Source organism: Sorex fumeus, unplaced genomic scaffold (genome assembly GCF_029834395.1).
Source record: "Sorex fumeus unplaced genomic scaffold, SorFum_2.1 ptg000052l, whole genome shotgun sequence".
In the NCBI taxonomy this organism is placed as follows: Eukaryota; Metazoa; Chordata; class Mammalia; order Eulipotyphla; family Soricidae; genus Sorex; species Sorex fumeus.
The window spans coordinates 1074149-1214195 of record NW_026606109.1 but is presented as its reverse complement, the minus strand read 5'-3'; the positions used below and the strand labels follow the sequence as shown (position 1 = coordinate 1214195).

General features: G+C 57.4%; 1 protein-coding gene across 1 annotated transcript; it reads left to right on the top strand.

Moving 5' to 3' along the window:
* Window positions 1-33984: 33984 nt before the first annotated feature.
* Window positions 33985-132307, top strand: AFDN (afadin, adherens junction formation factor). Its single transcript, XM_056124888.1, is given in 34 exon segments — window positions 33985-34161; window positions 61050-61245; window positions 63655-63770; window positions 64879-65042; window positions 67584-67744; window positions 69616-69773; window positions 75749-75860; window positions 76562-76729; window positions 78143-78187; window positions 80906-81000; window positions 81868-82082; window positions 84901-84970; window positions 86355-86473; window positions 90712-90773; window positions 90871-91076; window positions 93424-93569; window positions 93837-93931; window positions 94136-94401; window positions 95349-95492; window positions 96527-96725; window positions 102633-102736; window positions 103810-103896; window positions 114431-114496; window positions 114690-114763; window positions 115059-115177; window positions 116770-116964; window positions 117387-117478; window positions 117924-118109; window positions 119278-119787; window positions 119789-120229; window positions 124627-124755; window positions 127255-127540; window positions 130108-130192; window positions 130793-132307. Coding segments are annotated over 34 exon segments (5370 nt in total). The 5' UTR covers window positions 33985-34056; the 3' UTR covers window positions 130947-132307.
* Window positions 132308-140047: the final 7740 nt, after the last annotated feature.

The following is a 140047-nucleotide window of genomic DNA, read 5'->3' as shown; positions in this document are numbered from 1 at the left end:
GGAGGAACAGGGCTGATGGCTAGGGCCCAGGAGCATGGACAGCGTCACTCTCTGGCTTCAGCTCCAGCTGCAGCCGGAGGGAAGGATGTGGGGGCACAGCTGTGGGAGTCCCGAGGTGAGGCGGGCTGGGGGCAGCTCACACGGGCTAGGGGCCCTGCCCCCCGGACAGACGGACGCAGCGTGGAGCTCAAGGTGGGCTAATACCCGAGGGCGCCCCCTGTCCTCTGCGGAGCCCGAGCCTGGCCCTCTGAGCTCGCTCCACTCACACGGGCCACATCAGCGGCGTATTGGAGGCGCCTCGCTCCCTGAGTGGACACTTCAGTGGCCCCAGGTGGCAGCCTCCTCCCTTTGCACACGTGTCCCTGCACTCCTGCCTGGTACCTTCCTGGCCTGGGCCGCCAGCAGGACGCCGGGCTGCTCCTCCTGGCCCTGGACATCCTCCCCCTGCGCTGCTCGGGGCCATGCCCTGGGGGGACCCCAAGTGGGCCTGATGCACAGAGTGGCCTGGCCCAGCTCCACACAGTACCCGGTCTGTGCACGCGTGTGTGTAAGAACATGAACAACTGCACAGCTGGCTGGCGAGGGGCTGGGGCACCCAGCCCGGCCTGCTGAGCCACAGTGGCAGAGGGCAGGGGGGCGACGGGGCCAGGGCCTGGCTGCCTACTTGGCTCCTGCAGGAGGGAGGACGCGGCACAGGCTGCCTCCCCGGACAGTGCAGGGAGGAATCCTGCCCAGCACCCCTGTGCCCTAAGGAAGCAGCCAGCGCCCCCCTGTGGACAGTCACCTGCGGCCACAGCTTCTGCCCAGGCCAGCTTCCCAGCGGCAAGAAGTGCGTGGACCAGAGCCGGGCCTGGCGCACACACGCACACACAGAGACATGCACGGGCACCAAGCTGCATGCAACCAGGTGGTGAAGAATGTGTTATGTTTGTTGTATGTCAGATACATGGGAGCAGGCGTGTGGGGACTCGTCACGTGTGACGTGGGTGGTGTTCCGGCCACATGTGACTCCCTGAGTACTGCCTGGGAGGCCCCACAGAATAAAATAACCAAAATGGAAGTGGTGAACAGCTTGCTTCCGTTCCCCTTTCGGGAATAAATTTTTTTTATTTGTGTTTGAATAAGGAATCGCCGTTTCTTAGAAATTCAGGAATCAGTAATATATCTCCAAGAAATACACTGAGTAAACTCACACAGCAGGGAGGGGTGCAGAGGGTTAGTGGTTCTCCCTCTACTGCAGAAAGCGAATGGTGTTTCCCCGTGGGGCCGGGTTAAGGCGTGGCTCACCGACACCACAGACTGTCCAGCGAGTGGACACCACACCAATATCCTTAGGACAGTCCATTCTCTTAGAACAGCTCAAACTCTGTCCCCAATCAGCCATAACCCCCTCCTCGCCCATTTACCAACTCCCATGGGACCCCCAGTCATCCATGAAGCCCCCCCAGCTCCCACGGGACCGCAGCCGTGAACATCCCCATGTCTCGGGCCCCAGCTCCAGCCCTCGGGCCTTGGCTGCTTCTTGACCAGCACAAGATGCCTCAGAGCAGTCTGGGTCTGTATCACAGAGCACATGTCCACCACGTGGGGCTGTGTGTCCACCAGACATGTACAATGCGTGTGTATACCACATGTGGGCCGTGTGTGTGGCCACCACACGTGGGTCATATGTGTGATTTGACACATGACTTTTCGGAACGCATTGAGTTTCCTAACAGGCCGGAACAAGCAAGGAGTCCCTGCAGGCCCGCGTTGGGTGCAGCTCTGGCCTGGCCCGGGGGTCGCCACAGAAGCAGAAGGGGCCAACAGCTGCGAGGAGCTTCCGTGGAAATGAGCTGTCAGAGGCCACTCTGAGGTTGGACGCAAACATCCCCCGTCCACTCTCCACTTTCCCCTCCAGAACGAAGTGGACCGAAGACAGGAACGAGAGTGGGGCCTGGGCGAGGCCGGGACAGCCAGATGGAGGGAGGCAAGAACAGCACGAGAGAAGCCAGGAGGGCAGACTCCCGGCATGCTAGTGACGGAGAATGAGGCTCCCAGCACACAGCAACTCGGAGCCCGGGGGACCAGTCAGGGGGAGGCCTCAGAGCTGACTAGAGGCCAGGAGGAGGCTGGACAATGCGGGGGAGAGGCTGGGACTCCCCTCACCACTGCTTGGGAGAGTTTGTTGTACTCTGGGTGATCCCGTCACCCACCTCTGGGCGATCCCGTCACCCACCTCTGGGCGATCCCGTCACCCACCGCCTGGCTGCTGCCACACACCTGCAGCCCTGCCCCAAACGAGAGGAGCCCCAGGCTCTCTGTGCCCTGAGCTCCTCCCCACAGCTGCCATGCAAGATCCTGTCACTGGCTGCCGAACAGCTGGCCCCCACGGGAGTCCTGGCCTGCTGCTGCACCCAGCAGATCCACCGCGCAGAGACGCCCCTCAGTGAGGCTAACGGCCTCCTGGTGTGCTGATCGTCTCATTCCTGCTCTGATGCTTCCAACCGGAACATTAGTTTAGGAAACTCCCCTCTAGGATTCACTTAGAATTTGGTCCAAGGAGGCACCAGAGCAAAAGCAAAGGGTTGGTGCTACCCTTGCCTGCGAGTTTGACCCAGGCACTTCCTAGGGCCCATGAATCCATCTGGAAATAATTCCTGAGTGCAGAATCGGGAGAGCAAACGAGTCACCAGCATGAGTCCTCCAAAAGAGTTCACTGCAAGGAGATGAAGGTTGGGGGGAGACAGAGACAGAGACGGGAAAGGGAGCGAGGAGACAGAGAGAGAAAGGGGAGGAGGAGCCCACGAGCTCACTGCCCAGTGGGATCTTAGGCAGTGTATTCCCTAGGGGAGGAATGATGGAACACGAGCGCCGCCCTGGTGTAAAGCCCAGGGAAGTGCAGCTTATGCTCCTTATTTATTGTTCAGGCCGCTCTGTTGATACCCCGACGAGAATGTTCGCCTGTACTGGGATGAATGTCGGTGGGTTCTTCCCCTCGACGCCTTCCTCTGGTATTGGCGTGTGGGAGACGGGGGCCTGGCCCAGGGGGCTGGGAAGCGCCCGCCGCCCAGCTGTGTGCAAGCGTGTGGGGCGCTTCCCCCGACGTACTTGAGAGAGTTCAGCGGCCAACTGACTTGGGCCTGATATCTCTCTGGGAGATTATTTTAGTTACTAATTTAATTTTCGTTCACGCGTTACTGATCTTTTTCAAGTTTCTCCTTTTCCCAAATAAGGGTTTGTAGCTGGTATTTTTCTGGGAATTTGTCCATTTTATCCAAGTTGCTGAGCTTGTTGGCATAAACTTGCTCCTTGACCTATCTGTGCCCCCCAACCCCGCAGATGCCCATCCCTCCTTCCCCCGGCTGCGGCTGGCTCCTTCCTCCAGTGCTCGGCTTGGGATGCGTCTTCCTTTCTCTAACTTTGCCGGCTTTGTCAAGCTTTACAAATGGCATTTTATTCAAATGACTTTCTCTGTAATTTTTCTGTGTTCTATTTTATTGCCTTTCATGCTGGTGTTAATTTTTTCCTTCTTTCTACATTCCTTGGATCCTGTTTGACTTTATTTTTAAAGACTCCTAATTGAAAACATTCTTAAAGTTCCTCCTTTTGTAATATAGATACTTCAAGTTAAAAATCTCTCTCTGACCTCTGCTCTACCTGCCTGGCATGAATTTTGACAAGTTGTGCTTTTATTTTTAAATGCTCCAAGTTATCCTTTGCATGGAAATCTCCTTGGGGGGACAGGGAAGGAGTAGACTTTGGTGGGGGCGGTCCGACGGCAGACGGGGGTGACGGGAAATGGGGGGTAGGTAGGCAGCTTGGAGTCCTGACTGGGAAGGAGCACTGGGGGAGGAGTCTTGTTCGGGTGGGCGGGTAGGCGGCAGCGGACAGGGTACAACCTGGGCCCCATGGCCCCCAGCTCTCTGCTTCCGTGCCCACGACGGGTCTGCTCTGGCCACTGCTCTGAGGTGCAGATGCCCACACGCGGCCAGTCCTCATGGTGCTGGGAATCTCGTGTGCGCCGTGGGTGGAGCTGGGCTCGGCCTCCCTGCGCTGTCCCTGTGCTCGGCCACCTGGCCACGTGCCACTGTGGACAACAGTCACCCTGAAGCCTCGAGAGCCAAGGGCGCAACGACCCAGTGAGACCTGAGGGCATCAGCAGCCCACGGGGACAGGACATGGCTGGGCGACGGGGTTCCCCAGGGGAGCCTCTGCCCTCCACAGGGCACTCTGGGCCCCCACGCCCCTACCCACCCCCGGGACCACGAGTCCCTCCAGACAGAAACAGCTTGGCCTCTCCCAGGGGACTGCTGTTGCCCCTTCTCTGGCCGGGCACAGCGGGGAGGGCACTTGCCCTGTTCAGCCCACTGTGGTCCCCCCACAGGAGAAGGCGGGATGGGGTGGGGCCACAGGCCCTGGAGGGCGTCCTGGTGGAAGGGGCCTGTAGTCCCTGGAAGAGCCAATGGACCCGCACGGGGCAGCTCCGGCCAGGTCCCGCATCTGAGACCAACACAAGGGGCCGGGGAGACAGGACTGGCCTCACACAGGGCCACACGGGACCCCCAGGAGGGACCCCTCAGCACAAGTCAGGAGTAAGCCCTGAGCACACAACAACAACAATAAAAACAATAAAGATCAGCGTGGGCCAGACCACTGAGTATATCCCCTACAAACAGAGAGGGGCGGGAGCGACAGCACAGCGGGGAGGGCGTTGGCCTGGCACATGGCTGACCCGGGTTCGATCCCCAGCATCCCACAGGGTCTCCCGAGCACCACCAGGAGTGATGCCTGAGTGCAGGGCCAGGAGTCAGCCCTGAGCATTGCCGGGCGCCGGGTGTGACCCAAAACCAACAGCAAAAGAAACCCCTGGAGAGCTAGCGGCAGAGTACCACGGCGGCGGCCACGGCAGCAGGCTGCTGACGCACAGCCAGAGTGGGAAGGGCCCTCCCTGGTTTCCAGGTTCCTTCCGGTAGTGCAGAAATCCCCGAAAGTTTTCCACCCTCACATCTGGGCGGGGCGGGGGGCAGGAATAACAATCGTGTTTGTTTTCTTTTTCTGCAAAAATGTGAAAAGAAACTTTGGGTGAAATTTCCCTTCAAAGAGCAAAGTGGCAAAGGCCCCTCTGAGCAGGGGACCCTCGGGCCTGCCCCCCCCCGTGTCCCTCCCCCCCACCCGTCCCGTGTCCAGCCCTGAGACATTCCATTCCCCTGAGAATTCTCCCGGGAATTACACACACCAACACACCCGCACACTCACACACACACACACCACTCTCCCTCACACGCGTGCGCCTATACCACTGTCTCACACCCACAGTCACACACATCACACACACACTCACACTCTCACACACACTCACACACATCACACACACACTCACACTCTCACATCGCACACACTCACACTCACACATACTCACACATACCCACAGTCACACACATCACACACACACTCACACTCTCACACTCACATCACACACACTCACTCACACACACACTCACTCACACACACACACACACTCTTGTGCGGCAGAGCCTGCTCGAGCCCGCCCATCCCCCACCTTCCACACCAGGTTTCAAGCCGCCAGCAGCTGCCCCAGACCTTGACTTCCCTCAGTCCTCCTGGGGTGCGGCTCCCTCGGAGCGCCTGCAGGGGAACTGCAGTGCCAGGCCCTTAGTCGGGAGGGAGGTGCCACAAGCCGCTGGGCACGGGGACACGGACACAAGGCCACTTACTGAGGGGAGCCTGGCCATACACGGGAGCCTGCCGGAGGCCCCACAGACACGTACAGAGACACACAGACGCACACAGACACACAGTCACACAGACGCACAGACACACAGACGCACACAGACACAGACACACAGACAAACAGACACACAGACACACAGACGCACAGACGCACAGACACACACCGACACAGACCACAGACGCACACAGACACGCAGACACACACAGACACAGACGCATAGACACACAGATACAGAGAGACACACAGATGCACACAGACACACACAGACGCACATAGACACACAGACACACAGAGACATAGACAGGCACAGACACACACAGACACACACGGGTGAGCCTGGGCCGTCTTCTCAGCAGCTGCTTCCTCAGTGGTCACTGACTGGAGGAAACAAGCACATGTGCGCATGCCACACACTTCACATGTGTGCAGCACCTGGCAGACACGCTACACACTACAGTGTGCATGGGCCCTGACACAAATAAACATGCTACATGTGTGTGCGTCACCTGATGCACGCGGCACATTCATATCACCTCCCACACACCACACACATGAACATCACCTGACACACGCACACATGTGGGAACTCACTGTGTACCACGAACACGTGCCCGTCGTCTGACACCTGCACTCCACACGCGCACATCAACTGACGTGGGTGCTCACACACGACAACGCCTGACAAGACACGTGATGTCGTACACACTATACACATGTGTGTGGCCGTATGCTGTTGTACGCACCGTCCAGTGTGCAGGCCCAGGCCACAAACCACGATACCACGTGCACCCATCACCACTGTGCGGCTTCACCTCGTCTCTGTGGAAGACCCCACAGTCTTGGGGGGAGGCTGGCCGACTCGGGGGAGGCTGGCACGAGTGGCCTGAAGCTGGTCTCGGTGCTGGCGCTGCTTGTGCCGTGCCACACTGCAGTGCCGAGGGGTTGTTCCGGCTCTGATCAGGGTCACTCCAGCGGGCCTGGGCACCCGACGAGATGAGGCTCGACCCCAGGCTGGCCGCGTGCAGGGGACGGCCTCCCCGCTGCACACAGGGCCAGGCTCCCGGGGACGAGCCCCACCTCTCCCGGCTGCTCTCCTCCTGGGGAGACCCTGGCCCTGGGAGAGCCGCGCCCGGCCCACCCGGCCCCAGACACACTGTGCCGCGCTGCCACGTGCGTTCTTTGTATGCTGCCTCATGAATATGCATGTGCTTCCTGGAAAGCTGCTTGAATATGCATGAGCTGTGGCTCCCTCACTCGTCCGCCACCACCGAGCCCCCTCCCCGTGGAGCTGGAGCCAGGCCCAGCCCGAGCCTCGAGCCTCGGGCCCCTCTTCCCTCCTGCCTGCCTTCAGGGGCCACTCCCTGGCTCTGAGCTCAGGGGCCACTCCTGGGCTCCAGGTACTAAAGCAGGTCAGCCGCATGCAAGGCAGCACCTCCCCGGGAACCATCTCTCCACGAACAAATCAGCACACACACACACAGGCAGCGTCAGACCAAACCTACCACGCGACTCACCATAGCCAGACACACACACACATACATGCACTCACACCACTCACACACCACACAGCAGACACATACACACACAAAACACACACCACACAGCCAGACACATACACACACAAAACACGCAACACAGCCACACACACACACAAAACACACACCACACAGTCAGGCACACACGCACACTCACACACCACACAGCCAGACACATACACACGCAAAATACACACCACACAGCCAGACACACGCACACCCCCCCACTCACACACCACACAGCCAGACACATATACATACAAAACACACACCACACAGCCAGACACACACACACACACACACACACACCACTCACATGTGCCTCACTCACTCTCAGAAGCTGCTCACAGAGCACACATCACATATAGAAACTCACCCATCACATACACACTCTCACAAACATCACAAGCACACACATTACCTACACATGCTCACTCATACAAGTCACATACACGTGGATCACACGTATCACACACATGCACACCCTCACACATCACAAACACACACTCACTCACGGCACTTAGACTGCCTCAAACATCACAACCACACACACCACTCAAACTCACACAGACATTGTGGTGGGCTGGGAGGACGCGGTGGGGCTCAAAGGAGCCCAAGGCCCAGAAAGTCCAGCGGCCAGGTGGGTGGGGCCAGCCCTGCCCCCCTCTGCCCCCAAGTCCCAGCCCTCCCCCTTCTCTGCCCCCAGGGCCCAGCCCTCCCCCTTCTCTGCCCCCAGGGCCCAGCCCTCCCCCTTCTCTGCCCCCAGGGCCCAGCCCTCCCCCTTCTCTGCCCCCAGGGCCCAGCCCTCCCCCTTCTCTGCCCCCAGGGCCCAGCCCGCCCTCCACTGCCCCCAGGGCTTCCTCCAGCGCATTCCAAGATAAGGCCAGGCGGCCCGGATGCAGCTCACAGGTTCCTGGCTCACTGGCCACAGCAGGGCCCATGGGCCACACGTTCCCCCCACCCCCAGGGCAGCCTCTGCACGAGTGGCCTGAGCCCAGCCAGCCTCAGTCCCTGCCTGCCATCACCTGACACCAGCGTGTCCTGTGCAGGAACCAGCTCACTGGTGGGTGGGCGTGTCTGGGTGCTGTGTGTGAGCGTGTGTACGCATGTGAGTGGGGCGTGTCTGTGGGCGTGCTCCCGTGTGAGTGCACGCGTGTGTCTGTGTGTGTGTGAGTGACGGGTGAGTGTGCTCAGTGCTTCTCCCCTTTGGGAGGAAACTCCAGTTTCAGAGTGAAACTCGGCCACCCGCCGGGCGGGGCAGAAACTCAGGGACCGGCTGGACGCCTGCAGGGCTATCCCGGCCTGAGTCAGAGCAGAGAGAGAGAGAGAGAGAGAGAGAGAGAGAGAGCTGCAGGAGAGGTGGGGCGGGACCCTCCTCCAGGGACGGGGCCTGGGGGAAAGCGGCTTCAGGGGCTGAACTCCAGCCCCCCCCCCCTTCACTCAGAACAAAGTGTCTGCCAGGAGGCAGCTGGAGGGCCTGGGGGAGGGGGCCCAGGTCGGGGTGAGGGCAGGGGTTTGCAGTCTGATGCCAGCCTCGGTCTGTGTGGACACGCCTGCCACCGCCCCAGGCCAGCAGGACAGCCAGACACGGGGTGTCCCCTCCTCACATGGCCCCTACCCACAGGGCCCCTCCCACACTGAGTGTCCCCTCCCTACACTGAGTGTCCCCTCCCCTCGGGCCACTGGCTGGGGCAGGGCCAGGGCTCCCTGCGTCCGCACCCCCATGAGGAGCAGGCGCTGGGGACAAGCTCAGGCCTGGTGGGGTCTCTGGGCTCCAGCTCTGCCCACTCGGGGTGAGGGGACACGCCCGCTCCCGCCCGCCTGGGCTCACCCCGCCCTGGCCGGGCCTTGACTCAGGGTCCTGTGCCGGCCAGCACCCCCTTCTCTCCTGCTGGGCAGCCCCAGGCCCACTTCAGGATGCCCCGCTTGGCCCCTCAGAGCTCTTCCTCAGGGGTGGGAGTCAGTGCCCAGCGGGGAGGCCCGTGGCCACAGCATCTCCAGACCCCCGAGCACTGCTGGGTGTGGCCCCCAAACCAACAGACGCTGCTGGGATGAGCACACATGGGCCAAGGGACAGGGCGACCCCAGGACTGGCCAGGCTGCGGCCACAGAGCAGGCCCAGGCTCAGAGCCCGTCCCCAGCCGCTCAGGCCCCTGTGCTCTGTGCAATGACCCTATTGGGTCCAGGTCCACCCAGCCCTGCCCAACCTCGGCCTCCCCCAGCGCCTCTCATTGTGCCCCTGGCTGCGGACGGGCCTTCTCCGGACATGCTCCCAGAGCGCTCACAGCCCTGGTGCTGGGCTGGCCGTGGGCTCAGGGCAAGGCCTGGCCCATGAGGGGAGCGGGAAGAGGCGGCCTGGGCCAGCCTGGGCCTTGGGCACTGTGGACCATCGGAGCACCCACCTGTCCTCCCTTCAGGCTGGTGAGTGACACCTGACGGGGGGGGGGGGGCAGGAAGGGTCAAGCGGGATCCCGCCCGCCACTCCTCCCAGAGACCCCGCAGGCCACGGCACCGCTGGGCATTTCTGTCCCGCCACGTGACACGATTGTCCCGTCCAGGGCATAGGCCAGGCCACGGGCCACGCGGGCTCGACCTTTTGAAGTCCAGCTGTTTGGTCAGAAGACGCAGTGGGGAGCGGCAGGGTGGGGCGGGGCCGTGGCAGGCGCAGAGGCCTCGGTGGGACCCCCGGGTTAGGCCACGAGCCTGAGCTCAGCCGCGACCGAGACTCACAGACAGGACCGATTTCAAGGGCTGCTCACACCCAAACACACTCGGACCAGGACCTCCGTGCCGAGGGCTGGCCAGTCCGGGACTCGGAACCCCGGCGCCTCCGGGAGGTCTCTAAGCCCTGAGCCCCCTGCCTGTGCCAGGTGCCCCCCGCCAGGGTGTCCTCACAGCCCGCAGCAGCCAGCAGAGGCCCAGAGGCCACACAGAGTGGCCAGCGCGTCTTCTTGCATCCTGGTCACCTGCGGTCTGTCTGGGCTCGTGTCCGGGCCGGGCCTGGCCCGTTCCTCACCCGGCTGCAGTTCACAGGGGAGTCTGGCTCTCCCAGTCGGGGTCGCGCTGGCCTTCCAGGGCAGGGGCCACTCGGGGCCGGCTTCCTCCGTCCAGACCGGCGGGTGAGAGTCCACGAGCTGGCGGAAGCGACGCCGTCCCCACCGGGCTGAGGCTGGGCCGTCCCGTCCCGCGAGCAGGGGCTTCCTCTGAGAGACAGGCCAGCGCCCTGCTCTGCTCCCGGGTTCTCTCAGCCCCGCCCCCTGGGCCCAGTGCTCAGCCCTGGGGGGCTCTCCTCAGGGCTGCCCAGGGCCGCCACGCTGTCCCTTTGCCCCTTCTCTGAGGAGGGGGGACTGGCCCCAGGGCCGAGGGAGCCGGTGACCTCGCTGTGCCCTCCCTGTCCCCTGCCGGGTGTTTGGACAAGCGTGGGCTCCCTGAGCAAACAGCCCGGGCCACAAAGGGCCGGATTCATCCAGAGCGACGCTGGTCAGCACGCGGCCTTTGACCCGCAGCGCCGGGATCTGAGGGACATTGTGCAACTTCCCGCAGGGGGTGCCTAGTGCCCACCCGAGCCACAACACAGAGCCCCCAGCCGCAGCAGCCGACCACAGCCAAGCACCCGCCCCCCAGGTCAGCACCCAATACCCAGCCCAGCACCGACCCCCCCCCAGCCCAGCATCCGACTTCCCGACTGTCCCAGGCCCAGCGCTGCGCCCAGAGTGGCTGTGTCCCCACTCTCGTCCACTCCCTCCCCGAAGCAGCACCTGCCCCGGGCACTGCACTGAGCCCCACTGGGCCTCTGGGCCTGGCCCTGAGCCGGGGTCCCTCCTGGGGGGGGGGTCAGGGGAGCTGGTGTCCAGGGCTCATGGCCACAGCACCATTCAGACGGGGTCTTTGTCCTGGGACAGTGGACAGGGGGCTACTCCTGTCCAGCCTCTCACCCCCCAGAGTCCCTAAGGATGGCGATGTTCCCCCCCCCCCCCCCCCCCGGCCCTGCAGCGTGGCCAATGCCTGCCCTGGAAGCAGGACCCTGAGGGTCCCTCACAGAAGTCTGCAGATGGATCGGCTGCCGTGTGTTCCTGGCTGCGGTCACCGTGCTCTCTCCCTAGCACGGGGAGCCCCCAAGGAAGCCCCGTCTCCGCACCCGAGCCCCTTCACCCCACCCAGGAGAACCCTGGCACCCAGAGCCCCTGCCCGGAGCCCCGTGAGCTGTGAGGGTCTCTGCAGCCCTACCCGGGGATGACACCGGTCAGCCAGGAGCAGGAGGAGGTCCACATGGGGCCTCTGCCCTCCCACCCCCGCCTGCGGCCTGCACAGCCCACCCGACCTGGCTATGCCCTTTGGCCTCTGGCGCCCAGAGTGTCCAGGAGCAGGCAGAGTGGGAAGGTGCGTCCTGAGGCCCTTCTCCCCTTATCGGGGAGGGCTCCAGCCAGCCGCTCCTTCCCTGCAGGGAATTCCCCGCCCAACCAGCCCCCAGAGGGGCCTGCTCTGATCTGCAGCCCCTCCCAGCCGCCCCATTCCCGCAGGCCACTCCCTGCAGTGACCTCCAGGTCACCCAGCTGGGTGCAGATCAGGATTCTACCCCAGGGTCCAGCACTGCAGGAGTATGAAACTCCATCTGAAAACGGACGTTTCCGAGTCCTCTTTAAGCGGCTCACAAACACAGCAGGTGCTGGCGCACACCCCACCCTCCGGACAGGGTCAGCCTCGACCCCGAGAACTGGTGGGCGCCCAGAGGCTGCAGGCAGGCCGCACCAGACCGGTCTCCCCTGCAGACTCCGCACAGCTGGATGCAACGACTTTGGGGGGACACGTGAGACCCCACAAAAAGGAGCGCATGTGCACACACACGTTCTCACACACGCTCACACATGCTACACACGTTCACACACTACACTCACACATGCGTTCCCACGGACCCGCAGGCTGTGCCAGAGAGCAAGGCCTTCCCACACCTCGCGGGGGCAGCAGGTGCCCCTCAGACCTATGGGGGAGGAGGGGGAGGAGGGCTGCCAGGCACTTTGGCTTTGTCCGTGTTTGGGGACCACCCAGCGGTGCTCAGGCTTCCCTAGGACTGAGCTGGAGCCGGCTGGTGCGACTGAGGCTTTCCGGTCCTCCCTGGCCGAGGGCCATTTTCAGGGCAGCCCTCCGGGCCCTGCTTCCTCAAGGAGGCAGCATTACCTGCGCCCGCTGGACTCACCCTCCCAGGCTCTCGGGTGGCCCCAGGGGTCCGGCTGCTCTGGAGTAGGCGAGGGCACGGAGAGCCCCAGGGATTGCGCTGATCTCTTCGCTGTCCTGGAGTGTCCGGGTTGGAGAGACGGGTCAGTGGGGCTGGGGGTCTGGCAGAGCATGGCCAGCGCCCCCTGTGGAGCTGCATGACTGCAAGTGGCTGAGTTTAACAAAACCAGCAACGCACCAGAACTGGGTCTGGCCATGAACAACACGGAACCGATCTGCCTATGAAGGAGGGCCGCTGGGGGCACAGTCGACTGAGACGATTGCCCCAAACACGGCGCCACGCCAATCGCCTCCCGCCCCAGAATTCACCCCTCTGCCCGGGGGTCCTTGCTTTTGACTTCCCGGGAGGGCCGGAAGTTCTGGGTGGGTCAGCACCCTGGTAGAGGGGGCCTGGCAGGCGCAATGGTGGGGTCGTTCTCAGGAAGTTGTCTGAGCTTTTCAGACTTCCAGAGAGTTTTGCCTCCAGGTCAAGAAGCACCTGGGGAGCTTAGCTGCATGCCGTCTGCGGAGGGAGCTTGGGAAGGCAGAGGAGACTCGACCCCTGAGCGCTGGACCCCTCGGAGGATGCAGAGGGCCACAGCTGGGAACGAGTGGGCTGAGATCCAGCGTCTGCAGCCGCTCCTCCCTCCTGGCCTCCCTAGCTGGGCACTGAGGAACCTTCTAGAACCCAGCTCATTAGCTGCAAGTATGCTAGTCCACAACCTAGACAGTTCACAAAGACATCTGGAAAACAGCATGGCCTCCGGGGAGGGACAGGCCCTGCCCAGAAGGGAAGGCTCCGCCCCAGAAGGACAGGCTCCGCCCTAAAAGGACAGGCTCCGCCCTAGAAGGGAAGGCTCCACCTCAGAGGGACAGGCTCCGCCCCAGAAGGACAGGCCCCGCCCTAGAAGGGAAGGCTCCACCTCAGAAGGATAGGCTCTGCCCCAGAAGGACAGGCTCCTCCCTAGAAGGTAAAGCTCCGCCCCAGAAGGACAGGCTCCACCCCAGAGGTACAGGCTCCGCCCTAAAAGGACAGGCTCCGCCCTAGAGAGGATGACAGGGCCCCAGAAGTACAGGCTCCACCCTAGAAGGGAAGGCTCCGCCCCAGAGGGACAGGCTCCGCCCCAGAGGGACAGGCCCCGCCCTAGAAGGGAAGGCTCCACCTCAGAAGGACAGGCTCTGCCCCAGAAGGGAAGGCTCCGCCCCGGGGCAGGTTGCTCCCTGGGAGAGAAGGCTCCGCCCCAGAGAGACAGGCTCTGCCCTAAAAGGACAGGCTCCACCCTAGAAGGAAAGGCCCCGCCCTGGAAGGGAAGGCTCCGCCCCAGAGGGACAGGCTCCGCCCCAGAAGGACCCCGCCCTGGAAGGACCTGGTCCACAGCCCCAAGAGGGAGGCGCCGTGCCCAGCAGGGCAGGCCCCATCCGGGGAGATGCTTTGCTCCTGGGAGGATGAGGCCAGGCTCAGGTCACCAGCCCAGGCACAGCGGAGGCCTGGGCTCGGGCCGGGGGGCCAGGCTTGCTTCCCGCAGTCGAGTGTCCTCTGCCCGAGGCTGCCCCGGAGCTGCCCCCGAACCGGGCCCATCCTCTCCGCGTCCCCCCACCAGCTGCTGCACCAGCCCACGGTGGGGTCCTGTGTGGCCAGTCGGAAGGAGGGCGTCTGCCCTGGCTCAGGTCCACGGCACCCGGAGCGGACTGACCGGCTTTTCTGGATGTGCTGCGGGTCCCCTTCTGGCTGAGTCCCCAGAGGTGGTTCGACCTGTGTGTTGGCTCTGGGTGGAGCCCGGCCGGGCCAGTCCGTGCAACTTCCTGCACTCCCCTCTGCACCTGTGCCCACACTCCTGGGCCGAGGGGTGGCCCTGCTCCTGCCCTGGACTCTGGGACCCTCACAGGGCCTGGAGGCCTGGGGGGGGCCCTTGTTGGATAAGATGGGTTTGCCCTTCCTCCTCCTGCTAGGGTTTATTGAGTCGCTCCCAACACCATGCTCCAAGAGCACCCAATTCCACCAGGCACTCCTAATCCTGTATTGCTTTTCTCTTTTCCTTTCTGTCCTTTGCATGGTTTAGCAATGTCTTTTTCATACAGACACAGGGAGACAGTTGATGCTCTGCTTTCATAACCTGGGAGTTAATTGACTCCTAATAACATTTACTCCTGGGTTTCTGCCATATTTACCCTCATAGTTAAGCCTCAATTGCCCTGACTTCCTAACACCCCCAAAAGGTGGGGTCCCAGCGAGGAATAAGGATGGACCCAGGGTAAGATGTAAGCTACCCTGGCATCGGAAAGGGACAGGCTAAGTGCCATAAGAAGTACAATAAGGGGGCTGGAGCGATAGCATGGAGGGTAGGGCATTTGCCTTGCACACAGCTGACTGGGGTTCGATTCCCAGCATCCCATATGGTCCCCTGAGCACCGCCAGAAGTGATTCCTGAGTGCAGAGCTAGGAGTAATCCCTGAGCATTGCCGGGTATGACCCAAAAAGCCAAAAAAAAAAAGTATAATAAGTTAAGAGCACAGACATGGACAAACTCTGTCATGACCCCAAAAGAATTAACTGAATAAGGACTCTGCTGGGGTTAGGAAAGACTAAAGTGGCCTGAGGACTGTCGTCTGGGGTATATAGCGAGATGTCCCCAGGAGAGCCAACCTTTAAGCTTAATCTCTCTCTTCCTGTGTCCATACAAAATGACTAGGAATATTAGAAGTATTTTTTTTTCTTTTTGGTAATACACAGGGGTTACTCCTGGCTCATGCACTCAGGAATCACTCCTGGTGGTGCTTGAGGGACCTTTTGGAATGCTGGGAATCGAACCCAGGCCAGCCGTGTGCAAGGCAAACGCCCTACCTGCTGTGCTATCCCTCCAGTCCCTAGAAGTAAATTTAACGTGATTGTTCGACAGATTGCTAGCTGAGGAAAGGAGAAAACAGTACACCCTTACGTGGAATCCCATCATGGAACGGATCTTCTAGCCACCAGGAGTGCTGAACCCTCAGGTAAGATTTTGACCTCGAGTTAATCTCCTAGAAGAACTTCCCCTGAAGGAGGGGCCTTTCATCTGTTTGCTGTTATGATAAGGTTCAACCCCACCCATGTCCCCCCACCCTTCACGATTTCTACCTAACTACCCTGTAAGAGAGAAGTAGGGATGAAATAAGCGGTCACTGATTACCAGCCTCTGGCCTGCCCTCCGTCCCTCGTTCCTTCATCCGTCTATCTGTCGTTTGTCAGTGGGCCCGGAGAGGTGGTTCTTGGCCACCAAACACCCCTGGGCTTTGAACTCATAGACCCTCACAGTGCACGTGGACACAGGGGACCCTCAGTGTACATGGACACTGGAAAATGCTCCCCACCCCCGCCTTCTGTGTCCCGGAGACTGGCACGTGCCCCTCGGTGCTTTACGTCAGAGAGAGTCCCAGTCTCCTCCTAGCTTGCACAGTCGAGAGTTCCTGGGGAAGGCCGACGAGCCCCTCCAGCCACTGTCTGGCCCTTCTGCGCCAGCCCCACCCAGAGCAAAGCAGACTCACCCCCCAGGAAGATGTCATCTAGGGGAGACAGGCCATTACTCAGAGACCCGAGGGCTCGTAAACGCAGGGCCGGGGTGCCGGCAGAGGAGGGGGAGGGCGCGATAAGCTGGCACCTTAGCTGGGCTGGGCGTGGGCCGAGGACACAGAGCCCCAGACTGTGAGCGCAGCTGGTCCTGATCTGGGTGCTGGCCAGGGTGCTGGGGGCCCCCTAGGCAGGGTGTGTGCCGGGCCGGTACCCCTTCTGCAGCATCCCCCCACCACCACGGGTTCTCCTGGTGGCAGCTGACAGCTGACAGCTAGCAGCATTCTCGTCCTGCCCCTTCTGCATGACCCCGGGCTTGGTTCTGTGCTGTGTCATGAAGAACATTCTGGAACTCTTCCACTTGCCATGCACAGGCCCTCCCCAGCCTGTTCATACCCTGGACACACGGGCTGGACAGAGCCATCGTGCCCAGGTGCTGGGGTGGGTTCTGCATACAGAGACTGGAGCCCGGAGGTGGAGTGTCCACTGCACGGCTTTGCCGACCTGGACTGTCCCTGTCCAGGTGGACCAGCTCCCCGTTCTCTTCCAAGGTGCTCTCCTCTGAGCAATGAGGACTGTGTGCATGGAGCTGGTCCTGTTCCGGGTCATGCGCTGGACGCTAGGAGGCCAGTGGGCAGAGGCACGCCCCCAGCAGAGGCCCTCAGAGCTAGCAGGACCGAGGGCAGGGCCAGGCTGCGGAGACAGGCACAAAGGAGGGCAGGCCGGCGGCTGAGGGAGGGTCGGTCCCCACGATGTCCTGTCCGGGGTCCCCGATGAGGCCCATGAGTCTGAGGGCTCCTGCACCCGCCAGCGCCCGCCCTGCCTGCTCTCTGCCCCCTCTCTGCCCTCTGATCCCTCAGTTCTCTGGCCCGCCTCCCTCTGACTGTCCCCACTGTGACCCTCTGGCCCTGGGCTGAAACCCAGCGCTGCGGGGGAGGGGGTGGGTTCCTGCTGCCCCTGGCCAGTGGCCGGCAGTACCGCGGAGGGACAGCCTGAGAGCTCACGGCCACCAGCGGGTCTGTGTTTGTCTGAGGCCAGGCGCGGCCTCTCGGGACACTGCAGCAGGACCAGCACCCCGCGCGTGGCCCTTCCCCAGGTCCACCTGCTCCTGGATGCGTCTCACCCCCTTCCTCTCACTAGTCCCCTCACCCCACGGGAGTGTCAGCTGGACACCCCCCCGGCCCCCTAGCAGGGAGAGTTAAACGGACCCCCAGCCCCCATCACATGGGAGTGTTAGTGGACGCCCCACCAGCACCCCCAATGCCGTGGGGGTGTCAGCCGGCCCCAGCCCCCCCCCCCCTACACAGCGCCTGGGCCAGCTCAGCTGCTCCCTCGGGGGGCCTGACCTGCCGCCCCGAGGCCAAGGACCAGGGTGGGCGGTGGGGACTGCCCAGGGCTGGCCCTGCCTCGCAGACAGGGGCCGCCACCCCACAGCCACCCGCCTCCTCCTGCCCTCTCTCTGCCCCGGTCCAGACGCCACCCGGCCGGTCCCGGGTCCCGCCCAGGACTGCTCCCAGGCTAGTCATTACTGCCACCGGCCGCCGCCCGCCCGGCCGGTTCTGGGGACCCAACCCAGCACCCCAGCCCTCCGGCCTCTCCCTCTGCCCCGCTCAGCGAACCCCGGGGGACCCGGCATGGAACTGCTTCTGAAATGGAATCTACCTAGAAGAGCCGCAGGTGGAAAATAAAAGCGCAACCCCAAGCGATGCCTGGGGCTTCCCATAACGTCTGCCCACGGGCAGCTGGAGCGATGGCACCGCGGGGAGGGCGCTGGCCTTGCACAGGTCAGCCCGGGTTCGGGCCCACCAGGACGAGCCCTGAGCACGGCCAGGCAGGGTCCAAGGCAGGACAGCAACCGAGAGGGGTGGTGAAAGCGGCCAGTCCTTGACTGGTCCTTCTGTGGGGCTGACTGGAAATTCCCGCACGTCATTCTCACGCTTTCCCTCTGAGCTTATGGGTGTCTCAAACGAGGGGGCTCCTTCCCCGATTCTCCTTGCCCCCGTGGGATGCAGACCCCCAGGGTGGCCAGGGCTGGTCCCTGGATACCGGGTTAAAAGTGCGGATCAGACAAGAACTGTGTTGAAAGCAGGTAAAAGGATATAGCTGACGACCTTTCTGCATTTTAATCGCAATCCATAGTGCCTATAATGAGAGAGAGAGAGAGAGAGAGAGAGAGAGAGAGGCGGGGGGAGAGAGAAGAGAGAAGAGAGAGAGGGGAGAGAGAGGAGAGAGGAGAGAGAGGAGAAAGAGAGAGAAGAGAGAGGAGAGAGGTGTCTGCTACAGAGGCAGGGTGGGGGTGGCTTGAAGGGTGGGACGAACCTGGGGGCCCTGGTGCTGGGAAATCACCCTGGTGGAGGGAGTGGACAGTGTGCGACTGCAACACAATCATGAACAATTTTGTAATGCTCGATCTCACAGTAATTCAATAAAAAAAATTCACTGTCACTGTCCTCCCGTTGTTCATCGAGTTTTGCTCGAGCAGCTCCAGTAACATCCCCATTTTTTTCAGACTTGTTGTTACTGTGTTTGGCATATCGAATACGTCACGGGGAGCTTGCCAGGCTCTGCCGTGCGGGCGAGATCCTCTCCGTAGCTTGCCGGGCTCTCCGAGAGGGGCGGAGGAATCGACCCCGGGTCCGCCGTGCTGGCTGCGTGCAAGGCAGATGCTCTACTGCTGTGCTGTCGCTCCAGCCTAATCAGCTGTGTGTTGAGCCTATACGAAAATTTTATGATATACGTTTTGTGTTGACATGTATAGAATTCCTTGATATTTTCCTCATAAAAATAAAAATTTTCTCTTCTTTAAAAAAAAGTGCCAATCAGGGCTCTGAATGCTGCCGTGTGCCACGTATCCCAGCTGCCCGGGTGCTTGATGAGTGGCTGCGTCACACTGACCAGTGCCCACAGGGTCCCCCGGTGTTCCCGCTGCGAGTCTCTCCCACCGCCTGCCGGTGCCTGGGCCCAGTGTTGCCTGCGGCCAGACCTGGCCCTCTGGGACACCCCCGTCAGTGACCAGTGTCCTGGTCTTCTCTTGAAAGTCCCTGATGAGCCACCCCGTCCCCACCCCCCTTCTGGGCCCTGAGCCCCTTCCCACCCTCAGTGTGGAGTCGCCCAGAAGCAGCCGTGTCTGCCGGGTGCCCACCCGCACCTGGACCCCGCACGCCCCTCCTGCCAGCCCCGAGGTGGCCCCAGAGCCAGCCCCACCCCGCGCCCTGCCCAGCACAGGGGCCTGAGCTCTGTCCCAGGGAACACGGGCTTCTCCAGGGCTGGTGGCGCTGCAGACGGGCTCCCTCCCCGTCTCATCCACGTAATGACCATATTTATCTGATGACTGTGTCACCTAATGATGCACCTGCGATCCAGTCACCAGATAATGACAAGGTCGTGTCTAATAACACACAGCGTATTAACGCACGGCCACGGATGGGGTCAGGCCTATAAAGACGTCGTGACTGTTTCACGATCCTTGGGAGGAAAAGCAGCCGTTTCCTTAATACGTGAAAGCGGAGGAAAGATCCCATAAAGGAAACAGTGTATTTCGTGCTTAAAATTATAAAATCTCAAAAAAAATTGAAAGTAAAAAAAGAGAAAAGAGACTATAGGATAAGACCACAGTAAATAGATAAATAAATCACGACCATCCTGTTATTTGTCGATTGCCTCGAGCAGGCCCCAGTAACGTCTCCTTCATCCTAGCCCTGAGATTTTTTAAAAGGTGCCATATTCAAGGCTCTTTCAGGGTTAGGAGAATGAGACCCATCATTGTTACTGGTATTTGGCATATTGGGTATGCCACGGGAGTTTGCCAGACTCTGCCGTGTGGCAGGTTGCATTCGGTAGCCTGCCAGGTAGTCCAAAGTAGGAATGAGATAATAAGATGTCGCTTCCGGGAGCTGGGTTTTATAGTCTCTGAGTCTTGGCCTTTGATGGGATTACACGGCACCAGGGGGCCAGTTGGTGGGTGTGGCCCCTGCCTACTGGAATTTGGAGGATCTGGGTGGAGGATGCCCAGCCCCTATCCGAGCAGGCTTGGAGATCTCAGCCCTGGGACCCGCATGCCTTTGTTTCTCTGCCGGGGAGCGGGTTGAGTTTCCCTCCCTGCCCTGACCAGGGCTCCAGCAGCCAAAGACCTCCAGAACCAGCCACCACCATGCTGAAATAAATAAATAAAATTATAAAATCTCTAGATGTCAAATCTCAGCTAAAGTTAAGTGAATGAAAAAACTTAAAGAAAAATACTGGGACCGGAGCGATAGCACAGCAGGTAGGGCATTTGCCTTGCACGCGGCCGACCCGGGTTCGATCCCCAGCATCCCATATGGTCCCCTGAGCACCGCCAGAAGTAATGCCTGAGTGCAGAGCCAGGAGTAGCCACTGAGTGTTTCTGGGTGTGATCCAGAAAATAAAATAAATAAATAAATAATATAAATTGGCTACTTAAAAAAAATACTGAATGTTAGGGCTACACCTGGCAGTGCTCAGGGCTCACTCCTGGCTCTGTGCTCAGGGTCACTCCTGGCTCTGTGCTCAGGGCTCATTCCCGGCTCTGCTCAGGGCTCACTCCTGGCTCCGTGCTTGGGGATCACTCCTCATGGTGCTTGGGGTCCCCACATCGAGCCAAGGATCCAAACCAAGTTGGCTGCATGCAACACAAGCACTTGGCAGGCTCTACTACCTCTCCATCCCCGTACTTAATTTTAGCTTTTCCCTGTTTGTTCAGGGTATTGTTGGGTTTTTGTTTGGTTGTTTGGTTGGTTTGGTTTTTGAGCCACACCTGGAAATGCTCAGGGGTTACTCTTGGCAGTGCTCAGGGGACCACATTGTGTGCCGGGGGATTGGACGCAGGTCGGCTGCATGCAAGGCAAGCACCAACCCTCTGCACTAAGGCTCTGGCCCAGTATTGTTGGTTCTGATCAGGCATGGGCAGAAGAAAGAGCAACACAAACCACCGTTCAAGGAGTGCTGGCATTGGGGCTGGAGCCGTAGCACTGTGGTTAGGGCGTTTGCCTTGCATGCGGCCGACCTGGCAGGGGTAATTCCTGAGTGCAGAGCTAGGAGTAACCCCTGAGCATTGCTGGGTATGACCCAAAAAGAAAAAGTGTTGGCACTAGGGAACTTGAGCCCCTTCATGCGAGAATCCACTATTCTAGTTCCTGCAACTAAAGAAAAACCAGAAATGTGAAAAGTTTGGGATACGATGGTATTTGTCGTAGCGTTTGTAAACACAACGTGTTGGGTTCGACTTTTCCATGAATGGGAGGAGAAATTAAGCATATTCCGCCCCCCCCCATTTGATAGACAACTATACAGCCATTTGAATGTTATTTTGAAAAATCTTTATTTGCCTTAGAAAATGTTTATGGGCAGAGTAGGAGTAAAGGGAAAAGGGTCACTAAGACAACACAGCGCCGAAATAACACACATCTCCCCAGGACGGGGGGACCGTCCCTGTTCCAAGCAGGGGCACTGTTGCAGGAATCAGGGGCTCCTACGACTAGCTGCACATTGCCAGAGTGGGGGAAGAAGCAGTCTAGTCTCCCCGAGTCCTCCCTGATATGTGGTCATCAAACTTATAAACCGAAAGGAGTGTCGATTTTCAAAAACGGTGGAGGGAACATTTACTCCAGGATGCCGTGGGTGTGACCGTTACTGCTCGGTTTAGCTTTGACTTCATTTCTAAATGGGTTCCATTTCTAAAATCAAGTTGTTGCACCCACCTACAGAGTGTGGGGGAGAGTACCTGGGACCCCCGGAAAATATAATTGCTTTTATTTTTTAGTGATGACTGTCAGCACTTCTCACCTGCTAGAAATTTTCCCAGTGACATTCAAAGTTGATTTCAATTTCTAATGTCTTCTGTGCTGGTTTGACCTATTAAATGCCACAGTGGTTTTATACATTCAAGGGTTATGTTTTTTGGGCTACAGCGACAGTCCATTGGGCAGGGTGTTTGCCTTGCACCCAACCCGCCCGGCTCGTTCCTGGGTCCCAGGTGGTCCCCTGAGCACCGCGATTAAGCTCCTGAGGGCAGAGCAGGAATGCTGTGCACTGCGGGTGTGGCCCCAACACGAAACCAAACCAGCCAACCAACAGAAGAGCCTTTAAAGAAAAGAATCACGTTTTTGAGGGAAACTGTTGAGAATGCGCAGGATGTGCGTCCCTTCTTCTGCTCCAGTGTCCCTGTCAGGGAGCCCAGGCTGGAGAGACAGTCAGGGCAGGGCTGGCCTCCGTCTTGCGTGTGGGTTGAACCCCGGGCCCCATGGGGTCCCCAGAGCAGAGTCAGGCACAACTGGGATGGTCCCAAAGCCAGAGCCAAACAAGGAAGAGGCCAGGTCCTGGGTGCCTGGGTGTCCCTTAGGCCCCTCCCCCGCCCTCCCTGCAGGATGGGAGGAGGACCCATGCAGCCGCCCCTCCCCCCGCCCACCTGCAGTCTCTGCCATTCACATTCCTCTCAGTCCTTCCTCCCCATCGCACCTAACGGTCCCTTGAGGCAGGCTCTGCCTCACCGGTGGGCCCTGCACAGGACAGTGGGGACCTTTCAGCAGCCGGCGGCCTCCCCTCTGGTCCAGGATTTGCCCAACACGCGGTATGGGCCCATAGAACACCAGCTGGACCCACTCCTGGGGACCCACCAGTCTCTGCTGCTCCCCACAGGACCCTGAGCCTTCCCCCGCCCGGGACTCCCCCACCGACCCTCGGAGTATCCCTGCAGCTGCTGCACGCCTGCCCTTGTGGCCCCAGGGGACAGGCAGCTCTGGACAGTGGCCTGTGGCAGGCTGGGCTGTGGGCGGGGCTGCGGCAGCCCTGTGCCGGCAGGGCCTCCAGGTCCCTGCTGTGGGAATTCTGAGGAGGAACAGACTTTGGAGACTGTTCCTTCCGAGCAGGAACAGTCTTCTCTGATCTGGCCACAGCTCTTCCGGCCCCTGGGGGTTTGCGCTGATCCGCCCTGAGGTCCCGCCCCAGGGTCTCCTCAGGGAAGTGTCGCTTGCAGGCGGCTGCACCCCGGGGGGCCCCACTCTGGGCCTGTAGGTTCTCTCCAAGATGAGGGGACTTGTGGGCTCCCACAGCTGTGGGCCCCGAGCTCACAGAGCCTGTACCCCAGCTCTGTGCCACGAGCTGTGGGTGTCTTCTCGATTTGTGTTTTCTTTCTGCTGTTGTTTCATTGGGGGCCACGCCCAGCCATCCTCAGGGGCTACCCCTGGCTCTGCTCTCGGGGATCACTGCTGGCAGTGCTCGGGGACCCTATGGGATGCCGGGATCACACCCAGGGGAGCTGCGTGCAAGGCAGACGCCCTCCCCTCGTGCTCTGCTCTCCGGGGACCCAGGCCTCGGGGCGGCAGTGGGGAAGTGACGAGTGACCCCTCCCAGCTTCTCCCCACAGGCCTTCCCCACACAGGGAACTTGGCGCAGGAGGATGCGGGCACACTCCTGACCTGCCCTCACCTCGCCCCATGGGCTGTGACTCCAGGGGGCAGTGCTGTCCCTGCGGTGATCAATGCCGAGTGCTGGTCCACAGTCCGGGGGGCTTCCTCCCACAGGAAGTCCTCAGGTTGGGGGTGGGGTCCCAGCAGCCAGAGGGTGCTGCTGACAGGGGAGAAGGGCCCCTCGTGTCTTCCTGGGGGATGCGTGTTTCCCGGGCTCCATGGAGCTGCAGAGCTGTGGACACTCCTGGCATCTCGCGCTCTGGAAACACACCCAGCCATGCCACCCACGGCCTCCCTGTGAGCGCAACAGTGTGCACGTGGAGGTGTGCAGGTGAGTGCAGGTGTAGAAAGATGTCCTGATAAGTGCAGGTGTCTGCAGGTGAGTGCAAATCTGTGCAGGTGAGTAGAGGTGAGTGAGGTGTAGGCAGGTGTCTGTAGGTGTACAGGTAAGTGCAGGTGTATGCAGGTGCATGCAGGCGCGTGTATCTATATGCAGGTGCGTCCAGGTGTGAAGAGCTGTGTACAAGTGAGTGAAGGTGTGTGCAGGCGAGTGTAGGTGTGAGGTGAATATAAGTGCAGGTCTGTTCAAGTGTGTGTGGATATGTGCAGGCGTGTGCCGGTGAGCGGGTGTGTGGGTGCATACGGGTGCAGGTTTGTGCATACGTAAGCAGGTGTGTGCAGGCGTGTGCAGGTGTGTGTGTGGGCAAGTGGGTGTGTGGGTGAGGATGGGCGCAGGTGTGTGCAGGCGTGTGCGGGCGAGTGGGTGTGTGGGTGCGTACAGTGCAGGTGTGTGCAGAGCGGCTGCTGGGCTGAGAGACAGCGTGAGACCTGGCTGCCTTTGTCCGCGGCTGTTGGGTGCTCCTGCAGCCACAGGCATTTATTTAGCTCCAAGTGCCAACTGAGCCCTGAAAACCAGAATGCCGTGCCCACAAGAGCCGCACTCACCAGCTCTGGTCAGAGAGGACCCGAGCGTGTCCTGACGACCTGCACCTTCCCGCGCTCAGGGCCAGGCTGGGCAGCCCGGAGCGGCCTGGACCTGGCAGAGGCGGGCGGGGAGTGCCTTCCCGCTGTGACTTCTGTGGCGGCCTGGGTCCCGAGGTGGGAGAGGGGTGGGCGACCCCGAGACCCCCAGGCCTGCCCCTCAACACGCATGCCCACCTGGGGCCCCTCATAAACATGCAGGAGCTTCCTGAAAAGCTGCTAAACTCCGTGGAACCCGTGACGTCACCTGGCCCGCTTCCTCTCTTCCGAACGCCATTTCCCCCCTGTGCTCCCCAGAGGAGTGTCCCTCTGCATTCCGTCCCCTGGGCAGATAAGAGGCATTCCCGGGCAGCCCCCTGCGCAGGGCAGCTGCAGGCTGGGGGCAGGCGGCAGGAAGGAAGCCAGCAGGAGAGGCCGGATGGAGCCCGCCTGCCCTTCTGCTCCAGGCTCCTAGCTGGGCTCTGGCTGCCGGGCGGGGCGTCGCGAGGGGCTCATGTGGCTTTGTGTGTGTGTGGAAAGCCAGTGACGGGCCTTCTGTTATCTGCCGAGCCAAGCTTTAAAAACCAGCCCCGCTCCCGGGGAGAATGTCTGAATCACTGCTGCGTGTCCGTTCCACTGGGGTTCTCACCAGGAACCACCGAGTCACTGCATTTAAATTAAGGATGATAGCTTACTTCTAGACGTGGAGAGAGCCTGCATAATTGAATCGTGGTCTCATCCCTAATGTTGATTACTGATTTGCTCTGAAATTATTTGGGCCCACATGTTCCCATTCAAAAATAAGCAGCTAATCTTAACGCGCCCAGCACCAACTTAAAGAAGCTTAAAGATAAAGAATCAAGAAGCTTCAAAAAAACCCCAAAAAAGCCCAAAGGCAAAATTGCCAAAACGAAATGGCTAAAAAAAGATCAGAAAGCAGATGCCCTAGCCAGGGCCCCCCCAAACAGGAAGCGAAACCCGCACAGGAAACCGCTCTAACCACAGGCTGGCCATTTGCTTGATGTGTAAGGGAGATTGGGGGTGCAGACGGGTGGGACCCTTTTATCATCTTCTCCAGATTCCCTGAGGTACAATTAACGTGCAATAAATGGCACATAGCAGAGGCACAGACTGCGGGGCGGGGCTGCGGACAGGCCATCGGACGACCTCACACCCGGAGGGCCCCTGCATTCCAGCCCTTCCTGCCGCGCCCCCAGGATGCCCCACAAATATTTTCTCGCAGACCTGTGGAGAATCCTGACATGGTAGAAGCTCAGACAGAAATACCCCCAGATCTCCAGCACTGCTGCCAGGCCACTGACTATTTTCACAGGATAGCTTCTTGGATTGGCTGTAAATTTTTACATGCAGAATTTATATAGAAAAGCAAAAAAAAAAATACCGTCCTCTGTTTTTAGCTAAAGCTTTTCATTTTGTAATTATATCACCCCAAAACAGTCTGTCTATTTTTTAAAGAGTTGTCTCTAAAGTCTTAGGGACAGGTCAGGAGGTGGCTCAGGGGTTGGATGGAACCCCAGCACTGCTGGGAGTGAATCCCCGTCCCAGTTGGTGTGGTCGCAAGGCCCCCAAAAGGAAAAGAAGCAGGGACAATTTTCTATCGACAAAGAAGGCATCTTGGAAGTATTGATCGAGCACTGATACGTTCTGCCCCCTGACGGGTTATCCTCTCAGGGACAGAGCCTGACACGGTCGATTCACTCCACAGGAGTCTTGATTAATGCTGGCGCTGTTCTGAGCCTGGAGCCTGGCTGGGTGGGCAGAGGCAGTATTTCCGGTAGTTCTGTATTTCCAGGTGGTCACAAAATGCGCTTCTTTTTTTTTCCCCATTTAAAAACAAAGTTGCTGTCCATAGGGAAGAGAAGCAGGTGGAGATGCTCCTGTGGGAGGAGACAGGCCTGAAGTGGCTGCAGACGACCACAGCCATGTTTGAGGGCAAGAGAACATTCTGGAAACAATGGTTATGAAGGCGCAAGTCTGTGAATATGCTGACACCCCTGAGTTGTGTGTCTATGATGGGGAGTTTCAGGGTCTGTACATTGTTTGGGTGCTACTCCAGGCTCTGCACTCAGGAATTACTCCTGGAGGTGCTGGGGGACCACATGGGACCCCAGGGCCCCACCTGAGTTGGCATGTGCACAGCCAACACCCCATTTGCTGTAGTATCTCTCTGGCCCAGCAATACCATTTCTATGCTAGCACCATGCTGGTGGGAATTGAAATATTAAAATAGATGTGACTTACATTAGCAGAAAGAGGTAAAATTCTCAGGAATAATCTGTTTTGACTTGGGGGCCATATCTGGTGGTGCTCAGGGTTTACTTACTTCTGGCTTTGTGCTCAGGGATCACTCTGGGGGGCCCTATGTGGTGCCTGGGATTGAACCTGGCTTGGCTGTGTACAAGGCAAGCACCTTAGCACCTTAACCTCCCTACTAGCTCTCAGCCCCAGGATTGATTTTTTTTCCAAACACATAGGACTACACAGAGAAGACTAGACGTGACTGAGACAAGGTGAATATGCCTTATTCAATGGAGTCTGTGCCATGTTCATGCATTAGAAATGCTTTACTATAAATACATTACACTGGATTCCTTCCTTATTCAAGGCCTCCCCTACAAAGATCACAGGTGGTTTTCTGTGGCAATTGGCAAGCTGATTTGCAATTTGCCTGGAAGCGTGAGGAGTGGAGGGAGAGGAGGCAGCAGAGAGGGTTCACCCATGTCCAAGCCTGGGAAGACTGTCAGCTCAAACTGCAGGTGTCCAGTCTGTCCAGGCAACAGACAAGCAGAACAAAGAGGACTGCTCCATCCGCAGCGGTCACGCCCATCTCAGTCAGGGGTCTCCCAGAGGCTGACGCCCAATGTGAAAAAAACCAGAAAATTCAGCTCCTGCCCTGAAAAGCACATGGATGCTGATTCCAAGACTGGAATTAAAAACGATTTATCTAAAGGTCATGGGCAAGACAACGAGGCTCTAAGAAGATCGTACAAGAGCAACCTTTATGAACTTGGCTAGAGACATGCCTCCAGAGCACAGGAAAGAGTCCAGGCCATGAAGGGGACGCTTGTGAGGAGACGGGAATCTATTTTCAACGATGCAGGGCGGAGCAGGGCTGAGGCACTGGGGAGGGCCTGCTAGGGAGAGAGAGCGGTCCTGCAGAGTATTACCCAAGTCCCTGCAAGACAGTGAACAGCCCCAAGCAGGTGGGCAGACAGGCGCTAGTCCTATCCAGTGGCCCCCACGGGACCTCTGGCACCACAGACATTTCCCGGAGTACCATCAGGAATGACCCCTGATCACCACAGGGTATGGCCCCCCAATCCCCCCAATTAAAAAAACGAAATGAGGCTGTATACAATTAATAATTTAACATGGGTCCTTGAAAAAAGTCTATTATTGAACTAAAGGTTTCCATTTTTGGAGGGACAATCCAAGTGTGTGTGTGTGTGTGTGTGTGTGTGTGTGTGTGTGTGTGTGTAACCACAACAAATTCTCCCATACTTACTCCCATACATAATTCCCTCAAGGGAATTCCAGCCACAGAGAGCTCGGCTGCGGGCACCCAGTGCCCTTCCTAACTGGTGTGTCCCAAAGGGCATGGTGGCTGGCACGGCCGGGGCACACTATGGTCCCAGGGTATCGGTGGACGACTGGCTTGAAGAGCTTTGTATTCATTTATGTACTTGTTGATTTCGGAGCGGGGGCGCTTACTCCTACCTCTGCACTCAGGGATTACTCCTGGGGGACTAAGGGAACCATCTGGGGGGCTGGGATGGATCCCAGTTTGACTGCATGCAAGGCAAGCGCCTAAGTCCTGCACTGCCTCTCCGGCCCCTAGAGCTTAGTATTTAAATATTGGATCGTTTTCATGTAGCCCATAAACAAGTCAACAGGGCAAAAGTGATCTCTCACCGGGCTGAGCATACACCTTGCCTGCAGGAGCCTGGTTCAAGCTGCACACAAAATAGGCACACAAAATGCGCACCCCGCCCCACAACTGCTCAAAACAAACGAAAAACACAAAGAATGACCAAGAGAACAAAATACCCTTGAAACCTAAATGCTTAATGCATTTAAGAATAGTTAAAATAGTTTAGTCAGGTCAGGGCCAGAGAGATGGCTCAGGGATACTGCCTTGTACCCAGATGACCCCGGTTGATCACCAGCACCACCAGGAGTGATCCCTGAGCGTGGTCCAAAATAAAAAAAAATTCAAACAAAAAAATTCAGGATACTCAGAGGTTAAAGACAAATAAGAGACGGTTGAAAAACCTAATTTTTTTCTCATTGCACAAATTCTACCTTTTCTGATGGCTGGCAGTTTTGAAATAGATTAAAATTTTTAATGCTATTATTACAGCTTAGGCAACATGTTTACAATAGTATTGTGTTCCCCTACCCTGAAGTGACCCAGCGTCCACCACCCCTGCCTTCCCCACAAACCCCCTCCTTGTTTGGAAATCTGAGGTCTCTGCTACAGGTTTGTCGTCTCTGGCTCCAGACTGTCCCTGTGGCTTGCGTCTGCCCCCACTTCTGCCTTTCATTCACCCACGTACACAACACCAGATGCTCCTGTTGGCTGCGGTGTCCCCTGGGCATGTGCCTTGATGTCTCTACGTGTTCGGCAGTTCCTGCACACTCAGCTCATTTCCTGGCTATTGTAGTAAGCACCACCATGAACACAGGTGTACAAATTTCCTTTTTTAAATTTTTTTTTTTGACCAGGGTGAGGGGAGCACACCTGTTGGTGCTCAGGGCTTACTCATAGCTTCACACTCAAGGATCACTGCTGGCAGGCTTGGGGAACCATCTGGGGTGGGCCCTACTCACTGTACAGTTGATTCAGTCCCTGCAAATATCTTTCCAAATGAATGCTTTTGTGTCAACACTGGATGTTTCTAGTGTTTCCGACAGATGCCGTTCTCTCTGTAAGTTGAAATCTTACTGTCATTTGATTTGCATCTGCCTGATAATCAGTGACAGTGAACGCTTTTTCATCTGCCTATTGACACATGTGTCCTCCTCAAGGTAAGACTGTTCTCCCTCTGCCTGTTCTTTGGTAGGGTTATTGGGTGTCTGTTCTTGAGCTCGGGAAGTGCTTTATTTATCTTGGCTATCAGCCCTTCATCTGATGGATTCAGTGCTAATGTTTTCTCCCAATCAGTGGGGTGTCTATTTTTGCCTGAGTTCCTTTTGCCAAACAAACCTTTTAAATCTGATGTAAACACAATTATGTGTTTGTTTATTTTCATCCTTGTCACTGGAGTGACTGGAGTCAAATCACCAAAGACACCTCTGAAGTCCTTATCCTGAAGGGTCCTGCTGTGCTCAAGGCACTTCATGGATGCTGTCCAGTCTCAGGATATTTCAGACGCCTTCACTTACTTCTCTGTGGCTGCTGTGAGATGTAGGTCCGGTTTCATTAGTGCATAAGGGTATCTAGTTCTCCCAGTACCGTTTCCTAGTACTCCCCAGCTCTTTTGTCGTACATTGGCCATCCAGAAATCTGATGGTCTCTCTTTGGGCTCTAACTCTGTGGCATTAGCCTGAGACCTTTATTTTAGTACCATACCACTTTTTATTAAAATAGTTTTGTTTTTAATTTTTTTTTATTGATTACAACAGTAACGTCTCCATTGGAGACTTTGTTGTTACTGTGTCTGGCATATCCAGTACTCTCGGTAGCTTGCCGGGCTCTCCGAGAGGGGCGGAGGAATTGAACTCGGGTCGGCCATGTTGGCCGCTTGTAAGGCGAACGCCCTACCCGCTGTGCTATCGCTCCAGCCTTATAGTACAGTGAAAACCCAGGAAATGGCAGCAACTTCTCTTCTTCTTCCTCCTCCTCCTTCTTCTTTTATTTGGTGCATTTTGTTTCCACACAAATTTTAGTAGATGTTGAATCTTCCCAAGGGCTTTCTCTGAATCAACTGATATAATCACATGACTTTCATCTTTTCTTTTGTTGACATGGTATATTACAATAATTGATCTGTGTATGTCGAACCATCCTTGCATCCCTAGATGAGTCTCATTCTGGTGTAGTATATTATTCTTTTGATATGATGCTGGGTTTGATTCTCTAAGAGTTTCTTGAGGACCCTTGAGTTGATGTTCATCAGAGAGACTGGTCTAAAATGTCCCTTTTTAACAATAGCTCTGTTTTTTGTATTCAGGTAACGCTGGTTTTGTAGACACTGTGAAGGGTTCTAATTGTTCTGATATTTTGCAAGTAATGATCCTTTGAAGGTTTGGCAGAACTCCCTTGTAAGCCTGCCTGGACCTAACCTTCTCTTTTCTGGGAAAATTTTAATCATTGTTTCAATTTTTTTTATAGTGATTGATCTTTTCAGGTCTTCCGCCTGATTGGGAGCTGTATGACTTTTGAAAGCTCCACGAGCTTCCAGAAGAGGGATACCTCCAGGCCTGAACCGCGCTGCCCCTGAGCCTAGCTGCACTGCTGTTGGCCTCTTGGCGGGTCTCATTATTTTCAGGAGCCAGTGTTGGAATTGAGAGAGAGCAGTGGGGCTCTGAAGACAAGTTGTACAATGACAGAACTGAAATCAGTTCGGAATTCGATTAACTTGCTGGTGTACTAGATTTACAGGTGAATTGGTCCGGGGGCCAGGGTGGCTGGCCTTGTAGGGTCGGGTAGAGCTGGTCCTCTGGCACCAGCTGCCATGTGCCCTTCTTGCTCTGGTGAAGCCCTGGGCTCTTCCTGGCGATTTCCTGAACCCTGGCAAACCAAGGAAGGACCACATGTACTGAAGATGGTTGGTCAGAGAACTGGTTTTCCTAATATTCGAATTCCTTTCGAAGTGTTTGTAGCTTTTAAATAGTTATTTGTTCTTACACATATTTATCTCCATTGCTTCATCCTTAGGTAGAGTTATGCTTTATTTACTTTTTATTTTTATTTGTTTATTTTTGCTTTTGGGTCACACCCAGCGATGCACAGGGGCTACTCCTGGCTCTGCACTCAGGAATCACTCCTGGCGGTGCTCAGGGAGGCTGGGAATCGAACCCAGGTTGGCCGTGTGCAAGGCAAACACCCTACCCACTGTGCTATCGCTCCAACCCCTAGAGTTACGTTTTAGACAAAGCTATCTAATTGGCAGTTGCATGTTGATTTACGTAGGCACTCCCACATGTAGTAACGTGATTACTTTTGGTTGTGTATTGAAAATAATGTTTTTAAAAGTGAAGCCCTAGGCTGGAGAGATAGTACAGGTGTAGGGTGTTTGCTTTACCTGCGGCTGACCCTCATTTGATCCCTGGCATCCTGTATGGTCCCCCAGAGCACCGCCAGAAATGATTCCTGAGTGCAGGGCCAGGAATAACCCTGAGCATTACCAGGTGTGGTTCTCCCCCTACCAAACAAACGACAACAACAACAACAACAACAACACCCCCTCCCCAAAACCCAAAAAGCGAAGCCCCGGGCAGGGGGCAGACTCAGAGAGCCAAGTGCAGGTTTGGATGCCAGAGGTCTGGGGTTCATCCTGGCATGGATGCGCCACCAGAGGCGACTCCAAGCACCGAGCTGGGAATAGCTCTTGAGCACCTGTGGGTGGGCCCCCAAAAGAAAAGAGAACAAGTGAAAAATACAAGAATGGCCATGTGGCTCTCATCACTGTCCACCTCCGCATCTGGGCTCTCAGTTCTTACCTCCACTCTTTGGACGGTACGTGGGGTTTATCCCGAACCCCATCTTACTTTGTTGGTACAGTATTTCTTGAGCAGTATTTGGAGGATTTCCTTCTTCTTTCTTCTCTTTTTATTCAAACCAGCGGTGGGGACCAACCCCAAGCCGCACGTCCTTTGCCAGCTGAGCTGCCTGTCCACTCTTAAGTGACTCCTTCAGTTTGTTGGAACTGGGCCATCCCCCGAGAGCAGAAGAGGAAGAGCATGCAGCCGTGACTGTTCGGAAGTGGTTTACGGGGGACTTGGTGCTGTGCTGGGGGCTGGTCAACCACAATCACAGGAGAATGTTTCATGCCCCAAATTGCTCCTGGGGTGTCAAGACATCTGTGTTACGAATCACTGCATGCCGGGGTTCCTCTGAACTGTAGTTTGGGCAGCACTATGCCACTCGGTCCTAACTCCAAAAGGAATTTTGTTCGTTTGTCTTTGTTTTGGGGCCACACCTGGAGCTGCGCAAGGCTTACTCTGGGCTCTGTGCTCAGGATCACTCCTGGTGGGCTCAGGGGATCAAACCCAGGGTTAGTCACGTGCAAGACGAGTGCCTTACCCGCTGTACTGTTGCTCCGCCCATGAAGGGGAATTTTTAACGAAGTCCGAACAATTGCCATACCAGCATGGATGCAGAGCAGCCTGGGCGCTTGGCGCTGTGGGTATTCCAACAGGCTGAATATTTTTACCACAAAGGGGGGCAGGAGCCTCTAGCTACTCTCGAGCAATACCAGATTTCCTCTTTAGCAGCCCAACATTTGCTCGGTGCAACCCACTGGCTAGCTCTGCACACGGCTGGCCCGAGCAGGAATAAAGCTCCTACTGTGAGAATTCCGCCCCGCTCTGCACACATGGAGACCCTCTGGACAGCTCTGAGTCACATGGCGCGGGACACCCAGAGCGTGCACGTGCGTGTGTGTGGCACATACACACAATCGCCTTCTGATCTGCACAGGGCGGGCAATCTCCGGGGCACAATGGTGCAGAAGGGTAGCAGGCGGACACACGTGGCCACATGCGCTTCTCGGTGCAGCCGCCGCTTCCGGCCAGCTAGGACGCGGTAAGGTTCTCTCCCCGTGGCAAGGGTCCAGCACCTGCGCTCCCGGGCTGGACAGCCCCTCAAGCTGGAGCTGCAGCTTTCCCGAGAACCACCCAGCTGGCAGGAGCAGGCCAGGTGGGGCGGAAGTAAAGGGGCTGTGCGGGTGCAGCCAGGCCCCCGTGGGCGCCTCACGGGGCGGAGAGGGGCTGGTGGGGGTGGCCCTGGCCGGCCTCGGCTCAGAAGGGGAGGCCGGGCTGGGGCCGCGCCTGCCCCGCGACACCCCGGGTCGCCCACTGCGTCCGCAGCCCCCGGGCCGGGCGGTGGGCCCGGGAGATGGGCCGCGGCAGAGCCCGTGGGCGGGCCCAGCGCACCTGGGGCGGGCGGGCTCGCTCCGAACCCGGCGCCGTCGGAACCGGCCCGGCCCGGCCCGAGCTCGGCGCCTCGCACCTGCGCCCTCGAGACCGGCGCGGTCCGAGCCCGTCCCGAGCCGACCCCGAGCGGTTCGGCCCGGCCCGGCCCCGCGGGCGCGGCGGCGCGGCACCTGCCGGCGGCGGCGGCACCTCGGCGGGCGCGCGCGGCGGCGCGGGGGCGCGCGCGGCGGCGCGGCGGCGCGCACGGCGCGGGGCGCGCACGGCGCGGGGCGGGGCTGCGCCCGGACTCACCGGCCGGCGGGCGCGGGCCGCGGAGCCGAGGCGGCCGGCGGCGGGCGGCGGCGGCGGGCGCGGGCGGCGGCGGCGGCGGGCGAGCGGGCGGGCGAGCGGCGGGGCGCGGGGGGCGCGGGGGCGCCGAGCGGCGGCGAGGGCGGCGGGGGCCGGGCCCGCCGAGCGCGAGCGCGCGGGGCCGCCGGCCCGGCCCGCCCGAGCCCCCGCGGCGCCCGGCCCGGAGGCGCGGCCGGGAGGATGTCGGCGGGCGGCCGCGACGAGGAGCGGCGGAAGCTGGCGGACATCATCCAGCACTGGAACGCCAACCGGCTCGACCTGTTCGAGATCAGCCAGCCCACCGAGGTGGGCGCGGGCGCGGGCGCGGGCGGGGGAGGGGGCTGCTCCCCGCTCCCCGCGGGCGCCGCTCGGGGGGTCTCCTCGCAGGGTCTCTCCTTGACTGGGGCCCTGGCTGGGCCTCTCCTCGCAGGGGTCTCTCCTCAGCCGGGTTTCCCCTCACCGGGTCTCTCCTGGCTGGGGTCTCTCCTCACGGGAATTTCTCCTCAGCCGGGTTTCCCCTCAGCCGGGTCTCCCCTCAGCCGGGTCTCTCCCCACAGAGATCTCACCTCACCGGGGTCTCTCCTCGCGGGGCTCGCCCCCCACCCGCGTCTCGCCTCACGCGGGGGCTCCCCTCAGGGGCGCGCGGCGGCGGGAGCCCGAGCCGGCCGCGCGAGGTGCGCGCAGCTCGGGGCCGTGGGCAGCGCGGACCTTTGTCGCCGCGAGCATGTGACCCCAGGCCGGCGCGGGGGAGCCGGGAGGCGGCGGCCGGCCGGGCGGTATCTGCGAGCCGGCGGCGGCGGCGACGGCGCGACCTGCTGATAAGGGGCGCCCCTCCCCCCGCCTCCCCTGCCCCGCGCCGCGCCGCGCCGGGACCGGGGGCGCCGCCCCTCCCCCCCCCCCCCCCCGCCGCCGCGCCCGGAGGAAACGGCCCTCGCGGCCGGCCGGCGAGGACAATGGGCGGGGGCGCGGGGACCCGCCTCGGCCGGACGCGCGGGGGGCGCCGGGGGTCCCCGGAGACGCCCCCCACCCCTCCCCGGGCGTCCCCAGCCGGGCGCGGGGCGCACTGGCCGCGTGGGGTGGCGCGCCCGCGGTCCCGGGGGTGTCGCCGCGAGGGTGGTGGGCGTGCGCCCCCCGCCCCCCCTCCCCCCCACGCCCCCTCCCCGCCGACGGCCGCGCGCGGAGCCCCCCGGGCGAGCCCGCCCTGCCGAGCGAGCGAGCGAGCGCCTTTGCCTCGTCGCCGCTTCGAGGGGGACTCGGAGGTGGACTGTCCCCCCGGAGCGTGGCCCGTCGGCCTCGCGTCCCCAGCGCGGCTCTTGTTGACGGCCGGCCGATCAATCGATCGGGCGATCGATTATGCGGGATTTCACGCTGATCAGGACGGATCCGAGCGCGCCCGGTCGAGGGTCTTAGACCGGCGTCGCGGGGTTTCCCTGAGGGGAGCAGCCGCCCCTTGGCAGGTGCTGAGGGAAGCGGGGGAGGGAGGGCGGGCGGCGGCCCTGCCGGGGGCTTCTCAGGAGGCGCTGCGGGGGCTGCCGGGTCCCTCTGGCCTCGGGCGCTCTGCCTCCCTGAGAGGAGAGGCGGGCTCCGGCCCTGTGGGGACACGCCTGTGGCCTGGCCATGCCCCCGCCCCCCTCAGGCCTCGACCGTCGGCCCTTCTGGCGGTCAGCTGCAGAATTTGGTTGAGGGTAGCCAGGCCCGGGCCAGACAGTCTTCCACCTCGGGGGCCTTCCCGGGCGGTGTGACGCCTCCCTCCAGAGCCACATCAGCAGTGCCAGGGCTGGAGCCCAGGGTCCACGCGGGCCAGGTGTGGTGCCCGCCCCGGAGCCCTTTCCCGGTGTGGAGCATTTGGGGGTCCTGTGTGAGAATCTCCTCGGCCTTGGCGCGTTGGTCAGCACCGGCATGTCTCACGCAGTGTATTTTCCACCTGGTGCATCCTGTTGGGGTTTCCGTGTCTGTGTCTCTTGGGACTACCTGGACATTTTTGGGGGGGCCCACCCCTGCCAGTGCTCAGGGCTTTACTCCTGGTTCTGCACTCAGGGATCACCCCTTGCTGGACTCAGAGACCATGGGGGTCCTGGGGAGCGAACCTAGGTCAGTGGCAGGTGTCTGGCCTCCTGTGCCATGATTATGGCTCCGTCTCCCGTCCGAGCTCTTAAGAAAACTAGATTTTCAGTCGGTCGGTCCAGTGCCTTTCCCCTTTCCCTCTTGGTATTTGTGAGTCAAGGAGGGTTCCCAGGGAGCTGCCAATTATGCTTTATCGTTGCCTGTTTCTCACCCTGTCCTTGGATCCCCACTGCCTGTGGAACTTTCAGATGGGCTGATGGGCACATGGAAGGTGGGTGCGTTGTCCCCAGGGGACGACACATCAAGCTGCGTATCTTGACTGCTGTGGAAAACTGTAGCTCCTAATGAGGGCTTCGGAGCGCTCTTTAGCCCTGTCCTGTTTTTATTTTTAATTACAAGGCTTACCGCTCCTGGGATTTCTGATTTTTTATTAAGGTAGAGGGCTTGTGGCTAATCTTTTCCGTCCATGGCCTCCCAGGGAGAGGGCCCCGAAGTTCCCCCTAGGCTCTCTGGTTTGGGTGGGTCCTTCCTTCTGTCTGTCTCCCTGGTGACACCAAGCCAGAGCAGTTGTCACCGGTCCAGTCTCTGCTGCAGGCAGAGGGTGGAAGGAGGCAGACGCCAATCGTGGTGTGGCCCAAGCTGGGTGCGTTCGTTCTGCAGCTTTATTCCGGACTGGCTGGCTCTTTCTTGTGGCATTTCTGCCACTTTATTCTTGACTGGCCGGGCCTGTCTCTTCCCAAGCTCAGTGACGCTGTCTGCTAAACTGGTTAGAGGTAGGCCTTTCTGTTTTAAGATTATGCGTAAAGCTCACATCCAAATGCAGAAACCCTGCTCAGAGGTTGACTAGTTAGTTCACTTCCTGAGATAGTTCTTTTTTGTTTTTGGGTCACACCGGGCATGCTCAGGGCTTGCTTCTGGCTCTGCCCTCAGGGATCACTCCTGGTGGGCTGGGGGGATCCTATGGGGTGCCGTCAGTTCTGTGCAAGGCAAACGCCTTCCCTGCTGTGCTATCGCTCTAGTCCCCTGAGATGGTTCTTAAAGCCACTTGTTTCTTACTCTGTTTATTGCTTTGGCATTTTAACTGATGGGAAAAAGGAACTGGGAGCTTGTGTGGACGCCCACACCTGCTTTATTAAAGGTGACAGTGCTATATTTGAGTACTCCGTACCTGGAGAAGTCGGTGGTGATTCATGCCGCCCAGAGGCGTGTGTAAAAATGGCTTCTGGCCTGCCAGCGGGCGGAGTAGGAAGTTTGCAGGTGAGTGTGTGTGTCAGGATTGCGCAAGCAGGGTGCCCTCCGCATTCCACACACAGGCTGTGGCTGAGACAGCTTTAGCATGCAGCTTGATTACATTTGTTCCTGGCCTTTCCTTTTTAACATTTTCATTACATATTTCATGTCCTCTAGCAATTAGGTAAATTAATGTTTGGGTGGGTGTGTGCCTGTGAGTCTAACCTTGTTTGACTGTCTCCTGTGGAAACTCCATAGACTAGATTCCACCTGTTCTCCCGTTACGGGAAATAGGCTGTTCTCTGGCACGAGATGGAATGGAACGTAAGGGCCACCACCGTGTGCCTCGCTGTTGCTCGGGGCTCAGGGCTTGTGGTGGAAGAGGAGAGGAGGACACACTCTTGGGTTTCTTGCAAGGTACAAGTGACAGAGTCAAGATCTGGTGGCCAGTAGGTGGGTGCTAAGGACAAGCACAGGCTCACCTCCTGAATGAAGGCTCATGGCACTGTGGGGGGCATGCTGTTCCCAGTGGTGCTTAGAGCTCTGGGACACAGGAATTCGCTTGTGGACAGAGTGGTAAGTCTTCCCGTTGGGCATATTGTCAGGAACTACTAAGAGAGAAATTGTTTTCATATAAGCCTGCTTGATTTTAAGGAAAATGGCCATCGAATAATATTTATTGAACGTTGATCACTTTATCGATAGTTGATTTTTCCTGTTAGGTAGAGTCTGTTGACTTGTTCTGAAGTTTGCTGCTTCCGAAGGTTCTTCTTGGGTGTGTAAACCCCCTTCCAGGAGGTTGGAGAGAGAACTCCAGGGGCTGAGTGTTGCTTTGCTTGCAGGGGGCTTGGGTTCAGTTCCTGGTACTACAAGGCCCCTAGAGCACCGCTGAGAGTGACCCCTGAATACAGAGTACGGAGCATCCCCTGATCCCTGCCAGGAGTGGCCAAAATCTCAGACAAAATTAACCAACACAGTAACAGACCAGCATAAATCTGTCCCCGTCACCCAGTGAGCCACTGTGTTCCCCAGGAAGACTGGTGACTTCCTGGTTCTCTCACTGGAGGGACTGACCCCAGTGCTCAGGCCCCAGGAAATGCTGTGTCCTTATTCCGGTATTGGGGTGTCTGGGGCATAAAAGGGCTGATGGGCTGTTGTGTTCACTTGCGGGCTTTGTTAATAGGAAATTAGACTTGTGCCTACACCGCAAGCCTCAGGTTGTTTTCTCTTCGCTCTTGCTGCTGGTGGTGGTTCTTTCCCCGCTGATCCTCTCCCTCTCGCCTGAGTTCTGCAGGACGACTAACAATGTGCCCCTCTTTTAACACTCTGTGTTATCTTTCTTGCTTTGGTGTCGAGACTCGTCAGCTCCCTCTTGCTTGCCTCTGGTCTTGTGTGTTGACCAGAGAAGAGGAGGGATGGTCCCTCAGACCTGTCTTTGCGCCTTTCTGCTGGTCTGTGCACTGGGAAAGGTCTTCCCAGTAGATGATCTTAGGCACAGGCTGATTTTACTACAGTGAATGTCTGGTTGCTTCTAACTTCGCGAGCACTGCTGCTCATTTTCTGTCAGTCCATGACTGTCCCCTGCAATTTCATGCATGTCACAGCGAATTCAGTGCGGGCATTCTATTCTGGATGTGGTTTTATTTATTTTTTTAACCACTTAATTGAGTTACCAGGATCGGTAGAACTGTTGATCATACTTCTCATCATGCATCGTTTCTGTGTGCTTTGGGCATTGCTTGAGTTTGGAGCCAGGTGTGGTTGCACTGGCATTGAAGAGGCATTTGCCAGTAAGGACAGTAGGAAGCGGTGGCTGAGGGTTTGGCCTTGTGCCTCACACTGTGTTTCCCGGTTTGGGGTGCCAGCTGGGCAGAGACTGTCCACCTCTAGCTCCTCCAGGATTAAAATATGCTTATTAATCCTTGCGCTACCCTAGGGTGTGCCGTCACCTTAATGTGCGGTTTCCAGATTTCTAAAACCATTGGACTCTCATGTTGGTATCATTGGATAAGAAAAAGCTCAAGCATTACAGAATTTTCAGTCTTGCTGTGGTAGACACAAAGCCGTGACAGATCTCGTTTCCTGGCAAGCTAGATTTACTCTGGTCCGCCTTGAGTGCCTGGCTTGCTTGGCTCACCTGGAGAACATGCTTGCCACCTCTTCAGGCCCGCATACATGGAGCATGTGGGGGTTCCTTGTGAGCGTCGCCCCCTTGCCTCCACATGGGGCTTCCCTTGGGCACAGAGGCTTGAATAGACACTCTAGGAAGGCAGGTGTTAGGAAAGAACTTGTCTCTTTGGGCTCTCATTAAAAGCCCGTGCAAGTGAAACTGGCCCTTTCCCTTCAGTCTAGCAGTGAAAACTGCCTCTTAGTTCAGTGGCTGCTGCAGTTCGGTCCACCTCTGCCTCTCCCAGCTGACCCACCCCCTGCAGCCCCCCGGCCCCCCGGGTCTGCCCTCTAAGTCCCCTGACGGTCTCCTGGGTCGAAGGTACTCCACTTCCTGAGTGGGCTGGTTGGTGTGTGGTGACGGGCTGGTGTTTGGAAATTGTGAGGTTCATGTTCCAGTTCGTGTTCGTGGTCTTTTCCAGTCCGGGCTGCAGTGCGAGTGGAGCTGTTGGGCCTAGCCATGATGGGAAGGCAGGTCTCTCTCTGTTCATTGCTGTCTTCTGTGTTCCTGGTCGGCCGTTCCGGTATTTCCAGAGATGTCCAAAGTCTCAGTTATGGGGCTCTGGGCCAGACCTGTGCTGTTGGTTCCTGGAGCAATCCGACCTGGCAGAGTCGAGGTGATGGGCTCCATCTGTGGGCCCCAGTCCACGCAGTCCACTGAGTCCACTCGGGGAGGGTGCAGAGGGCTGCTGTTTGGGGACTCTGGCTTCTCACTCGTGTCTGGCCTCTCTGGCTCCCTCTCCCCACAGATGGAGCTCTGAGGCTGCCACCTCAGCGATGGGCGTATTCTGATGGGCCCGTCCTCTCCCTTTTGTCAGTGGACTGAGAGAAGGGCAGAGGGAGAAGCACAGAGAGCACGTGGGGAATTTGAGTCTCTACACTAGCATCTGGCTGTTTGATGTCCCCCAGTGCTTGTAAAGTAAAGTAAAGGCCCTCCCGTTGATCATCGATTTGCTCGAGCGGGCCCAGTAACGTCTCCATTGGAGACTTTGTTGTTACTGTGTTTGGCATATCGAATACGTCACGGGGAGCTTGCCAGGCTCTGCCGTGCGGGCGAGATACTCTCGGTAGCTTGCCGGGCTCTCCGAGAGGGGCGGAGGAATCAAACTCAGGTCGGCCATGTTGGCTGCGTGCAAGGCAAACACCCTACCGCTGTGCTGTCGCTCCAGCCCAGTGCTTGTGGTAGAAGGAAATGCTGGGGCGCCAAGTTCATGGGTACGATTAGCAGCAGTAAGTCCACCAGGGACAGCTTGGTCCTGCTGACGGCACTGTGTCCGCTCACTGCGAGGTGTGGGTGCATTTGGGGTGTTTGCCGGCGTTTTCCCAGTTTGATCGATGGTGATGCTATGCTGTTTTGGTGGCCCACTGTTCCCAGGCACTTAGTGAAAATATGCTTATTAATCAGGCATTTTAATTGACTGGCATATTAAAGGCAGTACAGAAGAGAAATCGCGCTTGCTCCAGAAGAGAGCTTGTCCACCGGTTCCTACGGGCTGTCTGTAAGTTGCTCCTGCCCAGCTCAGCAGGAGAAGCTGCTGTGGCACCTTGGACAGGGCCTCACCAGCCAGAGTGTCAGAAATGTGTTCTTAATTCAAGTCTGGAGAACGTGGCCTGCTTGTGTTCAGGGCACAGCTAATGTGTTTTTATGCTAGATTTGCTATTTCAATTTTTGAGTTGATTTTTATTACTTTCATGAAATTGTTACTTTTGGAATATCAGGAACCAGTTAGTGAAGGTCAGTAAATCTGAAAAAGCGTTATGGTTAGATAAATATAAATATGGTTATTTATGGTTTAATTAAGAAAATTATTTTAGTCACTCTGAGTTTTTTTGCCTTTTTTATTTTATTTTTTTTTGGTGTGTGTGGGGGGTCACACCCAGTGATGCTTAGGGGTTACTCCCGGCTCTGCACTCAGGAATTACTCCTGGCATGCTCAGGAAACCATATGGGGTGCCGGGGACGGTTGGCCGTGTTCAAGGCAAATGCCCTACCTGTTGTACTATCGCCCCGGCCCCTCAGTCACTGATTTACAGTACTGTCAGTGACAGGTTTCATGAATATAGATTTCTACACTGCATCCCCTACCAGGGTCCACTTCCCTCCATCATTGTCCCAGGGGCCCTTCCTCAAACCATATTAACATCCCCGCCTCTGGGGTCCCTCCCCGCCCCCCTAATCTTCTCATTGTGATAAGTTCAGTTCTGTAGACTAGGTCCAGTTCACAGATTCTGTTTGTTTGGGTCATCTGTTACTCCCTTACTATGTTTATTTATACCCACCCATGAAAAATCATTCTGTGACTGTCCCTCTCCTGCTGAGACATCATTCACATGACACCCACAATTCATGGTTTAATTTTAAAGTATATTCTTTTTTTTTTCCTTTTTTGGGTCACACCCAGCGATGCACAGGGTTTACTCCTGGCTCATGCACTCAGAAATTATTCCTGGTGGTGCTTGAGGGACCATATGGGATGCTGGGAATCAAACCCAGGTTGGCTTCGTGCAGGGCAAACGCCCTACCCACTGTATTATCGCTCCAGCCCCTAAAGTATATTCTTGAAAGTATATTTGGACATGATGGAATTAGTGTATTCATGCCAGTCGGATTGCACATTTGAAAATGGCTGTCTTTAATCAAGAGAAAGGTTTTCAGTAGAATAGTTGGAGAATAGTGGCGAGCCGAAATAGGGGAGGCAGGACCCAGCGTGAGCTCATGCACCAACCGGGGAGCTCAGAACCTGACTGAGCTCAGTGTATCTCTCCGAGTCGCTCGCACTTTGAGCCTCTGCCAGGTGCTGTGTGTCCTGGACTGAGCTGCTCCCTATTCCCGGGGCCCTTGTGATGCACAGCCTGCATTTGACTGCTGTGAACTCACAGCACTTCTTGCTGCTTCTTAGGGGACGCCCGAGCATATGGGTGCGGAAGAGCACGGCCCAGGCGCTGTGGGCCCCAGTAGTCTGACTTGGTGGTCTCTCCAGCCACTGTTGGTGGAACTTAAGAGTAACACCTTTCTGTGAACAGCATGTGGAAGTTTCAGAGGGAAAGAGAGGGATCTAAACCTACTTTTCAGTAAGAAGACCCTAGATGAGACCTTTTCTGCCTTGTTTACAGCCTGTACTCTCTGCTTATGCCACACAGATAGAGAGGAACTGATTTTCATCTTGACTATTACTTTTTTTCCCAAATGTGCATTTTGAAACTTGTGGCAAAAGATAATATAGACACAGCAGGGTCTTTTCTTTTTTTTAAAAATCGAATCATGTGAACTACAGTTTTTTATGATTGGGTTTCAGACTGTAGTGTTCCAGCACCACGCCCTTCACCAGTGTGCGTTTCCTCCCACCAGAGTCCCCCGATTCCCTTCTGCCCCCCAGCCTGCCACTATACTACTCTTGATTTTTGTTTCTATCGATTGCCTTTGGGCATTTTTTATTCCCCTACTGTTTCTTTTTATTCCACATTCCCTGTGGGATATTCTCTGTGAGAGGGAGATCATTCTCTGACTAATTTCACTCAGCAGGATACTTTCAGCATGGTATTTTCAGATCCATCCACTAGTAGCAAATGGCGTGACTTCATCTTTTCTTACTGTTGAGTACTATTCCATTGTGTTTATATATCCTATCTTCTATTTTGAGGAGTGGGTGTGGTCACACTTTTTGGTACCCAGGAGTTACTCCTGACTCTGCACACAGGAATCACTCACTCCTGGTGGTACATGGGGGACTATATGGGATGCCAGGGATTGAACCTTGTTCTCCCACATGCAAGAGAAATGCCCTACCTGCTTACTATCACTCAGGCCCCCTACCATAGTTTCTTTTTCAGTCATCTACTCTTGAGCGCTCAGGTTGTATCCAGATTCTGGCTACTGTGAATAGCACTGCAATGAACATAGAAGTGCAAATAAATGCTTTGTGTTGTATTTTAGGGCCTGTGTGCTATATTCCCAAGAGTGGGATTGCTGGGTCATGAAAGCTCAATTCCTAGTTTTTTGAGGAATGTGTGTATTGATTTACAAAAAGGTTGGACCAGGGGATATTTCCACCAGCAGTGAATGAGGGTCCCCTCCCCCAAACCGACATCAACACTGGTTGCTGTTCTTTTTGGTGTGTTCCAGTCTCTCTGATGTGAGGTGGTATCTCATTGCTTTAATTTGAATTTTCCCTGATGATTAGTGGTGCAGAGTTTTTTTTAATTGCCCTTTGACATGTATTTCTTCCATGAGATGTTTCTGTTCATCTCTTCTCCCTACTTTTTGTTGGGGTTAGATTTTTTCCGTTAAAAAGTTCTTTTTTTTTCCTTTTTGGGTCATTTACAGTGATGTTCAGGGGTTACTCCTGCCTCTGCATTCAGGAATTACTCCCGTCAGTGCTCAGGGTATCATATGGGATGCTGGGGATCGAACCTGGGTTGGCCACGTGCAAGGCAACTGCCCTCCCCACTGTACTATCGCTCCAGCCCCTTCTACCAGCCAGCACCTTGGGTATTAACCCTTTATCAAATCCCAGTTTGCGGGGTGTCTTTGTTTTCTGGTCATCACTTTCTTTGAGGTACAGAAGCCTCTTAATTTAATGGATGAACTTTCAGTTTTTAGTCATTATAACATTTTAGTCACTGTTTTAATTACTTTGGTCACTTTTGGTGACAGTTGGGGTAACTAGGGCTACTCCCTGGCAGTGGTGGGTGTCTTGCAGTGCTTTAGTCAAATGAGCTTTGCACAGACTGGGCCTGAGTTCTCCCACTTGAGTCAGGACGCCCTGACTCCTCTCGCTTTACTTTCCGAGGCTCTGTAAGAGTTTTCTCTCAGTGCAGAGGCGGTGGACACCATGCTTGGTAGTCAGCACTGTGCCTCTTTGGCTGTCTGCTGGCTGTGGTGAGACCTTCTGTCTTGAATAACAATGGAAAGTATGTGAAGGAGGGAGGAGGTGGGGTTTTGCTGAGAGCTTTCCTGTGCCCCAAGGGAAAGGAGGGAGGCCCACCCACTGGCCTGGCCCTTCTGAGTTCAGAGCCTCTTCAGTGGTTTGGAGTTTTGTGAGGGAATCTTGTTTTATTTTTAGGGTCTTAAGAGTGCGGGGCTGGAAGCTGGGGCCCTGTGCGCTGTCCCTGCACACAGCTCACAGCCCCTGTCCTCTGTGGCTCATCCTGCTTTCACTCCTGGCCAAGGTGCAGGACTCTGCCCTGGGTGTGGCCCCGTCCCTTCCTGATGTCTGTTTGCACAGTAGGTAGGAACTGACTTTAGGTAACTGGAATGTCATCAGTCTCCCGAGATCATTCCTGACGTTACAGCAATCCCATAGCATATCCCATTCCCGAAGAAGCAGGGCCGGTGGGGCGTGGGGGGAGCCACCTGTGCCCGTGGTTGGGACAGACTCACTTCCCTGGCTCTGTTCCCGTTTTCTCCTGTCATGTATGAGGGCGCGGCTGGGTGGGAATGGGTGTGTGCTTCCGGGTGGTGAGCCTTGGAAGCACAGTGAGTGCAGTGGCGCCGCCCGCTCCCACCCTGCTGAGCCAGCGTCCACTTTGACCCGCAGTCTGGCTCAGCTGATGGAGCCCCAGTTCCACTGTAGCGTACAATGGATTTGACTTGACACAGCGGCCTTCATTGGCGCGCCTGTGCCCGCACTCCTGGGCTTGGTGGGCGTGACAGTCTCAGGCTGCTCCCCTGTGCTCTGCAGTCACACGTGCTGCGACCATCACGGTTTGCATCCTGCTCTGCCTGTGAGTGAATCAGGGTCTGAGTCGGGGGAGTGGCTTCTGTGCCTCTTGCCCTGTGACAGTGGCCACTGCAACGTTTCCGGCTCTGTGAGGGAGAGCTGTGGCCTGCCACCCCCCAGCTGTCACCATCTGCTGTTCCTGGCATGGCCCATCACACGGAGCTCCCTGCCCCTCCCTGTGCTCCTGGCTGGGATTGGCTTCCAGTCTTTCTTGCACACGCCCTGGGCCCTCTCTCGGGGTGGTAGGGTCTGCCTGGGGGAGACTGTCCTCACTCTCCCTGTGAGGCACGGGTCCTTAGCCTGTGATCACAGTGGCAGGGAGGGCGGTAGCTGGCCTGTGCTGCTTCCTCGGCGCTTACGGGCTGTCACTTGTGCACACCTGTTTGATGCTGGCAGTTTGGTCCCCAGGGGGAGTTCGCAGGGCTCAGTACTGCTCTCCAGCACAGGGTGTGTGTGGCGTTGCCTCCCTGTGTGGATGGAGTGCTGTTGGACCCCAGAATAGGGACAGACTCTTTCTTTGGACATGGGCTTGCTGGAGCTGAGTATCCGTGTGGCTTTCCTTTCTGGCTGACAGCAGTAGAGAGACCTCAGGAACTGCTGGGTCACGCCAGCCCCCTCCAGCCTGTTTGTACATGTGTGTGTATCTGGCCGCCCCCGGGCTCTCTTCAGGCTGATGCCACCAAATAAGAGCTGTTTGTGGTGGTCAGTCTGTCAGGAAAGGCATTTTGGAAGTGGGGCAGTGAGCATATCAGAAGGAGGAGGAGGAAGCACTTCCTCCAGCCACCTGTGGGTGGTGTGAGCTGTGAACATCCCACCGTCTCCTCTCAGGCAGCCCGGCAAATGGGCGGGGTCTCCTGGTCAGAGACACTGCTGACCCCTGCTCCAGTCCCTCTGTACTCACGCCCCCCTGTGTCCTTGCCCAGGCTTCTGTTTTCGTGTTCACCAGAAAACCAGAAGGTTTTCCTGGGGGTAATGTGCTTGAGGTCCAGGGAAGGGCCCCTCATTTAAGAATTAGGAGCTGAGTCAGGGAGCGCTTCTTCCTGGGCTGGAGCAGACGCATGTCCAGGCTCATGGGGCACTGAACTTGAGCCCCAGGAGGGCGAGACAGGTTGTGTGCTCCTCAGGAGGGAAGGAGCATGAGCCACAGGGCAGATACATGGTGGGGGCTTCTAGAAAGAAGAAACTCGGGGGCTGCCAGTAGCCCCGACTACCAGTTTGCCCCCAGCCCCAGCCCTTCTGGGCTTGTGTCTTGATAAAGAAACTGACCAACTTAGCTCAAAATTAGCTATGTTGAGGGGTGCCTGATTGGAAACTGTCCAGGTCTGGGGAGCTGCTGCAGCTTCTCCTCTGTTAAGAAAAGCAGGGAGTGTCTGTCTGACTTGTTTCTGTCCTTGCTGTGGGACTTCACCTGGCAGTGTTTGGGGCTTACTTGCGGTTCTGAGCTTGAGGCTGCTCGTGCGGTATTAGTGATTCGTGGCATCCTGCATGTAAGTCGTGCACTCAGCCTTTTGAGCCCCCTCTCCTTCCTGAACCTATTTTGCATATGCAGGAGTAAATGTGTGTGTGTGTGTGTGTGTGTGTGTGTGTGTGTGATTTGATAGTTTTACAATAAAAGGGGTTGCCTGAGGTCAGGGTGATGGCTCAGTGCTCAGCACCCCATCCTTGGAGAGAGAGGAGCCAGATTCCATCCTGGGCATGTGCAGCCCCTGAGCACTGACTGGTGTGGCCTTGGTGACCCAGCACTGCTTGGCCTGAGCACTCATCGATAGGCTGGTTGCCCAAAAATGCTGCCAATGGTACCTGGGTACCCTGAGCACTGGGCAGAAGAATCCTATGGCACAGACTTTGGCATTGAGTACCAGTCAAGGAACTGCGCGTGCTTTTGTTTGTGTGTCTGTATGTGACTGGGCCATTGTTCCTGGCTCGCTCTGCACTTCCGTAGCTGCATTTTGGGGATGCTAATTGTGTATAGGGCTCTGCCTTATCAGTGTGCTATGACCTCTGTGGGTGCGTGCATGCCTGTTACACTTGGGTGTTTTTGTGACGGAGGCTGCTGGAAATGAAACCTGAGTCAAAAGACTCGAGGTGTCAGGCAGTCTTTCAGATCACTGAGCCCTCCACGGGGCTGTGCCCGTGCTCTCCCTCAGCTAATAGTGGATGGCTGAGGGAACTTTCCAGCCCAGTAGGAATCATCACAGGCTCAGGGTCCATGTTCTGCATGAAGTGACCATTTCTTTGTAGGCTACTGGTTATCCTGTCAGGAGATGTGTTTTTTTTTTGTGTGTGTGTGTGTGTGTGTGTTTCCATCTTCTTTTTTTTTTTTTTAATTTTTTTTTTTTTATTAGTGAAACACCATGAGGTACAGTTGTAGATTTACAATTTTTTGTGCTTGGGTTTGATTATACAATGATCAGATACCCATCCCTCCACCAGTGCCCATTTTCCACCACCATGGATAATATCCCCCCCACCCCCGTCCCCCATCCCCCCCTGCCTCTGTGGCAGGGCAATCCCCTGTGTTCTCTCAGGAGATGTGTTTTAAGAGTCACGTTGTGAGAATATTTTTCAAAAGGTTGATCCATTATTCTGTGTTTTTAATTATTTTTTTCTAGTCGTTTGGGAGAGCCCGGCAAGCTACCTCGAGTATTCAGTATGCCAAACACAGTAACAACAAAATCTCCAATGGAGACGTTACTGGGCCCGCTCGAGCAAATCGACGATCAACGGGAGGGCCTTTACCTTTTACCTTTTAGTCGTTTGGGTCTTTTACTTTGATCATGGTACTTTCTGCCATTAAGTAGATGCTCTATGCTGAGGGCACTGGCCGTGGTTGGGGTGACCCCACCGGGTGCAGCCCCAGCACGTAGAACCTCTCACTCTTAGCTGTCTCTCAGACCCAGCAGTCTTTATGGGAGACATATTTCCTCACCAGGGCCCCAGCTGGGTGATTTGGCTCCCCTTGGCTAGCCACCAGGAATTAAACTCAGGACAGCCCCCCAGCATCTGGCCCTTCTCCCTGAGGGCTGGCAGCACTGCCTCAGTTTCTGCACGTGGTGGCCCTGGGGCTAGAACTTAGCTGTGGGCTTGCTGGCGGCAGCAACCTGGAGCCACTGAGATGAGGCTTAGCCTGCACACCTTGCCTCCTAGTAACCACTTACTCTTGCCATGGGGAGCCTGGGTGTGTGTGTGTGTGTGTGTGTGTGTGTGTGTGTGTGTGTGTGTGTGTAGGGCAGGGAGAGAGAGAGCGAGAGAGAGAGCGTTTTTGTGAGGTCTTCTGTTCTGGACAGGAAAAAGAGAAAGCGTGAGAGACTATTCTGAGGTCTTCTGTTATAGGCAGTTATCTTAGGACTTCTGAAGGAATTTGTTACTTATACAAATAGCACAGTGAAAAAGAAAATAAATAGGTTAGGAGTGGAAGAAGAGGGGCTGAAGAGCAACTCAGTGGGCTGAGTGCATGCTCTGCCTGTGGGAGGCTGGGTTTGATCCCAGCACCAAGTGACTCCCTGAACACTGCGCACAGCGAGCCCCAGGTGCCATCAGATAGAACCCAAACCCACCTCCCCCCAGAATACTCACCAGGGAGATTGACTGGCAGCTCTGCCCTCTGGGGCATTCTAGACTGGGTAGAGCTGGGCGCCAGGAAGTGCTGTTTCGGGGCCCTGAGTTGCAGCGAGGGTGCCCAGAGGTGTGACCCTATGCTGTATGGTGCTCCCTGTCAGGGGCAGAGGTCCCCTGTTCTCCTGCCAGTGTGGCCGTTGGCTGCCTGCTGCTGTCAAAGGAAATGGCCAATGGCTTTTCCCTCTGCCCTGCTGATTCCGTTTTTTTAAAGAGGGTGGTGAAATTGAGAGTCCCCTATGGGCATGGGGTTTTCCATAGGGTGGTCAGGGCAGCCTTTTCCAGCCCTGAGGCTTCCCTGGCAGTGTCTGTGTAGGATTCTGCCAGCCCGGCTGCACAGCACACAGCACCTCTTACACTCCATAAGTGTCTGTCAGCTGCGTCATGGCCAAGGTGTTGGGGCATCATCTTCTCCTTGCTCTGCACATGTATGTTCAGCACAGCTCTGTCTCAGCACATGTCTGGGGATCGTTTCACCTTCTGCTCAACCTCTGCCCTTCACTGTTCGCGACTTCCTTCTTTCTGCCTGACCTCTTGCATTATCAGTAGATTCTGGCAGCATCACCTCCAAGATCCTTGTGATCTGGCTGCAGGGATGCTCCACCTAGCTGTGGCCTGGTCCCGTCACCCTTGTGTGTGTACTCCCTGACCCTGATCCCCCACAGACACAGACGCCCTGAGACCCCATAGACACAGACATCCTGTCACCTCAAAGACACAGACATCCTGTGACCCTACAGACACAGATGCCCTGTGACCTCACAGACACAGACATCCTGTGACTCCACAGATACAGATTCCCTGTCACCCCACACAGACACAGACGCCCTGTCACCCCACAGACACAGATGCCCTGTGATCCCACAGACACAGGCATCCTGTCACCCCAAAGACACAGACACACTGTGACCCCATGCAGACACAGAATCCATATGACTTCACAGATACAGATGCCCTGTCACCCCATGGACACAGACGCCCTGTCACCCCACAGATACAGATGCCTTGTGACCCCACAGACACAGACACCCTATCACCCCACAGACACAGATGCCCTGTTACCCCACACAGACACAGACGCCCTGTCACCCCACAGACACAGATGCCCTGTGACCCCCCCTCCCACAGACCAGATACCCTGTGATCCGCCACAGGCACAGAATCCCTCGACCCCACAGACACAGACCTCCTGTGATCCCCCCAGACACAAAAACCCTGTGATTCTCTATAGACAAAGACACCCTGTGACCCCACAGACACAGATTCCCCACAGACACAGATTCCCCACAGACACAGATTCCACACAGACGCAGACGCCTTGTGACGCGTCCCAGTGTGAGCTCTCTGCTAACCCCTCTGCCTCGTGTAGACCAGTGCCCTGTGACGCAGGCACTGAGTACTGTGGATGTCCTGGGCAGGCCCACGACTTTCATACTCACTGCAGAAGAAGGTTTATTTTTGAGTGTATGGAAGAAGTTATGAAGTGAGCTTACAGTTGAGTAGGGGTTCTGGGTTCCTCTCAGTGTCCAGGTCTCTTTCTCAGAGAACAGCATCTCTTGGCCTGTCCCTCAGTGCCTAGTTCAGATGACACTGTCCTGTCCTGAGGTCCAAATGCCTCTGGTGCAGGATGGCCCTGTCTTGTCCCTACGCTGTTCTTAGTGCATATCTACGCATTCCTGGTCTGACGTTTGCAGAGGGGACCCTGTCCTCGCTGTCCCCTGCTGGAGCTTGCTTTTCTGTGACTTTTTGCTGGGGCTGTGTGACCACCTCTTGAGACCTGTGGCCCCGTGGGTTTCCTTCGTCCCTGGCCATATGTGGGGTGGGACCCTGCTGCCCATCGGGCCTTGGGAATGCCAGAGACAAACTGTCTCCTTCCGGACCTGTGTGGACTCCATCGCTTTGCGCGGGCTCCCTTCCCTGACTGATTTCTTCTGACCAGAAATCATTTCATTGAGACCTGAAATGACCAATAACATCAACTAGATTACCTGTTACCCCTCCCCTTCTCTTACATCCCCACAGAACTGTTACAAGTAGCTTGGGCTTACAGATCTCCACATCACACTGTTTTTGAAGTTTGGGCCACAGCCCGTTCTGGGGGTGAAGTCTGGACAACACCCTGTCCTGGGAGTGAAAAGTCTGGATCGCATCCCATCCTGGGGTAAAGTCTGGAATGGGGGTGAAGTCTGGGCCACACCCCAGCCTGGGGGTGGTTCTGGAGATCCTGGGAGGGTAAAGTCTGGCTCCTTCATCCCAAGCGTGAGTCTCACTCTCCTAGCACTGCTTCTTCCAGCCAACCAGACTCCATGTTGGGATTCTGCCCCCTGCTGCAAACTCCCATTCCACTGCACCCTGGGTGGGTCCTGCCAGTGCTGTGTCTCCTCTGTCCCAGACTGCTTCCTCCTTTGCTCTTTGCCGTGGCCTCGAGTGGGGGGTGGGGAGAACATCCGTTTCCCGAGATAGCAGGGCTCTAGTGAAACTTAATGGCTACTCTGAGTCCTCTTTGACCACTAAATTACAGCTTCCATTTCGTTTGAAAACACTGTGGATCCTTGTTCCCATATTACCGAACGCTGCCATTTTGTTGTTGTTATTTTTTTTTTTTGGTTTGTTTTTTTGGGGGCACACCTGGCAGTGTTTAGGGCTTACTCCTGGCTCCACACTCAGGCATCACTTCTGGTAGTGCTCAGGGGACCCCGTGGGGTGCTGGGGATCAAACCTGTGACGGCTCCAGCCCCACATTGCCATTTTAAAAGCTCTTCAAAAGCCTCCCTTGGGAGCGATCTTGAACTTTGAACTGCATTGCACCCAGGACTTGGCAGATTCACTTGAGCTTTGTGTTTCCTTTATGCCTGACGTGTGGTCTCTCCTCTCCTTGCTTCGGACTCTCCCTGGGAGCTCTGGGCTCCTGGTTCTGAAGTGCTTGCTGCTGGGTGGGTGCCTGGCATACATCCCTCTTGCTCTGTAGCCCGGCAGTGCCCTGGGGATGTACTGTCCCTATGCTCCCTTCAGCCCCTAAGTACAGGCGTAGTCTGGGGCTGTGTGGTTTCTTTGAACGCCAGGTCAGCAGAGCTAGATGTTGTCTCCACTCACTTCAGTGGAGTGAGGCCCCGAAGGGTCGTGCATATGCCTCCATACACCTGAGGTGGTGACTGATATCGCCTGGGTTTGTGGAGGCTGCAGGGCTTAGCTGCTTTCTGGGTGGCCTGGTGGCTGCTCTTGTCCCTCTGACTGGGATGTGGGTCTAGTGAGCCCCAACTAATGACAGTGGCAGCAGGTTGCCATCCCCACTGTTGCTCTTGCCTCTACCCTGCATTGGGCCAGGACTGCCCACGCATACGTGCACAGGTCCCCGAGTGCAGAGGGCCCACAGGCTGAGGTCGATGAGATGTCTCTTGTTTGGGATCGTAGTTGGTCTGTGAGTGCACGGTTCCCTCCCGTCCTTTCATTTTCTCTTTGTCTTTGCCTCTTCCAGTGTTTTGTCTGTTTTCCAGTGAGCCGCTGACATGTGAGGATTTCTTCCTTGTTCTAAATACATCTTTTGTTTATCAGGTGTTTTGCAAATATATTTTTGCTTATGATTTTTCACTTTGTCATATAGATTTTCTGGATTCAGAGTCCAGAGTGCTAACCATTACACCATGCGTCACATAGATTTTCTAAGCTTTTGGAATGTAGTTATCATTTATCAATCTTGGATAGAATTAAATGAAGACATTGCTTAAAATCTAATACATTTTTCCCCCTTTAGTGACCATGTTACATTCCACAGGTGTTGCAATTAACTTTTATGGGGATCTTTAGCCCAGTGGACTTAATTTGGATGGTCCCCCTTCTCCTGTGGCCATCTTTGAGCTGGTCCTAGTGTCGCCCTGCCCTTGTTTGTTGGTTCCCATGGTGCGGAAGGGACTCACCTGCCTTCCCAGCAGTTTGTGGTGCCACTTGGCCCGATGATGGATGCTGAGTGCACGTTCTGATACCAGGCGGCTCCCCGGTCATCCCTGAGATGCTCCTAACAGATGCTCCTAACAGACCTGCCTCCACGGGCACTGTTGCGGAGTGCACTGACTTTGGGATGTGGGAGTGGTGCCCAGCTGCCAGCTGCTCTCCTGGCTGGAGGGGCTGATTCTGTCTTGGTGCCAGGGCGGCTCTCCTTGGCTGGCTCTTTGCTGAGGGCCTTCAGGGGGTGAAGGTCTCTTTCATGGAACCTCACCTTCCTTATCTGAATCTGCCTTTTGAGCCCCTGCCTTGTTATCTCAGACATTCCTTTTTTGTTTGATTTTGGGCCACACCTGGCTGCGCTCGGCTTACTGCTAGCTCTTAGCTCGGAGATCGGTCCTGGCAAGCTCAGAGGACCAGATGGAGTGCCGGTATCAAGCCCAAGTGTGAGGCGGACTCCTGACCCACTGTACTGTCTCTCCGACCCCCCTCAGGAACTTCTTCTGGAACGTTCCTGTGTAGCCAGAGTGTGTGCAGGTCTGGGAGGTCTGAGGGAAGCCTGGAGGATCGTCTCCGGGAACGCTTGCTCCAGCTCCACTTCAGGGCAGCTCTTGGTGCAGCCTCCTGGGCCTGCCTTTGCTTCCCCACCTTGCTGCTCTCCAGAGTTCTGGCTGCCGAGCTGTTCCCACTCCGTCCCCTCTAGTCCCGCACCAAGGACATTCCGGTGCACTGTGGCCTTTTGTGGTCATTTGTCCCGCAGAGGGAGGCAGCAGGGACTCCTGGCACCAGCTCTGCGCCTGGAGATCATTCCTGAGACCAAGGGGTGGGACCAGGACGAAGAGCAAACCCGCTTTCTTGTCGCTTTGTCAAATACCACCAGAGGCAGCCCTCTTCCCCCCAGTTGCCGTGCTTCCATCTCGTCTGTCCCCGTGTCCCTTGCTTCTCCACAGTGGCTTGGCTGACACCAGTAAGGTGATCCGATAGGCTGTGAATTGCCGATGGGCTAACACAGGTTTAATTTGGTCAAGTCATTCCAAGGGTTTTAAGCTAAAATCAGTTGAGTGCTATGGCACAGTGTGGAGCTGACTGAGAGTTTGATTGTAGAAAGTGTCTGACTCAGGTAGGTTAGCCACTTCCTTTTGACATGAAAGTTATCATAAACCCATGTAAGTGACAGACTCTCAGTTTGTGTTTGATTCGCATGATGCAGTACCCTTGCCATTCATCTGAAGTATTTCACATAATTAAGACTCTGAGTTCAGATTTAAGGAGCAGACTATGAAAGCGAAATTTCTCCTTTTCCATCTTGGAGTTTCTTTTGACTGCTGTAATAGTGCTGAGTTCAGGAATGCGGCCATCTTTTCCCTAGGAGGAAGCTACCTCAGAGTGTTGTGTGTGGAGCCTGTTACTCATCAGATGATTGGGAGGATTTGAACTTCAGGACGCTGGATCTGAGATGCAGTTAGAAATGTGCCTGTTGGCCTCACCAGCTGCCCAGCTCTTGGTCTTTCTTCTCCAGGCTCACAGCTCAAGTCCATCTGCTCCTGTGCTGTCCTGGTTCCCTTCACAGTCTTCTGTCCTGTGCGTCTTCCCTGCGGAAGGACTCTCTGGGTGGGCGGGAGGGAAGCCAACAGTCCCGGCCCGCCAGCCACCAGCCACTGCTGTAGCCTGATAGCAGCCCCTGATGCCTCTATGTGAATCCCCTGAGGTTTCTCTAGGGCATATGTAGCTCTTGGGGAAAAACATAAACCTATGGTGATGCCGAGCATATAATTATAGCTTATTTTCATATCAAACATCTTTAATAAGGACCTTTTCAGAGATGGAACCACTTGTATTCACTCCCAGACTCTGGAAGCCTCAGGCTGTTGCCATTCCTCATTCACAGTGGCAGTGTCCCCGTGGAGCAGTGTAGACCCCTGGTGCCCGCTGTCAGTGCCGCAGGAACACTCACCCTTCCCAGGTCTCCCCTTCCTGCCTGCTTTCCTCTCCTCAGATGGCGTCCCCCTTCAGCGACTGTCCTCCTGCCCCGTGGTTCCTGTGACCCGCATGAGTATGCCCCGGAGTGCCAGCTCCTTGCCTGCTGGGCTGTGGTGTATCTGTTCTTGCTGGGGATGGGGATGGGATAGGGAGTGGAGGAGGCATCTGACCCCCTTCTATAGAGCGGTGGTGGGGGGCAGGGGGCGCAGTCCCTGTACAGGGGCTTCCCCCTAGGGCTTAGCCTCGAGCCTCTTTGTTCAGAATACAAAATGGAGTTTTCTTCCTTTCTTTTTTTTTTTTGGTTGGATCACACCCATGATGCTCTGAGATTACTCCTGGCTCTGCTTTCAGGAGTTATAAACTCCTGGAAGTGCTTGGTATACCATATGGGATGCCGGGATTGAGCCTGGGTCGACTGCGTGAGAAAAACATCCTACCCACTGCGCTATGACTTCAGTCCCAGAACGGGGTTTTCTCAGTCTGGCTTGTCTCTGCATTTGTCCCTGGTACTCTCCTGCCCCTGCCCACCTCCCCTCCTCCCCCCTCCCCCCTCCTTCCTTCCCTTCTTCCTTTTCCTGTTGCCGTGACCAGACACCAGGGCCAGCCCACACCTGCCTGGGTTCTCTCGCACTCTCGAAGGCTGTGGGATGGGCGTGGTTCCACTTCCACTCACATGCATTTCCAGTGTGGTGCTCGCTGAGGTCACTGCCACACACTTGCTTGCTGTGCCTCAAGCTCGTGGTGCCGCTGCAACTGCAGCATCTGGATGGTGAGAGCAGAGCAGCCAAGTATAACCAGCAGAGCCCCTGGGAATAAGTTCAGCATGTGCATGGTCCCAGGGATCAAACTCCGGGTGTTAATCTTGCCAGTCAGCGCTCTGCGTCCCCGTGCTCTCCCTGTCCTAAGAGGGTCGTTTGAACCATGGGCTTGGAGGTGGTGGCGGTGAGTGCCTTGGTTCCTTTCCCTACAGAGAGGGGTTGGGGCTGCCCTGCCACTCTCCCCGTGGAGGGCAGCACTGTGCCTCAGATGCTCACTGTGTTCCAGAGTGGGGCCTGTGCCCTGTGGCAGGGTGGGCTTGAGGATCTCGGAGGATTTGAGGACTTCGTTTTCTGGTGGAACAGGATACCCCATACGTAACTTGTTCCCTCCTGATCTGACCCTAGTGCAGCTGCTCCTCTAGGAACCCTTGATTCTTCTTCAGGAAGAGGCTCTAGGGCCCACAGCCAGGTGCCCGAGATGTGACATTTCTCAGCATAGCGGTAGGAGGTACTCAGTGCTGATGGAAAACAAGCTGGGTTTCTACAGACGTTCTTCAGTTTGCTTGTGGTAGTTTTGTTGTTGGGCTGCTCCTGGAAGTGCTGGGATGGAGCCTGGGCTTCCGCTTCAGGACCCGCTCAGCCTGCGGAGCCTTCTTCAGGCCCATCAGTGTCTTCCCTCTGAAAGGGAAGACTCTTTCAAACTATGTTAGCACCGTTAGTTTTTGCTTCACTCTTTCATATTGTTACGGTCCAAGTAATAGGATTTATGAATGAAGACTAATGCTTCTATATATTGTCCATAAAGGACATAAAGTTGACTTTTCTCAAGTCATTGGAAAGTATGTGTGACTTTATGATGTGACTGATGGGTTCACGTTAGCATTTTAGTGATCACCTTTTGTTAAGATTTGTTTATTTATTGGTGTTGGGCTGCCACATTTGGTGGTTCCTAGGGCATCATGCAGTGCTGGGGCTCGAACCCAGGGCTCCAGACTGCACTCAGCCTTTCGAGTGCTCTCCTTGTCCCGCAAATGTGATTTTTTTTTTTTATGACTGGTGATTGCACGTTCCCAAGTTCTTTACTGCTGAAGAGCAAGGACATGGGGGAAGTCTTGGCTCAGGTCTTCCTTACCTTTGGATCAGCCACCCAAGGTCAGCCAGGGGCACGCCCCGATGCCTGGTGGCTCTTTTTGGGTCCTTGGCCTCCCACTGGGCAGGGAGCTGGCACCTGGCTGTACGGGTGCTTCTGAGGCCATGCTGTGACCAGACCCAGATGGCTGTGCCAGCCCCTTGTTGGTGCTAGCCCTTCTGTGCTGCAGGGGCTGCAGGAGGATAGCACCCCTGGGCCCCTGTCTTGACCAGTGAGCGGTCTTTGGGAATTCTGACAGCAGGATGGTAGTGCCAGGCATGCCTGTGTCTCTCTGCCCGCAGTGCTCAACTCTGGCCTGCTTGGTGGTGCTAGCATTCCCCATTTGCCTGGCGAGATGTGGTGTCTTACTCTGTTGAGTTTGAGCGGCCCTGTCTGCTCTCCTGCCAGGGTGCACCTGCTCCCTGTGAGCTCCCGTCACCACAGTGTCCCCGCCTGTGCCCTTTATCAGAGGAGGTGTTTCTCAGTTTTCTGCAGTGTACAGGTTCGAGGGCCCACTTCCTTCTAGTCTGTGAGCAGTAAGTGTGTTCCCCCATGTCTTTCCTGACTTTGCTTGTCACGTACTTTTTTTTTTTTAAATAAAACTTAATTTTGATGTACACATTGGCATCATTTTAAAATGAGAGTTTACAGACAGATGTTTCTTATACACAGGGTTGGAAAAGCTGTGTGTAGCCTGTTCTGACATTGCAGAAGGCACAGGTCAGGTTTGGTCATGGGCAGCTTCGGTACTCTGCTGGGACGCTGGAACTAATCTGGTGTGTGTGTGTGTGTGTGTGTGTGTGTGTGTGTGTGTGAATATGAGTGTGAGTTTGTATAAGTTTGTGCCAATGTGAGTGTCTGAGTGGATGAGTGTGTGTATGTGTGTGAATGTACTTGTGTGTGTGTGCCTGTGTGTAGGTAGAACCCTTCAGTCTGTCCATGAAGGAAGTGCTTTCCAGAAAGTAGCTGGCTTTATCAGGGGCTTCGTCTGGCTTTCGCTTAACTGTTAGGGGTGGTTGGTGAGTTGTGGCTGTGGGTAGTCAGCATATAGGCACCACGTTACTGACCGCAGGTCAGTTGGAGGTGAGTGCTTCTGGAAGCGCGTAGGGGTCAGTGGGAGATAGATGGACCTGCAGGTCCCCTCCGCACGTGGCCTCAGCTGAGATCCCTGCCTTAAGTATTGGAGCATTGCACGTTGCGGAGGTCATGGCCACGGTAAAGGAACCCAGGGCTTCCCGGAGAATAATTGGAACTGAGAGTGCAAATCTAAATGGCAGTGAGAACCCACCATCAGCTCGTGCAAATGGTTTGCATGGAAAAGTCCAGAAGCTGTAGGTACTGGCAGGTATTCATTCAGTGCTTGGGGCACTGTTGCCTGGTGCTGCCTCTTTGTGGAAATATTTTGGAGACATCTCGAAAAAATAAGAATGGAGGTTCCATTGGACCCTGCACTTCCCCAGCTGCGCCTCTACCTGAGGGACATAAAACACTGATCTTGAAGGACGCAAGCACACACGCGTTCATTATTGCAGTACTTCCAGGAGCAAGATCTGGAAACACCCTGTGCCAACTGAAGAGGCGCAGATAAAGCCTGGGTGTGTGCATAGGGGCCGTGACTCAGCGGGCGGAGAAGCTGAATCCTGCCATTGGCTGTAGCCTGCTGGAATTGACGGAAGTCATGTGAAGAGAAGTGTGTCAGAAAGAGAAAGACAAACACCAGATGACCTCGCTCAGAGGGGAGATTAAAGCCGCCCGGCAAGGACTGGATGGCCACCAGGGGAAATAGCCCTGAGAGACCTCTGTGGGGCTGTGATCGGAGGGAGCTGGGCTGCAGCTGGGGCGGGGCATTGATGTGGAGCCATCCTGGCACCAGGATGGAGTAATAGCACACACATATGAAGGGAAGATTCTTGGGGCCTGGGGGCAGGGTGGCAGGGGCTTAGAGCTCCTGGCTGCAAGTTCAAGTCCCTGAGCATCAGGTGTAAAAACCACCGCAAGGGTTGGGGCACCACCATGCATGCCTGGGAGCTGCCGGACAGCACAGGGGCCACTGATGTGCAGCCAGGCATGTGCTCCTCTTTGTTACCGTAGCAGCGTCACTGACCACAGTGAAGGGGCGCTGGTGTGACCCTGGGCTGGTGGGGAGGCCCTGAGCAACAGCGGCTGCATGAGGGGTGGCGAGGACAGGACAGTTGTGCGGCCACACCCGGTGGTGCTCAGGGCTTACTCCTGGCTGCACTTTGGGATCACTCCTGGTGGTGCCGGGAGACCGTATGGGATGCTGGGGATTGAACATGGGTCAGCTAAGTGCAAAGCAAGAGCTTTACCCACTGTACTATCTCTTCAGCCCCCTCAACTTTTTATTTGTTCTTTTTGAAAAAAGAAAAAGAAGGGAGAGGTGATTTGGAGCCACTCCTTTCCTGGAGTGGTCTGCGCTGCTGCACGTCCACTGCAGCCCTTGTGGCGAGTGTGCATGTAAGTCTGTGTGTCTGTGTTTGTGAGTGTGTGTGCACACGTGTGTCTGTGTGCATCCAGGTCTGTGAATGTGCCTGAGATGGCTACTGCTTTTAACAGATGGCGTCCTGCTGGGTTTGGGCTGGTTCTGGGTGGGCATGGGAGGCCTTCTCCCGAGCGCTGCTCTCCGGCGGGCTGCACAGGGAGGCACGTGCAGCAGGAACTGTGTGCGCACATGCACGGGGCAGGGCGCTGAGTGCCACGGCGGTGCCCTCCTGGGACACTTGGCACAGCGATACCTGTTGGAGTCAGCTTTGTTTTGCTCCAGGCTTGGAAAAGGATTTCAGAGGCTGTGGTGGGCGGGTGAGCGCTGACCTAGTTCAGCTAGCTGTGGAACAAGTTGTTCTGATTAGCGAGGACAGAGGAGAGCCGGGGCTGCCCTGGGCCCTCCTGCTTTGGAGGTGGAGGCTGATTAGTGAATGACTTCATTCACTAATGAGATGCTAATCAAATATTTAAAATAAGATTTCCACCTTTAGCTCCCCCTTTTCCTGCCGGGGGAGGCAGAGTTCCCTCAAAGAGCCTTGTAGGGGTTTTCTCTTGCTTCCCTGTAAGAAGCTTCCAGGGGTGCCAGAGTCTCAGGAAGGGCATTTCCTCCTGGGCTGTTCCTGCGATGTTTTCTGAGGAAAGGCAGTGTCTTGGATGAAGAGGGGTCTGTGGGGCAGGCTTGTCTGTATACCTACCCCCTATGCCCCGAGGCCCTTCTCCCCAGCGCCTGCCTGCAGGCTGGGTGAGGCAGCTGCTGCCTGTGCAGGGCTGAGAGAGGGGCCGCTTCTCTAGGAGGCCCCTGGGCTCACCCAGGTATGCCACTTTGCTTGTCTATTTTGTTTTTCGGTCACACCCGTGGTGCTCAGGGCATACTCGTGGCTCTGACTGGGCTTGGGGGACCATATGGGTTTCTGGGTCAGCCGCCGGCCAACTACACTCTGATCGTTTCCCAGAATCTTACCAGGTGGGAACAGCCCTCTCCAACCCACTCACCGGGAGTGGGGCTCAGGCTGGGTGCACTTCTGTGTGTGAGGCTGGAATCACAGCTCCAGGGGTTCGGAGATTGGGTTAAGACTGGGTGGGCGTGGCTGGTGGTTTACACCTAGTAGACCCCTGGGGATGTCCAGGCAGCTCTCACATGCTTGCTGGCTTCAGAGGGAACACAGTTAAAAGGAGCACTGGTAGCGGAGGCAGGCATGTGTGCTTTCTGCACTGATTTTGATCCCCTTACTTTGCAGGGTCCTTCCCTCATCACTGGCCATGGGGCCATGTGACCTTCTGCTGGGGGGGCCCTGCTCTGGGGAGAGGGTGAGGTGCTCTCTAGGTGGGACTTGAGAGGAGGCACTGTGGACTGGGGGCAGAGATGGGGGTGGTTGTGGGAGGGGGTTTCTTCTGGAGCTGGAACAAGTGTCCCAGCTGTGCAGTGTGAGAAAAGAATCCAGGGGCTGCTGGAGACAGCAGCTGAAGCTTTCATCCAGCCACCTGTGGCACCAGGGGCTGAGGACCCCAGCTGCACTTGAGTGCTTGAGACAGTGGCCCCTCCAGACTGACGCTCTCTGAGTGCGCGGCCCCAGAGGCCAGGGTGATGGGCCCTGAGTGGGCATTTCCGGTTCTGGCCCTTTGCGTCGGGATATGGTTCAGGAGGGGTGTCTTTGCAGCTTTCTCTGGGGCCGGGTTTTGAGAATCATCCAGACGGTCTGTGGATTCGGGCCTGGAATTGCTGCTGAAATCGCTTTCCCACTGTGTTCTGTGAAGTCGGCCGCCCTGGGGCTGGGGCAGGGGGCCCAGTGTTGGGCTTCTGGGCAGGTGCTCGACGGGTATACCCAGTGATGCAGGACGGCTTTGGCCTAGGTGCTGCGCTCACTCCCTCTCTCGCTCTCCTGGCCTCTCCTGCCCTAGCGTGGCAGGTGCAAGTGCCCCAGCGACTGCCCTCCAGCGGGTCTCAAGACTGAGGCCAGGACTGGAGCTCCTTGGTGCCTCCGGGGAACGGAGCACTCTTCCCTGGAGAATTGCTTTTTTCCCTGATTAGGACTGTAGAAAGGGTTTGCTCTGGGGACGTTTCTCAAAGCCCTCTCGCCTTGTTTCTCGTAGGATTTGGAGTTCCATGGGGTGATGAGGTTTTACTTTCAAGACAAAGCTGCTGGAAACTTTGCCACCAAGTGCATCCGGGTGTCCAGCACGGCCACCACGCAGGATGTGATTGAGACGCTGGCAGAGAAGTTCCGGCCAGACATGCGCATGCTGTCCTCGCCCAGGTACTCTCTGTATGAGGTGCACGTCAGCGGAGGTGAGTGGGATGGGAAGGCGCTGAGCCTGATGCGTCACTTTTCCAGGGCACGACCCCAGACTCTGTGGTGGTGGCTGACATCAGCCTGCGGAGCCAGCTCAGCCCTGAGGAGGCAGCATCCGGTCTGGGCTGTCTGGGAGGACTCGGGGTGCAGTCACAGTACCCCGGAAACAGCGTGAATGTGAATGAATCAGTGGCCGGAAGCAGTCGTTCTTTGTTATTCTTGGGGGAAAGTGAGGGCTTTTGGGGGAGACTTACATAGTTAATTTCTTCTTCTGACATTTGAAATTTCTGAAAATACTCAGCATCTCTATCAAATGCCAATTTCAGTTGGACTGATTGCCAGTGTAGAAATAGAATTTAGGATTTTCTATGGGTGCTTTAGAAATGTTGAGTCATCTGTGAGTGAAACATCAGGCTGAGAGCTGCATCCAGAGGGTGGGAGGCAGTAGCTTTCTCAGCCCCCTCAAAATCACCCTGAGCCACACCCCTACCCCCTCAAAATCATCTTGATCCATACTGCTGATCCCCTGAAAATCACCTCTGTTCGTACCCCTGCCCTCCTCAGAATCCCTCTGGCTTGCACCCCGGCTGTCCCATAATCACCTTAACCCACACCCCTGACCCCTTCAAAATCACCCTGAGTCGCACCTCTACCATGCTCAAAGTCATCCCAAGCTGCATCCCATCCCTGCATCACAGCAGGCTGTACCCCAGCCCTCTTCAAAGTCACCCCAACTGGCACTGCTCTCTACCTCAACATCACCCCACCCTTGTTCCTGGTTGACCCCTCTCATAATCACCCTGACCTGTGTCCTACCCTCCGGAAGATCACCCCAACCCGCACCCCCCTACTCCTCTCAAAATCACCTCGGCCCACACCCCTACTCCTTTCAAAACTGCCCTCACCCCACCCCTGGCAGTTCCCCTCAAAGTCACCCTGGCCTGCGTCCCTGCCAGCCTCCTTCAGTGTCAACCCGGTCACATTCTTTGTGGGGCCACGCTCAGCCCCGGACGGCAGTCTGGCCGAGGCGCCCACTCCTTGGGAGTAAAGAGCTTAGGGACCTGGTCTGCGTTCACCAGCTGAACAGCATCACCTTGGTCATAGGACAGTTGTGAGGGGGAGAGCGTGCTCTGGGTCTTCTTCAGAGCAGTTCCCGAGGGACCCCGTTGGGTCTGGGACCGACCTTGGTGCCACAGCCCACAGGGAGGCTCCTGCTTGGTCAGCGAGGCCTTTCCTACAGATGCGCCTCTGTCATTTGGGGCTGGGTGGGTACCGGTAGGGTTCCACAAGCTGCACCCCATACCCTCCTGCATGTCCTAGTGCTGGCCTCAGCTTGGCCCTCAGACCTTGACTGCAGGAGCCCGCAGCTCTCGGTAAGGTCCTGCTGAGGCCTGACTGTGCGCAGGGTTTGGGAGGCTCTCGGGGATGCTGCCTCCTTGCTCATCCTTGCTGCTGCCAGCCTCCGCGCCAGTGGGGGCCGGAGTCTGCAGTGGACGCTGCTGCCACCTGGCCACCTGACGCTGTTGGCGTGGTACCTGGCAGTTGCTCTTGTTACCATCGAAAGCAGCAAGAGCTTTCCTGAGGGGCCAGGTGCTTCGGCCCAGACACTCTTGGAAGGTCTAGACTTGATGGAGTGCTGTAAAAGACACAGAGAGAGCCAGCACAGATCTTGCAACAAGCAACGTTGGTATTTGTGGCTTGTGGTGGTTGCTTCCAGCTCCTTCGTCTGGAACCTCTTTTCCTCTTCGGGTGTCATCCCCGTGTTCTTGGCATCACCTACAGCTGATATCGACTTTCTTACTCTCAGTCTGGCTCTCTGGGACCCGGGGACATTGGCCTCTGCCCATGGCTTCCCTGCCTGTGTGCTTCCTGTGCCCACTCCGCTGCCCCGGAGGCCGGAGGGGCATCCAGCTGTGGGGTTGCAGTGAGTGGCTGCACTGTGTAGTCCCCTCCCTCTCCTGGTCAGGGGTCTTTAGGCTTAGCAGGTCTCTGAGGAGGAGAAGGATATGCCCCATGCCAAGGATGTGGTCACTTCCTGGGGAGGGGCCACAGGGCGAGGGCAGCAGGTTTGGTGAGAGGAGCACAAGCCAACATGAAGGGGGACGCAGAGCTGCCTCCTTCGGTGCCAAGGGCCAGCGCCAGGAGAGGGTCCTCAGGACAGGCAGGGCAGGTCTGCTGCCCACCCGAGGTACCCTGAGAAGGGAACTTTTCAGTGTTTGCCCCTGTTGTGTGTTCAGATCTTATTTCCTGTGCGAGTCTGGCTGCTGTAGGGCGTTAGCCCTGGCCGGTGTCCGGCTTCCGCTCCGCTAGTGCACTTCCCTAGAAGTTCCAAGGGTGCCAGATGTTGTAGTGATGCACGTCATCCATAACCACGGCTTTCCTTTCTTTTTTTTTCATGTTTGAAGAAGAAAGAAGATTGGATATAGATGAGAAGCCCCTAGTCGTGCAGTTGAACTGGAATAAAGATGATCGAGAGGGCCGATTCGTGCTTAAGAATGAGAACGATGCTCTGCCTCTCAAGGTGGGTGCCCGTGTGCCCCGACCCTGGCCCTGCCCGGGGCGGCCTCAGCCAGCTCCAGAGCCTGCGACGCTAAGGCCTTGTTGTCGTCTTGCTCCCTTCTTCCCTTTTACTTTCCTCTCCAAAACAAGGCCTCCCCGTCCCTGATCACCGTCTTCCTCACCAGTGACCCCAAATCCTGCCCCTCACTTTGTCAAGGAGTTAGGTGAGCTCTCACTTCTAAGACGTTCATCATCTCATGATCACGTAATTCACCGGTTTCCCCCAAATTGTAAAGCCAGACTCCAGATCAGCAAGAATTCAAAAGGAGGAAGACCTCAGCAGCAGACTCCTGTGTGAGTGCCCAGAGCCGCTGACACACGCAGGCCCGTCTCAGACTCCTTCCTAGTCCTGAGCATGGCCCAGAACTGGCCCACACGGACTTGGGAGCAGGGTGCCTGACCTTTGCCTGCTTGCCCCGGAGAGCCCTGGCACCTCAGCCCCCAGGGGGCCCTGCGCTGCACGGGTCACGCTGGGAAGGTTCTGCCAGGCTGCCCTGCCCCCAGTGGAGCAGCTGGGTCTCAGGAGTCTGGGAGCAGAGTGTCCATGGCTGCTGTGTGCCGGGCTCCTGTTTGGTTCCTGCTCGTTGGGTGTGTGTCCAACGTGGCTGTGTCTCTGGCTGCGGACCCAAGTATGTGGCCCTGGGGACGCAGCGATAGGTGTATGTGCGCCTACTCCTGGGCCTGGCATCAGAGCCAACAACACCCTTGTGCTGGCCGCTTCCCTTTGTCACTCCAGCCGAGACTATTCATCCGCGCCACCTCCAGCTGAGCCTTACCCCTGTTGGGGTGGCGGTGCCGGGGGTCCAAGCACACTTCTGATTGCACCCTGGTTCTGCGGGGCTTGTAGGCAGCTTGCAGTGCAGTTGGATGGGCCAAGGAGCAGCAGCACATATACCAAAGGGCAGGCCCAGGCGTGGGAGGGGTGCTGCTCCCGAGTCTGGCTGGGGCCCCACAGAGATGACCTCTGCCTGCTCCTTGCTCACGTCAGTGTTTGGCGGTGACCCCGAGAGGAAAACGCTGCGCTCGGAGAACTCTGTCACTGTGTGCCAACGTGATCTTTCTTTCACCAGAAGGCTCAGAGCAATGGCCCCGACAAGCAGGAGAAGGAGGGCGTCATCCAGAACTTCAAGAGAACACTCTCAAAGAAGGAGAAGAAAGAGAAGAAGAAGCGTGAGAAAGAGGTGTCGCGGCAGGTGTCGGAGAGAGAGGAGCGCCTGTTCCCAGGAGAGGACGTGTGAGTTACTTCTGTGGCCAGAGCGGTGTGGGGGTGGGGGGAGGAGTGTCAGGTGTGGGAGCCTGTGGGCGCCTGCCTGGCCTTCCAGTGGCGCTCTGGGGCACCTGGTGGTGGCAGATGTGCTGCCCCGCGTGCTGTGCTCCTCTTGCCAGCCTTTCACGACTGCCCTTCTGTCTGGGGAGTGGCCTTGCTGTTCTCATAGCTGGAAACACTTCTGCCTGCTCCCAGCAAAGGCAGCTTTCTCCTTGCACAGTGCAGTTTTCTTCAATTTCTGTGGCCCCACCTGCCCTTCCCAGATCAGTGTTCCCTGCTCAGCAGCAGTGCTCAGGAGAGTGGCTTGTGGCCATTGTCAGGGCGTCAGGGGCTGGACTCTCTCTTCATCTTGACTCATCTGTCCGCACCAGGCTCGAGGCCTGCTCCCCGGGTGGACCACAGTGGCCTCCATTGCTGCTGTCATGCAAATACTTGGTGTATGTGCCCTAAATCAGACTCTGGGGATTCCCGAGAACCTCCCTGAACCTGGGTGGGGGGGAGGAGGGCACTGCGGGTTCTGCGTCCTGACACACTCACCTCGTGTTTATGGATTGTTGAAACTGGACCTTTATATTTTCTTTTTTTTGGGGCCATACCCAGCGGGACTCAGGGCTTGCTCCTGGCAGCACAGGGATTCAGTTGGATCAGGGTCGACAGCATGCCAGGCTGAACCCTTGTACTATCTCTCTAGACCCTGAAATGAACTTTGACACAGCAGTTCCCCATAAATGAAAATTAAATAGAAGTTTGCAAAAAATTAAATGTTTTCTATTTTTTAAATAGAAGTTTACACTATTAAATAAAAATTAAATAGAAGTTTGCAAAAAATGGATTTTTTTTCTATTTTTGAGGGGTAAAGTTTGGGCCACACTCAGGGGTTACTCCTGCCTCTGTGTTCAGGAACTATGCCTGGCAATGCTCAGGGGACCATCTGGAGTGCCAGGGATAGAACGCGGTCAGCTGTGTGCAAGACAGGCGCCCTCCACTGCAGCCCCCAGCACAAATAAAATGTTTTGCACACAAAGCACTTAATACATAATTCAAATGATGGTTTGCCATTCTGTCATAGATTTGTCTACACTGTCAGCTGGTTGTTGTCCCTTTTCCCGTCCCTGTAGGTGTGCACAGGCTCTTGGTTTTGTTTTCTGTGTGGTTCTTGGCATTATGTGGTTCTTGCAGGGGCTCTCCTCATGCTGCCTTTTTGGGGGCTCCTCTGATCTTTTCCTTCGGGCCCTCTAGAGGAGTGGCTCCGTGACAGCTTAGGTGCTCGGGGTCCGAGCCCGTGGCCACACTGCCCCTTGGAGAGCCTGCTCCCTCCCTCAGTGGGATGGTATGCCAGGTGTGCGTGCTTCCAGCAGCCTGGGGCCGGGCCTTCCCACACTTGGGAGCTGCTGCTGGTCTTCCCCACTGTTCAGGTGTGGTGAGGGCTGAAGCCTGCGGCAGGAATGGGCTTCCAGGTGAAGTTGGGGCTGAGTGTGGTGCTGGAGTGGGCCCGAGGGGTTTCCCTATGCTGTCGGCAGCCTGGCAGTGATGGAGGTGCGCGCCTGTGTGTGCCGCCGAGGGCCTGTGGGCTCGGTGGTGCCGAGTGGGTGCTGTGGCTCTGCTGCTGATCAGCTTCCCGAATGGGCTGACGGTGTGTAACGACGTGAGCCGCTTCCAAAAAGTCAAGCTTAACTGAGTCTCAGCTTGACTGTCATTAAATTTCTCTTAGGCCGAAAAGCTCCATCTTTAGAGTGTGAGTGGGAGGAGATGGCTTAGTGATGGCCTTGGGCTGAGCATGGTGAGTCCCTGGGTTTCTCTGCCATCAGTACCCCAGGGAAGAGTTTCCCAACACTGAGTCAAGTATATCGATCCTAATGTTCATTTTTCTGGGCCGGAGAGGTGGAACAAGTGTTAAGACACTTGCTGTGCGTGCGGCCAACGCAGGGTTGGTCCTTAGCACTGTCAGATCCCCTGAGCCCTGCTTGGAGAGGTCTCTCAGCACAGAGCCGGGAGGAAGCCCTGAGGACCACCAGGTGTGTTCCTAAGACAAAGTTCAGCTTTTGACTCCTCTTTCTGTATAGTTGACTCCTGTCTCAGGGGCTGTTGAAAGTTTCCTCTTGCAAATCTTGCTTTTAGAGAGCCAGTCTTTTTGTTGTTAAAGTCAGTCTTTCAGTTGTTAAAACATCCTGGTATTTAAGTGAAAATTTACTGTAAGTTTTAGAGCAGTTCATAATAAAGTCAAGTATTTCTGTCCTTTATTTCCTGTGATGGAACAATTTCACTCCATCTTGGTCTGCTCAGGATATGCTGGCAGAAATGCCTGAAGTCGTAACTTGCGCATTAGTCCTTATTCTGCTCTGCAGATGGGCTTTACCCTGTTAAGTTCTGCTCAGTGCTTCCTTTCCTGTGGCAATGGACACTAGGGCCGGGACTTCAGGCCTGGGGTGGCTACACCCACCTGCCACCAGCTTCTTTGTCGTTTCACTGTAGTGATCCCACTGGGGCTTTCTGGGGCTTTCCCCACAGTGAGAATTCCCGACTGGCTGCCGAAGTTTACAAAGACATGCCCGAGACCAGCTTCACTCGCACCATCTCCAACCCTGAGGTGGTCATGAAGCGCCGGCGGCAGCAGAAGCTCGAGAAGAGGATGCAGGAGTTCCGGAGCTCCGACGGGCGGCCAGACTCAGGTACGTGGCTGTGTGTGGAGACCGGTGAAGGACAGCTGGGGGCAGGCTAGAGCAGACGGGTCAGTCATGGTCTTTCCCAGGAAGTGCCCAAGGAGGGGAGGTGCGGAGACCTTCCTGCCTGTCCGTCTCCTGCCGAGAGCACGCGGGGAGCTCCCATGCAGAGCGTGCGTCCCAACTGTCCAACTCTCAGGTTCCTCTATTCTCCTAGGAGGTGGCTACAAGAGCATCTTAGAAATGGAACGACACACAGCCGGCCCGTCGCCCTTTCCATCCCGGCCTCAAGCTGGTTCCCCTGTCGGTCTCTTCCAGCACCACCCTCTCCTCTCCCAATTCCTTTGCTCTTTGCCTCTTGGCTTTAAGCCCTGCCGTTTGTCAGGTCATTCTGCGGAACCATCCTGTTTAACATCTTTCTCCGTGCATGTCTGTTTCCTGGATTATTGGGGTGGGGGAACAGAAAAGCTTAGAGTCATCCAACGGTGACTTTTGGTGTTCACAGATACGTGGACTGAAACTGTCCCGGTCTCGTCGTCAGCTTCATCCTTCTTGCTGCTGGGGGAGGGGCGCACAACTCTGTCCCTTGGATGTTGGGCAGGTGACAGAAGGGATTCTGTCCTACACCTGAGTCCTTTGACCATGTGCACATTGGAGTGTTCTTTGCAGCAGCCTCTGTTTTCACTTTCTGAGAAACCCAGATCTGACACGTTTTTATCCTGTGGCCATTGACGGCCGATTCAAGGTGTGCCTTGAGTGGGGAGGGTGACAGTGGAGAAGCTCTGTGCCTCCCCTAGTCCTTGCTCCTCCCCATCCTGGAAGCCGATGCCACCTGGCCCCAGATGAGCCACAGCTGCTCCCAGGCCACGGGGCCACAGGGAAATGGCTTTTGCCTTTTGGGTTGTCTGGTTTTCGCAGTGATTCCTTCGGCTCTGTGTGGAGTAGGGCAGAGCCATTCAGCCAGGACTTGCTTGGTGGAGTGGAGCTGACCTCAGCCCAGCCAGGAGCCACACACTGCCACCCATGCATGTGGGTGGGCACACGCACACTCACACTCACACTCACACTCACACCTCTTGCTTCCTAATACTCATGCCCAGGGGGCTGGAAGTTGCCGGTTTCTGAGACAGAACCCAATCTTTGTCCTGCTCTACCAAGTCCAGCAGGTCTGGGTTCGGGTCCAGCAGGTCTGGGCTCAGCTCTGTTCTGTCACTGCTGATAGCTTCTTGTCCTGGTGGTCTGAGGTAGAACTGTCCCATGATACGCGCTGTGCGGATCTCTCAGAGGACTTTTGCTGACCACCCGCTGTGGGGGACTGGTCTCCATGGCTGCCTCTGTTGCACTCTGCACCTGTGTCCGCTTTCTTGAGTGTCCCCTGGACCCTGCCTCCCCACACAGCACAGCGACGACTGTTGTCCCTCCTGCTCTAGTGCAGGTTCGCCACCTGCCGTCTGACCCTGCATGTGACTGGTCAGGCTTTCAGGAGTGCTGGGGTCAGACCTCAGCAGAAGGACCAGGGGAAGCAGTGAGATGGGCACACCCCGTTTCTGTGCTAGAGGCCACTGTCTTAGGGAGACCTGTAGCTGCGGGCCAGGGTGGGGGACCCGGGCACTGTGGAAGGTCTTCCCATAGCTTCCCGGGCCTCCAAGGGACCCCGTACTGGGGGCGGACTCGGGGCTCCTCGGCAGGCACCTGGTGCTGGGAGAGGCGCAGGCTGGAAGCCCTTCTGGTCCCAGCCCTGCCCAGCCCCCTCTCCTGCCTAGTCCTGCCCCCAAGCCCTGCTCTAGCCCCCAGCCCTGCCCCACCCCTCTTAGGCCCTGCTGTGCTCCCTGTGCTCTGCTCCTGTGGTCTGGTGGCTCACAGCATGCCTGTGCCTTCAGGTGGGACGTTGAGGATCTATGCTGACAGCCTAAAGCCCAACATCCCCTACAAGACCATCCTGCTCTCCACCACGGACCCTGCGGATTTTGCTGTGGCAGAAGCGCTGGAGAAGTACGGGCTGGAGAAGGAGAATCCCAGGGAGTACTGCATCGCCCGGGTGAGTGCCGGCCACCAGGTGTTGGCCCAGGATGCTGCTGTGCCCATGACACCTGTTCCCTGCTGCTCTGAGCAAGGGCTTTAGGGCCTTTCCCGGGCCACTCTCAGATGCTGGGAGCTGTCCTGGCAGTCAGCTGTCTGCCTTTTCCGTTGTGGCGCAGTGCCTGGCATGGGGAGTGTAACAGCCCTCCTGGAGCTGGGTCCTGAGTCTGTCCCACCTGCCACCCCATGGGACTCAAGGTGTCAGAATCAGCCTGGAGTATGCAAGTCTAGGCGGCGTGAGGTCAGGGGCACGTGAAGCATGAGGTTGGAGCCTGTTGGGTCAGGCAGCTGAGGTCAGGCAGCTGCTCTCTTCTGGACAGCCCAGCGCCCAGAACGAGCTGCTTCTTGGTTAGGTAGGGCCACTGTCTCCACTCGGTCTCAGCTTCGTTGGCCGTTGTGTTGTCTGTTTGGGGAGCCCTGAGGTGCTTGGTGGAAGCAGGGTGCTGTGCACCCCAGACATGCACTCCAGCCCTCTGAGCCCTCCTTGGATGGTGCTGAGAGAGGGAACCTCTTTTCCACTGAACCAGCAGATGTCAGCAGGGGACAAGGAGTCACCTCATGTTCCCACCCTCAGGCTGACATGGGGGTCGGATAACCACAAACCTGGCAACCTCACCCTTGGCCTAGCGAATGTGGCAGGTTCATGCGCTCCCCTCCTCAGCACTGGGCGGTGGGCTGCAGACTCCTGAGCCTGGGGCCAGGCTGGGGTGGTCGGGTGGGCACGTTGTCTGAGCCCAGCTGCGGCTCTGCCGCTCGTGGTGAGTAGCTCCTGGGTCCTAGGCAGGAAGTGGTAGAGCTGCTTTCAGGTCAGTGACTTGATTTGCCCCTGGGCTGTGTGTGCAGGACATTCAGGCGGGGCGGGGGTGGGGGGCGCTGTGCTAAGGGGTGTGCATTTGTGTGTGCTGTGTGTGTACCCAGTATGTATTTGCTCAGTGTATATACATGTGTGCTCCGTGTGTGTTTGTTGTGTGTGCATATGCTTGGTGTATAGCTGTGTGTGCTTGTATGTGTGCACTTGGGGGGGGTGTGCGTGCGCGTGCACAAGTGCACGCTCATTTGTATGTGCATGTGCTCAGTGTTTATGTGTATGTGCTCGGTGAATGTGTATGTGCTTGGTGTATGTGTGTGCATGGTTTGGATGTGTGTGTGCTTGGTGTAGGTGTGTACGTGTATGTTCAGTGTATGCATGTATGTGCTTGGTGTATGCTTGTGCTGGTGTGTGTGCTTATTGTATGTAAGTCTGTGTATCTTAGTGTATGTGTTTGTGCTTGGTATGTGTGTGGATGCTTGTTGTATGAATGTGTATATGCTTAGCAAATGAATGTTCTTGGTGTATGTATCAGCCTGCTGGTGTATGTGTATGCATGCTCATTGAGTGTAAGTGCATGCATGCTTAGTGTATGTGTGTGTGTATGCTTGGTGTGTTGCGTATGTGCTTGGTGTAGGTGTGTGTGCATGCTTGGTGTATGAATGTGTATGTGCGTAGTACGTGTGTGTTCTTGGTGTACGTACATATGTGTGAGTTAGGTATAGGCGAGTGTGCTTGATGTATGTGTACTCAGTGTGCAAATCTGTGTGCTTGTTGTATATTTGTGCATGTTTGTATGCTTGGTGTGTGTTGGTATGCACGTGTATGTGTACTTGGTGAGTGTGCACGCCTGACTGTGCGCATGTTGATTATGGCTTGAATAGAAATTTCTTGTTCATTTTGTGGCTTGACTTGCCCTCAGCTTTTAAATAGTGCCTTTCATAGAGTCAGCGTCTTAAACTTTAAAGTTTAATCATGTTTCAGCATTCCGTGTTGTTCTTTATATTCTGTGTAAGAACTGCCTCCTCCAAGGGTGCAAATACTCGCCCTAAATGTTTTTTCAGAAGTTTTATAGTCTCAAATTTCCCCTTTGAGGTCTGTTTCGAGTGGATAAAAGTGAGGTGTGTGACCAACATCAGTTTTCGTTATCTTCCACACACCTCTTCAGTGACCAGCCCCCAATCCTCCTATTGACACCTTTGTTGAAAAATCATTGACTTTCTACATGTGGTTCTGCTTCTAGGATCAGTTCTTCCTGGCCACTGGCAAGCTGTTGCACTTAGTGTAGATCTGAGATAAGCCCTAAGATGGCCAGTCCCAGTTCTGGCATTTGACTTTGGTTCTGTGTGGTCTGCATGTGGGTGGCTCCCTCAGCTCTGGAGTCTGGCCGGAGTCTGGATGGGTTGGAGCCTCTTTGTGGGGCCATGGTCGCTCTTCGAGGTTGGAGCAGAGCCTCTCACCTCAGCCACGCACCCTCTCTCTCTCCTGCAGAGCACACCTCCTCTGTGCCCTTCTCTCTGTTGCTGGAAACGCTAGAAAGCGTGGTCCATAGGGAAAACAGATAGCTCCATGATGTTGGGACTTGTGCCTGACTTGCAGTGAAAAACAGATGAGAAAACATGTTTTTCTTCCGTCAAAGCCTGTGCAGTTGCCCAGGAACGTGGTGGGCAGAGAAACTGCACTGCTGTAAGTGAAGTGCTAAGGATGTGCAGGGTGGGGTCTGACCTACTGGACAGAGGCCCCCAGATGGTGAGGTGTGCATGCCACACCCCACCTCTGCAGGTTCTGAGACACAGGGCCGTGTCAGTTGCAGCTGGCTGCAGAGATGCCGAGTCAGCGTTCTCTCTAAGCAGCCCATCTGAGTCCTCTGCTGATCCCAGCTGCCGTATCTCCCTTTTGACGGCTCCAGTGCAGGGATGGAGGCCTTGCATGGGCCAGATGCAGCAGAGTATGTACTGTACTGAAAATAGCATAGTGGCGGGTCCTGTCTCCAGGATCCTGGTGGCCACAGATGGGGGACCCTCTCCGAGGTACAGAGTGCCAGAAAGGAAAAGTGGCCAACTCCCCTTTGGAAGTACACTTTCACCTCCTCCCTCCCTTCCCCCTCACCTCACCATTTGCCCCTCTCGCTTCTCCCAGTACCTCTCACCTCACCCACCACACATTTGTCCCCGTGACAGAAAGCCCCAAGGGTGGGACATGCCCCTGGGCAAGATAGTTTCAGGGCTTAGAACGCAAAGGGTTTGAAAATGTGCACCCAGAGAAGAACAGAATAAGAGGAATGAGTAGTTAGATGACAAACCCCTGCCAGCTGCCAGTGTGCCCGCAAGGCTGCTTCGGGTCTTTTGATGTAGGGGCACCCTGGCCAAAACCAAGAATAGGAAACTCCACAGCTTTACTCCGCTTCTGAGGGTGCCTGCAGGTGACTGTGAGATGCCCCAGCCGCTGCTCTTTCCCTAGTGAGTGTTGGTGTGCTTACGCACGGTCCTTAATGTTTTTGTCAACTTAAACAGTGGCTTACCGGTTGGATGAATACAATAAATGGCCAACCTGGAAGACCACTGACCAGGGGACCTACAGCGTGGATAGTCCATGAGTGTTTGTCTCCTTCTCGGTGAATGGTGACGGAGGTCAAAAGTGCCAGTCTGAGGGCCAGAGCCATAGCACAATGGGTAGGGCGTTTGCCTTGCATGCGGCCTACCCGGGTTCGATCCCCAGCATCCCGTGTGGTCCCCCGAACACTGCCAGGAGTAGTTCCTGAGTGCAGAGCCCGGAGTGACCCCTCTGTATTGCCGGGCGCCCCCAAAAAGGGTGCCAGTCTGATCGGCCATAGCCAACTCCACTTATTCCCTACACACCTCCTTACTCACCTCTCCCCTCACCTCTGCCACTCATCTCTGTTTGCTTCTCTCCGGCTTTGAAACCACAGACCGGGAGCTTTTCAGTCAGAGCGAAGGTCCCCAGGAGGCATGTGAGATGCAGGAGGCAGGAGTCGGTTGTGCTCACTGGCTTCATGGACGTGGCACTCATGGGCTTTCCCGGGATGCCAGCAGGGGCTCCCGAGGAGAGGAGCAGGTACTGTCACCTGGGAAGTGCCCAGGAGAGGAATTGCTTTTTTGCAGGAAAGAAGGTCCTAGACTTTACCCAGAACTTTTGGGTCCATTGTCTTTACCTCACAGAAAAAGAATTTCAGTAGGAGACAACAGTGAAGTAAAAATGGGTTTTATTTCTACGAGAATCTGAGAAAGGGGTGGGGGGGAGGGAGTCATGCTCTTGAGAGAACTCGGGCTTCTCCAGAGGCAGAGAATGCCGAGGCTGCCCGCCTCAGGCTGTGGATGGCATGTGTGCAGGCCACGGGACATGGCAGCGGGACACAGGGAGCAGGCGCTGGCAGCACGTGCACACCCTTCTTTTGTTCAGGCCCATTCAGGTTTTCTACCTGCTCCACCTCGGTAGGCGCCTGCTGCTGTGGCGTTGTTGAGGGCTAGAGTTTGAAACCCTTGATGACTTTCCTGGCATTCTCACGACCCTTTGTTCCTGCTGGAGCTTCTCTTAAAGGGAACGTCCGGCCTCTCCTGGGCCTGTTGTGGTGCCTGTTAAAAGTCTTATCTGACGTTTGTTGTGTGTCCACAGGTGGGTCTTGGCAGCTTAGGGCTAGGAGCTTTTTGCTGCCAACTGCCTCTTCGACTTTTCAGATCCTATCCCTTGGTTTGATAACATCCCAAGGACTCCTTGTACCCCCCATCTGCCTGACTATCTGTTCACCAGGACCCAGAACTCCTCATCCTCAGGGGGTGGGGTGGAGGGGTCTGACCAGTGTCAGAGCAGAAGGATGTGGCATGCTCGGCCCAAGAGGAAGAGCGACCATACCCACCACGCCTCACAGATGGGCTGAGTCAGCGTTTGTGTGTAAAGGGAATGGCAGCAGTGTAGATGGCGAGGTTCGAGCAAGGAGGCCGTAGGGGGATTGAGGGCAGCCAGTGCACGTGGGGGCTCAGACCTGTTGGGACTGTGCCGTGGCCTTAACTGTGCTGGTGGCGTTGGGGTAGTGTCTGCTCTGCGGCCTCAGGAGTCCTGGGGTGTCCAGGCGCTGCCGATTCAGCACGGCTGTCTGTCCGTCTGTCAGTTGTGCACTTGTGCAGCCAGGGGGCACCATAACTCAGCCCGTTTGGGCATGGCAGCCGTGATGAGCACAAGCCAGACCTTTGCAGCTGCGGGGGCTTCCATGAGAAACGGCTCCCATGTCCTATCCTGGACTCTCGTTCCAGACAAGGTCACTGTCACTCTCACTGTCCTCCCGTTGTTCACCAGTTTACTCGAGCAGGCACCAGTAAGGTCTCCATTGTGAGACTTATTGTTACTGTGTTTGGCATATCGAATATGCCACGGCGAGCTTGCCACACTCTGCTGTGCTGGCTGGATACTCTGGGTAGCTTGCCGGGGTCTCCCAAGAGGGACATAGGAATCGAACCCGGGTGGGCTATGTGCAAGTCAAACGCCCTACCCACTGTGCTATTGCTCCAGCCCCCCAGAGAAGGTGATCACTGATCACTGTCTTCCCATTGTTCATCGATTTGCTCGAGTGGGCCCAGTAACGTCTCCATTGTGAGACTTCTTGTTACTGTGTTTGGCATATTGAATACTCTCAGTAACTTGCCAGGCTCTACAAGAGGGATGGAGGAATCGAATCCGTGGGCCACGTGCAAGGCAAAACGCCCTACCCGCTGTGCTGTTGTTCCGGCCCCCAGAGAAGGTGTTCTAGAAAAAGGCTCAGATGGGCCAGGAGGTTGCTCAGAGGGAGCTCCAGGTTCTGCCCCCAGCACCACCCACTGGATCCTAGCCCAGCGCCATCAGGCCCATGCCACTGGGCTCCGTGGGGGGGGGGGATCGGGGGTCCCGAGCACTACTGTGGAGAGTTCTTCCTGTCCCAGACACTTAGGATTTTGGAGGCCACCCCAGGCAGTCTCAGGGATCTCTCTGCGTGGGGCTGGGGGTTGTGGCGTTGGCCGTGGGCAAGGCAAGCGCCCTGCCTGCTGAACTCTGGCTGCTCCCTGCCTCAGCTTCTTGCAGGCCTCTGCAGTGTCGCAGCCTCTGGCCGGAGGCTCACCGTCTCCATTCCCTTTCAGGTCACGCTACCTCCAGGTGCTCAACACTCGGATGAGAAAGGTGCTAAGGAAGCCATCCTCGAGGATGATGAGTGTCCTTTACAGATCTTCCGGGAGTGGCCCAGCGATAAAGGTAACTCCGGACTGGGCTGGTGGCCTATTTCGGGAGGGGCGGCTCGCCCCAGTGGATGGTGCTGGCAGACCGGAACCCAGGGTGCCCTCATGGGGCTCGCGGGAGCTCCTGCCAGTGAACCGGTGTGCATGGGAGGGGGAGCTGGTCTCTGGGCCTGGCAGGGAGGCCGCACTCGCCACTGTCCGATGACGCGGGCTGGGCTGGGTCAGGTGTGTTCGGTGGGTGGCCCTGCAGCCACACCACGTCCTTTCCCTAAAGCGGCCAGGGGCCCCACTAGGCTGCTGCCCGTAGCATGGCGCTTCAGTATATGAGGAAGTTGAGGCTGGGCTCTGACGGAAATAGTGACGTTCACTGCCAGCCAGTTCTGCCCGCACGCAAAGGTGGCTGCGCACCCTCGGTGCCTGGTTAGGTAGTGTCATGTTTCTTAGAGACAAATTGCCTGTGACTCACAGGTCAACAGAAACCAGGTCAGCTGCAGACCAAGTGTGTGTGCTTGCACTGGTGTGTGTGATCGGGTGTGAATGTGTGTACTGGCTTTCGGGCTGGGAAGCGGCTCGCCTGGGTGACGCGTGCTCTCTCTTACACGGGTGGGGGTCTGTGCCTGCAGCATGCGTTGGGCTTGGTGGTTGAGCCAGTCATCTGGGAGTGGCTGCACCGGCAGCTGGCTCTCTGGTTCTCACCCTGCGCTGCGCCTGTTGCAGGGATCCTCGTCTTCCAGCTGAAGAGACGGCCTCCAGACTACGTGCCCAAGAAGGGCAGGAAGCACAGTGACGGGAAGGTGGCGAGGGCGAGGGAGCGGGCCGAGGGGGCCGGCTACGGCTCTGCGCTCCCGCCCGAGAAGCTGCCGTACCTGGTGGAGCTCAGCCCAGGTGAGTCTCTGCCCCTGCTGCTCTGTTTTCAGAGGACTGGCCTTCTGGGCCTGTCAGGGAACAGGCGCCCCCACACGCGGCCGTTGCTGAGAGGCGCAGGGGCCCAGTAGGCTGCACTGGGGCCCCAGGAGCTCTCGGACCGCTCGGACAGGCTGCCCCCAGCAGCCCCCTTTCGCCAGCATGCCCTTGTAGGGCGCTTGGTGTGCTGAGGTGCAGCTGCCCTCTGGGGCTGGCCAGCAGGGGCAGTGCCCGTGGGGGGGCGGTCTGGCCTCACACACAACGCTCCGGCCTGAGAAGATGGGCCTGTCTCGTCTTAACACTTGGCGTGTCCTCAGGAGCTTTGCTTGGAGAACTTCCTTCAGCTAAGACCCTTGTTGTCTTCCACGAGGAGAGGATGAAGCAGGCACTTTGCAAGATGGTGTGCCACGCCCCCGTTGGCATATGCCTGCTCCTGCGTGGGCTGAGTGACACCGTTCTGCGGGGGGAGCTGGCATCATGCCCCCTCTGTCCTCCTCAGCTCTGCAGCTGGGCAGCTGCACCTTCTCTGGGCTGTGGGGTGGCTCTGGCACCGACTCTTTCCTTCTTTCCTTGGGTTCTGATGCCAGTTCTTTGATGTGCGAGGTTGGCTGTATCCGAGCTCACCCCACCCCAGAAGCTGAGCCACGGTCAGACCTGTGCCACGTGTGGCCAGTGCCCTGGACAGCAGCCCCGAGTTCCTCAGAAGGGTGTCTGCGGGGCTTCCAGTGCTCTCACAGGGTTTGAGAAGGGCGTGGTCACCCTGCTGCGCCCACCCTACATTTTGTGACTGTCAGGCCCATGGTTTTTCCCGAAGGTGTGGCGACTTGTGGGGCTGGGAAGAGTAGGCTGCTGGTGCAGAGGCAGCACCGGGTGGTCGGGGGTCCTGCTGCTGTGACTGTGGTCTTCCTCAGACGCAGAGGGTGTGGACTGGGAGTGGCTAGAGACTCAGTGTAGAGCAGAGGCCGAGGTGCGTGGGCTGCTGCTGGCCCGTGCCCCAGGGAGGCCTCCCCTGCCTGGCCGGGCTGTTGGCCCTGCAGTCGGGGTGAGTAGGGGGAGCCAGGGCCCGCCTTTTGAGCCATGCTTCTCGGGCTGCTTCTGTGCACGGGCAACTTGGCCCGCAGTGTGTCCGTGCCCCGATGAATGCGTCCCCTGACTCGCACAGGTCCGTCGGGGAGTCTTGGCCGCAGCTGGGGGGCTGCAGAGGGGCACCTCGCTCTGCTGCTCCTGCTGCCCAGGTCGGGCCGGGCACTCGGGGCTGTCCTTGTCCTGCACCTCACACACCCTCTCCTCTCTCTCCTGCCTCCTCCGCGCCTCGCCTCGCCTCTCCTCTCCTGGCTGCTGGCGCCGCCTTCACCCGGGCCGCACACGCGCTTGCACGCACGGGCTGCTCCCCAGGGAGGAGGAACCACTTTGCCTACTACAACTCCCACGCGCACGAAGGTAACGCCGCTGCTCGCACGCGCTCCCGCACGCCTGGGCACTGGCGGCGCTGGCTCCCGGAGAGGGAGAGCCTTTCCTCACGTTTCCCTTTGCTTGTTTGGTTTCTCCCTTCCCTGTCCCCGTCTTTGGGGTTTTCTGGTGGGGTTTGCGGTGGGGCATCTCTCCCGGCAGTGCTTGGGGCCGGCTGCCACGGGGTGCTGGGAGGGCCCAGTTCCCGCTCACAGCACAGTGCACCCTGTGCCTGATAGCCAGTGCCCCTGCTGGTAGCAGTCCTGAGAGAGGAAAGACGTTTCCCGTACTGCTGTTTCTGTCTAGAGGCTTAGTTTGCAAAATATCTGATCCCTTTAAACCAACATTTCTTAATGGGGGACCCCCAGATATTCCAAGGGGTGGGGCACAGTGAGAATAGTGTAAATGCAGGGGCCACAGCATGAGCCCAGGGTAGGATGGGGCCACAGGAGGAAAGAGGGTTAGCGGGGGTCACGGTCGGGAAAAGGTGGAGAAATGGTGATTTAGACTAGGTCCCAAGTAGAAGATTGGTCGTTAGAGGGATGGAGATCTTTGACTCTCCCCGCCAAAAGGTTGAGAGCCAGAGAGGCTGCAGTCACCCTGCTTTCCGAAGGGCCCACAGTGGGGGCATAAGTGAGAGTGCTTGGGGGTCAGAGGAACTGGGCAGCCACCCTTGACCCCCTGGAGCTGCACTGCAGGGGGCTGCTGCCGGGCTGGGGGTCTGGGGCCCCCTGGGCGAGCTCAGGACTTTGCTTCTGTGCTCACCTTTGGGGCGGCACCACCGCCTGGTGCTTTGTGGAAGTGTGGTTTGTCGTTTGTGTTTGACCGGTGGCTCATCCGCTGCTGAGTGTCGCCCCATGCGGGTCTGGTGTGGCAGAGGGTCTGCTCTGCTTTCCTCTCTCTTGGGGTTGAATGTCTCAGAACAGATGGTGTGCTTTTTCACTGGGTAAAAGCCAACTTCGAATTTTACTGGCTTGTTAAGCAAGCGGCCTTTATCGCCTATTTTGTATGGTTTCTGCATATGGACTAAGACGTGTTTTTGTTGTTGATTAATCTTTGTTGGGGACTTGGGGCCGTGCTCAGGACCTGCCCCTTGGCCTGTCCTCATGGTGGCCAGGGGACCCTATGCAGTGCTGGGACTAAGCTGGGGTGTCTCCTGCAATGCAGAGGCCTTAACCTGGTGCCATCTCTCCAGCCCAGCTTCATTCCTGAGAAGGTGTCTTTGTTTTTTAATGTTTTGGTTTTGGGCCCGAGTGTGCTCAGTATGACTCCTGGTTCTGTGCTCGGGGTCACTCCTGCTGAGGCTCTGGGGACCCAGTGTGGTGCCGGGGATGGAACCCAGCTTGGCTGCCTGCAGGGCCTGTACCTTACCTGCTGTTCCAGCTCTCCAGCCCCCAGTGATCCTCTGATGTTTGACGTATCTGCTGATCGCAGATTTTAACCAGGGGGATAAATGGTAGGAGAAAAGTCTTCCTCTTCCACTTGGTGTGCACAAAGGAGGAGGATGTGGACGTCTTGTGTTGGCTTTCACGCAGCTCTTTGCTGGCCTCTGTTTTCCCACTGGTCAGTGAAGATTGACTCAGGCTTGATGTTCAGTGGACTTTGTCTCCCATGTGTCTGCTCCTGCTGTGGCCTTGGTGTGGGTGGAGCGTGACTCTAGAGTCACTCATTGCTGCCCTGGCCATGTGGGTTATGCCTGCCGGTCAGCACTCAGCAGTGAGCACCTTCTAAGGGATGCCACAGAGGAGACTGGGACACTCCCTTCCAAGCCACTTGGAGCCCTGGGATAGCTGGGGACGGGCCACCAGAGGGGTGGTCTCTGGTGCACTGCCTTCCCAGAGTCTAGGGAGGAGGGGCGGCTCCATCTGGAGTTGACCAAGATGCATGCAGTGTGGGTTAGTGCATGGAGTTCTAGTGTGTATAGGAGTCCGGCAGTGCTTGTTGGACTCTCTGTTGTTCATATCGTTTGACAACCCCTTATTTCCTTGTCTGTACCAAAAGGGCGGAAGGCGGGGGGAGAGACAGAGACAGAGAGAGAGACACACACACAAATATATATATATATATACATATATATATATATATATATATATAGAGAGAGAGAGAGAGAGAGAGAGTGTCCCCCCACTCCAGGTGCCTGGGGACGATGGGGAGGGTGTGCTGTGGGAAGGGAGCTAGGCAGGAGATGAGCTCCGAGGCCACACGGCCATCCTACCCTTTGTGCAGCAGCTGGGGCCCAGCAGACTCACTGGGTAGGGGTTTCCGAGGCTGCAGGCTGGGGCCTGAGACTGAGGTTACACAGGGAGGCTGGGCATTGCCCCCACCCAGGGCACCGCAGGGACCGTTTCTGGGCCTGGGCTCCCTCTGAAAGGGCCACGGGTCCTCAGTGCTCTTGATCTGTCAATGAATGCTGTTCTTCAGAAACTTGAACTAAGCCAGGACTGTGGTGAGTGAGGAAGAGTCTGCATGACACAGGGAATAGATGAAAGGAGTCTGCCCTCGCTGCTAGTCAGCAGGCGCCCGCGTGTTCCCTCCCAAGAGGCTCACCGTACTCGTCTTATACCATGCAGTGCCAGTTTGGAGAGTCCCTTGCATGGGTCTCCCTCTCTCTGAAGAGTCCCTGGAAGCACCCCTCCCGTTTCTAGGCTTGCATGTGTGCAGGCATGTCCCTTTGGAGATCTGCCAATGCAGCTTGTTCCTTCTCTCTAGATGGTTCTGACTCCAGGGATAAGCCGAAACTCTACCGCCTGCAGCTCAGCGTCACCGAGGTTGGGACAGAGAAGCTGGAGGACAGCTCCATCCAGGTGAGCTCTACGGGCTGCTGGGGGCGGGGGGCAGGGGGCCAGGGGAGTCCGTTAGTCTCCCCTGGGCCCCGGTTTTGTTTAAGTGCCGACTGCACCTGGGATGCTCATGTCTTGACACAAGAAATCTGGATGTCCTAAGAAGCCCACGACTCCTCCTGACTCTGAAGGGGGCTGGCCAGTAGGGGTGACAGACATGCTGTTGCAGCACCTGTCCTGGTCTCTGAAGCCATTACGGTGAAAGAGCAGGAGAGGGGACATATTTAGCTCCCAGAGCAGAGCCTGTCTTTGAATAGGAAAGCTCGGGGTTCCTCACATGTCCCAGTGGGAGCTGAGGCAGAGCACCTCCTGTTTCCTCACCTTGCCTTGTAGGACGCATTCAGAGAGCTTGGACCATCCTCAGCTCAACAGCTGATCCTTAGCACAGTGTGGAACCCGGTGGGGCCAGAGCCCCCAGCTGTAGGCCGGGTGCAGTATGGAACCCGGTGGGGTCTGAGCCCCCAGCTCTAGACTGGTGCAGTGTGGAACCCGGTGGGGTCCGAGTCCCCAGCTCTAGACTGGTGCAGTGTGGAACCCGGTGGGGTCCGAGTACCAGATGCAGGCCGGCTGCAGTGTGGAATCCGGTGGGGTCACAGCCATCTGTAGGCAGGAGCAATAACCTGGGAACATGTACCTGTTTGGAACAGGTCCTTAAATCCAGTCACGGGGTCTCAGACATTAAAACATGGAATCATTTTGATTTATCTTCTTGGCGTCCAGTTACTTTCACGAGTCCACGCAGGCCAAGCCCAGTTCTAGGCTTGCTCGATGCTGATGGCCACAGGAGATTCGGTGCCCCTGTGACACGTGCTCTGGTCCTCCCCCTATTAGCTCTTCGGGTCGGGAATTCAGCCCCATCACTGCGACCTCACCAACATGGATGGTGTGGTGACCGTCACACCGCGCAGCATGGAGGCCGAGACGTACGTGGAGGGGCAGCGCATCTCTGAGACCACCGTCCTGCAGAGCGGCATGAAGCTACAGTTTGGGGCGGCACACGTGTTCAAGTTTGTGGACCCCAGCCAGGACCACGCTCTCGCCAAGAGGTCTGTGGAGGGAGGCCTGGTGCCGTGGCCCCTGGCAAACCTAGGGCTGCTCTGGCTCCCTGTTGGTGGGAGCCTGGCTCCTCAGTGCTGCCCGCACACCTTGCAGGCCTTGAGAATCTCAGCTTCAAAGTGGCTGTGACGGTTCTGGCTCCTCTTGGTTCAGGTGGGGTTGGAGGCTTGACCGAGTGTGAAGATGGAAAGTTGTGGCCACTTTCTAAATTGATTTTAAGCTTCAGGATTCTGTGGTCACTCCTGGGAAGGTGCCCTGGGCCACCATCGGCACTGGGCAGCCGGTCCGGAGGCTCTGGAAGGAATTGGAAGTGTTCTGGCGCCCCCTGGTGCCTTTCTGAGGACTTGCTCTTCTGGCGTCTTGTGCCGATCCTGTAGGATCCTTTAGGGCTGTTGCTTGTCTTGAGAGCCAGCAGCCCCCTGTGTCTGAGACCCGGGGTTCAAGCCTGGCTGCTGCTTCCTCTTGGAGGGAGCACTGGGGCTTCTTCCCCCTCCCTCTGCTGACAGAGGGCAGACGCCAGGCTCCCCGCCCACCCGGTGGTTCCATCCTGGCTCCAGCCTCCCAGCGTACTCTGGCCAGGTGTGACCCCTCTGCTTCTCAGACTGTCTTGCCGGGGTCTTGGCAGCACAGATTCATCGTGGCCCGTTGACCCCCACAGGCGTTGACCCCCTGCTCAGGCCCAGGAGGGCCCATGGAGCCCCACTCCCATCCTTGCTCCCATTTCTCTTGTCATCCTGTGGTGCTTTTCCACACAGACCCTGGCATGGCAGGTGTCTGCCCAGCCTGGCCTGGACACAGATGCCCAGAGGCATCTTCCCTGCACACCTGTGTCCCAGCACTGAGGCCTTTGCAGGGCTTGGATGCTGATGACTTCTGCGGGGGCCAACAGCTGCCCCTTGAAGCCTCTCTGTGTCCCAAAGCAGCAACTCATGGTGGCTTCGGCCTCACAGCAGGCTCTACTGGAAGGTTCTGTCAGTCTCAGGAGGCAGAGCTGGTGCTGCAGGTCGGCCCATGCCTCAGACAGGCAGCCTGCCTTAGTGGGCATCACTTGCCAGGTTTCTAGGTAGGTTCGAGTGAGGGTCGCCACCAGGCAGGTAGCTGTGGCGGGTCTGGGGGCACAGGCACCAGGTGCCTATCTCTGCGGGCCTAGTCTCATAGTGGGACTGAGCTGTGGCACCAGGGGCTGAGGGGCACATGTGTGGTGGGCACGGGCCGGGTGTGGGTTGTGTGCTCATGCTCCAGGCGCGTCACTTGTGCTCTGTGGAGCCCGGAGCACAGTGGCCTAGGCACGGCTTGGAAGCCAAAACTTCAGAGCTTTTGCATGCAGCTGAGAAGTGATGTTCTTGGGGGCTGGCTGCAGATGGACGAGGCTCTAGCCGGGGGGGGTGGGGAGCACGGGCAGTGAGGGTCAGAGTCTGCCGTGTTCCCTGGAGGAAGCAGCACCATGCCCAGCAAGGCGGGATGGAGCTCTGCACTCCCCTTAGACCAGTAGAACTGGGAGGCATTTCTGTGTTCTCTCAATATGTTGGTGTCAGCGAGTAAGGGCTTTGCTTTTTTAGATTTTGGGCCAACCCAGTGGTGCTCAGGGGCTATTCCTGCTTCATCGCTCAGGCGTAACCCCTCGCAGTGCTTAGGGATTGGAGTCAGGGTAGGCTGCTGGTGTAAGTCAATAACCCTGGCACCATCAGATCCAAGTTTTTTGTTTTGTTTTTTGTTACCCCAAAAACTTCTGTAATATATTGCACAAAGCTGGGTTCAGAAAGTGGGTGATCTTATTTTTTAGTAAAGGCGTTTGGTTTCTTAAAAGGTCTGATTTTATTGTATTTTTTTAGTGTGGTGGGGCCACACCTGGCAGTGCTGGGACTTGTGCTGCATTGGAACCCGGGCCGCCCGTGCTTCGCCATGTGGCCCGCCTGCTGGCCTTGGCTGGAATAGTTTGCACAACAGCACTGCCTGGCGAGGAGATGGTGAAGGAATCGTACCTACACCCACTCTTCTGATTTGAACACTTGCAGTCTCTTCCTGTTTCCCATTTCATCCTGTGGGTTAGGCTTTGGCTGAGACCAGACTCCCAATAGCAAGGGAGATAGCAACATTTTTTGTTTGCTGCTCAGAAGTCTGGGACACTCCCCGTGTGCCACGGCCTGAGCTCCCCATCTGTGTGTCTCCACTGCTCCCCCTGTCTGTGCAGGGGCCCTTGTGGTGGGGCCTGTCCTGGCCCACGCCTGGATGGCGCCCCCTCAGCCATGCCAGTGAGTGGTAGCTGCTTCCGCTCTGTTTCTCTCCGAGGAGAACGTGTATGTTCTGAATTGTCTCTTCAGAATCGTGAGCGCCAGTATTTGAGTGTCTTCAGATATTAAAAATGCGGTTTCAGCTGAAGTCTGCCCAGGTCAGTGGGCGGTCCAGTGGTTGCCATTCCTGCAGGCCCTGTGGGGGCATGTGTGGCTGCTTCCAGGCCTGCCATGCCCCCACTCCCCCCCTAGGCCAGCCCTGGCCTTCTCCCCCTGTGCTGGGGCCTGTGCCTCCCACGCCTGGGCGAGCACTGCTCCTTTGCCAGAGCTGAGCGTCCTCCCCTCGTCCCGGGGCCACTGCGGACACCTCGGCTGTTGGTCGCTCACTTGCTTCTTCCAGCTTTCGTTCTTGAGCTGTCTTGAACTGCGTCCTGAGCGTGTCGGGTAGATTCATCGAGTCGCATTATTTTCTTCGCAAGTTCGTAGGCTAGAAAATGTCTTGCAGTTTTTGAACCCTGGGATCTAGAAGATGCTGCATGGGAGTGGGACTGACTGTGTTGCCCCTCTGCCCCGACAGGACCGTGCAGGAGACGACGTTCGATCTAGGAGGGGACGTGCACGGTGGCGCAGGACTGCCCACGAGCAAGGTGGGGACCACACGGGCTCAGAGGGTACCAGAGCCTCCCTTTCTACCACTGGCCGCTGCCCAGTAACACCCACAAGCCCCTGGGCATCTGCCTCCCCTCCTTCCTGGACTACGCCTGTTCTTGGTCTCCTCATGGCTTGCCCTGGGCATCTGTCACAAGCCCTTTGGACCAGGTGCCCGCTGCTCAGTCTCGGCCCCTCGCCTCTTTCCTGTCCTGTCCTGGGCACTGTTGCCGGGTAACAAACCCCAAGACCCTATGGGCCAGGTAGCACCCTTGAGCACTTGGAGTTGGGTGGTCTTGGGCGTGCCAGGCAGCTGGCTGCTGTCTTGCTGGGGTTCCTGGTGCGGCTGTGTTCAGCGAGTGGTTAGCTAGTTAGTGGTTAGCTCAGCTGGCACGGGGGGTGCTGGATAGACGCCTTCCCTCCTTTCCCCAACTGTTGTAGCACCCACAGCCCCACAGAATCTGGGGGATGGACGGGTCCCTGAGGCGTGTTCCTCAGCCTGGGGTGCCCGTTCCCCTGTGCCAGATCAGCATCTCCCTATGTGGTCACAGCAGCACCAGGCACGTCTCAGACATTGTAGAGGTGAGCCAAGGGCAGGAGGGCACCTGGCAGCCCCGTCTCTTGTAGGACTACAGAAAACCTGCATGTGTGATGACAGGAAACTGCATGACAGTGGGAGAATGTGCGTGTGGTGATGGGGACCAGCCTGTGTGAGGACAGGGAGCCACGTGTGTGAGGACGGGCACCTGCGTGTGCGAGGAAAACTGGATCCATGTGTGTGAGGATGGGCACTTGCGTGTGTGAGAATGACTGGCACCCGCATGTGTGAGGAGGACTGGGATCCATGTGTGTGAGCACGGGGAGCCTGCATGTTGAGGTGGAACCCTGGCCAGCACACAGTACAGGGAACCCATCCCCTTCCCTCCCTTCGTCCCTCGCTGGGGAGCAGTGTGTGGTGCAGATGCCCAGCTTCAGCGCGGGTGCCCCTCCTGCTCCTGTGGCATGGGCGAGCAAGGGGGCTCGGAGGATCCCGGAGTGTCACATCCTCCGGGCATAGGGAGATGAGCCACTCGTGGGTGCTGGCTGTGTTCCTCAGGCTGTGCTCCTTCAAGCGGTATTAAACCCTTCTCACTGCCAAGGGCTGTTGACTCAGAGCCTTGAGCAGGGTGCCCTTTCACCGTGCTCCTGACTGCAGGAAACTGGGGGCAACATCCCCTATTACTCGGCTTCGTGTGGGGTACCAGGTGCCTACAGCCAAGCCTGCTGCCAGTGTCCGGTGGGGTTCAACTCTCTGGCTTCCCCTGGCACCCCGTTGCGCTCCCCCGGCTCTGAGCACAGTGCCTGGCAGTTGGCCTGAACGTTGACAGTGTTCTTCTCGGCCAGAGCGCCACCAGGCTGGACAGCGAGCGTGGCACATCAGCCTGTAGCACCGCTGAGCGTGGCCTGGTGAAGCCCATGATCCGGTTGGAGCAGCAGCAGGAGCTACGCAGGCAGGAGGGCAGGTAGGAGGAGGTGTCCTGACGGGGTGGGCGTGGGCAGGGTGCCGAGATGGAGGTAGCTCCTCAGGGAGCTTCACTTCCCTGCGGTGCGGTGGACTCCAGAGTCCAGTTCCTGAGCAGAGTGGCTGTTCCAAGAGTAGGTGGAGGAGGAGCTCTTGACACGTTGGTGCTGGGTGGTGCTGAGGTCCAGTTTCTGTGGGAAAGCCAGCCCCTGTGAGTACAGTGCAGCTGTGCAGCTGTCCCTGGGGTGCTGGTGGCTTTGTCCTTGCTGCTGATGCACCTGTGCTCAGTGGGTTCCCGGTCCTGCGATGCTAGTGCAGCCAGGCTGCCCTTTCCTGTGCACTGGCCTTTGGAGGGAGTGATTCCCAGCTTGTTTGGGACCACAGCTGTGGTGCTCAGCACTCTGGCCCCAGCATTCTGCTGTTTCCACCCTCCACCAGAAGGCCGTGCATGGCCTCCCTCACATCTTAGCTTTCAAGGCACAAAATGGGTGGATCTGTGTGGGAATACTGGGGTTTTAACTCACGTGTCTTTGGGACTTTTGCTATTTTTCAGGATTTTTGTTGTACCTGTGAATCATTTCAGCTGTCAGAGCACACCCTTTGGCTCAGTAGTTTCTGCTGCTTTGTGCCAATGAACGGACCGTAGTCTGGGCCAGTGATTAAGAAGCACTCACTGTGCTAAACGCGGCCCCTCTTTCCGGTGAATGGTGTGGCCAGAGGCCCTTGCTTTATAAGCTAGCTGAGAAGTAGACAGTGACCCATTCCTAGCCATGAAGTCTGGAATGAATGCATCAGACCAGTCAAGAAATGGGACAGTGTCGAGTTTTCTCGTGTCTCAACTCAACATGCGATTTGGTATAAGAAGTAAGAAACAGAACGTTGGGCTGTTGTGAAAGCAGGCCCGAGTGCAGACCGGGCACAGGCAGGATGTGGAGGTGGCGTTTGGAGGACCGGGAGCGGCCTCCCCAGGCTCTTCGGAACGATGGGCGAAGGATGGGCGATGGGCGGACTCCCCGGTGTTGCCCAGTCTCTCCCTTTATGGTGCAGTCGTAGTCGTCGTTATGGCCGTGGTCTTGGTCATCAGAGTTCCATCATCCTAGTCCCTCGAGGGTGGAGGAGACCTCAGAGTCTCCAAAGTCTCAGGTTTCCTTCTCATCTTCTTGTTGTCTTCTCTTTGTTGCTGTGCTCTATCTTCTTCCTTTGTGCTCTGCTTCTCTGTGTGCCGTTGTGCTCTTCTCTTAAGTCCTCTGTCTTTTGTCCATGCCGTTGTCTTCTCCTTCAGTCTCTATCTCTGTCTCTGTCTCTCTTTCTCTCTTTCTGTCTCTCTCTCTCTCTCTCGTGGTCTCTAGTCTGCTGCCACTGTCTTCTTCCTTCTTCTTCCAGTTTTTCTAACCCTGTGACTGTAACTTTCTGATGATGACCTCCTAACTCTCTGATCTGATCCGACTCGCCTTCTGACCCTCTGACGACTGACTTGCACTGACCATCTGACTTCCTGAGCTTCTCACCCTCTCATCTCACCTGACTTCCCTTCTGACCTCTCCAGCCCCTTGCAGCCTAGTTTATATAGAAATCATGTAGGGTGGGGATACAAAGGTGGGCTTGAACGTTAACAAATAAACAAAGAGAGAGGCAAGGCCACTCCTCCAGGAGATCAACTCAAGGACAAAATCTCATCTAAGGAGATTACTTCAGATTTCTGGAAGATCCGCTCAGGGCTGGGATTCCATTCAGGGTGTGTTGCTTACTTCTCTCCTCAGCTAGTAATCCACTTAAATAGTTGTAGTAAATTTACTTCTTAAAATATTCCTAGCAATGTCATTTTGTGTGAGCACAATAAGAGATGTATCAAGCTTAATGTTTGGCTTTCCCAAGCACATCTCACTATATATTCCAGACCACAGTTCTTAGGCCAGGTTAGTCTTCCTAACCCCAGCAGGGTCCTTATTCCTCTTTTGGGTCATGACAGAGTTTGTCCATGACCGTGCTCTTAACTTATAGTTAAGTATTATGGCACTTGGCCTGGCCCATTTCAGTGCCAGGGTAGCTCACGGCTTACCATCAGTGCCTCGTCGGGACCCTGCTCTTGGAATGCTAGGAACTAAGGGCCAGTGAGGCTTTAGTCAAATAAATACGAATGCCCAAGAGTAATATTACTTTGGAGTCAATTAACTCTCATGTTACATAGCATAGCAGCAATTGTCTTCCTATGTCTATACAAAAAGGACATTGTTAAATAAACCATACAAATGACATAAAGGAAAGAGAAAAGCAATATAGGATTATTAGTTGTGCCTCAGTTGCTCTGTTGTAGGAGTGGCTCAGTAAACCTTAAGGTCCCTGCGAGAGCAGCAAAGTGTCATCCAGCAGGAGAGGAGAAAGGTCAATGTGAACAATGCCGTTGGGATATGCAGAATTTACACATGGATATAGTGAATAGGCAAATGTGATATATTAGCGATAGTATCAGATAAGCCACAGAAGGATTGTGTCTGTTTTCCATGAGCACGTATTCAAATTTTTTACAAGGACAGGTTATTATTATTATTATTATTTTGCTTTTTGGGTCACACCTGGTGATGCACAAGGGTCACTCCTGGCTCTGCACTCAGGAATTACTCCTGGCGGTGCTCATGGGACCATAAGGGATGCTGGGAATCGAACCAGGTCCGCCACATGCAAGGCAAACACCCTACCCTCTCTGCTATCTCTCCAGCCCAAGGACAGATTATTTTATTTTGTAAAGACTTACGCAAGAATTTGTTTGAACTAGAAGTATGTTGGTTTGTTGATGCTAAGACAGTGGTAGAAATGTGGGTCTTCTTAGATCAGGCTTTGTTTTTACATATATAGTATCGGTGTAATTAGCACTTGGCATATGTGGAAAAGTCAAGTTGGGGAATAGGGGAGAGAGCATTTGTTATTGGAATTGGTTGAGCCAGTCTTATAGGTGGAATGTCTTTAAATCATTATTTGAATTAGTGTATTCAATGATTGTATATATCCGATTCCAAAGGCAGTCACAGATCTGTTCCCATTTGTCTGGAAGTTAGTAGATAAAAGTGGTGCCACTGCTGAGAGCAGCGGTTGTTTTTGTGAACTAATGAAATGTGCTGATAGCGCGTAACCTTTCCAGTTCCCTCTGAAGACTGCTGTGAGTAGATCATGCTGGGTATCAGTTTGATGTCGGCCCAGGTAGTTCTTCTGGGCATCTCCCTGTCAGAGTTACTCTTTGACACAGAGTTACTCTGTGCTGAAGCAGCCGCTGCTGCACACGCACTCCTGCACTCCAGGTCTTTGCATGGATAAATGTGTGGCACGTTTTTCCTGTTCCTATCTGTAAAAGTTGAACTACAGTGATGAAAATGTCGAACTCTTGGGGATGCTGATCGCCAACTGGCGTGTCACTGGGGGGAGCGCACGTGCTGGGGAGAAATGCTTCTAGGGGCACGCGCGAGCAGCAGCTAGAGCCTGTGTAGCTGCGGGCTCCTCCCCCGAAGGAAGGTGTGAATAAGCTGAGGAGAGACTGGAGTGGCCCCTTGGGGGCACGTGCCCCTGTGCCTGTGCCAGGGAGCAGTGCTCTGCCTTCCTGGGCGGGGGAGTGGGCGCCGAGAAGGTCGTGTGTCAAGACTCACTGACGTTGGCAGAGCCCATTCTCAGAAACATCTCGATCTCCTTGTGTGTGTCAGAGCTGTTCCTGGCGTCTGTTCTCAGCGCGTGCCCGAGGAGGAGGGACCAGCGTTCCCTGGAGGGCAGAAGCCGCCTGTCCTCTGCATCTGCACAGGATGGTGGCTGGCTCGGGAGATGGGCTCCCAGCTGGTGAGCCTCATGTCCTGGCTGGCTCAGCCTGGCGCTGTCTTTGTTTGGGCCCCACCTGTGTCTTCCCACAGACACCTGAGCCTTGGGGAACAGGTGCCTGGCTGCCTGGTGTTGCTCTGTTTACGCAGAGTCAGGTGTCTTCTGCTCTTAGCTAGAAACAGGATGGGGGGAGGGGCCACCCAGGAGCCTGGACTGGCCACAGGCTGTCTGGAGACCTGGTACTCAGAGTTCACGCGGATTTCTCAGGGATGAAGAAAGTTCTTGGTCACTTTTGGAAGTCATGAGCCCACGGTCAGTGCCTAGATGTGGGGGTTATAGTTATAGGGCTCTGGAGCGTGGGCCTGTGCTGGAACCTTTGGGAAAGTGATGTGGGGGCAGGCAGCTTGGGGGGTCTGGTCTGATGTGTCTTTCTTCCTGCAGACCCCAGGATGCTGCCGGGCCGGAGCTGACACTGCCCGCGAGCATCGAGTTCCGGGAAAATGGTGAGTGGTGGCCGCCTCAGCCCCCCTGATCACCCACCTCCCTTCCCACCGCTGAGTTTTGTTCCTGTTTGTTTCTCTTTTGAAACTTGTTTCACAGCTGAAGACTCATTTCTCTCCGCCATTATCAACTACACAAACAGCTCAACTGTGCACTTTAAGTTATCGCCGACGTACGTGCTGTATATGGCATGTCGGTATGTACTGTCCAGCCAGTACAGACCTGACGCCAGTGCCTCCGAGCGTCCCCACAGAGTGATTGCCATTGTCAGCAAGATGGTGAGCATGATGGAGAGCGTGATCCAGGTGAGTGTGCCTGATCCCTCTGCACGGCACATGCCCTAGCACCCCCACCCCCTCACTCTTGGGTCTCCTGCCCTGGAAGCTGTGTTGCTTCTGAGGTTGAAAACTGACTCCCGAAAAGACCTTTGCTGTGAATGCTAGCCGTGCACATGTGGATATCACGTCCACAGAAAAGGCCCCTAAAATCGCAGTAGCCTGAGAAAGGACCATATTACTGGGGGTTTTCCTACAATATTGCAAGTAGTTGCTAAGGTGGAGTTTGCATGTCTCGAAGTGAAACATTTCCCGGAATTTTGGGGCATTGTGACACTGCATGATCACAGTGCTCACTGCTTCCAGAACATTCCTGTTCCTCTAGAGAGCCCTTGGCCTGCGAAAAGCTTCTCCCACCTTCTGCCCAAGTGCTTCCCATCCCCTCCATGTGGTGGTGGTGGGCAGCGCTTGCCCTTCCCCCCAGGCCTGCTGCATGCGTGGGAGAGGCCATCAGGTGGCATGGTCCTTCCGTGCTCAGCAGGCACGCTCCTTCTGTGTCTGAGGACCAGGCTGGCTGCCTGCGGGTGGGAGCAGACCACCGCAGCTGTTTCCAGACGTGTGAGGCTCTTGTCTTTAAAGTCCTGGGAAGAAACCGTGCAGGTTTCTCCGTTTTCCCCAGTGGCTTGCCAGTGTTGCTGCTTTCCTTTGGCACTAATGCTGTGACGCCCAGTGCCGTGACATGGTAAACAGTAGCCTTTGATCCGCACAAGATTGCCCAAGGCAGACTTGTATTAGGGTCTCTGCAGAGTTGCCAGAGAAGGTCATGGTCTTTCCAGAGCTTTCCTTTTCTCATGGAGTAGTTTGCTTAGGCGTTTGCTGGAGTCACAGTCCTGTCACCCACGTGAGAGAGCTGCCAGCTGCCCTGGAGACCCTTTGTCAGTGTTTCCCTGTGTGCACGTGGCTCTCCTTTCCCTCCCCACGCTGCCCGACTCTGGGCTCTTGCGATCTCCATGCTCCCTGGAGCGTCCGCATCAGGGAAGGGTCACTGTCCACACAGCCGCTAAGCTTGACCGTGGGCCCCAGGGGTTGGTTGACATCTCCAGCTATCCATGCTAGTGAGTTATTTAAATGCTTTTGTAAAAACCGACTTACAAAAACCGAGAACTAAAGACCGACTACTTTTTAAGTGTTTGAGTACATTTGTAAGCAGTCACCCTTTTCAGTGTTGATTTTTATTGTTTCTGTTGGTTCTGTTGGTCCTGTCTCTTCTGTTGTTCCTGATTGGCCCGGAGACTGGTCTTCCCTGGAGTCCTTTCCAACACTGCCCACGGTGTTGGAGAGGAGAGTGTGGCCTCTTCTTCCCGCATAAGCTCAGGGTTCTCCATGTCATTGGGCCCAGTTACTACGCTGTCATGAGCAACAGGAGTCCTGTCAAGTGTATACTTCCAAATTATGCAGCGCCTGAAGAACGGGGTAGACCTGGGGGAACTTGAGTGTATGTTGTACCTTCATGTTGTACCGTCATGTTTTTTTTTCTTTTTTTTTTTCCTCCAATGGTCATGATTGTTTACAAGTTTCTTTCTCTTGTTCTGCTGGTTTCCCCTCGTCTGTTTTTCTCCAGGAAGTAGACCAGGTTGACCAGGTAGGACCTCCTGCGAGGCTCGCCCCTCGCTGTGTTGGCTTAGCTGAGCCTCTCATGCTGCTTCCATGTCTAAGTACAGTCCTCCCGACTGGACTCAGCAATTGATAACACTCATCTGGCACCTGAGACATGCACTACTAAACCCTTCTCTGACTGTGCAACCTTACCAGCATTTCATAACTCCTGCTTCCTGCACTTCAGTGTGGACATGAAATGACCAACTTCCGTTTCTTCTCTTTATTGTTTTTCCTTGGTTGCTATTCTTGGGATCTCATCTGAGGTTGCCTGGCCTGCACATGTGGTCGGGAAGTGATGCGATAGATCAGTACTCGATAACAAGTTGCTTGGTGTTTGCACCAGTGACTGTGTATCAGGGTGGCTGTGGGTCCCATAGGTGTCTGCGCACCACACAGATTACCAGATACTGCGGAGTTTGCAACTTGGAGTTGTCCTATCGCATCCCGCCATGATTTCTCTGCCCATACTGGTGTCCTGGCCCGAGGGGGGGGGGTCGTGGCTGTGTCCTCTTTCCTCAGACAAAGCTGTGTGGAGCTTTCCGTTCCCCCTGCGGAGGACCACCCAAGTTCCTCTGCAAGTGTCTGGTATCTGTAGGCAATACCTTGGTGAGAGGGGAAGGTACTGGTCTGTCTTCAGCAGCTTCTCAAGAACAGTTCTTGTGGTTTTCCTGGTCCCAGTGTCACCCCCGCACCTCACAGAAGTGCCTTCTGTCTACAGAAGCAGAAGAATATCGCAGGGGCGCTTGCTTTCTGGATGGCGAATGCCTCCGAGCTTCTCAACTTCATCAAGCAGGACCGGGACCTCAGTCGCATCACCGTGGACGCCCAGGACGTGCTTGCGCACCTGGTGCAGATGGCCTTCAAGTAAGGGAGCTGCCAGTGTTCTCACGCGGTTCACAAAGCGAGCGTGAAGGTTTCTCTTTACCCCTGCCATAGACGGAAGCCAGGAGGCATAAATATGTGCCAAGTTTGTTGACATTTAGTACGTTGAATTCAGTGATGATACATATCAAGAACTTTGCGGTTAAGACTTAGCATTTTTGAATGGACCGAAGTTCTGAACAGTACAAATTCTGTCTTTTTTGATACCGTGTTCATGCTGGGTTTCTTAGAGCTGCTGCTTTCTTTCAGGTACCTGGTTCACTGCCTCCAGTCAGAATTGAATAACTATATGCCAGCATTTCTGGATGACCCTGAAGAGAACAGTTTGCAAAGACCAAAAATCGGTTAGGAGCCCTCTCTCCGCCACTCTACTTTCTGCTCTCCTGCCATGCAGCTCGTGTGAGGGGAGGGAAAATGGGTTTACCTTCGGATGAGGACCAGTGCTGTCCTGGGGTGGGTTGTGTATTCGGGACCCTTCAGGCAGCCTGGCTTAGGTGTGTCCCCCCACAGGGTAGGTCCCACTCACAGCCCGCCTCTCTGTCCTGCAGATGATGTCCTGCACACGCTCACGGGGGCCATGTCCCTGCTGCGCCGCTGCCGTGTCAACGCTGCCCTCACCATCCAGCTCTTCTCTCAGCTCTTCCACTTCATCAACATGTGGCTCTTCAACAGGCTGGTCACCGACCCTGAGTCGGGGCTGTGCTCGCACTACTGGGGGGCCATCATCCGCCAGCAGCTGGGCCACGTGGAGGCCTGGGCCGAGAAGCAGGGTCTGGAGCTGGCAGCCGACTGTCACCTCAGCAGGATCGTGCAGGTGGGCGGTGGCGTGGTGTAGACAGTCTTGTCAGCCTGGGCTTGGGCAGGGCCACTCCCAAGTCTGGCCAAGGGGGCGTGGGACTACCCAGATGCCTGTCCCTCTGTGCTGGAGGCCTACCTCGCCCCTGTCATCAGAGCAGCAGGCTCAGGAGAGTGTTTCTGCTCTGTCGGGCCTGGGGCTCTGGTCGTCGCTGCTGCCTGGAGGCACAGGTGTCCAGCCCCTCCTTGTCTCCTCTGGTGCTGCTGCATCCCTTTGTCCATTTCTCTGATACCTGCAACCTCCTTGTTACCTGATGACTTCTGTCAAAACCCAGTCTTCGAATGAGGGCGACTTCTGGGTGTTCTGTGGAGGGTGTCCCCACCAGACGTTGGGAACTCAGTTCACCCCAAAGGAGGAGCACTGGGGAGGTAGATTCCGGAAGGAACCTTTGATGGCCATTACGGGCCTACGTGCAGCTCTCTGGTGAGCTCCTCCAACACGGAGCAAACATTGATGGTAGGGCACAAAGAGGAAGTGAGGGCCCCGTCAGGGCCGGGAGAGGGGCAGTAGGCAGACAGAGCATCCCTGCTTGGTCTAGGCCCGCCGTGGGCTTCAGGAGCAGCCCACCCCGGCTAGCCGTGACACGATGGCTGTGGTGGCCGAGGCAGCTCCCGTGTCCTCACAGTCCTTGCCTCTTAGACCTTGTGGAGAAGAGGCTGTGGGTTACAGAAATGTTCCCATGGGGGACACAGGCCACTGTTGGGTGATTGGGGGTGTAGTTTGTGCTTTCTTCACAAAGGGCTTGATCTCATTATGCATCTGTTTCCTGTGGAGGCCATCTCAGATCCGTCTGGCTGGGATTGGTGTTGGTTCCATTCTTGGGCCGGGGACCCTAGAGCTCTGTGACTCCTGCTCTGGCTCCCCAGAGGCGGCCAGTGTCAGTGTGTGCCTCTTCCCGTCACCAGGCCACCACTCTGCTCACCATGGACAAGTACACATCCGAGGATATCCCTGCCATCAACAGCACCTGCTTTAAGCTGAACTCGCTGCAGCTGCAGGCTCTGTTGCAGAATTACCACTGTGCGCCCGATGAGCCCTTCATCCCCGGGGTGAGTGGACACGGGGATGGGGGAGGGCGTGCAATGCAGGCGGGGCCTGAGCCGCAGCCGGCTCTGAGAGCGGAAGCTGCAGGGCACTGAGTGGACAGGTCCTTGCCAGCAGATGGCGTTCTTGGAGGAGTGCTGAAAGGACTCTGAGAAGGAAGTCAGAATTGCTCCGGGCTCAGGGAGATGGGCTGGGGACTCAGGGCGCGGGAGTGAGCAGGTTCCTGCCAGCAAACAGGGAACTTGGATGAGTCCTGAAAGGACCCAGGAGAGGCGGCCAGGGAGTACCCGGCACTCACACGGACCCAGCGACCTGAGAGTGCTGCCCCCCTCTGGCAGGGTGGCTGGGGCGGGGTTCCCCCACGGACCCAGCCCTGCACAGGGAGATCCAATGGGCAAACCCAGATTCTTGAACTCTTCTGCCTTCCTCTCTCTGGAAAGCCACAGAGGGGGCAAGGGGGCCCACTGGCTCTGCCCTCACTGCTGCTCATCATTCCCAACAAGCACCACACAGCCTGAGGGCCAGCAAGCAGACAGCTGAGGGCGCTGGCTCCCAAGAGCACACGGTAGGGTCAGGCATGGTGTGGTCACACGGAGCGCCCTGCAGCCAGCAGCTCCAAGAAGTCACTTCAGTGACAGCTTCCTCTGGGGAGGAGCCTGCTCCAGGGCCTGGGGAGGAGTCTGCTCTCTCACCTAGGGAGGAGCTGTTCTAGAGCCCGGGGTGGAGCTTGCTGTGCTGTGGTATGTGATTGTAACAACAGTTTAGACCAGCCCGTCCAGAAACCTGTAACTGAGAAAGCAAGTCTGGAAGCTGCCGCTAGAGATGTATTCGGGTTTATGCAAGGGAAAAGGGGTGACGTTGGGGAAGGGCCAAGCACCCTCTTTGGCGATGGGGCTTGTGTTGAGGAGCCTCTGTGCACAGTGTGCCCGTTGCTTGCCTAACCCCCTTCCTTGTAGGGTTGGACTTGTGGTGCATGTGGGCGACTGCCTCTGGCTGCTTGCGTGGCCCCACTTTGACCTCTGATCCGGTTCCCAAGCAGGATCTGATTGAGAACGTGGTGGCCGTGGCAGAGAACACGGCCGATGAGCTGGCCCGCAGCGACGGCCGGGAGGTGCAGCTGGAGGAGGACCCCGACCTGCAGCTGCCCTTCCTGCTGCCTGAGGACGGCTACTCCTGTGATGTCGTCAGGAACCTCCCCAGCGGCCTGCAGGAGTTCCTGGACCCTCTGTGCCAGCGCGGTGAGCAGGGGAGGGGCAGAGTGTTTCCTGGGGCCAGCGTCCTTCCAGGAGGGGGACCGAAACAGACCTCAGGAGGGTCAGAGCCAAGGCCTGTCCTCGGGGTGCCGCGCTGTCCTGGTCTCCCGGACTTGCTGTAGCCAGTGGCTGCGGCTGCTCTCCTCCTGTGGATGCCGCGAGCCTGCCTGCCGCGCGCCGCCTTACTCTGGGGGCCTGCGGGCAGCCCAGCAGTATTGCTGCGGAAGGTCCCTGACGGGGGAGGGTGCTGTGGGGCTTGGGGAGCTGTGGGTTAGGGTGCTGTGGGGTTTGGGCTGCTATAGGACTTGGCCTCACAACCTGCCACGCGTGTCCTTGTTGGGGGTCTCTGTGAAATTCCGGGGTGGAGCACAGCACAGCCTTGGGAGAGAAGGCGAAGCGCAGTTCCACTTGCTACTTTCTTGATAATGGGACTCAGACGAGCCGAAAACAGACCCAGAGTTTGGGACTCTGCTTGACACGCCGTTGCTGGCACTTCCTGAACTCACTGGAAGTTGGGTTCAGGTGGGTGACTGCGCCTCGGCAGTGGGCTCTGCCTTCAGCGCTTTCCCTCTGCCGCAGGGACTAGCTTGTCTTCCTCTGGGGTTTTGGCTGGGAGCAAGGCTCAGGCTCTTTTCACAGTGGCCCCTCCTGCAGCGTCAGGTGTTCTCTCCGGCACGAGAGCTATGTCTGCAGGGGTGGTTCAGTCAGGGAGGGCTGGAACTGGACCCCGGGCAGAAGAATGACAGGAGCTCCCAGCTCAGGGGCCTGGCAGTGGGAGTCCTCTGTCAGTAGCAAGGAGGTGGTGGTCAGTTCTGTCACATGCAGCAGGAGCCCTTCCTAGTTAACCCTGTCCTCACGGGCACCAGTGATGTCTGTGACATCTGTGCTTCTGCCACTGACCCGTGGCCCAAGTCTCAGGATGGCACCAGAGAGCCCGCCTGTGGAACGTGGGCTGGAGTTCCAGTCTCGTGGGCAGCACACACCCTGAAAGCCAGTCTGCTGAGGCGCCCTCTGGTGCCAAAGGTCAGAGAACCTTGGAGAATAATCACAGGTCTGGCTCAGCGGAGAGCGGCTCACTTGGGAGTGATGAGGCTTGTTCAGGACAGATGTCTTCTTCCTGTGTAGAATGCTCAGGCGTATGTCTGTCTTGCCATGCCTGGCACTGCTGCATCCACAGCATTACTAACTGTGGATGGTGGGAAGATTGAGCAGACGCTTCAGAGGGGCTGATCCCACTCAGAGTACTGGCAGAGTCCCTGGAGGGACACAGGCTGACAGCTGTCCTTCCTTTGTGTCACTGGTTACTTTTCCTTGTCGAGTCTTTGCCTCCTTGATCTATCTGGCAGTGAATGAGGACTTTGAAAGTCTCTTACTATTACTGAGTTGCTGTCAGTAGCTTCCTTCATGCCCATTTGCATTGTTTTGAATTCTCTGTGATCCATCGTTATGTGCATCGTTATGTTTAAGAGTATAAGTTTTTTTTTTTTAACTTTTTTATTGAGTCACTGTGAGATAGACCACTACAAAGCTATTCATGATCGGATTTCAGTGAGTGTGAGTCTTCTACATGCATCAGTTCCTTAGTCATTAAGAAATGACCATCTCCTCTGTTGGGGGCCAGGGTGAAAGTATAAAGGGTAAGGCACTTGCTTTGCATGTGGCCGACCAACGTTTGATCCTGTCCTCCCCATATGGTCCCCAGAGCACCACCAAGAGCGAGCTCTGAGTGAAGAGCCAGGGGAAAGCCTTGAACACTGCCGTGAGGCCCCAAAACCAAGAAAGGAAGGTTTTAAAATTTGAAGTCTGTGTTGTCTGATAGAAGTATGGCCTCCCCGGCCTTTTTCAGGGCATTGCTTGCCTGTAAGCTTGTTTTCCAGCCTTTGATTTTGAGTATTTACCATGATGGTTCAGACATCTCTTATAGGCAGCAGAAAATTAACTTTAGTTTTCTGATCCATTATTCCATTATGTCTCTTAATTGGTCAGGCCATTGACATTGAGTGAGATTAAAATAAAGGTTTTTTTTTTTCTTTTTATTAGTGAAAAGGTAAAGGTAAAGGCCCTCCCGTTGATCATCGATTTGCTTGAGCGGGCCCAGTAACATCTCCATCATGAGACTTGTTGTTACTGTGTTTGGCATATCGAATACGTCACGGGGAGCTTGCCAGGCTCTGCCGTGCGGGCGAGATACTCTCGGTAGCTTGCCGGGCTCTCCGAGAGGGGCGGAGGAATCGAACTCGGGTCGGCCATGTTGGCTGCGTGCAAGGCAAATGCACTACCGCTGTGCTATATCGCTCCAGCCGGCTTTTGTTATTATATAGTATGTTATATATAATAGCTTACTATATTTTGATATATATTTTTTATCATATATAACATATATAACATTATATATAAATTGAATCACCATGAGAGATACAGTTACAAAGCTTTCATGATTAGATTTTAGTCATACAATATTAGAACATTTTATATATTTTAATGAGAAAAAAACTTAGATGACACTAAAGTTCTAATGGCTGAAGCGATAGCACAGTGGTAGGGCGTTTGCCTTGCACGCAGCCAACATGGCCGACCCGAGTTCGATTCCTCAGCCCCTCTCGGAGAGCCCGGCAAGCTACCGAGAGTATCTCGCCCGCACGGCAGAGCCTGGCAAGCTCCCCGTGACGTATTCGATATGCCAGACACAGTAACAACAAAGTCTCCAATGGAGACGTTACTGGGCCCGCTCGAGCAAATCGATGATCAACGGGACGGCCTTTACTTTACTTCACTTTATTAGTGAAACACCATGAGGTACAGTTGTTGATTTACAAATTTTTGTGCTTGGGTTTCGATTATACAATGATCAAATACCCATCCCTCCACCAGTGCCCATTTTCCACCACCATGGATAATATCCCTCCCACCCCCATCCCCCCCATCCCACCCTGCCTCTGTGGCAGGGCATTCCCTTGTGTTCTCTCTCTCCTTTTGGGTGTTGTGGTCTGCAAAAGAGGCATTGAGTGACAAACATGTTCAGTCCATAGTCTACTTTTGACATGCATCTCCCCTCCTGGGAGGATCCTCCAAACACCCTTTATTTGGTGCTCCCTTCTCTATCTGAGCTGCCCTTTCCCCTAGAATGCCCGCCTGGCCTCTTAAGCTATGGAGTGATTACTCCTGGTGCTGATCTCAGCTATTCTTGGGTATTAATCTCATACTTTGTTACTTTATATCCCCCAGATGAATGCAGTCTTTCTATGTCTATCCCTCTCTTTCTGACTCATTTCGCTTAGCATGATACTTTCCATATTGTACCACTTGTATGTAAATTTCATGACTTCATCTTTTCTAACAGCTACATAGTACGCCATTGTGTAGATGTACCAAAGTTTCTTTAACCAGTCATCTGTTCTTGGGCACTCAGGTTTCTTCCAGTTTCTGGCTATTGTAAAGAGTGCTGCAATGGACAAACAAGTGCAGATGTCACTTCGACTATACATTTTTGCCTCTCTGGGATATATTCCCAGGAGTGGCATTGCTGGGTCAAATGGGAGCTCAGTTTCTAATTTTTTGAGAAATGTCCATACTGTTTTCCAGAAGGGCTGAACCAGTGGACATTCCCACCAACAGTGAAGGAGTGTCCCTTTCTCGCCACATCCGCGCCAGCATCAGTTGCTTTCGTTCTTTTGAATGTGGGCCAGTCTCTGAGGTGTGAGATGGTATCTCATTGTGGTTTTGATCTACATCTCCCTGATGATTAATGATGTAAAGCATTTTCTCATGTGCTTTTTTGCCATTCGGGGGTTTATTGTCATCATTTTATAGAAATTAATGTATGTTAGTCTTATCTTTTCTCTTAAAGAAGTTTTCTTTATGCATTTTGCAAAACTGACTTCAAGGCTATGATCTTTTTAAGGCACTGCTTGTCAGTAAGCTTTGTACCATTCCTTCCAACTGGAATGATAATCTCGTGGAGAGGATATTCTTGGTGACGGTCATTTCATTGCATGTTCTTACTATGCCCTGCCATTCTCTTCTGGCCCATTGAGTTTCATTTGATAGACCTGCTGTGAATCTTACGGGAGTTCCTTGTATGTCAGTCCCTCCTTTGATCTCACTGCTTTCTGTATTTGATCTCCGTCTTTGGCTTTCATCATTTTGATTATGACTTGTCTCAGAGTTTTTCTATTTGGGTTTGTTTTTGCTGGAACCCTTTGGGCTTCTTGGATCTCAGGGCAGGTCACTCTGGGAAAGTCATATTTTTGTAGACATTTTGTTTTGGTGCCATTCCCAGCAGTGCTCAGGGCTTTTTCCTGACTCTGTACTGATGGGTCACTCCTGGATAGGGTGCTGGGGTCAAACCCAGGTCAGCCCTGTGCAAAGCAGGCACCCCACCCGCCCCACTATCTCCCTAGCCCCCAGCTCCAAGAGATTCTCATCTGTGATTTATTTCACAAGTGCATTTTCATCAGATTCACTTTTCTCTTCCCCAGGAACTTTGGTGCTCATAATGTTACTCTTGACTTCATCCCATAGCTTAATGGTTTGCTGTTTATTCCTTTGTATATGTGTTCACATCTTTTGTTTTCTAGAGGTTTCTGTCATCTCATCTTGGATTTTTTCCCCTCAGCTGTTATTACTCTGCTGCTGAGGCCTTCCATTGAGTTTATTTTGCCATTCATACTCTAGTTCTTTCACTTTTGACTGTTGTTTTCTCAGTTCTGCTCTCATACTATCTTTTACTTTATGATGGCCTGTATCTTCGTTTCTCTGTACTCACTAAACATCCTCTTTCTGGTGTCCTAAAGGCATGTCTGAGAGGTCAGCGAGTTGGTTTGTACTGGTCGAGTGAAGGTATTCTGTGCTGAACCTTCACTCTGAGCTTGGGGGGTCTCCGATGCAGCGTCCCATTGTGTCTGCTCTGCCGGGGTGAATCTGTGTTGTTCACCCCTGTGTGAGTTCTCTGAGGGGCTGGGCTGTGTGCTGCTCTTTGCCTTCCCTGCTGGTCCTCACCCAGTGACTCTTTTCCCATTTTTGGTTTGCGATTTGGAGGCTTGGTGTGTGTCATGGGGCTACTCCCTTCCTCTCCTCAGGCTATGATTTAAGGTTCTCCGGTTTGGTTGGTTTTGTTTCTGGACCACACCCCGTGGTGCTCAGGGCCTACTTCTGGCTCTGCACTCAGGAATCACTGCTGGAGGACTTTGGGGTCCATACGGGGTGCCGGGGAGCAAACCCTGGTGGGCCGTGTACTAGACAAGCACCCTTCCACTGTACTCTCCCTCCAGCCACAGGGCGGTATGGTTCCTTAGCTCCATTACTGCCTTTTTTTCTTTTTCCTCCTTTTTGGGTGACACCCGGTGATGCACAAGGGTTACCCCTGGCTCTGCACTCAGGAATTACCCCTGGCGGTACTCAGGGGACCATATGGGATGCTGGGATTTGAACCCGGGTCGGCCGCGTGCAAGGCAAATGCCCTACCCGCTGTGATATTGCTCCAGCCCTCACCACTGCCTTTTGAGAGCTTTCTATGGGATAGGTGAACGGAGCTCAAGTAAGATAGTAATAGCATGAAGTCCTTGGTGGTGACCAGAGTTCCGAGAGTGTGGGTTCCTCACAGGAAGACAGAGTGTGGGCAGTGTGAGGTGTGATGAGTGCAGCTTACATGGCCACACAGTGCAAGGTACAGGGAGCAGCAGGCAGCATCAGAGGTGCAGGTTATGGATGTGGGCCACCACCTCAGTGTGGAGGTGGCCAGGACCCAGGTGAAGGGGAAGGGAAGAGAATCCACGGCCAAAAAGACCCCAGGAGTATCAGCCAGGAGGTTGGTGTCCCCTTGAGAACGGTGTGTCTGTGGCCTGCAGAGATTGAGCCTTGCTTCTGATGGCCAGTTGCTTGTTTTCTCTTCAGGGTTTTGCAGGTTGATTCCTCACACACGATCGCCGGGCACGTGGACAATATACTTCGAAGGCGCAGATTACGAGAGCCACCTCACACGGGAGAGTGCAGAACTGGCAAGTGCCGGGGCTGGGGAGGGCGTCTGCTCGGGGTGGAACCAGCCCTTTGCTGAGGCACGAGAGCTGTGCATTCCCAGCTCAGAGCCGCCTTTCCATAGACAGGCCGCGAAGATGGTAACATGGGGGACCAGAGAAGAGCCCAGGGAGTAAGGCTCTGGTCTTGCACACACCTAGCTCTAGTTTTAAGTCTTGCATCGTGTGGTCCCTCGAGCACTGCCAAGCAGTCGTAGCCCTGAGACAACACTGAGTTAGCTCAGCTTTCCTCTCTCCATGAAAAAGGTACCTTTAAAAATCGTGAGTGTAAGTGCATGTTCTAAATACACAGGAAAACGGCAGCCTGTTTCGCTGCAAAATTTCACCACAACAGTTTTTTTTTCCTTATTGTTACCTTTGGGCCACAGCCATGTGATGCTTGGGGCCTTGTCTCAGCTCTGTGCCCAAAGGACCATATGGTGCCGGAGATTGAACCCAGGCATCTCAGCGGAGCTTGTGTTCAGCCGCGTGAGCTCTCTCGCACGCAGTTTTGTCTTTGGCAGAAACGCATCTGTTTTGTGCTTGGTTTCCTTCTGAGTACTGAGAGCTGAGTTTTTCCACTGATGAAGCTTTGTAATTCAGGGCTTCTTCAGCGTCTCTCATTCACAGTGACTGCTTTTCGCTGGGTGATGTGCCTGAGCAGTCCTGCGAAAATGCCTAGGATCCTGACATGGCACTTTTAAAATCATTTTTAGTCATTGTGCAATCAGAAGCCTTTCACAATCGCCAAACTTTTTGCGACCCCCACCCTTAGTATATTGAGCCCATGTGGGGTTGCAGCCCTGTGCATGGAACAAAGCTGGTAAACAGTGGGTGCTCTTGTTTGTGGCGCAGCCCGGGTATGAAGCAGGGCTGAGTGAGCAGTTGAATGCTTTCGTTCATAGCTTAGAGCAGAGTGCGAGCCTGGTGCATGCAGGTACGTGCGGTGTGTGCTGGCTGCCCTGTTGGCTCAGCCGAGCAGGTTCGAACAGGTGTACGATGACCAGGAGGAGCTGTGGCCTTCCATCTGGGGAGTAAACCTTTGTTCTTCCCTTTAGGCCCAGCCTCTGAGGAAAGAGCCGGAAATCATCACCGTGACCCTGAAGAAGCAGAATGGAATGGGACTGAGCATCGTGGCGGCCAAGGTAGGCCTCAGCATGCATGTGCACGTGGCCCAGGTGTCCAGGCCTGCGTGCTGAGTGCAGGTGCGCAGGGGTGAGAGCGAGAGCCATAGCAGACCCTGACGGCCTCCAGGGGCCGGGCCTCAGGGCGCCTGCATGTGCAGGTCTCCCGCTTTGGTCGGTCAGATTTCCGCTCTGTGCCTGGGAACTCCTCCTGGCCGCATTGAGCGTTTGATCCCGAGTGTGTGACCAGCACCCACCTCTGCGTCACCCGAGCGCCCCCTCCTGTTCCGGACTCTGCTCCCTGCAGAGGGTTAGCAGTTCCTTGTGAGAGAACGGCAGATGCAGAAGCACGACATCAGACCTGCCGCGTGCTTGGCTGTAGTGCGTGCTCCTTGGCACTTCTTGCTTGTCCCCCAGACCCCGGGTGGGCATGACCAGTGGCCTGGAGAGTGCTGTGTCCTTGCCTCTGCGGGCTGTGGAGGGTGCTGGCGTCCCTCTGGCCTGCTTGTGCACAGCAGGCGTCCTGCAGACTGGAGGGCAGCCCCGCACCATGTGGGCCGAGGCTGCACCTCGTGCTCGCCCAGGGCTGTGTCCATGAGAACAGTGGACCTGGTCAGAGGAAGCGGGCATGTCGCGCGCGGGCAGCACAGCATCTGCTGACAGGATCCGGAGGGCAGGGCGCAGAGCGGCTGGTGGGTCCTTTGGAGAGCCTGGGGCAGCAGTGGGGTTCTGAGGGAGCCCGCCAGGGAAGCCAGAGCCCCTGGCTGGCAGAGGCTGGCAGGGGTGTCTCTGCACGGAAGCCATAGCCGTGCGCTGCTGTGGGCGTGCGCATGCGCCCGTCTTGCCTCCCTGAGCTGTCCAGGCCCTGCCGGCACAGCCCCCTCAGGCCAGGGCTGCTGTGTGCTTGCTGTGGCCCTCTGGACACAGCCTCCACCCCAGCTTCTCTGGCATCAGAGCTGAGAACTGAGCGGCTGTGGGAGGTGGAAGTCAGGGGCCCGATGCCACCCCACAGGGAAGGTGGGTGGAGGGAGAAGCCAGGTCCAGAGGGGAGCGTTTCCCTGTGATCTGGTTTCCCGCCTGGGAGAGAAGCCTCTGTGGCAGGACGGGGCAGTGGAACGCACTGCCCTTGGTGGGGGCTGCGGGCTCCACATCCCGGTGCCGTGCCGTTGGGTGCTGGAAGTGGGTTCAGTGGTACCACCCCCCTTCCTGACCCGACAGTGGATCTTGTCAAGGCTCCACCTCTTCTGGATTCTGGTCTTTGCAGACATTTCCCGAGGAGCAGCGTGGGTTCCTCTGGGGCAGGGTACAGCGACAGAAAAGAATTCGCTGGGGGTCCTGTCTGTAGAGGGGGTTGTGTCCTCTGCCCGAGGGGCTGTGCACCCAAGGCTGGACCCCAGAGCGCCCATACCCTTCGGGGAGCCACTTGTGGAGCTGGGCTCAGGCAGGCAAGCTGGCACCGCGGGCAGAGGTCGCCTGACCTGGTTCTTCCCTCGCGAGAGCCCCACAGAGGCTGGGCCCAGTGAAGGCCAGTGAAGGAGCCTGGCCATACTCTGGCTTCCGGTGGTCAGGGCACATGTGACTCCACTCTGGAGCCCGGGGCAGGGCCTTGGCAGGCCGGCCAGCCGGCCAGCCCAGGAGTTGGCAGGCTGGCACAGGGCAAAGGGCTTTCTGTGGTGGGTCGTCTGTCTCCCACCTTGAGGGTGCCATCTCAGCCCCTTGCCACCGATGCGTCTCATCTGCCAGGCTCTGTTCCTGGGGTTTTTGGGGGCCACCTGTGGCATTCCCCAGGGACTGCCAGGTGCCAGGTGGACACGGTATCAGTCTCAGGCAGAGAACAGAGAAGTGGTGGGTAACTTCCATGAGCTAGTGCTGAGGTTGGCACCGAGAGGTGCCTGGGAGCCCCTTCCACCAGACCTTGGGCAGACCCGGCCACCCTGGGACTGAGTTGTCTCCATTCGGCCCGCGGGCTGTGAGTGAAGCATTCCGAAGCCCTGTCCTGGGCCGTGTTCCCAGAGGGGCGGCTCTGGGGTCTGGCCTTGGGTCCGGGGGTGCCTTCTGCTGGTTAGAGAAGGGAGAGTGATTCTTTCCGGAATGGGCGTGGGGCAGGGAGGTGTGGCCCGCTGCCCGGGAGGAAGGAGCTGTAGGCCCCTTCTCAGAGCGGCCCTGCACCTGTCAGAAACGCGGGAGCGGGGTCTCCGGCCTTGCTGCTCCCCGCACCTGTGGCTCCGAGGGGCAGCCTGGCTGCAGGCCGTGGAGTACGGAGCCCGGTGAGGTGCTGAGAGCAGCTGGGCCGGCCACTCGGGCAGGTCCTGCTCCGCCTCTGGCCGTTGCAGCCTGCACCTGCGGCTCGAACCTGTTCCTGCGCCCTGGAGCTCTGTCCTCTGCCCTCCTCCCAAGGGTCGCCATGTGGAAGCCCCGTCTGGCGGCGCGCGTGGTCTGGGCTGGCCTGCCCCTTCCTGTGTCGGTGTGGCCTTCTGCTCCGAGCCTGGCCCTCGTTTCCTGCTGCCCCTGTTCTATGAAATCCAGATGCTTGGAACAGTCTCTGGGTGTGGTTCACTTTTTAAAACATTGCCGTGGGGGACATTTCGTCTGCTACTTCTTGCTCGTCTGCGGGACGGCCTGGTGCTTCCTGTTTACTCTGGATTCCAAAACTACAAACAGTTGCCTTCTTTTTGTTTTTCCAGCTCTTTTTAAACTTTAATAAAGTGCAAGTGAGGAAAGCCAGAGCTGCTGGGTTTCGCAAGCGCAGAGCATTGCCTTGGTCTGTTTGCGCTGATAAGTGCCGCCCCATGCCCCGCGCCGCGCAGACTGCTGGAAATACCGGCTTGGAGGACCAGCTGTGTCGTGGTGTGGAAACGCGGAGGGCGGCGCGGCTGCTGGTTTCGGTTCGAGAAGTTGTGTGGCAGAGATCACAATGTGGTTCTCTGTGGTCGGGAGGCTGGAGCAGGCGGTGAGTGCTGGGGCGCTGGCCCGGGGCGTTGCACGGCTCTGGGAGCCCGAGAATGCCTTTCCTCCCGCGGCCACTTGCTCCAACCTGTCGATCATTAACGCTCATGAGGCAACTCCCCGCGGAGCCAGGAGCCAGCCGCGCAGCCCTCCCAGAGCCGAGACAGGCCGCCTCTGTCTGCTCTCCTACCGGAGACACCGGCTGCGGTGGAGGAGGGGGCTGCCCTGGCTGCGGCGTCCTGTCGGGTTTTCTAGAAGTAAAGGTAGAAAGGACACTTGATAAAGCACGTGGGATCATCATCTTGCTTCAAAATGACCAGCTGAGCAGTGTGGAACAGACTCTAGTCTGGGCCTTTCAGCTCGCTGTCCTGTTTAAGTCCTTAAATTTTCCTTGGCTTGGAGCAAGGATTCTGTTCCTGAAAGCAGTGAGGTGGAGTTGGGAGCACTCCGCGCCTGTGGTGTGCTCGCCCTGGCCCTGGCCAGCCCACACAGGTGTAGTTGTCAGAGGGCTCCGAGGTTGGCAGTTCCTCTGCATGAACAGAGCCACCTTCTGCCACGCTGGAGGAAATGGCCTTGGCCCTGCATGCTTGTTTGTTAGGAGTGGAAAGATTTTAGCAGAAAACCGTAAGAACTGTTCTTGTTGGAAAAAGGCGAGTGTGACTTGTGTGGAAGTGGGCGTGAATTTTGCTGTGGCCTGTTGTGTGTCCTGTCGGGTCAGACTGCAGGGTCAGTTCCAGACTCTGTAGAAACTGGTCACCCTTGCAGTCTGCAGGGACCTGATGGGGCAGTTGACAGGCTGGGGATCATACCTCCCTGGCCCTCTGTGGTGTGTCCGAGAGCTCGCTCAGATACCTCAGAGTCTTCTTTAGTACTGCGTGCCCCCTGTGGGGAGGGGAGAAAATATGGGGGGGGGGGGGCGCAGGGTTGCTTTTGTTCTGGGGTCCCGGAAGCGGACAAGCTCGACCTGTCATGTGGGAGCCCAGCGCAGAGTCTGCCCAGGGCTTTACCTGCGTTTGCAGAGTGAGGGGGATGTTTGTGGAGCCTCTGGGGAGAGCACACTGCCTCCAGCTTGACTTTCTCTGTCTCCCCTGGGAAGGTGTGGGGAAGGTGTGGGGCAGGGTCGGGGGTGATGAGCAGTGGGACTGAGCTGATGGCTGGGCCAGTACCTGCACTGCACAGGGTCCCACCTCCCCCTCAGGCAGCTAGCAGACTGCACCTGAGCCCCTTGATCAGTGCATGGTGAGAACCACGAACAGCCTCCCCCGTGCCCGCAGTCTTGAGAGCTGTGGTTCCCACGGGGTCTCAAGAGCTGTGGCCTCAGGCAGGGTTGAGGGCCACCCGCTGCAGGAAGGACAGCCAGTGCCAACTCGTCCTGCTCAGGAGGAGACAGGACATGTGGAGTAAAATGTCCTTAAGCAAACAGGAAAGAGAAAAGGCCTGTGCGTGGAGGGAGCAACCGGTAGGATGCAGTGCTCTGGACTTTGAACTTCAGCTCTTCCTTGTCCTCTCCGTGGGCTTTGAACCTGCTCAAGTTTCTCTCCCGTGCACTCCTCCCTTGTTCTATGGGGCTGGGCCACTCAGGGCTCCACTTGGCCTCGGTCCCGAATCTCCCAGGGGGAAGGGGGGGCGGGGGCGGGGGTGGTCCAGCCTGTGCACTTTGGGGCTCCTTTGGCTGGCGGCAGGGAACTTCCTTTCTTCAGGCCGTGCTTTAGTTTTCTGATCGCCTGAACCCTTGGCCAGGAGCCCCTTGGGGCTGGCCTGTCTCTGTGTAATTGCCAACGGAGGGAGCAAGCTCCCGGGATGCTGTGGGTGCTCCAGAGTGGGCTGAGGCGGGGGTCAGCCGTGCGTGTCCGGCCGGAAGAAGCCATCTCCAGCACTGCCTGATGAGTTTTCAGTGCTCCTGGGCCCAGAGCTCCCCCCGTCCCGCGATTGTTTTCGGACCTGTAGCTCCCACCGCTGCCTCCTTGCCCGGCTGGGAACAATGGGCTGAGCTGAGGCCGCGGGGGCGCCGGGCTGGCTTCCTCCTGCCTTTTGTTTGGACTGTGTGGTAATGCTGTTTTCATGCTATTAATCATCGCCTCCTCCCACACGCCCAGGCCAGGCGGCTGCTGGAAGGGTTGACGCAGAGCTGCTTTCTGCCCGGGCTCTGCTCCAGGTGAGCACACCTGGCCGGGCACTCGGCTCTTGCCTGGGTGAGGGAGGAGGCTGCTGTGCCCTGCTCCGCAGGTCTCGCGCCCCGGGAGGGTCTCTGCTCTGCTCTGCCCTGGGAGAGGGAGGGCCTCCGGCCTGCCATTCTGAGTGCCGTCGAGGAGACTTCAGGTACTTCTCTGCCCGCTCCTCCCCTTCCCGGCTTGCTCACCCCACCCCCAGCCCACCAGCCTGCTTTGAAGGGAGAGAGAAGCAGGTTCTGAGGTCTCCCTGTCCTGAGCCAGCGTCCAGCTCCCTGCCCTGCAGTTCTGGAGTCCTGGAGTCCGGGCAGGCCTGTCAGGACCGTGGGGGGATGTGCTTTGGCTGTGAGCTTCTGCGTGTGGCTTTGGGATTAAATGCCAGAGTTGTCGGTAGCAGCACTCCTGCCTTTGAGACGTGGACTTGTGCTCCCGGATCCCCTTCTCAAGGCGAATTGGAGGATCCAGATAGTGGTAATTCTGAATTCCTTTTGTGAGTGGTCAGGAGCCTAGAAACAGTCTTTTCAGATACCAGGTTAGACGCCTCTAGGCCGGTGGTTCTCCACTTTCTGCCTGTGTAAGCTGGCTTGTTAGACTGCAGGGTGGGCAACGTCCTCATGGATAGCGTGTGGGTGGACAGTGTGGGTCCGTGTGGAAAACAAGTGTCAGCGTGCTTCAGTCTACTCCATGCACGCACTGTGTAGATTAAATAGGTGTCCAGGGAGAGCCACTGATGGGCTGGTGAAGAGGCTTCCTGCCACTCAGACTGTGGGCGCCGCAGATACTCTGGGCGCAGGATTCTGGGTGGCCTGGAGGTCTACTGCCTTCTTAAGCTGGTTCTCCGTGGCCTGACAGCCTTTGTGGCTGCCTGCTCAGCTTCCACTTAACTTCTCTTTGTGACAGGCATGAGGTGTTGATCCCCACGACCCGGTTTCTAGCCATAGACTCAGGCTGGAGCAAGGAATTGCTCTTTGCGGGAAAGGAAAACCAGTCCTAGGCCTTACCCAGGCCTTCTGGGTCCTTCCTTTTCTTTCTTACAGAAAAGAATTTCAGGAGTAATGAGCAATGAAGTGACAACAGGAGAGGGAGGAAAAGAGAAAGTAACATGCTTAAGAGAGAACGCAGGCTTCCCTAAAGGCAGCCTGAGCCCGGTACGCATCTCGAGAGGGAGATGCAGGTGACACATGTGCTCGGGCACCACACGTGCCTGGCCGCTTGGACACGAGCAGCCCTTGGGAGCATATGTGCGTGCTTCCTTTGTTCAAGTTGACTTTCATAGGGCTTCTCCCAAGCTTCCCTACGTGGGGCTTCTAGCTAGGTAAGAGTCCATCGCTAGGGTGGTTGCCAAGGGGGTAGAGTTGGGAGTGGTAATGGTACTCTCTGAAATTCCTTTCCTGGCCTTCTTCCTGCTGGAGCATGGAGGGGGCTTCCAGCCTTCTCTGGGTCTTTCGGCCTCAGGTGAGGGTCTTATCAGGCCTTAGCTCCTGTGTCCACAGGGTGGGCTTTTTGCAGCCTTGGGGCTGTTGGTTTTATGACTTCCTAGGAATTCCAGTGCCATGAGGCCCCTCCTGACTACCTGCCTACATCAATCACAGCCCCTTGTTTCTTCAGTCTGGACCAAGTAGGGGTTTGAGTGGTGGCTTAAGGGACTCTGCACAGACTTTGCTGAGACCCAGGTTCGAGCCCCAGTGATGCATAATCCCCCCAGTACCTGCAAGAGGGGCCCTTGAGCCTGGTGGGTGTAGCAGTGGGTGCAGGCTGGATAAGCTCCCGCTTTACCGTGTAGAAATAAGACGTCGCTTCTTGGTGGTTTCAGACGTGATCGCAGTTGCCATAGGCTGGGGCAGCCTCGTATGTGTTCAGGAATGTGGGGCAGGCCTGTAAGGCTCTGCAGTTCCCAAGTTGTTCTGGTGGCCTCATGCCCAAGACAGAAGCAGCTGTGGGGGGAACAGAAGACATTCCATTGCCTTAGAGTGGACACAGGCAGGGGGCCGGGGGGGCTGCCATCTGGCAGCTCATTCATCTACGTTTCTTTCTGAACACATTTTCCAGTCCAGCTGCACTTCCTCATCTGCAGTTCCCATCACTGGCTTGCTTCCAACTGGGCTGAACACCCGGGGAGTGTAGTTGGGGTTCAGGGAAGGAGGGAGGGCCCGCCGCGGGCACTGGCCCCGCTCTCAGGCCTGGATGCCCAGGCGTGGGCAGCTCGGGAGGGCGAGGCGGATCCTCCCTCCTCAGACCTTTCGGGCCAGTGCTGTGCTTCTGTCAGAGGGCTGTGGCGCTGCGGGCTTTGCTCTTCATCCCCAAGCACCCCTGCCTTGCAGATGCCCGCGGGAGTGCCCCCAAATGGGCTCCCATCTTCTGGGCTCCTGTTTCCTCAAGGCAAGCAGGTAGACTAACGCCAGAACTCCTCTGGGCTTAGAGGGCGGGCAGGCCGCTCAGCTGAAGGAATCCCCATCGTGTCAAAACACTGCCTGCTACCCTGGCCCGGGGTGGGCACCTCCCTGCCCCGGAGAAGTGAGCCGTGGCTGCATGCGTCTCGGACCCATGAGCTGCGGTGGTGCCCTTGCTGCAGGCGCCGTGCCAGTCCTCCTTGGCCAGCTGGATGGAGGAGCATTCCAGAACCTTGGCTGGCCATGGGTGGTGGCAGTGGGGTGAGCCTGGGAGTCACGGGCTAGTCGGGCTAAGGCTTCCCAAGCAGGAAACACGGGCCCCTGTGCGGCTCAGGGCAGGAGAGCCAGAGGGTGCTTCTGGAAGGGCAGGGGGCGGGGGCGGGGCACAAATGCAGAGCAGACACAGCAGGACTCGGGCATCGGGGTGATGCTGCTCGAGTAGTGCCTGCTGGCAGGTGAGCTGTCACACACCGTCCCTGTTGGGTTCAGGGAACCTCCCCCAGGCTCACCCCTTTCCTCCTGACACAGCTTCCTGGAAGCACTCCAGGGTTTCCTCTGGCTCTGGTGTTTGCAGTGCATGGCTCTGCATGCAGCAGCTCAGAGGTTTCTGAAGCTCCCTTGAAGCACGAGGACCAGTCTCCATGACAGTCGTAGCCGGGGGTGCATGTCTGGGAGAAGTGGGGACTGGATCTCCCCGTGTGGCGATTGGCGGGCAGTCCACGGAGGCAGCCTGGCGAGAGCAGAGCTGCACTTCTCTCTTCCGTTCTTGGTGATTCCCAGAAGGGAGCAGTCTGCTGACTGCCTGTCCATGGGAGGGAGGCCCTTCCTCCTCCGCGGTGGCTTCACAGAGGGACAGCTCTGGGGAAGGAGGGCCGGGCCGCTGGTTCGGGGATACTTGGTGACTTTCCTGAAAATGCTGCTTTGTCCATTTTGCTGCTTGGCTTCTCCTGAATAATGGTGACTCTGGACTCTGACTCAAGGATGGGTGTTGTGATCTAAGTGACAAGGACAGCACTCCGTGATGTAGATCATGCTGTGTGACACACAGGCACCCTGCGATGGGCCTGCTGTGCGGGGGAGACGCGGCAGTGAGAGGCCTTGAGTGTGGCTCCCTCCTCCTGAGCTATCAGGAAAACCAGAAGGGGCTCTTGGCGGCTACAGCGTCACTGCAGGGACCCGTGCCCAGGGGGTGGCTGTCGGAGCACAGCAGGCTGCCTGTGCTGACAGCCTGTGATTCTGAGGCAGGACGCCAGCTCCATGCGGGGCCCAGGAGAAAGTGTCACTGAGTGACCCAGGCTGAGGAGACAGTGTTCTCTGTCAAGGGCGACAGCGGGTTCAGAAAGTGCGGGTGTCTTGAGTGCTGCGCCATGTGTTCATTTAGACACGGCCCATTCGCGTGGAAATCTGACTCTCTCAGCCCTGTGTGGACTCTGCCTCAGTGGCAGTGCTGTGCAGGTCCAGCTGCCAGGGACTTGGTTCTGGAGGGGCCAGAGGGGTCTGGGATGCTCAAGCAGGCAGCAGAGGGCTGCTGTGTGTGTGGCAGGGATCCACAGAGAGTGGGAGTGGGTCAGAGGAAGCAAGGCCCTGGGTTCGGAACTGCAGCAGAGAAAGACGGGTTTTCCAGAGTGCAGTCCTGTTTCCGCCCCACACAAGCGTCCCAGATGGTGTGAAGTGCCTTGCCTCCAGACGTGCGTGCTTGTTGCAGGAGACGGTGAAGGCTGGCTCCCTCCTGGTGAGCTGTGTGGCAGTTGGGCTCCCAGGCAGGTCATGATGGGCCTAGTCTTGGCTGTCCTGCCCCGGTCCCTGAAGGCCCTCTTCACTGCCCTCTGCTGGGAGAGTAGGGCTTGCATGCAGTGCTTCTGTGAGTCCAGTGACCGCACAGGGTCACAGTCACTGTCTCTGGGACACCTTCATCAGCATGGACTTGCCTGGCACGGAATGCCCAGTTCTTTAAACTGAGAACTGAGCCCACCTCAGAAGCGTCTGCTCATTGTCCATTCCAGTGAACATCGCTGCTATGGGTCCTGGGAGATTGGGAAGATGATCACTTCCTCCAGTGGTACCCTCGAAATCCCCCAAGGTGCCTATTTTTGTGTCCATGGTGAACTGCCTGGGCAGAGGTGGTGATACTGGGATCCTGGGTCACAGTCTAGCCCTGGAAGTACTTTTCCTCCCAGGACAAGGCAGGTGTCCTGGTCAGGGGCACCTGATACCTATCCACATGTACTCTTCCCGTCTAAAGAAGACATCAGGGAAGCACTGTGCCAGGGTGTACATGCCATGCTGTGTGCACACATATATGTGTATGTGTGCGTGTACTGGGGACCCAGTGTGTCTCAGGGTGTGTGTGTGTGTGTGTGCGTGCGCATGTATGCTGGGATGTTTATTCATGTGTGTGTGCTGAGATATTTATTTGTGTGTGTGCAGGGTATATGTGTGTGTCAGGGTGTATGTATGTGTGCTGGAATATTTATTCATATGTGTCTGCTGGGGTACCTGTGTGTGTGCTGGGGTGTGTGGTTGTGCTGGGGTCCATGGGTATGTGTACTGGTGTGTGTGTGTGTGTGCGCGCGCGTGTGCTGGGGTACATGTGTGTATGCCAGGGTGCTTGTGTGTGTACCAGGGTTCATATGTATATGCTAGGGCATGTATGTGTGCTGGGCTGCATACGAATGTGCCAGGGTGCACATGTGTGCTGGGGTATATACACCGTTGTGCTCCTGTGTGTTGAAGAGTGTGTTGGGCCCTCTGCTCTCCCTGACACTTTTCTCATTAGCTGACCAGCTAACTTGTTTAACTTGTTAGTGGGTAACTGATTCTCAGGCGTCTTTTTTCTCTTTCTGGAAACGCGAAACAGACTCATTCCCAGTTGCTGTTTATCAGAGTATGAACTTTTTATGTGGTTTTAGTCTTCTGAATTTTCATGTAAAAACAAGGAACAAAGCAGGACTCTGTTAGTTCTCTGTATCTGCCTGTGCTTAAGTTTTTGTTCTCCTTTGAACATTGCTGCTTACTGTCTTTTAAATGACCCCTTCTGCTTTCTTTTCTTAGGGTGCAGGTCAGGATAAACTGGGAATCTATGTCAAGTCGGTCGTGAAAGGAGGCGCAGCTGATGTGGTGAGTGCAGCCTCATCCCCTTCTGGTGCCTGCCACCAGGCCCAGCCCCAGTCCGATGGCTCTTCCTGGTACCGGCAGCTCTCAGCGAGGCCCTTGGTCTTCTGCCCAGCCCCTGCCCCCTGCCCCCTGCCCCCTGCCCTTCTCCCCCCCTGCACACCCACCGCCACAGATGTGTGCTTTTGTATGTGCACAGGATGGACGCCTGGCTGCAGGCGACCAGCTCCTCAGTGTGGATGGGCGAAGTCTGGTAGGACTCTCTCAGGAAAGGTATGTTGGCTATGGTTAAAGCTTGGTTTTTAGGGAATTGAATTTTGAAACCAGATGAGAAGCAGTGCTTTATGAGGTGCCCCTGTGTGAGTTGAAACCGTACGAGACTGCTCTTTAGGTGAATATTTCAGTTGAAGCATTTAAACACCCAGCACTTCCTGAAAGAGCAGGACATCTTCGTGCTCTGACAGCCAATCCAGTTGTGCGAGGATCTTTAGAGGTGGTCTCTGGGCTATGGGCAGGCCGTGGGGTCCTGGGAGCATGGTGACAGCCCACGCCTGGGCACTCCCTCCAGGGCTGCAGAGCTCATGACCAGGACCAGTTCCGTGGTCACACTGGAAGTGGCCAAGCAAGGAGCCATCTACCACGGCCTCGCCACCCTGCTCAACCAGCCGTCCCCCATGATGCAGAGAGGTAAGGGGAGCCCGGGACCTTGTGACTGCCTCCTGTGCTGCAGTGACCCCAGAAATGATGGAGGGGGCTACTGTAGCTCTCAGGTTGCTGTGCTAGAGACCAAGAGGCGGGGACCCAGCTGGGTGCGGACAAAGCACCCCCATGGATTGCCTGCACTCGCCCTCTGCACAGCTGCCTGGTCTCTCTCGGTCATGGAGAGGGCCAGCAGCAAGGCAATGTGGGGGTGATGGGCACGAGTATTGGCAGCTTGTGTGGGCTGGAGCATGGCAGAACAAGCCATCGTGTGTGTGTGGGGGGGGTGGGGTGTCATAGGGCACAGGGCACTCTTGTCAGTGGGCCCCGGCTCTGGTCACAAGGAAGGGATCAGCTGGGGATACCCCACTAATGTTAGTGCTGGGGCACTAGAGCCCTGGGGAACCCACATAGCGTACCTGCTGGTCACCTCAGGAGCTCAGTCTCAGCTTTGGGCCACTGTGTGCAAGCTCGCCACTCAGCCTGTGCGCTGGGCACACCACCCCCCTGGGCCTGATGTCTCCGCAATACCACAGAAGCACCGAAAGTTGGCCTTCTCTTTGTTGAAACAGCAAGGCCATCTGAGTGTTACGCTCTGGTCTGACTGGGCCTCTGGCGTCTTTGTTGCTTACGTGGCACTTGGCATAGGGCTGAGTAATAATGGCAGACAGTATGGCTTCAGGAAGGAGCTAGGTGACGTGTGAGGAATCCAAGGGAGATTGGCCAAAGTAGGTAAGAGATCAGGGTCTGGAAGGTGGACAGCTGCAAAATTAAACATGAATCACATGTTCAGATGTTGGCTACTCAGGGTGAGATCAGCCCTGAAGAACTGGCAACTCGTAGATATGGTTTAGAAGTTGTTTTATTGGGTTGGAGAGACTGAACAGCAGGTAAGGGTTAAATTCTTTGCCTTGCGTGCAGCCCATCCAGTTTTGATCCCCAGTTCCCAGTATCCCCTGAACCCCGCCAAGAGTGATTCCTGAGCACAGAGCTTGGAGTAAGCCCTGAGCACTGCTGAGCGTGGTCCCAAAAGATGAAACAAAAAAGTTTTTGAATTCAGTACCTGAGGCAAGCCAGTGTGTGAGAAGGCCAACTTTGTTTTGTGTTTGTGTTCTTTGGCGATGCTCAGGGATTACTCCTGAATCTGAACCCAAGACTCAATGCTGGTGGGACCTGGGGGGTCATACGGGATGCCAGGGTTCTAACCCAGGTTGGCCGCATGCAAGCCGCGACCCAAGAGTGAGTCCCCTACCCACTGTACCTTCTCTCTGACCCCATGAGAAGATCAGCTTTGGAAGAACATTTCTCCCCATCTACGCAGTAAGGGAGGGATCTTGCCTCTCTGCTTCCTAAAAACAAATCTCCTTCCTTCTGCAAAGGACTTCTGTCCCTTCTGAGTTAAGGACAAGTTTCTCAGCCTGGGGTCTTGTGGCCCCACCAGCGAGTGTGTGCTCTCAGTTATAGATCCCATATGTGCTCTCAGTGGCAGATGAGTGTGTGCAGTCTGTGGTAGACTGAGTGTGTGCTGTCTGGCAGATGGAGTGTGTGCTGTCAGTGGCAGATTGATTGTGTGCCATCAGTTGCAGATCGCCGAGGCTCGGGGAAGCCCCGTCCCAAGAGTGAAGGCTTTGAGCTCTACAACAACTCAGCACCCAACGGGTCCCCGGAAAGTCCGCAGCTGCCCTGGACAGAGTACACTGAGCCCAAGAAATTGCCGGGCGAGGACAGGCTGATGAAGAACAGGGCTGACCACCGTTCCAGCCCTAATGTTGCAAGTGAGCCCCGGGCTGTGTACGGCCCTGGAGAGTGGGGGTGCTTGTCCTATGGGGTCCATGAGTCAGTCTGGCCGTGGGTAGCAGGGTGGGGGTGCTGTGTGGTGTGGGGCACGTCCTGGTGGACCTATAAACCCATGAGTTGGCCCATGAGTGCGCCTCCCGATGGGTTCCTGAATCGTCGTGGCCATTGGTGTTGCATGACTTATAGCTCAATCCCTCTTTTCTTCCGAGCAGAGCCACATGCTAGGCTGGGCACTGGAGGCCCTTTGCCACTCTAAGTGGGCCCTTGAGGTTGTCTGGGAGTGGAGGGGCTTTCAGAGGTGACTCAGGTGGAAGCGGAGCAAAGTTTGGGGGTCTGGTCACGCAGTTCTGGGGCAAGCGTGTCTCGTGACTTCAGAGCTCCTTTCCCCGCTCTCCTGCAGACCAGCTTCCCAGCCCCGGAGGGAAGAGTGCGTACGCCCCTGGAGCAACCGCCAAGATCACCTCTGTCTCCACCGGGAACCTGTGCTCTGAGGTGGGACCACTGACCTTGTTACTATGGAAACATTCACTGCTTTGAGTACTGAAAGGCTTTGTTGTTCAGTTCTTGAGTAAAGTGGTTTGAAGTTAATTAGCGCAAGCAGAGGACGACTCATTCTCAGTATAGAATCAGCACTTCCGTCAGCACTTTCCAGAATGGGTCATATTGTGGGCCTGGGGGGCGGGGGCTGGAGTGATCCAGGGAGCAGTAGCCTCCATTCAGCTTGAGGTCATTTTCTCTCTGTTCCCTTGGAGAAGACAGCTTTGAGGGGGTTGGTGTGAGGGAGTCTTCTGGAAGGAGCGGTAAGCCAGTCGGTCCGTTTGGGACTGTGGTCTTGACTCGGTCTGAGCGGTTGGTGAAGCTGTGTGGTGTCCTAGAGCCACAGGCAGATCTGCTGTGCTGGCTGCCCAGTGATGCCTCCCCCTCGCCCCATCTGTAGGAACAAACCCCTCCACCTCGGCCCGAGGCCTACCCCATCCCCACGCAGACCTACACCCGGGAGTACTTCACCTTCCCCGCCTCCAGGGCCCAGGACCGCACGGCGCCTCCCCAGAACCAGTGGCCAAACTATGAGGACAAGGCTCCCATGCTCACAGACGTCAGTGACTCCCATTCCGCGCGTCAGGTGAGGGGTGCATGAGCCCCACATGCACACACAGACGGTCAGGTGAGGGTCCGGCCTGCCCTGCCGTTCCCGCAAGGCTGGATGCTTGGCCAAGAGACGGCCCTGCTGGTTTCTCTTTCCTCCCGAGCCGTGACTTCTCCCGACTTGAGACTCCAGCGCCAGAGGCTTGTAGGGTGCCTTCCCAGGAGTAGGAGATGGGCGGGCAGGCAGGAAGGGGAGCTCTTCTGGCATGGTGCCCTGCTCCTGCCAGCCAGCAGGGTGGATGGTGCACTCGGCACAGCGGCGCCTTCTGTCCTTCCCAACCACAGGCTCCCCTCACTCAGACTTCCTCACGCTCTTCCCTCACACCCTCCTCCCTCACACAGACTTTCCTCTCGCTCCTCTCACACTCATTCCCTTCCCACTCTTCCCTCACTTTCTTCCCTCACACTTCCCACACACTCTCTTCACTCATCTGATCTTCCCTGAAGCACACTCTGTCCTCACACTTTCTTCCCCTGTGCTCTTCCTTCGTGTATACTTCCCTTTCTTCCTTCTCTCTCTCTTTCTCTCTCTCTCTCTCTCTCTCTCTCCTTTTTGGGATCACACCGGCAATGCACAGGGGTTCCTCTTGGCTCTGCACTCAGGAATTACCCCTGGCGGTCTCAAGATAGCCTGTGGGATGCTGGGAATCGAACCCGAGCCGGCCGCGTGCCAGGCAAACGCCGTGCTGTTGCTCCCGCCCCTCTTCCCTCTTTCCTCGCATTCTTCTCTACACTCTTGCCTGGTGCATACTCCCCTCCCACTCTCGCTCGCTCGCTTCCCTCCCATCCGCACCGTGGTCCCCACCCTCCGCAAAGGCTGCTTGCGGTGCCGGTGCACCGCACAGCCCTGAGCCTGCGTGCCAGGCCACGTGGGGCACTGGGGCCAGGGGTCCTGCGTAGGAGCCAGGCCCAGTCACACCCACCCTGAGGCAGCTGCTCTCCTCCCCTCTCCTCCTTGCGGCCGTGCCCTCTCGAGGAAGTTCCTGAGCCCCCACTCCTTGGCTGTTCCCCCGGGGCAAAGCGCTCACCCCAGTTGGGCAGGAGCAGTGCCAGGGCTGTGCCCGTGCCCTCCCCCCCCCCCCCCCCCCCCCCCCCCCCGGCTGCGTGTCCTTGCTGCAGCCCCATCTCTCCCTCTCTCCCCACAGCGGGTGACGCGCTCACAGGAGGAGCTGCGGGAAGACAGAGCCTGCGGCCTGGAGCACCAGATGGACAGTGACCTGTGGGTCACCCAGAGCTCCTCGCTGGGCTCCAGCGCGTCCAGCCAGGAGCACCTGGACCACTCCTCCAAGCCCAGCACCCCGGCCTCCACACTCACCAAAAGCGGCCCGGGCCGCTGGAAGACGCCCGCCCTGGTGCCGGCCCCTCCGGTGGCGCTGTCCCAGCCTCTCCGGACAGACCTGCCCCCGCCGCCCCCGCCGCCCCCCGCGCACTATGACCTGGACGGGGTGGCCCTGGACCTGCCCCTCCCGCCGCCCCCCGCGAGCCAGCTGGGCCCCGCGCCGGCCGAGCGCAAGAAGCGGGAGGAGCAGCAGCGCTGGTACGAGAAGGAGAAGGCCCGGCTGGAGGAGGAGCGGGAGCGGAAGCGGCGCGAGCAGGAGCGGAAGCTGGGCCAGATGCGCACGCAGGCCCTGCACCCCGCCCCGGCGCCCGCGCCCCCCCGCGCCCCCCGCCCGGCCCGAGAAGCCCGCGGCGCTGCCCAGGCCTCCGGAGACGGTCATCCGGGAGCTGCAGCCCCAGCAGCAGCCCCGCACGATCGAGCGCCGGGACCTGCAGTACATCACCATCAGCAAGGAGGAGCTGGCCTCGGGCGACAGCCTGTCCCCGGATCCCTGGAAGCGCGACGCCAAGGAGAAGCTGGAGAAGCAGCAGCAGCTGCACATCGTGGACATGCTGAGCCGCGAGATCCAGGAGCTGCAGAGCAAGGCCACGCGCAGCGCCGAGGAGAGCGACCGCCTGCGCAAGCTCATGCTGGAGTGGCAGTTCCAGAAGCGGCTGCAGGAGTCGAAGCAGAAGGATGAGGACGACGAGGAGGAGGAGGAGGAGGACGTGGACACCGTGCTGATCATGCAGCGCCTGGAGGCCGAGCGCAGAGCACGGGTACAGGGGAGAGAGGCGGGTGGGCGCCGAGCACAGAGCTCGGCACCGGGGGCGGGGGGGCGGGGGGGGCCTGGGGTCCAGGGTGAGCAGGCGGCAGGAGCTGGGCTGGCCCGGCTGCAGAGTTGGGCGTGTGGCCCCGGGGAGGTGGCAGGCGGCGCCCACGCATCTCCGCCTTCCTTCCCATCACGGCTCCCCAGAGGAAGCCCGCTCCTGACGAGCTGTTGCCCAGAGCCAGCCAGAGCCCCGTGGAGGCTGGCGCCAGCTGGTACTGGGGCGCCTGGGGCTGCCCCAGCCCTCCACCGGGGCCAAGCTCCCTTGACCCAGTCCTGCCTGTGCCACGGGCTCGTCCATAACGGGGGGCCGGTCGCCAGGGATACAGTGGTGAGGCAGGTGTGTGTCTCCGGCACACGACCAGTGACGGCAGGAGAGGCACGTGGCTCAGGACCTCGGGTTCTGTGCCTCCTCCAGATTTAGGAAGTGGCTTTCTCTCAGACCGAGGAGGCAGAGCACGCAAGTTCCACGGGTCGGTGCAGTCGGTGTCCCGGTGCCCATGGAGCGCGCAGAGTGGCTTGGGCCAGTTTGTGATTCTGAGTTTTATTGGTATTTTTCCTTTCTTTTCCTGAGAAGCAGTAGCAGGAAAGGGAGCCTTTACTCTTGGGTCTCATTTCTATCCCCAGTGCCATTTGGTGCTGTCTGCGCTAGAAATCTGAAGCCGGGTCCGGCATGCGGGACATTGGTCCTCCGCCTGTTGGTACCCAGTAGTTGGTTATCAGCGAGGACACAGACGGCAGGGAGGATCCCGCTCTTTGGTTCCTGGAAAGAGCCATCCCCCCGAGTGCGTTCACACCCGCATAGTACTTGTAAGTGGGCACACCAGCCCCGTGGCTCGCTCTGCGAAGCACTGCTCTGTGGGCACCATCAGCTCTGATTCCTGCTAGAGGCTCGGCAGCGGGTTCTTGGGCAACTCACACTGCTCAGCACTCTGGCCTGCGGGAGCATTTGGGCCCCTCTGGGCAGAACGCACCCTTGCTCTGGCCATGGCCTACAGGCGTGCTAAGGGCGTGCCCACCCCCAGCCCCCCGGCAGAGGGGCTGTGTTGTGACTGCCTTTTGCCAGAGAGAAGATGGCGAGGGCATTTCTTTTCATGTCTCAGTCCTTGTGGAGGGTCGAAGCCTCCGGCCCTTCTGGGCCGTGACTAGATACCCCGTCCCTGAACGCTGAGCTGCTGCCTCCCGAGAGCTGCTCCCGGAACTTCACTCTCACGTCCGAGGACTTGGCCCAGTGCCCACGAGTCTGAGGGCAGGGGGCTGCCCTCCTTCCGCAGACCTGCCTCGCTGCTGCCTGCAGCCTTGGGTGTCCGTCCGTGGGGCCTCAGAGCAGGGCTGCTGCACGCTGTCACAGCCGGGAAAGCTAACGCTGTCTCACCCCCTTTCTCTTTTCCTCTCCGGTAGCTGCAGCAGACTGCTATGCCAGCAATCTCTGTTCTAGATTTGGTATGTTCGTGTTTCTTTGCCTTTGGTCCTTCTGTCTTGCTGTTCTCTCTGTGCCGGTCTGTCCTCGGGAGCTGCCATCCGGGCGCCTGTCGGGCCGTGGGCCCGTGATGAGAAGCATGCCTCAGTGTCTCTAGATTTAGTTCCTCTTTGCTTTTCCCCCTTCATTCTCAGTGTTACTGTTTGTTATGGTCTGACCTTTCTCCGTTTCAGTCACAAACCAAACCCACTTCTGTGTATTTCGACCCCGTCCCGAACACGTGCGGAGGAGAGAGGTTTGGTGACGGGAGGCCAGTGTCACAGGATAGACTCTAGCAAGGGCATTTCAGCCACAACAGCACCAGAACGGCCTGGGCTGTTCATCCAGCGCTTCCATTTTCCTTAGCAGTGTCCCTGCTGTGCCCCCGCCACTCACCCCAGAGCCCACCCCATCACAGCCACCCCAGCTCCAGCCCATGTGCTCACCTGGAAGTCTTTCTCGTGTTCTCTGGGAACGTGGCCTCAGCACTGTACCCTGAAGCTGGCGCAGCCCCGGCAGTTCCCACAGTCCCCGCAGCTGAGCCACCCTGGGGCATTGAGGCCTGGGCAGTGGTCAAAGGGTTTTTCTTTTAGGGACACATGGAGACTCCGGAGTCCTGGGGAGATGGGTAGCTTTCGTGGTTTGGGCTATTGTTAGTCTTTCTGACTGTCCCCATTTTGTGGGGTGTTCCATGCCAAATCAGCCCTGACCCCCCAGCTGCGTGGCCAGCTGGTGCACCCTCTCCTGCCCGAGTCACTGCAGAGGCAGGGGTGCAAGTTGGACTGCACCCCAGTCCACTCTGTTGCCTCTGCTCTGCTGCCAGTGAGGGTGACACACCTGGGCCTCCAGTGTCGGAGGGAGCTGGGCTCCTTGCAGTTTTCCGAGCTCATGTTTTCGAGCTCCTGCCATAGTGCGGGGAGGGACCCCACGCCCTCAAGGACGTGTACACGCCACCCGCACAGGTGCCCAGCCACCACACAGGCGCCCACCCTGGGTCCGCATGGGCGTTGGAGAGGGTTGGGGTGTGGCCACGGGCAGGCTTCCGGCCTGGTTCCGCCGATCTGTCTTGGGGGCCATAGTCCACACCCAGGTGTGAGAGTTGGCAGAGCCCCCTTTGCCCTAAAAGAGAAAAGGAGCCCGAGGGTGAAGCATGGGCTGGCCCTCAGAGTCCCCGCTTGCCCTGCTCCCAGGGGGAGCCACCCTCTCCCGGCTTCTAGCGGTTCCCCCACGGCAGCGCCCCCTCCTGACATGCAGCCAGCGAGCTCACCCCTCCAGCCGTGACCTCCTGCCCTCACCTTGAGTCATTCTGTCTGATGTGACCGGTTCTGAGCCTGCGACATGGTGGCATGAGGAGTTGCTATTTGGAGAAACGACGAAAGTCTTTCGTCTCATAACTGTCTTTGTAGAGAGAAAAAAAAGGGGGTGCCTGCAGTGATTTTCAGGGAACACGCAAGCCACGTCCATGGCCTTGGGTGCCCACCAGCATGTGCTCCCGTGCCTGACCTCTGACCCCAAGCTCCTGATTTGTGTTTGTGAGAATAGAAGTTGACTTTGAGATGAGAAGACTGTGAGGCTCACCAGCAGGAGCCCGGGGTCCAGCGCTCTGCCCCTCTGCTGGGCCCATGAGTGCTCGGCACAGCTGCCGGCGGGCAGTCAGCTCTGGGAAGCGTGGGACGCCGGGCCGGGCCTCCTCCCCTGGAAAATGGCGGCTCTCAGGTGCTATCTTGAGGCTCTTTTCCGGGGTCCCGTTTTTGTGGGAACTGTACCTGTAACTGAGATTCTGATGGCTGTCCCTCCGTTGGGGGCTGAGCCCATGGGACTTTCCCTTCCTGCCGTGGGCTCCTCGTGGGGTGCATGTATCCCCAAGCCCCCAGCCACCCCTGCAGAGCCTCCCGAGACTGGAGGAGCATTTCTGGAGAGAGAGCTCTGCTGCGGACTCCGGGGCATCCGTACTCTGCAGACAAACAGCTCCCGGCTCAGGCACTTCTTGGCTCTCCAGCACAGGCAGCGAGCGAGGACAGAGTGCTCAGGTTCCTGGGGCTGTAGGAAAAAGGACCAGACATGATTCAGGGGCAGTTGCTGTCTTCTGTTCGCTGTGAGCAAGGCTAAGGTGCCAGCCCAGTGGCCTGAGAGCATGCCCCAGGAGGGTGTCAGTGGGGTCTTGCCCTGGAGCTGGGGGGCTCCGCTGTCACTCCATAGCACGCAGTCAGTAGGGTCTTCATCCGCACGAGCATGGCTGTGCCCCCCCGCTGGCCGTTCGTGTTTCCCTGCTTCCTTGCTACCATCTCAGGCGCCCACCGCCTGAAGTGAGGGCTGCGTGGAAGGGCCGAGGCGCTGACGCCTCCCAGGACAGGGCCGAGGCGGCAGCACGCATGTCCATCCGCTTTGCTTTCGAGACCGGCCTGGCAGTGTCTGCAGTGATGGTGCTGTGGGGAGGCAGGTGGCCGCAGAGGAGGAGGAAGGTCCCCACCGAAGGCTGAGTCCAGTTCTGTGACTCCGGTTGGTGCTGCCCCGAGACGGAAGGAGTTTCTGCGTCAGATCCAGGACAGGGTTCCCAGAGAGCTCGTGGGCTGGGCCCTTGCAACAAGGGAGCACTCCCTGGTGGCTGCTGTCCTGTGTGTCCTGTCCCTGACCAGAGCTGGCCAGTGCATCACTAGGGTTTTGGAGCCACGGCCCCTTTGGGCCCTCTTGGGCTGGCAGGGCCAAGCCCAGTGCCAGGGCCCAGCCTGGAGCAAGAGCACTGGAGCCTGGGTGTGCGTGCTGTCCCACAGTGCCCTCACCGTCTGCACTCTTGTGTGTGTGTGTGTGTGTGTGTGTGTGTGTGTGCGCCTTGCACAGGCAGCTGGGCGGGCGGGCGGGAACCAAGGATCGTGCGCTGTCAGTTGCAGGACGAGGAGCGGCGGCGGCAGCAGCAACTGGAGGAGATGCAGCAGCGGGAGGCAGACGACCGTGTGCGGCTGGACGAGGAGCGCCGTCAGCAGGAGGAGGAGCGTGGCCGGCGTGACGCCGAGGAAAAGGTCCTGGTCCTCTGAGTGCCGCTCGCGTGCCACAGTGTAGCCCAGCCTTAACTGCCAGGGCCCTGGGCCCCGCTCCGTGCCTGCGACGTGGCGGGTGTAGACAGGGCCTGCTGGCTCCCGCGCTTTGGTGGCTGGACCCAACCTTCCCTGCGCTGCCTCTGCCTCTCTGCTGCCTGCCGATGGGCCTGTGCACACGGGCGGGGTGGAGGCGCCAGAAACCGGCGCAGTTAGTGGACCTGCAGCACTGCGAGTACGTTCGCCCCTGGCGTGGCCCAGCTAGACGTCATCCGGGACACCTGCACTCAGTGCGAGCCCCTCTCTGAAGTCAGTTTCCCGGGTCCGCTGTGGGCTGCTATTCAGGGACTCTTCCTGATTCCTAGGACAGCTGTCTCCCTCGGTGCACTGGGAGACGGGCCTCTGCATGGCTCCTCACCCGGTGCTCTCCTGCACGGGTGCCGCCACCCTCTGTCCCTTCCCTTCTGTGAAGGGGAAGTGCTAAGGCCTCCACGGCCGCCGGGGAAGCAGGGCTGTGTGAGCTGTCCTGTTCCCGTAGCCCAGCAGGTCCCAGTTGTGGCACACCGCCTTGACCCTTCTCCCCCAAGACCCTCGGGTGCTTTCTGTAGCGATGCCACCTGTTAGATACGGAGTGACGAAGAGCTAGGTGCGTAGGGAAGATGGCACTCATTTCCATGAAGGTGGAACAGCTCCTGTGAGGACACAGACCTGTTCTGAAACCAGCGATTTCCACGCACTCTAGACTGGCCCTTCTTCCCGTCTGTGTCTGTTCTCTGTCATTTCTGAACAGCCTCTGCAGTGGCCTCCTGCTTGGCCCACGGAGGCGGGCCCAGGGCTGCTCTCCTGTGGGTGGGCCCTGGGAAGCAGCCGGGCTCATGTATCCATGCGCCGAGCCACACCCTGGGACCTTGGCATGGCCATCGGGACCACCTCAGCGCAGCTGCTGGAGCAGGGAGCCGGTGCTGGTGTGGCAGCCCGTGATGCTCTCCTGTGCCCGTGCTGTGACGCTAGACTTGGGTGGCTGTCTCCAAAGGAGCCAAATAACTTTTCCATACAGCGTCCAAAGCAGATGGGTGTGATTTGCTGTAGAACTACAAGCCCTGAGTGTGTGGGGTGGGACTGTCTCTCGGCATGTACTTGTGTGTGCTCGTAGGGGCACAGCGACAGACACATCTGGTCTCATGTGACTAGTGTTTGCGTTCAGCTGGGACTCCTGCACCTGAGCCAGTGCAGGCTCTGCAGAACCCGAGGTGGACAAGTCTTGTCCTCAGGCTGTCACTAGCGACAGAGCACATCCAGGCGACCCAGGTGTGGGCTGGAGCAGGGCTGCCTTTCCTGCTCTGACTCTTCTCCTCTGGACGGTGAAGCACTGGTCATCACGTGCTCACCTGTGCCCACAGGGATGGAAGCAGAGTGGGGGTGTATGTGTGCAGGGATGGAGGCAGAGTGGGGTTGTGTATGTGTACAGGGTGGAGCAGAGCGGGGGTGTGTTTGCTTGTAGGGATGGAACGTGTAGTGGTGTGTGCCTGCAGGGATGGAGAGTGGGGACGTGCATGTGTGTACGGATGGAGCACATAGGGCGTGTTGGCATGCATGTGTGTGTGGTGCTGGAGCACAGTGTGATGTGCGCGTGTGGTATGGGTGTGATGGGTGTGTTGTGTATGGCGTGTTGTGTCCGGGTGTGCATGTGTGTGCTTTGAGCTGTCTGTGTACGTGGAGGGTGTTGTGGTGGTGCAGATGTGGGCCTGGAGGGAGTCGGAGAAAGCACACGCAGACACGGACGCAGGACAAAGCCCTTGGTCTGCAGCCCCCTCTGCGAACTGACCCCTGAGAAGGAGCTTCCGCGCCCCACCCTGCGCCTGCTCTCAGCCGTCAGGCTGTCGTCCGGCCACTCTCTTGTCCTTTTTCCCACTTCCTTTCCCTTTGTTCTGAAACTTTGTCTATATTTAACCCAACTGTGCTGTTTCCTTCTCGATGTTATGAGACTTGAACCTGTTGCCTGTAGTTGTGCAGCTGTGTGTCGCAGACTTGTACAGTGAGTGTGCAAATACATCGGACTCTGCTGTCACTGTCCGCGCTGGTCTCTCCTTCCGGTGTGGGGGCCGCTGCGGCTGGCTGCTTGGGCTGGGCGAGGTTTGGGGAAGGAGGAATGTGAAGAATGGGCGGTGGCTCTTCTCAGGGGAAGCGCCGCTCTGCCCGCTCTTGGGGCGGGGCCCCCAGGCCAGCTCCGGACTCGGCCGCTGAGCAGCCAGGGCAGAGCCTTTGCTTGCCTTGACGCTGCCAGGTAAGTCAGCGACGTCCCTGGCCAGAAAGGGGGCGCAGCCGCGGGCCGAGTCTGGGGCCGGTGGGATGAGGACGGCGGGGGCCTTGCCAGGCGTCCGTCCTCGAGGGGGCGCCTTCGGTCCTGGGTGCAGGGGGCCCTCTGAGGCTGGCCTTTCGCACCTGACCTCTGACCTCTGCGCTTTTGTCTCCTCCCGCCTGCAGCGGCGACAGGAAGAAGGGTATTACAGCCGCCTGGAAGCCGAGAGGCGCCGACAGCACGAGGAGGCTGAGCGCCGGCTGCTGGAAGCCGAGGAGCCGGGCCTCTGCCGCCCTCCGCTCCCGCGGGGCTATGAGCCCACCCCCCCTGGCCCCGCGGCCCACCCTCCTCCCCCGCCCCAGCGGGCCGCCTCCTACCTCCACACTCAGGCCCTCTCCCCCGACTCTCTGTACACCGCCAAGTTCGTGGCTTACAACGAGGAGGAGGAGGAGGAGGACTGCGGCCCAGCAGGTCAGGATCAGTCCTCCCGCACGAGGAAGCCTCCCGGGCACCTTCCTCCTGCCGCCTTTAAGCCGCAGCCGCGCCCGGCCTCCGATGGCATCTTTCTCTCCAAATCCTTCCAGCCCCCCTCGGCCAGTGCCAACAGTACTGCCCACAGAGCAGGCCAGCCCCCGCCCCCTCCACAAAAGCCCACCTTCTTCCAGCTCGGCCACTCCAGAGGTCGAGGTAACCGCACCCGCGCCCCTCCCCGCTGCCTGCTGACCAATCACAGGCTCACGAGGCCCCACCGGCAAACGTGGCCCACCATGATCCGCTCTCTGGGAACTGGGCCCTCGTCACTAGTCTTGGCGTGTGATTGCCTCTCCCTACCTCTCAATCATGCTTCTCGGTGACGGAGATGCCGATCGATTCTGTCCTTGCAAAAGTTCCCTCTGCCAGCTGCCGGCCAGCACCCTCACTCCAAGTACTGTTGGTCTGGGCCTCCCCCTCCCTCCCCGCCCCCCTCCCTCCCCCCATTCGGACCAGCAGGCGTGTGAGCCTGTCCAGAGTGGCCCTGCTTACTAACAGCCTCGTGGCGTGCCAGTCCTCGCTCCTAATCCGCATGGCCTTGGCGCTCCAGCCTCTGCCGCAGACCGTGATGGCTCATGGGAGGTTCCCTCTGGCACAGTGCTCAGGGTGTGCTGCTCCTGCCAGCAGTGTGAGGTGACCCCTTCCTCTCTGTGCCTTAGACCCCACCGGTGCAACCCGGTATTGGTGGCCAGGCCTGGTAGACCTCTATTCTGGGCCTCAGTGTAGACAGCAGAGCCTGGCGCCCTGCCGCCTGTCCCACCTACAGGCCGTGGAAGCAGAAGTGCCCGGCCCCACTTCCCTCCCGAGGTGGACTGGCGATAGAGTTAGCCTTGTCACCGGGCTCAGAGTCGCCATGAGTGACTCAGGGCTCTGTTCTGCACTGCCAGGGATGCACAGGTCGCTGGACTCACTTAATTGAAGCATTTTGCTGAGTCTCTGTCCCCCGTTAGGCCATCGTGGGGGTTCCATATAAAATGCTTAGGTTGGCGCACCCTGAGCCCTGTGACAACCCCCTGACCACCTCTAGAGGCCAGGAGAGACAGGACCTGTGAGCAGCCTCCCTGGCCCCTCCCAAGCTCATGTCGGAGGCTTTGCTGAGTCCCCACAGCGCTGCTCAAAGAGAGGCGAGGGAGCGTGGTATCTTTGGTCCCCTCGTAACCTTCAGCTTTCGGTCATCCTACTAACCCTGGTTCTGTCTCACCCGGAAGTACTGCAGAGGAGCTGGCCGACCCGCTTCTCCCTGCCCATGCTTCTTGGACAACTCCGCGTGAAGTTGGACTCTGCCTGCAGCCGAGTCCGCTCACTGACCTCGTGCCTCTCGGTGCTGGGCTGTCTCCTGCCGCAAGACTCCAGAAGAGTGTGCTGCTGGGGCTGCCCTTGCTTCTTCCACTGCGTGCCACAGACGGGGCCAGGGGTTCTTACCATAGCGTTCAAAACGCATCTTGGCTCCAGCACGTTAAGGTGCCTCCACGGTGGCGCTGACGCATACATTGGTAGCCGAAAGCCCTTGCTATTCTGATTGACTCTGAACATTGCAGTTGGAGAACTTTTTACCAGTGGAAGAAGCAGATATTAATACAAAGTTCAAAAGATGCATGCCTCTTTATAACAAACTAAATTTAAAAAATGGGAATTAAAACGTCAAGACTTGTGCAGTACAGATAGCACTGTACAGGGCCACCCTGGAGGCCGTGAGCCGGGACCGGAGTTCAGGCTCCTTTTGGCCCTGGTGGATGCGTGTGCGCTGGCATTCTTAGGTCCCACTCACCCAGCATGGAGGTGGCCACCAGCAGGCCGAGGTCTGGCCCAGAGCGTTAATCAGCAAAGGGCAGAATTCAGTTTTGTGCCACGTGTCTGAAAGGACCGTGTTTTGATGTTGGTAGTGTCAGGACTTGGCGGCCTGCTGACTCCCTCGCACAGACGCAGCGCAGTTGGTGTGTGCTGACTCTGGGAGGGGTTTCTGAGCTGCGTGCATGCATGTACAGATGCCGTGGCTATAGCAGTGTGCCAGGACACACTTGACCAGGTCAGGGCGTCAAGGCCTCACTGAGACGTAGTCCTCCGGCAGCGTCCGCTTCTGCTTGGATGTGCTCACACTTCTGTCTGCCTTCTCTTCTCTTCCTGCAGTCCTGGGTCGATTTGGGAGCTGCTGCTGTCACTTCCTCAAGGCTGGGCCGGCCCTGAGGCAGGAGGCTGGGCTAGTTTGCGCAGGGAGAGGAGTCTGAGCATGGGAGGACGTGCTGCTCTGGCCGCTTCTGGTCTTGAGGCCCTGGAGGAGGGCTTGTTGGTGGGGCAGCACCTGGCAGGCCGCTCCCGTGAGGTTCCTCTGAGGGCCTCGGAGCATTTGAGCCTCTCCTCTGGCAGGGATGGGCTTGCACAGACCACCCAGGGTAGGTCCAGGCTAGTGGGCCAGCAGCAGCCTCCTGCCTCTGAGCTCGGACTCGGGCTTCCCTGGGCCCCGCGTCTTGCACCAGGACTTTAACTCTTTCTTCTTTTTTCTGCTGAAGGACCAAACTCTTACATGGGCTCCACAGGGGCCTTGCTCGGCGCCCATGAGGTGCATCGGGACCCCAGAGAGAAGCTGTGTAGAAGGTAGGTGCCGCCCCGCTGTTGCCTGAGTGGGGCAGGGCTAAGTGACTCCAGTTCCCTGGGTGCAGGTGTGGTGGTTGGTGTTGCGGACCGCGGCCCGGGTTCTGTTTTGAGCGGACATAATGCGTGCACTGCTGTTTCCGACCCACCTGAGACCCCAGGGACAGACTCGGCTTGGCACAGTGGTTTGTGGGCCCTTGTGTTTTCTCGCACGCCCTCCCCTGGGGTTGAGGCTGGCGTGCACGGACCCAGCAGTTCTACAGCAGTGAGCTCGAAGTGGCTCACTGCATCTCACTGGGACCGGGCGTTTCCTTGGGCTTGTTGGTTGAGGCCACTCTGATCTGTGCAGGGATCAGGGCTCCCAGGATGCGGTCCTTTCCATGGCTCTCACGTGACATGCGCAGAGGACGGCTCGGTGGGCTCCGAGCAGTGCCTGTGACTAGAGCACCAGCTAGCCTGTTCGCTGCTCAGGGGAACACTGCCTGTTCCTGCTCTGGGGCCTGGCGAGAACAAGCCTGCTCCCCTCTTCCCGGGAGTCTTCGGGTCTGCGGACAGTCGCTGTGCCGTCCTGAGGGACAATCCCCTCTGCTTTATCTTCTGCAGCCAAGAGACAGGTCCACCTGGAAGTCCTGGAGCACCTGAAAACTTGACGTTCAAAGAGCGCCAGCGTCTCTTCTCACAAGGTCAGGACGTGTCGGATAAAGTGAAAGCGTCCCGGAAACTGACGGAACTGGAACAGGAGCTGAACACCAAGTGAGGGGTGCCAGGCGCGCACAACCCCTCCACCTCTGCTCTCAGCGCCGGGATCCAGATCCCGATCCCAGAAAGCTTATTTTATTTTCCAAGAAATTATCATTTATACACTTCAGTACTGTCTAAATTCTTAACTGGCTCACATGAAGAAAGCTTTGTGTTAGTTTCTTTTTAGAGTCTTGAGTTCCCAGGGGACAAACGGGGGGCGGGGGGGCGGCGTTTGTGGGACGAGGGGCTGCTTCCCTCTCCACACCTTCTCTCCTGTCGGACACTGGCTGGAACTGACCTGGCACACGTTTGCACTCAGGTCCTCCCTCTGGGAGTGGCCGCAGGGTCACCCTTACAGGTACAGGCTCCCCGATCCACTCCAGGTGTGGGATTCTAAAGAATTCTCCAAGAGAAAACCTCGAAGATTTACCTTTAGAAAATTTTACTGTTGTAAATTCCTGAATGTTGTTAGATTAGTAACTTTCTCGTGGTCTTGAACACGGCAGTCCCACTAGAAAGTGAGCTGTAGCTAACGGGATTGGAAATCCGGCCCGGGAATCCAGGGCCGGCTCTGATTGGGCCTTGCTGTGAGCGGAGCCAAGCACCTCGACGGGTGGGGTGCCCAGCTGTCACGGAAACGCGTGTGGCCGTTCCAGCCAGTCTTTCACCTTCTCATAGAGCTATTTAATTTTCTTCTGTTGATTATTAGTTACCACTGTTGTTTCTTCAGCTATGAATTTGTGACTGATGTTGGGGAGACGGACCTCACTGTGTTGTAGATTGTGTGATGTTACAATGGTAAGTCACTTTGTGATTATGAGCAGATTTCCTGTTTGACAAAGCCCTGCTGGGTTGAGGTGGTTTTTCTTTACCGTACTGTTCTCTGCCCTGGGTGTCTGTTAGGAAAACGTGCACACTTTCAAATGGAAGCACCCGCCTCAGAATCACTTTAATACGAGTTGTATGATAGATCATTAAAACTGCGAGTGTACATAGTTTTGTCTGCCGGGTTCTTCTTTGAAAGTGTGCTTGGACCCTTGCCTCGTGTTGTGAGGCCGCGTGCCAGGCCTGCCTGCTTTTCCAGGGGCACTCAGGGAAGCAGGCTGTACCCAGCACTTGAGGACACAGCAGCCTCTGGGGGACTGCGTCCACTCTCTCTACAGAAACTACTGTTATGTCCCCAGAGAACACACCCTGGGCGGTGTCTGCGGGCAGGGCTGGGGCTGAGTGCCCGTGGGGGCAGGCCGTGCGGGATGACTTGATTGTGAGCGAGCGAGCTTTGCGGAACTGCGTTCCTATGGAAAAACACCAAACTGCTGTCTTGTCCATTTCTACTGTATTTGGCGACCTATTTTTAATAAACTTTATATGTATTTCCGTGTCTCGGCAGTTCCTTCAGGGGCGTGGCTGCTGGTCTGGCACAGCACAGCCTCTGCTCGTGCAGGGGCCCGGCGAAGGCCCCGCCCCCAACTGCTGGGGGGGCAGCCAAGTGGGGGGCGGTGGGGGACTGGGGGGGAGCGGGTGTCCTGGGCGTCACGGCAGCTGCCCAGGCATGTTCCTTCTGGCCCCGACAGGTTTCTTTCACAGGCGGCCTCCCGTGGTCTGCTGCTTCCAAGGCTTGTGTATCATTCGAGCCTGCATCTAAATCAGTGAAATCAGATCTGACTTCAGTTTGGGATTTGAAAGCATAGACCTGAGCAGACCCAGTAAAGTGGGAGCCAGAGCATGAGGAGCCCGGCGGAGGGAGGTTTCTGCCCGGTAGAGTTGTGGCCAGGGACGGTCCTTGTGTTCTTGCATCAAAAGCAGCAGCCATCCGTGGGAGACTGGAGCCCCTGGTGGTACCCTGTGCAGTGCTTCGGACACGGTGCTGCTCTGTCAGCGTCGCCTGGTGGCACTGTGGGCGCCTGCACTAGACCCTTCAGCTGGCATCAGAATCAGAGCTGTCCCCCGCCCACTCAGCCCCTTTTGGTGCCTCCACGCCCGCTTCCTCAGTCCCTTTAACTTGCACACCCGTACGTTCAGCCCTGCCCCAAGCCCGCTGGCCCTCTAGTCGGCCCCTTGCCCAGCCAGGTGCAGGGTGGCCTACTTTCCCCAACAGACTTGGGCCGTGATTCCTGTGACCTCCCTCCACCTGGCCCTGGCCCCAGGCTAGCCCACGAACTTTGGGGCCACATTCACCACCCCGACTCCATGTAGGGCAGGATGGGGTTGTGGAAGGGGCTGGGATTGAGAGCAGGGGTGAGGGAGGGGATTTGGGATAGGAGGGAGAGGAGATGGGCATGTCTGGTGCATCACATGGCGGAGCGGACACTAATCAGCTGGGCAGAAGGTCCAAAGGGACTAAGAGGGCCCAGGGGAGGTGAGGGCTGCAGGCCCTAGCGCCTCCCAAACAGGATTTCACAGGGGAGCCCCGTGCCCTGCCCTGGGTGTGTGTGTGTGTGTGTGTGTGTGTGTGTGTGTGTGTGTGTGTGTGTGTGCGCGCGCGCGCAGTTCCCAGGCCCCAGGCCTCTGCACCCGGCCTCATTGGGCACTTCCCCCAGGAGCAGACACTCTGGTGTCAGTGCCTGGGGGTGCTGCTCAGTCTCATCTGGGGGTGAGCACCCCTGGGGGGTTTGGGCGCTTGAGTGAGGAGACACAGGGGCCCCAGGCCACCGGAGCCCACTTCCATTTGCTCCCCTAGCCCTGACCGTGCACACCCTTCGATTTTACAGGTGGAGGAAGTCCTGGCCCTGGGGGGTCTCAGGCCAGGACTACGAGGGGCAGATTGCCAGCACCCACCTCTGCCCTGCAGCCCCTCCACCACCCAGGCAGGCTGGCGTGGAGTCGAGCACCAAATTCTGGGGCCTCTCTAACCACCCCACGAGGCCCAGACAGGCCCCAGGCTCATGGGAGGGGCCTGACACTGAGCTCAGTCTGGAGTGCTGAGAGCAGGCCTGCACATACACACCGCTCGCTGCTTCAGGACAGTGGGGGTGAGGGTTGGGGTAGGGGGCACCCCAGCTGGACTCTCTGGAGGCCCGAGCCTCACCCGTGAGAGAACAGTGTGCGGGAAGGCCGGGCAGTGCTGGCTCCGCTCCGCGGGACCCGACCTTCAGGCCCTTCATTGGCTGAGAGTGCGTGGCGGTGCTGAGCTCAGAGCCAAATCCACTTCCTGGCCAGTCCTCCCGGGGCCCGCAGTGTGCGTGGGAACAGTGGTCAGCAGTGTCGTCAGAGGTAAAGGCCCAGACAGAAGAAACGGCTCCATACTGTGCTGTGCCGCAGGGCCCAAGAGGGCTCGAGTTCCGCTCGCACGTGCCCGCTCCCGAGTCCAGAGCTGGGCGCCACCAGTGTGACCCTGAAACCAAGGAAGTAGCAAGCGAAGCGTGCCCCCCAGCACCATTCATTCGAGTGACATTCATTCGAGTGACAAGGTGGCGGTGGGGTTGGGGGTCCAGGGCCTTCGGTGAGGGCACATCCCACACACCAGCCCCCCCTGACGGCGGCTCCCGCCCCCTTCCCAAACAATCTAAAGGAGGAAGGGGAGGCGGGCTCAGAATGGGCCCCTCAGAGGGGCGTGCGGAGTGGGGGCTGGTCCCTGCGTCCTCAGGGCTGGTCTCACCTGTGACCCCCTTACAGTAATCAACTGATTAAGTTCCCAAGCTGCTCCCCACTGAGGCCTGTACGGCAGACACCCCACCTGGGGTGGGGCATAGGGTACCTCCACTGAAGGGGCTGGGCTGCGGGGCAACCCCCTCTGCAGGCAACTAGCTCTCGCGTTGCAGAGGGTGCCCTCCTGGCGACGCCTACAGCAGAGCCGGGGCTGGGGCTGGCCCGGACAGCCCCACCCGTCCAGGCTCTTCCCAGAGACACTCCCTTGCGCACGGCCTGGGGTCAGTGTCCTTCCGCAGAGCTGGGGGACGCCCAGGGGACAGCAGGAACCGCCAACCAGCAGCACCAGGGGGTGGGTAGCGGGAAGTGCCCACCCACACCCCACCCGCCTCCTGCACAGGCCAGGCCTAGTGCGCCCGCACCCATCCCTGCCCCATAAGCCCTGGCCTTGGCCCACACCCGCATCGCGACCCCCGCCCTGGACTCAGCCACGCGGCTGCCCACACAACCCTGTTCTGGCCCTGCCCCGTAGGCCCACCCTACTCCAGTAGGCCCCCCTCATCCCGGCCTTATAGTCACGCCCCTGCCACGCTGCCTCACCCTGACTCAGAGCCTATTCCGCACGCCCCGCCCACCCTGCCTGATAGCCACGCCCCGTCCCCATGCCCCGCCCACCCTGCCTGATAGCCACGCCCCGTCCCCATGCCCCGCCCACCCTGCCTGATAGCCACGCCCCGTCCCCATGCCCCGCCCACCCTGCCTGATAGCCACGCCCCGTCCCCATGCCCCGCCCACCCTGCCTGATAGCCACGCCCCGTCCCCATGCCCCGCCCGCCCTGCCTGATAGCCACGCCCCGTCCCCATGCCCCGCCCACCCTGCCTGATAGCCACGCCCCGTCCCCATGCCCCGCCCGCCCTGCCTGATAGCCACGCCCCGTCCCCATGCCCCGCCCGCCCTGCCTGATAGCCACGCCCCGTCCCCATGCCCCGCCCACCCTGCCTGATAGCCACGCCCCGTCCCCATGCCCCGCCCACCCTGCCTGATAGCCGCGCCCCGTCCCCATGCCCCGCCCACCCTGCCTGATAGCCACGCCCCGTCCCCATGCCCCGCCCGCCCTGCCTGATAGCCACGCCCCATCCCCATGCCCCGCCCGCCCTGCCTGATAGCCGCGCCCCGTCCCCATGCCCCGCCCGCCCTGCCTGATAGCCACGCCCCGTCCCCATGCCCCGCCCGCCCTGCCTGATAGCCACGCCCCGTCCCCATGCCCCGCCCACCCTGCCTGATAGCCACGCCCCGTCCCCATGCCCCGCCCGCCCTGCCTGATAGCCACGCCCCGTCCCCATGCCCCGCCCACCCTGCCTGATAGCCGCGCCTCGTCCCCATGCCCCGCCCACCCTGCCTGATAGCCACGCCCCGTCCCCATGCCCCGCCCGCCCTGCCTGATAGCCGCGCCCCGTTCCCATGCCCCGCCCACCCTGCCTGATAGCCACGCCCCGTCCCCATGCCCCGCCCACCCTGCCTGATAGCCACGCCCCGTCCCCCATGCCCCGCCCACCCTGCCTGATAGCCACGCCCCGTCCCCATGCCCCGCCCACCCTGCCTGATAGCGCTGCCTCCGCCCTGCCCACTCCCGCCACTTAGTCCCGCCCCACCCACCCTGCCTGATAGATAGCCCCCACGCCCCGCCCACCCTGCCTGATAGCCACGCCCCCGCGCCCATACCCCGCCTACCCTGCCTGATAGCCATGTCCCGTCCCCATGCCCCACCCACCACGCCTGATAGATCATGCCCCGCCCATCCTGCTTAATGCCATGCCCCGTCCCCATGCCCCGCCCACCCTGCCGGATAGCCCCGCCCCGTACCCACGCCCCGCCCACCTGCCGGATAGCCACGCCCCGTGCCCACGCCCCGCCCACCCCTGCGCCTGCTGGGGCTCTGCGGCTGCTGCTTGGCCTTCCTGGAAGGTGCTTCTGGAAGGATGTTCCCTTTAGCTGGAGGCTAGTACATGAGGCACCAGCACAGTGGACCCATCCCGAGAGAAACGGAAGCCGGCTGGGGGGAGAGGGGCTTGTGACTGCCCACCCCCACGGGCCTGCTCCTGATTCAGGGCGGGCCCGAGAGCGGGACGCAGGGGAGCTGCGGCCTGTCCCCCGCTCCCCCTCACGTGCCGCTGTCCGGGCCCCAGACCGCCCAGGCGGGCGCACCTGGCCGAGGGTCAGCGCTCCTGGCCCGCCGGCCCCTCTCCCGGCTCTTTCCCAACGCAGCCCCCGCTTGCCTGAGCAGTGCGGGACGCAGGACACGCCTAGGGCCTTCGAGAGCAAGCTGGGAGCATCTGCAAGGTCCTTTGGTCGGGAGGAGCTTCTGGAGGAGGGATCAGGCCACGCCCAGGGACGGGTGCGCAGGCGCGTGGAGGCACCTGTGTAGGGGAGGGGCCCAGGGAGGGGGCGGTCAGGGGAGGGGCGTGCGCGGGGGCGGGGCATGGGCAGGGGCGGGGCAGGAGGGGTGTGGGCAGGGCAGGGGCGTGGGCTGGGGAGGGGCGTGGGCAGGGGAGGGGCGTGGGGAGGGGCAGCCGTGGAGGGAGGGGTGCAGGGGAGGAGCGGCGCGTGGGGGCGCACACTGTCCGGCCTCAGCCTCCAGCCCCCGAGGCAGCCTCACGAGGCGGGGTGCAGGTCCGGGCCGTGGTCGGAACTCTGGTCTGGGCTCCGGGTCGGGTGTGGGTCAGGACCCGGGTCGGGCTCCTGGGTCGGGGCTGGTTCTGGTTCTGGATCGGGCTCCTGTTCCGAGTCCGTGTCAGTTTCGGGGTCGGGGTCGGTGTCGGTGTCGGTGTCGGAGTCGGGGTCAGGGTCAGGGAAGGGACCCGGGTCAGGTCCAGGAACTGGAACGGGGACTGGGGAGGGGTCGGATTTGGGGTCCGGGTCTGGGTCTGGGTCCGGGTCGGGGTCCGGGTCCGGGTCGGGGTCGGGGTCGGGGTCGAGGCCGAGGTCAGGCTTGGGGTCCAGGGCGGGCCCAGGTGCCGGACCGGAGAGTGGGAGGCGGCTGGCTGGCGGTGGGCGGCGGTTGGGGGCGTCCCGGCCACCGCCCAGCGGCCGCGGGACTGGCCAGGGGCCCCGCGTGGGGCCTGGGCGCGTGCCTGGGTGTCGCGTAGGCGCTGATGCGTCTCGGGGTCTGCGTCCCTCTTTGGACCTCACTGCCCGTCACTGGGCACTGGCTTCAGAGCCCGATACTCGCCGGTTCAGTCTCCCGGAGACCTCGCCTCTGCGCGTGGCTGGACTCGACGCTGCCCTCCGGCCCGAGCCCCGCCCCTCTCTTAGCCCCGCCCCTCTCTTCAGAGCCCCGCCCCTCTCCGAGCCCCGCCCCTCCCTCCCGAGCCCCGCCCCTGTCTGAGCCCCGCCCCTCTCCGAGTCCCGTCCCTCCTAGCCCGCCCCTTCTCTGAGCCCCGCCCCTCCCGTCCGAGCCCCGCCCCTCCTATCTGAGTCCCGGCCCGAGCCCCGCCCCTTCTAGCTGAGTCCCGCCCCTCCGGTTCGAGCCCCGCCCCTCTCTGAGCCCCGCCCCTCTCCGAGCCCCCCTCCCCAGTCCCGTCCCTCCTAGACCGCCCCCTCTCTGAGCCCCGCCCCTCCCGTCCGAGCCCCGCCCCTTCGGCCCGAGCCCCGCCCCTCCTATCTGAGCCCCGCCCCTCCGGCCCGAGCCCCGCCCCTCTCTGAGCCCCGCCCCTCCTGCCCGAGCCCCGCCCCTCCCGTCCAAGCCCCGCCCCTCTCTGAGCCCCGCCCCTCCGGCTCGAGCCCCGCCCCTCTCTGAGCCCCGCCCCTCCTGCCCGAGCCCCGCCCCTCCCGTCCAAGCCCCGCCCCTCCGGCTGGTCCCCAGTCCTCGCCTTCCCACTGCATCTGGTACCTGGATCCTGCGTGTGGGTGCAGGGGTCAGTCCGCGAGCACGGGTGGGCTGCTTTCTTGGTCTCTTCGCATTCCGTGACTCCCCTTTGCCTCACTGCTCAGTGCTCCTCACAGCTCACCCCAGAGGTGTCCGCGGAAAGAGGTTTCCCATGATCACTTTGGCCCTTGTCCCGAGCACGGGGGGGCAGCCCTCACTTTCAGACCTACCTAAGCAGACAGATTTTTATGACCTGGACATCAAACCGGTGCCCTGCCTGGAGGCTTCCGGCGGGGAGGGAGGCGGGGACAGGTGTGGCCAGCCAGGTGACCTCCCAGCCACAGCCGTCTCCTGGGCCTGGCTCCTCCCGCTGTCAGCTCTTTCCCCTTCTGTGGAAACTGGAGCCTGGACCTAAGGCAGAGATTTGATTCACAGACGACTCTATAGACGGAGAAGAAGAACATATCGAGAAAGGGAAGGATCTCTCAGAAGGGAGCACAGCTCGGCACTGCCTCAGCCGGTGCCAGCCGGTTTCATTCCAGGCATCTCAGAGGGGGGCGTGTGAGACTCCTCCCCGCCCCATCCACCAGCACCGGCAGCCAAAACCCTCCAGAACCCAGCTGCCGCCACGCTCACGGCCACTCTCCACACGCTCTGGACGAGCCTCACCCACGAATGAACCCGTTCCTGGACATCTCATACCTCACACCACTCACACTCCGAGAGGAGCGCGCCACACTTGTTGGGGTTTCACGTAGAAGGCGACCACCCTTAGAGGGAAGTGCGAAATACTACGATCTTCACACACACACTCCCCTAAAATAAAAACGTCGAGCATTTTCAGTGGTTTATTCATAACAAACAATACAAAATAAATTATTTCGGATTTCTGCTTTGGGGCAGGGGTTGGAGTTCGGGATGGAAACTTCCATACTATGGTGGTGGGAAGGCGTCATGGTGGTGGGATGGGTGTTCAAATGTTAAATGTAATCAAATATTGTAACTACTTTAACTTAAAAAAACTTAACTTCCCGTTAGTCGTCGATTTGCTCGAGCGGGCGCCAGTAACGTCTCCTTTTGTCCCTGTCGCGTGCTAGTGTAGCCCAATGGCATCTGTTCGCTCCGGGAACATGAGGGGCCTCAAACCGATCGTTCATGATCTTGACAAAGAAGTCTGACCATCTGGTAGGTGGGCGGCCACGCGGTCTTTTGACATCCCGTGGAATCCAGTCGGTAACAGCTCTAGTCCAGTGGTCGTCTTTAAATCTCATTACGTGACCAGCCCATCTGATTTTCGATGCCTTGGCAAATGAGACAGCGTCCCTGATTCTTGATCGTCGATGGATGTCGGAACTCCGGATTCTTTCTCTCATTTGAGTGAAACGTGATATTCCGAGCATAGCTCTTTCTATTCTTCTTTGGGAGACCTGAATAGCGTTCTCATCTTGTTTCCGTAGGGCCCAGGTCTCTGAGGCATATGTTAATGCAGGAAGAACAGTGGAATCAAAGAGGTGTACCCGGAGCCGGAGGTTCTTCGTCCTCAGCTATTTCTTCGACGTTCTTGAAGGCGTTCCAAGCCGCTCTCTTCCTCTTGCGCAGCTCGGGTGCCAGGTCATTTGTCATGTTGACTTCTTGACCTAGGTACACATAGCTGTTGCATTCG